Below are 115,576 nucleotides of genomic sequence, written 5' to 3' on the forward strand. Positions count from 1 at the left end.
ATCCTCCATGATTTGCGGCCATGCACGTCACCCACAGAAGCATCGTCAGTGAGCCTCAGTGTTGATCGACCTTCGCATCTTTCATTCCGCCTTTCGCGGCTGCCAGCTGCCAGCCATGCGATTTATTCTGGTCATGACACAGGCGACGTCATTGGCTGGGCAGTCGGCCGTTCTGCGATCGTCTCTAAAATTAGCATTGGTCGGGTAACGAGTTACCGGTCATGTTTTCGAGAGCCTCGCCGAATGATTACTCTACAGGAGCAACCCATCCGTCGACGGGCTTCGGATGAAAGCGGAACACATCCCGATACCTCGGGAAACGATTAATTAACAGATTTAATCAACAAATTTCAAGTGGTATATGACGCCGACGCGGACGACGCGGATGTTATGCAGCAAGGCGTTTTTTGTCCCTGTTCACAGAGTGATCGGGATACAGTTGATCGCAATGAGACTGCCCCACTGCTCCTTGGGCGCCTCGCAGACGACTTCCGTGCCGCCGCTAGGACGCATCAGTACCTCTACAACTCGCAGGACTGGTCTATACACACCAGTTGTTGCCCAGAACTGTGATGGGGGAGCAGCTGAGGCCGACTGGAATATCCAACAACCCGCTAAGGTCGAGCCCGACGAGCGCCGCGACAGAAGAAGCGACACCGCTGCTCGAAGAGACGATACTGGCGCAGCATTGCGGCGAGTCGGTGCGGGCGGCGGGGGTGCTGGCGGCAGCAAGGGCCTGATATTGTGAGTGCTGGGCCACCGTTCCTTTGGATTTGAATACTTACGGCGAAGGCGAAGGCAGCGACGAGTTTGGAGAACATCTTCTTGTTCGGGAGGGTGCTTTGGACGAATGAGTTCGAGTGCAGAATGAAGGACGAAGAGGCTGGCTTTTATCCCTTTCGACTCTGGCCTTGTTCGTTTCCCGTTGCTATGTTTCTCTGCCTTCCTTCTTCCATTCCGACCATGAAAACATTCACTGACGAATACAGCAGCCAGAGCGCTCATTGCCTCATAATGCGTCCTCTCTGCCAGATATATATCGGCACGGAACCGAAAAGTGTCTCTAGGCCCGCTGCTAACCTGCGCTGAGCGGAGAATGAGGGTGAGTTACTCTCGCAAATTGACCAGGAAATTTGCAGATGCTGAAACACTGCACAGCACAATCACCATATATTTTAGCAGAAAAGAGGCGATCAACTCTACCCTTCATCGAATCATCACTATGATTGTGGTAGGCTTTCTTTCTTTCTTTCTTTTTTTTCTTCTTCGCTTCCTTTTTTTTCACTCCTCCTACAGGTTCCATTCCAGACTTTTATCGCAGCACCGCTGACATGTCTTATTCTTTGCAAGTATTCGCGGGTAATCAGGTAGAGAATCGGCGCTGCATATAATTCGGACAGGAATCATCGAACACCGACATCGTGCGACATGTGGTCACGTCATCGATATTTTTTTTCAATCCCCTTCGCCCGGAGCCCCTCACCTGCTCTATCCTCTAGACGGCATCCAATGAAACATGCGGCGATATTGACACGTTGTCCCGGGGAACGCCAACCGAAACATCCGCACATGAGTCTCCTTTTCCGAGTCGCCCTTCCTTCCTCCAGTCATGGCTGCCGCCATCCCCACCAATATCTTTTCTTACCTTGTCGGGCCACACGTTAGCTTTGTTTTGCTTCTTTTCTGTTGACTCATTAAACCTCAATCACAGCTCGCGGGTGCATCCGTTGGCGCCGTCTTCCTTGGTGTTGTCTTCCACCAGTTCTCCAAATACCTTTCGAGCTGCTCAGACGAGCCGCTATATCGTCGGGTGTATGTCTGCATTGCCGTGTTTTTGACTACAGGGAGCGCCGCGCTCGAATTGTGCGTGTTTCGTTCAGCCGTGTCTGTACTGATTAATCTTAATTATAGCGCAATGTCATGGGAAAAGATTATCCTTGCGAAGGAATTTCTGGGGGACCCCGACCTGCAAATGACAGGAACAAGCTCAATGAGTGTCCTCAATGTCTGCTCTGTCATCTTGCTGTTGGCTAATGGATGACCTTCCAGGCCGCCTTCATTGCCATCTATGTGCAAAGCTTTTACCTGCATAGGCTATTCATGCTGTCGAAGCGGAACTGGTACCTCGTTGCCTTTCTCGGCACCGTTCTTCTCCTCGCTTTCGCTCTCAGTCTTGCCGCTGTGTGTACTCTGTTCTCTAGCTGCTCTCATAACTTGATTATTAGGTTGGTGTGCGGTTGCGCCCAGCCGCGTCAGACGCAAGTGATACCCCAACGACTTTGCTTCTTTGTGCGTGGTCCTCTGCGTAGTATCACTTACCCATGTTTGTGTCTGATTCACAATGCTAGACAACATCCATTTCGCAGTCATTCTTGGTGCGCTTCACTCATAAATGCACCTTTGCTTCGTCCTCTCAACGCTGTTTTCTCTAGTGGGAGACCTCCTGCTCACGCTTACCACTGTCGGGTACCTTGTTTATTACCGCAAGAAAGTCCTCCCGCAGAGTGCAGGCCTCTTTAAGAGCCTCATCATTGTCGTTTTCCAGTCTGCTGCGCCGGCGACGTTTTGGTCAGCTGCTGCGCCTTTTGCTCCAAATTCACTGACGCCCCATGGTGCAGGATCGTTATCGAGTTTGCCTTCTGCGTTGCTTTTCCCAATCGGCCTTTTGCCCCGTTCGCACGTGTAACAGCGACGCTTGGGATGAATTTGGTCCTCAATAAGCTCTGGGCGATATCGCTTCTAGCCACGCTCAACTCGCGACGGAAGACTTCGATTTCGGGAAAAAGGATTTCGGGGACAAGTAATGGGAGAGGGACTCAGAATGAAGCCCATATTCGGACTGGCTACTGAAATTTCAATACGTTTAAGCACTGTACAACAGTCTATGATTGCAATGAACAGGGTTCGACCAAGTTTTGTTTTCGCCGTCCACATGTCGTGTCTTCATGGCTGACTCATCACCTGCGCCACACCTCTGGACCATCCTCCACACTTTCTACCCAGTCTACGGGCGAGACGGCCCGGAAGCACCCATCGTCACTTGAAAGCTTCAATGCTCGGGGCAAGACTCGTTTTCCGATGTTTTAAAACCTTCGAGCGGCTAGGAGACCGCATAACTGGCGCCGCTGGCCCATTCTTCGTCGCGTTTGCAGTCATACTTACGGGGCTCGGCTCGGCCTGTTTCTGTATGTCTTTCCTGTGCTCCGTCTCGCAACTGACCTTCCCCAGTCACGATTCTACTCCCTACCCTCTCATACCCGCTCCTCACCACCCCGCTATGCATCCTCATTGCCCTCAATATGCACGGCCACTACTTCCTCGTCACACGCGTTCGCCCAGGCTTCGTTGGCCCACCACCACCACCCCCAGTGGGCATTTCACCAACACAGCAACCACAAAGTCGAGGGCGGATAGAAGACAGCGCCTTTTTATGGGCTCTACCACCACACGCAAACACCAGCGGAGGAGAGGCACGAGTGACGAGGGCGGCGACGACGAGATGCAAGAGATGTGCTGTAATAAGGCCAGAAGTACGTGGCTCACTTGCCTTGGTTTGTTTACTCAAATGGACAGCGAGCCCACCATTGCCGGATATGCAATCGTTGCGTGCTCAAATACGACCATCACTGCCCTGTTGGTGTGCTTCCTCCTCGTTTTCGTGGTCTCATGCCTCGTCTCAGTGTCCGTCTCCCGCATTGTCCCTTCTTCCCAGCTCACAGTCCACCAGGGATAAACCAATGTGTCGGGCTCCACAACGAACGCCATTTCGTTCTCTTTATGGCCTACCTTGTTGTTGGATGTGTGGCCTTCTGCTATACTAGCTGGGAGATAGGTCTGGGTGTCTTGGGATTTGGCGTGGAGTGGACGGTCTGCCCCTTTTTTTCGTTTTTTGTGTGTCTTAACTGACAAAAACAGTAGAATTGGGATTACACCATTCCTTCGACAATCTTCCTCCTCATCTACATTCTCGCCGCAGTCATGTCGCTCGCGGTGGGCATCATGCTGGCCTTCCATCTGCGCACTATTGCGAATGGGGAGACAACGGTTGAGGGTCAGGACAACGAAGTCTATCGCAAAGTCGCGGAACAGCGCGCTGAGGCGTTTGTCAACTCGTACGACCTCGGGAGTGGGCTGCGGAACATTGCTCTCTTCTTCAATGTCGCTATTGGTATGCTTTGGTTTCATTCCCGATAGAGTCTGACTTTGCTGTGATAGGCAAACACTCACCATCTCCAGCGCCATACCCGCTATACTCCCTGCTCCTTCCCATGCGAGTACATCCCTACACAGACGGCTGGTCATGGGCACGTAGAGAGGGTTACGAACAAGGGCATGCTGGTATAAAGAGAGGCGAAGAGTTGACTGATGAGGAGGAAGAGTTCCCTGACTCCGAGCCGTAGCATTGGTGAGTTTTTTTTTCAACTTGTTTCCGGAATGAAGAAACCCGCCGGGGCCATTTGACGCTCGCGAGCCGCTGCTTTGTGGCACTCGGGGAGTTCTTTTGGATGATATCATATCCGGCTTTTCTCTCATACCTGACTTGCCTTCTACTGGACGTTGTTGTTATTCAGTGCTACGACTGATTGTTTATTTAGGTATCTGCCGCCTTACTGAGCTGTATACTGATCTAGAAGTACGATGTTTCTGTGCCTTGTGGGGAGAGTAACGTACCACTTTAGGTTGTAACTGCGCCAATGTGGGTTTGACGATGGCATCGGACAAGAACATCTCGTTTGGGGTTGACCCTGTGCGTGTTGCGAAGCTTGTCCCAAAACGTTCGATTTTCCAATATCGTGCAACTTGGGATCTTGCATGGCTCGCTGCTCTGCATGGGACCTCTTAGTCGAAGGGTGCTGGCAACAGACAGCCTGAACTTTGGTGTTGTGCACAGTTGAGTACTGACTTGCCGACAACCAATTTAACACCACGGACCTAGTATCTTGAAGCCCAGCATAGCTTTCCCCACGTGGCAAGCTGCACGTTACAAACTTGACTTAATCGAGGGTAAGGCGACATCGGAGTTTCAATTGAATACTCGCTGCTCTAGGCGACCTCAGGCTCAAGTTTCATTGGGTAACAGTGGACCACCCAAGTACTAGTGGTTGTTTGCTATTCCTATATTCCGTCCTTAGGACCAGGAGCGCTTCGTAGGTTCGCGAAGAATCAACGATGCGGCGTTATCACTGAAGCTGAGGGTACCGCTCAACAGGTCGCTTGCCCCGAGTGAGTTTTCGTCATCATTGGATATACGGCGAGGATAATATATAAGTGCAGATCGGCGTTGACCCTCCGCTGGCGCCTAGTACCCCACTCCACTCCACAACCACTATTCAAGCATGTCTGGACCTTCAGGCATCCCATCCGATATCGCCTTCATGCGCGTTTCTGTCCTTTTTCTCGCGGTATTCTAGCTCACTCTGGTGCAACAGAACAGGACCGACGGTGAGCAAGGGTTGTATTCAGAGTTTTCAGCCGACGCGAAAAGTGCAGATGCTGGGCATTTGTCTGAATTGGTGCCTGATGGGGGTCTTAGCCACCCAGACCTGTGCGTGTGGTGGAAAATTAAATGCCCTTATCCGAGTTGTCGCATCTCTAATTCTCTCACCCAGACTTTTACCATGTCCATTTTCCGAGTGACCGCCCCGCTGTCAAGGCTTTGGGTGAGTGGCCCACTGGCTGCGCGTCGCAGTATGGATAAGTTGACGGAACAAGTGTACGGCCTGGCGCTGGTAGATCTGGCTCAGACGTTAATGGTGACGGCCGACGCTTTCCACTGGTTCTGGTGCGTGCTGCCGCTCGTTGTCCGCTCACTGCTGCTAATGCTACCCTCGATAGCTTTGGTTTCGGCAACATGAACCAACTAGACGACGTCTTTCTCAACTCCTGGGACGTCCCATTCATCGATTCGATCATCGCGCTCGTCGTCCAAGGGTTCTACTGCTGGCGCATCTATTTTATCCGCAAGAAGATCATCGTCCCCTTTGGTATATTCCTGGTAGGTGCTGCGTTGCTCGGCTCGGAATAGCATAACACAAAGTACTCAAGTTTGTCTTGTCAGATATCGATTACGGGCTGTGCTGGCGGAATCGCGACCGCTATCCGAGTGAGTTTTCCCACTTTCAGGTGCAAACTTGGACTAATGCAATTCAGGCCTACAACCTTGGCCGTCTCTCCCTCATTCGTACGGGCGTGATCCAACAGACGGTGAGCGCTTTTTACTATCTCATGAACACAACTGAACGTATCTCTCTATAGACGTGGCTTGTTGCTAACGCTGTTGCCGATGTTGCCATTGCTGGGACGCTCGCCTGGGCCGTAAGCTTTCCAAAGTGGTCGCAGTTATGTTAATCATATCCCCGCAGTTGCTGTACCAGCGAGCGGCCACATTGCCTCATACCAGAAGCCTCATCTCCCGTGTGATCAGGATGACAGTGGAGACCAATGCGCTCACTGGTATGTTCCCCTCCAGCAAAGAAAGGACGCTAACTTTTTCACTGTGTATGTAGCCGGGTTTGCGGTGCTATCGCTGATTATATTCTGGGGCGTTCCGGTGCGTTATCCCCCCTGCAGGATACCAGGTCTAAGCTCTACGGCAACAGCAACGCCCTACTCTGGTAGTGCCACCGTGAGACAGCATACTCTGCTCATTATGTTAACTAATTCACTATCGAGGACGGCCATCATCGGAAAGCTGTGAGCTTATCCACTGACTTGACCGGTACCGGTGCTGAACACCTCCTCAGATACACCAACTGCCTCGTTGCCGTCTTCAATAACAGGGCCATTGACCCAATCCGCTCAGGCACTCGGGAGCGCAAGGGGTCCGCCCCAGCCGCTGGAGCGGCTCCAGGCAGCCACGCCATGAACTCGCTTCAGTTCGTTGTTGATGACGACCAATCATCGCGCTCGCGCCTTGGCTGTGGCGCGGAGGGCGTCAAGGTTCATATCGTGCGCGAGGTGGAGCCATCCCACGACACTGGACGGGAGTTTAGCAGAGTTCGGGTGGGTGTTTTCATTTGTTCGTTTCGGAACTGAGTCCTGACGATCTATAGATTTTTCCGCAAAAAGTAGATTTTACTAGTAGGTAATGGAATTGTACAAAAAGCTCCGTAGATATGCACATGTCTTCATTTACCCTGAAAGTGCCAGTGGATTTTGAGAGAAAAAGATGCGAATTGCGAAATACACTGTTGCCAAATCAATAAGTATTAAGGCCACCATAAACGGGCTCTCGCAAGATCATCACTGAGCAAGTACTTACTTACTTGACCTACAGGTTCTCCTCAGCCAAAAAGAAGGTGCTCCCCATGAAGGTGCGGCTGCCGCCCGCCGCCCTCTTTGCGACATTATGAAGCGTGTCCTCCCAGCTCCACGCCCAGGCGCTGCGCTCGTTTGTGATTGTATCTAGTGGCGCGGCAACCCGACGAAGGAAAGCCCTGCGGCTGCCCATGAGCGGCCGAATTGAGACCCACATGTAGTCCACGGAGTCTACGAGTAGCTGGAAAGCAGTGATCGCGAGTGACCTGTTATCGAGGACGTACTCGGAGAGTTGGGCCCACGGGAAGGCGAACACGGTAGAGTCAAGATCGTACTCGTCTGGGTTGGTATATGGTACCGTATATGCAATCAGAAATTTAGAGAGAGAGCGGCGGGTGGTGGGTTGGAGGGTAGCGAGTATGTAGCGGACTACCTGGCCCACAAGTGTGTGGTCCACCTGGATGCAGAGCGAACGCAGGGACATCGGAGGAAGGGGATGTCTCACGAACTCCGCTGGTTGGGAAGAACATAGAATTAATGCAAGTCCAGATGAAGGAACGTCAACGCACCTGGGGAGTTCTTGTCCGAAATCACCAAGTGCAAATTCAAGTTTTGCAACGCAGATAGCTTGGCAAGCGTCTTGAAGCTTGCTGCAGCTCGTTCCGGGGTCAATACTTCCAATCGCACTGCACCCACTTTGGATTCCGCCCGCCGGCTACTAGTCGCGATCCAGTCGAGAACGGGGAGGGTGTCTGTATCGACAGCGCGCAGGTTTTGCGGGACAGAAAACTGCTCTGGCGGGTCCATCGTGCAATATTCCCATTCAGATACCAGCGGGCCTTGTTTCACGCAAAGGTATTCGACACTGGGGAACTGCGCCAGCAGCGCAAGGAGGCCAGAGACGGGGTTGATGCTATACGCTGATTCAATTTCAAGGTGTGTTATTCGATGGAGGAAGGCACTAGGTAGATATTCCGTCGGCTCTAAACTGGGCAGGATTCCAGACAGACACAGAGTTGTGACATTGGGGAGAAGACGCAATATGCTGAGCAGCATGTCGGGGAGCCATGGTTTGCCGATCGTTACTGCTGGCAGGCGCTCATCACAGTCCAGCTCAATAGCCCTGACGTGCGTAGTAAATGTAGGGCTTGACTGAGTCATACCCTTGGCAGGAACGAGTAAGAGGCTGAAGCGCTCGGCGTTGCGGGCCGAGAGAGAGATGCGGTGGAAGAGGTGGTGGTGGGCGGGAGCAACCCAGTCCGTGCACACGAGGCTGCAAATTGGGAGCAGCCGTACTTCGACGCGCGAGATGATCTCTAGTAAGATGTCGGAAGGGAGGTCATAAATCGGCCCTTTTTCCATTGTCAGCTCTTCGGAAACCCCCAACGTTAACACGATTCCGCCAGTCGGTGCTAGTAGGGACTTGGGGCGCCGCACCAGCGTCGACAGCCCTTGGGTGAACTTTGTCCACCCTCGCTGTTTCGCGGGGCCTGACATGGGTGGTGGTAGATTTGGAGAGAAGTCAGCGTGATTGCCATCGTGAAGCGGTGCATGTTAATCAAGTCATGTGTGCATGTGACACCATATGTCACTGATTACTCATGTGTTCTTTCTCATCCACTCACTACCACTGTGCAAGGCGTCGGCGGATTCGGGGTCCTGAAGACAGTCGTCGTCGCTCTTCGAATCCTGCCCGTTTCTAATCGAAAGATTTCCAGGACTTCAAGTTGTCCGGGGTAAGTTTCGGCCCAGTCGTCCTGAGATGAGGTCATCTCCTCCTCGGCAATCAAGTCGTCGCCAACCTCGCGAATAACGCTGATCCACCCCGACCACCTTGCAACCCTTTTCACGGCACTCTATAAGCCCAGTTCCCATGTGAGGCGACTATACTAGTATTCATCTCTTCCCTGTCCTTCCATGGCACTGCGCGTTCTTACCTTCTGCTCGCTCCTCCTCCCACTGGCCACAGCTTTCCACCAGGTCTTGCTCGAACAGCGTTCAGCCGTACCGCAAGGCTTTCGTTCTCTCGGCCCAGCGCCCTCCGCCGTAGACGTTACCCTCCGCTTCGGCCTGGCGCCAAACAACATTGAGGGCCTGCAGGCGAAACTCTTGAGTATATCGACACCAAACGACGAGAATTTCAGAAAGTGGTTGTCGGCTGATGAAGTGCGTGGCCTTTCCCCTTCGTCTTGACTGGTTTCTTATCTTGAGCATCAGGTCAAGTCCTACGCCCAGCCGTCATCACAGTCCCTTGCGGCATTCGAATCATTCCTCTCTACCCACGGTCTTACTACTTCAAACATATCGCCCAACGGCGACTGGGCATCGATTACACTCCCCATCGCACAAGCCAATTCCCTCTTTGCCGCCAACTTCCACTCCTTCACACATCCAGACCTGCCCGCGCCTATTATCCGTACCCTGAGCGTTTCGCTGCCCGCGGAACTAGTCGGCCACGTCGAAGTTATTCACCCAACGACCCAGTTCGCGGTTCCTAAGCCGAAACAACGTCTGCCATCGTTTGTTCCGGTGAACAAGCAGAGTCAATCACGGGTTATCAAGAGGGGGGCTCAGGCTGTTGATCCCAGCTGCGACGCTTCCATTCCGACTGGTGTCATTACGCCCAAATGCTTGCAAGATTTGTATGGCATTCCCATTGCGCCAGCAACACAGCAAGGAAACAGTATTTTGGTCCCAGGATATGAAGACCAATGGGCCCAGGATGCCGATGTTGCGGTGAGTTTTAAAATTTAGACTGGTGACGAGAGTTGTAGCAGTATTGACTCGATGTACAGCAATTCCTTGCGTTGGTGCGCCCCGACATTCCCTCAAACACCACGTTCACTCTTCAGACTACGGCGGGTGGTACCAATCCACAAGGCCCTGATTTTGCGAGGGGAGAGGCGGATATGGACGTCGAGTATACTATTGGTGGGCGGAAACACTATGTCCTGTACAGTCATCTCATTCAAGTTGTCAGGTATCGCGACCGGAATACCAACAATCTTCCTTTCTGTCGGCGGTATCTTCAACGACACAGCTTTAGTCGACACTATCACCTTCCTGGAGGGTGTGCCTGACAACAAGCTTCCTACCGTCATGTCGACTTCATATGCTCAAAGCGAAACCGATTTCGGGAGAAGTTTGGCTACGTATGTGCCAAACTTGTGGCTAGTTTTATGTCTTACATATCTCCACAGTCGTATTTGCAATGGTTATATGGCGCTGGGCGCTCGTGGCATGTCGGTCATTTTCGGTTCAGGTGATGCTGGGGTTCGCGGTAACCACGTCGGTCGCGCTGCCTGTGCCAACAACACATTCGAAGCCACTTTTCCTGCGTCCTGCCCCTTCGTCACAACCGTCGGCGGCACGATCGGTCTCCCGCCGAACGAGAAGGCGATTAATTTCACTGGTGGGGGGTTTTCCAATTACTTCTCTGCTCCGTCATATCAGACGGCGCAGGTAGCTGCATTCCTCGATACCGTGCCGGCCGACTTTGGCGGGACCTTCAACCGGAGCGGGCGAGGCTACCCGGACGTGGCGCTGCAAGCATGGAACTATCAAGTTGTTGTCGCGGGCGAGCCCGATACAAGCGGCGGAACGAGTGCTTCCACACCGGCTTTTGCGGGAATGATTGCGCTCCTGAACGACCAGCTCCTTGCGAAAGGCAAACCCGTACTGGGCTTTCTCAATCCGTGGTTATATGCCAATCAGAAGACATTTGGGGATGTCACAACAGGCCACAACTCGGGGTTTTTCTGTGACCCTGAAACGACACCAGCGTTTGACGCGATTGCCGGCTGGGATGCACTTAGTGGGTGGTGCACTAAATCTTTCATCCTTCCGTGCACTGACTTTCAATTCAGCTGGTCTGGGGACGCCCCAGTACAACAGCTTATTGTCTGCCGCATTAGCCCAGAGTACAAATCAACAGTGATATCAGCCCAAACAAATTAATAATTGTAGGCTAGGAACAGTTATAACTAAGGTAGGCTATACAGCATACTAGTAGCTGGTATTCTGTCTAAAAATGTTGGTGACTATATGGGTCCTTGTATATATATTATAGGCAGGATTGAGTATGAATCTACTAGTGAGGAAGATGTTTATGGGAGTATGGGAGACATATGGAAGATATATTGTAAAAAAAGATTAGAGACAACTTGGGTAAAATAGAAATAAAAATATGGTACAACTTTATATTGACTACACCTACATGTTTGTCAAATACTTACAACATTACCGATAACATATACAACTTGTCTGAGTACAAGTTTCCAACATGAGACAACTTTTTCTTGGAACTATGTACAACTTTTCCAGAAACAACTTTTCATTTGGCCAAAGACAACTACAACTTCTAATAAGACATCTTTAGCTCTAATTCAGGTGTAACTTTTTCATAGGTAAGGCAACTTGAGTCTGGCTATGACAAGTCCAACTTGGGCAAAGACAACCTGTCATTGCATATGACTTTCCAAAATGCAACTTTTCTTGAGTGCAACTTTTTTGGGGTACAACTAGCCAGTTGAACAACTTTTCCTAGTACAACTTTATTGCTGTATATTAGAAGTTGTAGTTGTCTTTGGCCCAATAAAAAGTTGTTTCTGGAAAAGTTGTACATGGTTCCAAGAAAGTGGTATCCCCCTAAAGTTGTACATACTCTTACAAAAGTTGTCTCATGTGGTAATTTGGCTTGTACACCCATCATGTCACGGCAGGTCCGGCATGTCATCGGCTATTTGACACTTCTCAGACGTTGACCGAGTGCCCGAGGGCTCATTGTTGTCCTCAGACGTATCAGATAATGACACAGTCAGATATTTGAGGCAAATAGATTGTATATACATATCTAATCTAAACTACAGAGTGTGAATCCTTTCGTTTTTGAGATTTCTCGGGTGACGGCGGCAGAAGCCGTCCCTTTTTTGGGAGAAAGGGTGTCTCTTGTCAAGTCATCATGGTGGACCCCAAGAGACAAGAGCAGCTCTTCAGACTCAATTAGGGCTCCAACTATTTAGTTTTCGTTTACATCTCCAGGTAAACTAAACGGAAATGGTAAGAAAACATTTAGTAAATGTTTATTACCATTTAAAAACAGTTAAAAATGCTAATATAATCACATAGAATAATTAACAATTTTATGGTACGTACTTGAGTTTATAAGGTTTATTTAAGTGAAGGATGTCATTTTCTCACTTGTAATACTGTTCTAAATGGGCATGTAGGTCAAGATTCATTGCCTTTGACTTATTTGATGCTGGATCATGTGATGGACTCCTGGAAGAGGAGGCCTATGAATGCCGCAACTATCCATATTCATGTAGGATGTATGTTCTACACTAGTATGCATGTGGTAACCAGACATATTCCTAGTAGTAACATGGTTATGAGCCTGTCAGCTATTGTTATTAGAGGATAACCATTTAAACCATTTGTTTTCATTTATTTACTATTTACATACTATGGTAAACTAAATGAAAATAAAAACGGTTATTACCGTGTACAAACATTTGTACACGGAAATGGTTGGAGCCCTAGACTCAATGCCGGCTGAGGGATCCGCAGTGTGGTCGTAAACAACATCATAAATCACGGTTGTATAGTATTCCGAAATGACAGCGGCGGTGGCAGCGGAAACAATAAGCTTGTTGTAATAAATCTGGGTTTTGAGATCGCTGGCATCGAGGCGTGGGATGCCATTTGGTGGTAGAGTCCGGTCCTTGGGTTTGCCAGGCATTTCCGGTGGGCATATGAGGCGGGATGGCGCGTGGTGTTGTGGATGGTGGCAACTTGAAGCAGGTACAAAGTTCAATGGGGGCGTGAGGCCCGTGCATTATTCTCACTAGCCGAGGGACAATGGGACCGCGACATGACAGGCGGAGACAGAATATGTCAATGACTACCTAAAACGGACATGCCGAACGTGCCGGACGTCCGATCAGCCGATGATGGGTGTACAGGCCCAGAGACCGTCTCATGTTGGAAAGTTGTACTCAGACAAGTTGTAAGTTGCATTTGACAAACATGTTGTAGTCAATATAAAGTTATACGGGATGGTGGTGATGGATGAACAATGGATTGTTGCGGCAGATACAGAGGTGGGTTGTTTTGCTGCAAAGGATACTTAGTTGACTTTTGCCACAGAATGATAGTACTAACAACCATGACATGGTCTTTCTCAAGATGGGCTGATGTGAGTCATGTGACCGGTCTCTTATGAATAGCACTGACTACTAATCACACAAGGGTTTCTGCCAAAAAATAGGCCCTGAAGTAGGATTAATTCACAATAAATAGTGGACAAAAAATGTATATTTTCACAACTTAGAACAATAATAAATAAAACTCCAGAAAAATAAACTTGATTTGTAAAGAATTAGCACATATATTAAGTCATCAGATTGGACTGAACTCAGAGCTAATATCAGCTGACAATCTTGTTGCAATGATTTGCAACAAATAAATGCACCAAATATGTTACAAGATATAAGACCATACATATCAAAAAATCTGGGCCAGCACCAAAGTGTGCCTAATATATCAGAAATAAGTGACAAATTGCCATTATATATGACAAATCACCCTTATATATGACAAATTGGGGTAATAATAATGTGACACTATTTCTTTGAGAAATATTTGAGCTTGAATAATGTGCACTTATTGTTTACAAAAATATGGTTTGGAATGGGGTAGTCATTATGTATGTGATATTTAATACCATGATATAGAACTTGATTTCTTGTAAATCAGATACAATTTTTGCAGCTTTTATTGCACATCAATCAAAGTGGCAAAAAAGGCCAACATTTTGGACCATTATTGTCAAACCCTGGGTTCAAGAAACCTTTTTCTTCACCTTTTAAACCTTTATTTTGGCCCTGGCTGATAAGAGAAGACAAGGAGGAGATAAGATGGACGATAAGATGGTGATTGGATTATCAGATGTTGATGCTGATGTTGATTGACAGCATGGAGTTGGACATGAGGCAAACAGCACATAAAGGCATGGCTAAAGTATTAGGGCCTGGTTTTTTAAAAGTCTCTAGGTTATCAAACCTGTTTTATAAAAAACCTCCTCAGACCCCTGTTTTTAAACCGTTTTTAAGTTTATAAACAGCTTGGCCAAGATCGCCGAAATGAACCAAATTTGCCATTTTAAGTTAGGTTTTTGCCCAAATATCTGCTTTATAGCCTACAACATACTATCCAAAGGTTATTTTCATCAAGTGTCAAAGTTTGATAGTTCTGATAGTTATTTGATTGTATCAACAGCAGCAGATAGCACCTGCTGCTTGTCTTACATGTTGAAGTTTTTAACATTTAAACCAAATCAGGACAATTGGTTCTGATTTGGCCATAAACATTGTCAAAAGTATTGTTCTTGGGTCCCATCTCCCTTTTGGTGCTGACTAATACAAACATTAAAAACAGGGCATCCTGGGAGAGAGTGTTTATAAACAAATAAAACAGGGGTGTTTTAAAACCGGTTTCGAAACACCCCAATAAAAACCAGGCCCTATAAAGTATGATGTTACTGTTGTATTTTATTCAATTCGAATGCCAAAAGTGGTGTGACATTCAATACGAAAATATCAATTCGAATTATTTCCTAATTAGGAAACTCTTGGCGCCGGAGGCGGCCCGGAAATGTCATAAATTGCCTTTTTGGGAGAGGATTTTGAGCAAAATTGTGTGACATACGAAAAAATTTCGAATTTTATAGCTACTGTGACACGTGACATACGAACTGAATAAAACGCTACAGTATTGCCTCTCGTATTAGGCATGGTAAACACATGGTAGTAGCGTATATAAGTAGAGTAGATTTCGTCTTGTACCCCAGTCTTCGAATTCCATCACGTTTACGATATCTTTTCACGGTGCTTCTTGCTTGCCTTCACTAGCCAACTGACATCCTCTGATTTGGTGTTGTTTGTGACAATTATTTCCTATATATAAATCCTATTTTTCAGCTGAAACCCCCGGTGTGACCATATGTTTAGTTGTATTTTACCCAAGTTATCTCTATTTTTTTTTTTTACAGTACTTATGTCCCCCATACTCCTATATTGTTTAGATAAATAACCACATTCTAAATTTCGAATGATATTTACTGTAAGATTTTAGTTTGTAGGATTCCCGGGCTTTTGGCGCGGTAAATTACCAAGTGGGGGAAGATCATACAAATCTTTTCGGACATCAACGGCCCCGGGGGCCATTCGAATTGGATACAATCTCACAGTATTGTCTCAACTGCAAGATTAATCTGCCTTGGATAAATTCTACGCGTCATTCTGAAGTGAGCTCGGGATTAATCTGTTATGCAGAATTATTCCTAAAACTCGGCAGTCATGCACTCAAGTTAAGTCTAGCAAGTCCTAGCCCTAATTAATTGTCTCTTCCTAGAAGTTGCGAACAAAATTAATTTTTTTTCAGCGGGAAAGAATAAAATCAATGCTACAGCGTGTCGACGACATCCTCATTCAGTCCCCACCCGCGTTTCCCCTCCTGACTGTTCTTCATCACGGGCGTCGCCCTGCCTGCGTATCCATTCTCCCGCATCCACCGCTCGAGCGAGTATGTTTCTGGATGCACGCTCTTCACCCACTCGACGTCTTTCTTCCACACATTGTCCCGCAGCACGCGCCAGAAACCCGAGAAGTTGGCCTTCGCAGTGGTGCCTGGACCCGAGCTGGCCATGGCTAACGGGCTGTTGATTCTGTCGTCGAAGTTGGCCCAGTACTCGTCGAGCGTTTGGCGGAGGTAGACAGCGGGCTTGCCCGTGACCTTCGTGAATGTCTGCAGCTCGTGTCAGTGGCGCGGACTCGATGTAGAATCGACACGCGCCTCGACAAGGTGGTCCCAGGTGACGAGCTCAGAAGTGACACCAAGCTCTTTCGCGGATGTGTCTGCGCGATGGTCGAAGATGTAGCGGGCCCACCATCCGAGGTCTTTGAGCGCGATCATCGGTACCGCACCGTCGCCAACAGGGGATGCGAAGACCACGGTTCCGTCCGGTCGCACTTTTATGGGGTCAAATAGTCCCTCGGTAACTTTTAGCGTTCGGATTTTCGAGTAGTAAGCGATAACCCACCGCGTAGAGCAGCTCCATGTAGGGGCCAGTGTTGATTATACTCCAAGACAGCGCCGTATCGGACACAACGGACGGCTGGGAGCGCAGATACTCCGAAACCCGCCCTTTGCCGTCAAGATGATCGACTTTGTAGTCCGGGTCAAAATCCATAGCCTAATTATAATGTGACCACAGGTAAGCAATGAAACGAGCCGATGTAGGCTACTGACTTTCAGCGCGTAGATAAGCCCACTATAGACGTAGTGCCGCAGGGTTGGGACACGTTTGGCTGTCTCGAAAATCCGAATGCCCGCATACTACCAAGGCATACTAGTAAGTGGCTCCAGTCTCCAATTATCATATATAAACTCACTATTTCCTCTATTTCTCCAACGGTGAAGCCATCGGTGTTGACATATACGCCGTAGATGCCATCCATTGCCCGCGCGACCGATGCAATGTCCTGGAAAGACCCAGTAACGCATTCGACGCCCCGCGCCGACAGTGCGAGGGCTTGTTTACTTGTCGGATCACGAGTTAAGGCGCGGACCGCGTAGGGAGAAGGGGTGCCCGACTCCGAAGGCGAGAGAAGAGCGTGGATGACGGCCTGGCCCTGTGCGCCTGTCGCGCCAATGACGAGGATGAGTTGTTTACTTGCGGTGGACATTGTGGTTAGATATGCTTTACTGTTGTTTGTAAATATGCTGCATTGAACGAGAATGGGGACTTACTTTATACGCTCTGCCCTAATATTGGCTCATGGGAGCACTCTGACTGAGCTCGGCGGGCATCCCCGGGCAGAACGCGCAGAGAGGGTCTGAAGAGCGCGTGATTCGCGCGCCCTTGGAATCGGCCAAGATGCCCACGAGGGGCATCTTTTGGAAGCACGACACCGCGTTAGCGGCGCGTGACCCGGAGATGCGGTGCGGACCGGCGCGAGAACGACCGGTGGAGCGCGGGGAAGCCTAGGCCGGGGCGAACGTGTTCGCCGCTGACTGATGGAGGCGCTGGAACTGCCAGCGATTGGGCAGTGCCGTTAACGCGCAAGACAGCGAGGATGGAAGGGTGGGTGTGTAGCACCCGTGTGGAGCGATAAGGACGCGTATGACGCGCGTCAGATGGCGGGAACGAGCGCGACAAGAGCGCGCGTCGGTGGACACGTGACCGAGCGACGGCGCTGCGGCGTAGGCCGATCACGGAGGCCGATCAAGGGGCCGGGCCGGCGGTGCTTCCGCCTCAACTCAGCGCTTCAAGGAGGTCCCCTTGGGACGAATTGGGTGCTTCAAGGGGAGCATTAAGCCCCTGAAATGGAGAGCAGTGTGTCAAGGAGGTAGGAATGGAGCGTTGGCGCGTCAAGGAGACGCGTCAAGGGGCTCCATTCTGGGGTAAAATGGAGAAGAGGCTGCGCTGGCCGAACGCGGGGGCCGATCACGGGGTCGCGTCTCGGGGAGCGTACCAAGGAGGATCAAGGAGACAAATTAAGGAGGTGCCCGATTGTCGGGGCCACCCCCGATGGTTTGGACGCTGACCAATGCTGGGCACCTTGTAATATAAATTGGGCATGCATTGTACTAGTACAGTAGTGAAGTTTGGCTTGCCCCGGGCCCTCGCGGGGTTGTGTTTTGGTTCCGTTACGTTGTCTCCGTTATCGCCGCTGTCTACGATCGTCTCCGTTATCGCCGTCTGGTCCGTTAAGTCCGTCTCCGCCGTTGTATTGTTCCGCCGTCGTCCCCTCCGTTCCGCTTCAAGTCTTGTGACCGTGTTCGATCCCGTGCCTCAAAGTTCAAGATTACCTAATCGCCTGCATTGCGCCCAATTACATAATCGACCCGAAATTGTTGTCTGAATTGCAACTGCTATATACTTTAGTAGGAGCCCCGAACTTGCGCGCTTGTGAAAAACCAAACTACCCCAAATCAAACTCCGACGTGATCCGATTGATCCGACTGATCCGAAGCTCGGCATAGGTGGTTTAGGTCCCGAATAGGTTGTGTGTTGTGTTGTGTGTGTTTGTTGTCTGTGTTTGTGTTGGAGTTGGGTTTTGTGTGGTTTTGTGTTTCTCTTTTAGTGTCTGTGTGTGTTCACCTTTCCAAGCGTTTCATCTGGAGCCCACCGCGAGGGGGTTCATTCAGATTAAACAACTTTTGTGTCTATTCCCACGCCTACCTGCCAAATTAGGAAGGCACCCAAACGTGACTTGATCTATCAAACTGTCGAGTCTATTACCGATCTTAGAGGATTTTGAACCTTCATATTCAAGATCACCATCCCTTTCCGTATCCGATCAACCTTTATTGTCTGAAGAAGAGCTTGAACAACAAGAGCTTGACTATCATTCGGACGATTCATATCTTTTCGACTGGTCTTTCCGTTTACGTCCAGTTACACCAGAGTTCTTTCAAACTTCTACTCCAAAGAAATCTCAGAACCAGAATAATATGGCCAATCCACCAGCTAATCCACAAGTTTCACCTTTCAAAATTCCAAGAGCTTGGGAGACCAGTGCTCCTAAGTTCACATCAGACAACAAGGAAGATCTGTTGGACTTTATAGATCATGTGGAACAAATCTTTGATTTGGCTAGCATTACAGATAATGCTGAGAAGAAGAAGTTATTGACAGGATACTTAGGAGCCAAGAAGAGAACAGTGTGGAGGGAACTGCCAGAGTATAATGATGTCAACAAAACCTATGAAGACTTCAGAAAGGCAGTTATGAAAGTATACCCAGAGGCAGATGAAGAAGATATAGGTTCTCTGGAGGAGTTAGAGGAGTTGTGTGCAGAGTATAGGGGTATTAGGTATACTGAAGAAGGAAGACTGGCTAGGTTTGGCATGAAGTTCAAGGCTATGGTGATCAAATTGTCTAAGCCACCAGCAATCATCTTGAACAAGGAAGCTTGCACCAAGTATCTGGCAACATTGGAGAGAGGTTTTGCACAGTCACTTAGATTGGCTATGAACACTAGGAACCTCTTGAAGGAAGATACTGCTGCACAACCTGCTGCACCACCTGCTGCTGGTGCTGCTCAGCCAAATGATAGGAGGGAGGACCCAATCAAATTAAAGGACCTAATTGAAATGGCAGAAAAGTTCTCACGCTCTGGTGGAAGTGATACTTCCTTCAATACAGAGGCTCCAGAGATCAAAAGGTCTGAAAGATTTCCAAGGGTCAAACTTGAAGAAAGAGATGTGAGGTTGGATGACCTTGAAGGACAAGTGTCTGGTCTTAGAGATGCTGTGGTTGTAGGACAGAAGCAGACACAGGCTTCTATTGATGAGTTGGTCAAGACTTTCCAGAACCAAAGAAATGCACCACCACCTAGGGATGATTATGAACATAGGCAATCAGCTCAGAACTCCTATGGGCAACAAGAACGTCAACCTAACCGCGGGAATTATGGTGGAAATGGTTGGGGAAATCAAAGAAACAACAACAACAATGGAGGGGGATGTTACTATTGTGAACAGCCAGATCATTTTGCCAGGGACTGCCCAGTCAAGCATAGTCACCTTGCCAAAGGATGGATTGTAGTGGAAGATGGAAGACAGAAGATGGCAGATGGAAGTGCAATACCAAGAGGACCAATGCCTGCATCAAATAGAGTGGAAGAGTACTGGCAGAAGAAGAACACCATGGAGCAACATATGTATATGGAGGGACCAGCAGTGACTGATGATGAATTTGACCTCCTCAGGGATGAAGTCAGAACTATCCATGTCAAACTCAGTCAACTCTCTGACAAGATGAAACCAGCACCAAATAGTGGTTATCATCCATCCAATGTTCACCCTTCTTATCTTGCTGCTAATTCTCAGGTTTCTTCAATTCACAATGCTAGGCCTGTTCAGAATGGGAATAATGATGTTGAGGCAATTGGGAGGGCAGTATTGAATTTTATCAACTATCAAGATGAATTACCTGAGCAATATGTTCAAACTCGGGGTCGCAATGGAGCTAATTCGTCTGGGTCGGATTTTTAAATATCTCGATGAAGGAGGCCAAGTCTAGGAATAAGCCGCCTGAGAGAGAACCATCCGATAAAAATTCAACAGAAAATGCCAAAAACAAGGAGAAAGAGAGGAGAGAAGTTTCTAAAGAGAAGGAAGTGGTAGAAGAAGTGCTGAAGGAATTGCCATACAAGTTTGTCAAAATTGGGAAGAGTGGGGCTCGAACTCAGCCACTACCCAATAAGGCAACTCCAAGGCAAGACAAAGAGGAAGATGGGAGAGCATTTAAATTAAGGGCACCCATTCAGAGGGAAGGTCTGACAGATGAAATACTGGAGCGCATCAACGATACAGAAGTCACTATCAGACTAGGAGATTTATTTGGGCTCAGCAGGGATCTTAGGGAACAGGAAAGACTTAGGTTGACCAGAGTCAGGCAGCCAGTGGACACTATTCAAGAAGTGCCAACAGTTTCATTGGCATCAAATGCTGCTCAACTGGTGTCTGAACCTGAACCCTTCAAGTTAGATGTGGATGCTGTGGAAGTCAGTCAATTGCCAAGTGTGGCTGGGGTATTTGTGGTGAATACTGATCTTGATGGTATTCCTGCTGGATCTATGGTGGCACAAGACCCTTATCTGCAGTATCTGGAAAATCTTGATGAAGATGAAAGACCCAAACAAATTTATGTGGCTCAAGATTCAGTACCTCTGAGGGTTACCTTCCCTCATATTAATTCAGTTGGACCTGTGGAGTGTGTTTTGGACTCTGGATCGCAGATTGTATCTATGTCGCTGGAAACAGCGCAGGCTTGTGGACTTATGTGGGACCCTTCTATTAACATATTTATGCAGAGTGCAAATGGACAGCTGGAGAAGTCTGTGGGAATGGCGAAGAATGTAAAGTTTAGATGGGGAGAGTTGACTCTATTCCTTCAAGTTCATGTGATCCGCGGACCTGCCTACAAAGTTCTATTGGGACGACCCTTCGATGTGCTGACTAAGAGTCGAACTGATCATGAAGGCGATAACCAAATTTTGACTGTTATTGATCCAAACACTGGTCGACATTGGGCTGTTCCAACTCAGGATCGGGTCAAACCAGGATCTTCCAAACAGGGTAATGGTTCAAATAGCAACAGGACTAGGGTTCCTCTCCAAAATCTAGAGGAAGAACAGGATTTTCACACGTCTTCGATGAATTGGGCCAAATGGGACAAGGAGAAGAAGCTGCGGTCCTTATAGGATTTGATGAAAAAGGAAATCCTCGCATAGAAGAACTGTACCAACCTGTTGGAGGGCAAATGACAACCAGGAAAATTGTGGAGTCGTATTTATTGGCATCGAAAAATAAGTTGGCTGGATTCGGAAATGACGAAAATGCCACAAAAATATTTGAAGAATTTATGCAAGGCAAAATCGACAATTCAACTGGAGTACCGCATACAGTTCTGGCAAATGTTTTGGTGGACCCCAAGGATAACAAGTTAGAGCATAGGGACAGGGGAGAGAGATGTGTATGCTGTCAGAGCATTGACTTCATTGATCCGCCAGAAGACCCGAAGACGTCAGAAGCGAATGAATTGATCGGGGATCAAGATCAGGAACCGAAGTCTGTCTTTGCGGGGAAGAAGTATAAGCCTGTGGGGTTGAAGGTTCGACCGGTGTATACTGAATTGCCGGACCGGTACCGAATTCGAAGGAAGATTACGGGTGATCCGTTAGCCGAAATGCCACCTTTAAATCCAAACCCGGAGTACCGGGATAGGAAGCGATATACTCGGGAGCGAATGGAAGATCTGCATAAACGGCATTCGGACTTCTTGCAACCTGAAGAAATGAAAGCATTGCACGAATTAGTCAGCAATCAAGAATATGCTTTCGCCTGGACAGAAAATGAGAGGGGAGACTTCAGACATGACTTCTTTCCACCAGTGGAATTTCCAGTGATTGAACATGAGACTTGGGTGGAAAAGACCATTCCAATTCCAAGGGGACAGTTGGAGGAATTTTGCAAGGTGATCAAGAAGAAAATTGATGCAGGAGTCTATGAGCCATCAAATGCATCATATAGGAGCAAGTTCTTTGGAGTTATCAAGAAAGATGGGAAAAGTATTAGACTGGTTCATGCTCTGGAACCTCTGAATGCTGTTACTATTGCTCATTCAGGAATTCCACCAGCAACTGAAGAACTAGCCAATCACTTTGCAGGGAGAGCTTGTGGTGGATGTTTAGACCTCTATTCTGGCTATGATGCCAGGGACATTGCAGAAAGTTCAAGGGATTTCACTACTTTCCAGACACCTTTTGGAGCTATGAGACTTGTCAAACTCCCAATGGGGTGGACCAATAGTGTTCCTATTTTTCATGATGATGTGACTTATATTCTAGAGGATGAGATTCCACATGTCACTCAACCATATATTGATGATGTACCACTAAGGGGACCTGGATCAAGATATTTGCTACCAGATGGAACACCTGAAACAATCCCAGAAAATCCTGGCATTCGCAGATTTATCTGGGAGCACTTTCAAAATTTGAATAGGATCTTACAGAGGATGAAATATTGTGGAGGGACTTTCAATGGGGCAAAATCAGTGTTATGTGCTGAAAAGTTCCATGTTGTGGGGCACCTCTGCTCTTTTGAAGGAAGAACTGCAGATGCTGATAGAGTTGGAGTTATTGCCAGATGGGGACCTTTGAAGGATGTCTCTGCTGTTAGGCAATTCGTAGGAACCGTGGGAGTTTTGAGGATGTTCATCAAGGACTATGCTTTGATTGCAAGACCAATCCAGAAACTCACCAGGCAAGATGTAGAATTTGAATGGGGTGAAGCACAGGAGAAAGCTATGGACAGGTTGAAGCAAGCTCTGATAAATGCTCCAAGTCTCAAACCTCTCAACTATGAATGGGACTCAGACATTGTCATGGCTGTTGACACCTCTTGGATGGCAGTTGGCATTCAGATTTACCAATGTGATCCAGATGACCCAAAGAAGCGCTACTATGCCAAGTTTGCATCAATACCACTGAACAAGAGGGAAGCAGAATTCTCACAGCCAAAAAGGGAGCTATATGGTCTCAAAAGAGCTCTGGATGCCATGAGATATTGGTTGTTAGGGTGCAGGAGATTGGTCATTGAGACAGATGCAAAGTATATTCAGGGCATGCTGAACAATCCAGGAATGGGTCCAAATGCAACAATCAACAGATGGATTGAACAGATCTTGATGTTCAAGTTCAAGCTCAAGCATGTGAAGGGAGCAACTTTCCCACCTGATGGACTATCTAGGAGAGAACCTCAACCAGGAGATGAAGTGTGGCCAGATGATGAAGATGGCTTGGAGCCAACAGTTCCACCAGAAATGCATGAAGAATGGGATTATTTTGCAGAACAGCCATTGGAATTTGAAGACTTCAAGACCGACATTGACACCAGAGGAGGCTATATGCAAGATTGGACAGGTCTGGCAAACATTATTCAGGACTTTCAGCAGGAGTTGGAGTCAGCTCAACAAGAAAATAAGGCTGTATACCAAATGGTCAAAACAGCTTATGACGCTGAAGGACTAGAAATGCCTGTCTATTTGCAGTATGACACCTCTGAAGATCTATTGCTACCAGATGAAGCACTGAAGATTGATGAGGCTGAGAGAGAGCCGTATGATGAAGAACACAGACATAAGGGAGTTCAGCAACAGGATGACAAATTATCAACCGTGGGAGAATGGCTGAAGAACCCTTTGGAGCGGCCAGATGATATGGAAGATGACCAGAAGTACAACCGGTTTATCAAGTTTGCAACAAAATTCTTCTTAGGCAAGAATGGCAAATTGTACAGAATTGGAAAAGACTCCATGCACAAATTGGTAGTGGAGAAAGAGCACAGGATGTATATGATGAGAGCTGCTCATGATGCCCTAGGACATAGGGGAGGCTTTGCAACTAAGGCCTTGCTAGAGTTGAGATTTTGGTGGCCTGACATGGATGGAGATGTGAGGTGGTATGTCAAGACTTGTCACTTTTGCCAGATTAGGAAGCAGAGCTTGATGAGAGCTCCGCCTGTGGTTGCAAAAGTACCAGGAATATTTCAGAAGGTCCATGCAGATGTGATGTATATGGCTGAGAAGTCATATGGGTTCAACTATGTGGTGGATGCTAGATGTGCTTTGTCAAGATATATTGAGGGAAGACCAATCAGGGAGCAAAATGCTAAGTCAATTGGGCTATTCTTACTTGAAGACATCATATGCAGATGGGGATGCCCTGCATGGCTAATCACAGATAATGGCTCTCCTTTTGTTGCTGCAGTCAAATGGTTGGAGGCCAAGTATGGCATCAAAGGCATCAAAATTGCGCCCTACAACTCTCAAGCTAATGGAATTGTGGAAAGAGGGCACTGGGACTTGAGACAGTCATTATTCAAAGCTACTGGAGGAGATCTGAAGAAATGGTATTGGTTCTTCCGTCAAGTTCTCTGGGCAGATAGAATCACAGCCAGAAGAGGCATGGGGTGTTCCCCTTATTTTGCAGTTACTGGAGCGCACCCAACATTACCTCTGGATTTAGCAGAAGCAACCTGGCTAGCAGAATATCCAGATGCCATTATTTCTACAGATGATTTAGTTGGACTCAGGGCAAAAGCATTGGCCAAGCATGTCACACATGTGGAAGAAATGAAGGATAGAATGCTGAAGGAAAGGATCAAGTCAGCAGCAGAATATTCCAAGAAATATCAACATGTCATCAAAGATTTCCATTTTGGGCCGGCTGATATTGTCTTAGTCAGAAACACTGTTGATGAAGATTCTCCAAGTGCCAGAAATAGGGAAAGATGGTGGGGACCTATGATCATTGTCAGAAGGACACAGGGAGGTGCCTACATTGTGGCAGACATGAATGGTGTAGTATGGCAGAAGAAGATTGGGAAATTCAGAGTGGTGCCATATGAACAGAGGAGGAAACTGACCTTGCCTAGACCTATAGAGGAGTTAGTGGATATCTCTAAGGCAACTCTGGACCAGTTAGAAGCTGAAGATGAAGAGGATCTGGAGTATCAGGGACCTGACTATCAGTTTGATGGGATCAATATCAGAACAGAAAACAACACTGGAGATACTCAAGTGGAAGAAGAGTTTTCTGATGAAGAAGAAATCCCTGAATTATTGGAGGATGACCCTGATGATCCTGAAGAGGAAGGAGGACTTAGACGTTCAAAACGTGACCGAAAACCGAGAGAGCGACAATGGATTCAGCTGGAGTCGAACTCAAGATTTTCCAAATTTGGACTTAACCAATCCTCAAAATAATTTAATATGCAAAAATACAGGTTATATAAATATTCGATCGACGGTTAAATTACAGGGAGAATCCTGGGTAATGCTCAATGGACTGAGTAGGGTTGGGACCTGGTCTAGGATGATCAAAATTAGAGCAAATACTGTCCCACAAATCCAAGGAACTGGTGACCCAGAGAGAGTTGGGTTGGGCACGACGAGCATTGGCCTTGGCTCTGAACTGGGCAGCCTCAGCAACACGAATATCGTAAATCAAATCTCCAGTGCGACGTTCGACAGGACCTTGAACAGGGGAAACATTGCCAATATTGGCTGATCTAGCCCAAGAAGCATTATAAATAGCATGGAAACCAGGAAGTAGAGGTGGAGGAGGAGCTCTTTGAACATTCAGAGGAGAAAAAGTTGGAATTTGCAAAGGAGCCATATATGGAACTGGAGGAGGAGGTTGAGGTCTAGCTGGTGGAGGAAAAGTCAAAACGGGTAGAGTGAGATGTGCTGGTGGTGGGACTAGGTGTGGTTGATTCAAAACTGACTCCATCAGAAAGTGTGACCAAGTTGAACTGTCACACCTCACCCTGCGAATATGCTGTATTCGAAGCACGAGATTGCGAACCCACACGAACTGCAGAAGAACTACCAGCTGGAGTCTCAAACTCAACAGCCACAAAAGAATTGGGACCAATAGATCCATCAGGAAGGGGTCTAGCTATGAGATGTGAGAATGGTGGAGGCTTAGGTCCACAAGACTACGAAATTGGTTTTCAGCAATTTTGGGGGAATTATTCGAAAATATTACCATACGATAACCGGAACGTCTTCCGCGAGCCTTACGAGCGGCTTGTTTCTTCAAGGCGATATGATCTTTGAAATTCTGGGCAATTCCGCGAACAACTTCGGCTTGGTGAAAATATTCACCACCCTGTAGAAAAGGAGGAGTCTGCAAAAAGTCAAGTGCCTTGACAAGTAATTCTCCAGGCATAAGACCAGTAGAATCTGGATTGGCAAGCCACAAGAGTTTGTTGGATGCTGACATCTGGGAAAATATGTCAAAATGTGAAATTGAAGATAATTCAATATTTCACCAAGGCTGGAAGAATGGAAAAGCAAACAAAACTCTCTGCTGAGAGAGCAGTGGCAACAAAGACAACAGGAAATTTCTCTGCCAGAGATAACAGGAATGGAACCCAGGTTGGAACAAATAGGGTTTTAATCTGTGTTTGAAGATGTAGGGGTAAAGTTGAAGGGGAGGACATGAGTGAAAATTGATGGGCGAAAGGGAAGGATGAATTGACTCCACAGGAGTGGAGATTTATAAATGGAGGGGAATACCACAAGTGGAAATTGATTATCTGACTTAGATCATCAAGAATGCAAGAAAAGATAAGCAGCAAAAGATAGATGGAAGAAGCACTCTGGCATCATTCCAAGCTTAAAAGGCTAAATCTGTCAACAAAAGAACAAATTATTCAGAAGATGATCAGCAATGATAAATATAATTCAGCACAGATAAATAATACAGGTGGTCAGATAGGAAAAACAGAATATTTACTGAGTATAGCGAACTGGGCAGTCGCGAACCAAGTGCTGGTTCGAGTGACAGAGGTCACAGGTTCTGGGAGGATTGCTGGAATAAATCAGCACAAGTCAAAGTTCAAAATTGAAGACTTACTTGAAACGAGTACGGGCCTTAATTTGCTTGGTCGACCTGCGAAGGCGAGGAGGGTCTCCAGAGGGGCTCGCTGCAGTCGAGGACGCTGAACTGCCATTCGATGCAGCGTTGGTTGGCCTCGATGTTATGAAGATCCGAAGAGAGCGGCAAGAAACTGGTCGGCGGCATCATTGGGGTCGCCGTTATGAGAGTCGACTCGTCCTCCATCGGTGGGGTTACCAGCACCGAAGGAATGCTCGGAAGAGGGTGAGTTCGGGGCTGCAAGATGGATTAGAGCAGCACAACAGGAATCACGAAAAACAACGCACCTGGAATGGAAGAGCCAGATGGTTGAGGGGAGTCACACTGCGAGTTGGCAGCGGCACGGCCGCGTTTGGCGACAGACTTGCGGTTGCGTCGGCCACGGCGGGTGCGTCGGGTGCCGTTACGAACAGAGCGGGGGCGCGGACGGGCTCCAGCTGGGAGAAGTTTCGCATTTGAGGGCTTGCTGGGGTTGCTATCGACGAGGAAGCATTCGAGGAGCCCTGGAAAGCAGTCAAAATCAAAAGCAAGACGGAAGATAGAAAAGAAAACTCACCTGGGACAGAGAGCTAGACGCAATCAGCGAATGAATTAAATGCTGCAGCTCGGGAGAAAGGCGAGAGAACGGGGTAGGACCTACTGGACTCAGCGTTTGCATGAGAACGACAGCAAGATGAGAGACAGGACGTACCCTGAGTGGATGGACCGGCTACATTGGCCGCGCTATGGTCCGCGTTGACGAGAGTGGGAGCGCTGAGCGATGCGTCGGCGAGCGCGAAAAGGCGGTCGGCATTGGCAGTCGACGCGGCAGCGTTGTTAGCAGCAATACGAGCGGCGGCTACGTCGAAAGCCACCGCGTTCTAGTTACAAGGAAGGTCAGCAACAGCAAAAGAAGAAGAAACGGGAGACGCACCTCCCATTCGACTAGATTCTGGCGAAAATCGAGCAAGTCTTGCTCTTCTTGACGCGTGGCGGCGAGACGAGCGTCGCGAGAGCGCATGAGTTGGCGCACATACGCGCGCTGCTCGCGGACGGTTTGATTCTGCTGCATGACGTCGGCGCAGAGGGCGCGAATGTCGTGGAAGGTTCGTTCGAACGTCTCGGAGGTGTTGGGTTCGACGCGGTAGAACGCGTTGCGTACTTCAAAGAGTATGTTGCCGATGGGAGGCAACTCGGAGAACGAGAGAGCGCGTCCGCGCAAGGCAAGCTAGAAGAACAGGTTAGCACAACGACACACAGAATCGGCTGTGACGCACCAGCCGATTCGCGAGGGAAAGCACAGCCGCGCGATGCTCAAGCGGGTCGCGGACCGCGAGCTCTTGAACGCGCCAGTAGGCCTCCAGAAGGCCCTCGATCTGCTTGTTGGTAAGGCGGGAAGGACGAGAGAAAACAGGCATGGTGGTGGTTGGAGGCAAAGAGTAAAGCGTGTGAAGATCTGCGGCAGTGACGAGAGATTGAATGGAGCGACCGGGTAGATCTCGGATGGCTTTTATATGGGAACCGACCGGCCGGCCGGACCGACCGGTGCCCGATGTGGAAGAGCCCGGTGCGCGATAATCAAGCACAGCTGGGTGGCGGCTGCCCTCCAGCAACAAAATGATAAGAAGAAATTGGATTCTAGGGCATCTGATAAGATGGAAGAGCGCCAATTCTTCCAAAAGATATCAAAATGAAAACTGATAAACAAAAACTCAAAAAGTCAAGTTCTTATCTGTGATATCAACTAGAAGAAAGGCACAGGTATTCACTGGAACAAGCAATCCAATAAACAAAATAATGGACGACATAAATCACCAGAAATAAGTCCGAAAAAGGAAATTTTGCCAAAATATTCAAGAAAAATTAAGTTAAATTCAAGAAAATTCAACAAATAATTTTAGATAGTACAGGGAGAATCTGGGTCAGACTTGACCATTTCTAAGCTTGGAGAGATGAGAAAGAGCTAGGGAATGCAAGTCACCAAAAACAGGATCTAGAATGGAAAAGTGATCTATAACAGCAAGAGGAAGAGAAGGAGTTTTGGAATTAATAAGGGCATGGTGAATAGCAGCAAAAGGGGAGCACTTGGGAGAAGCTAGAGAGGACTGAAGGAAAATCAGAGAAAAGAAGCAACCCAAGAAAACAAACAAACCTGGAACTGGTCAAACACCACTTGAATAGCATTTTCCAGTGCAGAAATCTTGGACTGCCATTGCTTGGCTAGAACAAGAGTCAGGAGAAAGAAGAAGAAAAATACAGAGCTGAAACTCACCAGCATCCAGGAGAGTCATGTTAGAAGACATAACTGAGCACGACAGAGTAGTCCGAAAAGCAACCAGCTCGTCATGACGGAACTCGGCCATGAGCTCGAGTAAGCGGTCGGGAGTGGTGTAGCAGCAGGGTTTGCCTGGATTAAGCAGACAGAAAGCGCAGGCATCACCAACGCCATAGCGATAGCAATGAAGGCCAAGAAGTGCGCAGTTGGCGCAAGAAGAAAATTTCTGGTCGGAAAATCAGGAATTTGACAAAATATAAGCAAAGGCGACGCACCGGGGGACAGAAATTAAGTGCTGACTCGACGTCGTCGATCGTATAGCGCGTTCGCGGAATTTAGAAACCTGAGGAAGAACGATGTTGCCTAGGCCATCAACTGTGCAAGGGGCAAAGCCGGGTGGTGGGAACGGGAAGCGAAAGGACGAGTCAACAGGGTCGAAATCGGGAGTATATGGCGGTAACAGGACCGAGGGAACGTCGGCGAGGACGCCAGCCAGCCCGAAGGGATATGCACCCCAGGCGAGATCAACGGCGAAGATGGCGCGCTGGAGAGACCAGAAACCAGTACGCTAAGCGGCAGCGCCGGCGGCGGTCGAGCACGCGCCTTAGAGGCCGGAGAGGACGATGGGGAAGTCGTTGGCCGGGTGGTGAGGTAGGACGAGGCAATGGTGGCATCCGCATGTTGAGTAGGCTGACGATACAGCCGTTCGCAAGTGGCTGGGAACGGCGTGATGACTGGGGGCGCCGGACGCGACCACAGAGGCAGACAGAATGGCATGGGGGAAGGGAAGCAAGGGAGGAGCGATCCACTCACCTGTTTAAGTGAAAAGACCCACTCAGTGGCGATCTCGAGAAGAAGCGGAAGTGTCATCTGTCAAAAAGTTAATCAACAAGGAAGACCTACGACTTTGGGTAACTGTCACACCGGACGCGGGCCGGCGCGTGGTCAGGAAGACCGGCGGCGGATTTCGGCCTAATCGGTCTTATTCGGACGCGCTGGGTTCAAAACAGAAGGCATAATATCATGCAACATAATTTAAATACAAAAATAACAACATGAGCAATGAGCAGCAAGTATCAACGATGGCGCGGTTAAGATTCGAAACGCGAATCCAGAGCAAGGCATATGACGCGGGCCAGGTGGTCGGATTCGCTCGACAACGACGCGAGGTCTGTGTAGCCCTCGTTGCCGAACGACGAGAGCAAAGAGGAAAGAAACTAGAGAAGGGTCAGCTGGAACAAAATGAGCAGCATAATCCACACCTCGAACAGTGCGATCGCGCCCTGGACAGTTTGCTCTACAAGATCGAGAGCGTAGTTGCGACAGATAGCTGTTAAGGATTAGTGGAAGTGGTAGTCGAAGAAACAGGGACCTACCAAGCTGGTCTGCATCGGAGACTTGGTTCTCCAGTTCAGTCCAAAGCCCCACTACCTCTTCGTGGCGCCACTCTTGAAGCGAGAGAAGGAACAAGTCGGCGTTGACGAACGAGCAGTCGTCCTTGCATCCGAAGACGCAGTTTGCGCAAGGGATACCGTTGGAGCGGAAGCGGCAAGGGAGACTGTTGGCAACGCAATACGCGCACTTGGCGAGGGCCTGAACACAAAGGTTAGCAAAGAAGATGGAGAAAATGCGAAATGTGCACGCACCGTGCCACGAGAGTGGATAGCGCGGTAGACGTCAGGTGTGTTGGCAGCGCGCGCATGTTCGTGAACGCGCGGGAAGACTCGCTCGCCGTTGGGGCCGGTCGACATCTCCAGAGGAACGGAGGTCGCCGGGACTTGAGAATCTACAGCCGAGGAGTAGACCGGGCTGTCGCAGAAGGATGAGGGGTCGGAGACGAAGAACGTGGAGTCGAAATAAGTGGGATACACCATTAGCATTCGGCGGGAACGAGCAAGAAAGCAAGCTGAAAGTGGGGGCTGAAAGTCAAGGCCAGCAAGAGGCCGCCTATAAATGCCAGCTGGCGGCGGCGCAGCAAAGTCAAATCACATCAATCAGAATTTCTAAAAGAAAGATGGTCAAGAAGCGTACCTTTTGAATTGAGTGAGGACACTCAAGATTTATTTTGGGGGGAGATGAAGAGCGCGTGATTCGCGCGCCCTTGGAATCAGCCAAGATGCCCACGAGGGGCATCTTTTGGAAGCACGACACCGCGTTAGCGGCGCGTGACCCGGAGATGCGGTGCGGACCGGCGCGAGAACGACCGGTGGAGCGCGGGGAAGCCTAGGCCGGGGCGAACGTGTTCGCCGCTGACTGATGGAGGCGCTGGAACTGCCAGCGATTGGGCAGTGCCGTTAACGCGCAAGACAGCGAGGATGGAAGGGTGGGTGTGTAGCACCCGTGTGGAGCGATAAGGACGCGTATGACGCGCGTCAGATGGCGGGAACGAGCGCGACAAGAGCGCGCGTCGGTGGACACGTGACCGAGCGACGGCGCTGCGGCGTAGGCCGATCACGGAGGCCGATCAAGGGGCCGGGCCGGCGGTGCTTCCGCCTCAACTCAGCGCTTCAAGGAGGTCCCCTTGGGACGAATTGGGTGCTTCAAGGGGAGCATTAAGCCCCTGAAATGGAGAGCAGTGTGTCAAGGAGGTAGGAATGGGGCGTTGGCGCGTCAAGGAGACGCGTCAAGGGGCTCCATTCTGGGGTAAAATGGAGAAGAGGCTGCGCTGGCCGAACGCGGGGGCCGATCACGGGGTCGCGTCTCGGGGAGCGTACCAAGGAGGATCAAGGAGACAAATTAAGGAGGTGCCCGATTGTCGGGGCCACCCCCGATGGTTTGGACGCTGACCAATGCTGGGCACCTTGTAATATAAATTGGGCATGCATTGTACTAGTACAGTAGTGAAGTTTGGCTTGCCCCGGGCCCTCGCGGGGTTGTGTTTTGGTTCCGTTACGTTGTCTCCGTTATCGCCGCTGTCTACGATCGTCTCCGTTATCGCCGTCTGGTCCGTTAAGTCCGTCTCCCCGTTGTATTGTTCCGCCGTCGTCCCCTCCGTTCCGCTTCAAGTCTTGTGACCGTGTTCGATCCCGTGCCTCAAAGTTCAAGATTACCTAATCGCCTGCATTGCGCCCAATTACATAATCGACCCGAAATTGTTGTCTGAATTGCAACTGCTATATACTTTAGTAGGAGCCCCCGAACTTGCGCGCTTGTGAAAAACCAAACTACCCCAAATCAAACTCCGACGTGATCCGATTGATCCGACTGATCCGAAGCTCGGCATAGGTGGTTTAGGTCCCGAATAGGTTGTGTGTTGTGTTGTGTGTGTTTGTTGTCTGTGTTTGTGTTGGAGTTGGGTTTTGTGTGGTTTTGTGTTTCTCTTTTAGTGTCTGTGTGTGTTCACCTTTCCAAGCGTTTCAGGTCCTGCTTAGAAGTTGGCCGCTCGGCGATGCCTCGGCACGCCACAAAAGCCTCGCAGTCAAGCTCGCAGTCCCAAGGCAGCAGGTTGTAAGCCCGAACAACCGCTAGCAATCGTGCTAGCGCTGGAAAAAAAGGTCATTGACGTTGGGTGGGAATGCGATCATGATCTGTGACCGCCGTGTGACATCACTGATGTGGTTCTTTTGCTTTTGACTTCCACCTCCACGCTGCCTTGGACTCGCCTCCACCAAGGTATGTCCTGCTGTCATACCCAGGAAAGCCCGTCTCCTTCAACTTCACTGAATCTCATCAAAAAAGTCAAAGCTCATTTGTTGCTCGTTTGCATGGAATTCGGGAATCGGCGGGCTTCTACATGAACGGTATACCGGGTCTTGTCCGCCACACGCACGCGCTGCGCCGCTGCCTTATCAACCCATATACAGATCAAGCCACCAAGGTACAATTTGGTAAAAATTGCAAGCCCACGCTGACTGCATCGGCAACAGACGAATTTGCGGTCTGAAACGCCTTAATTGTGGCATTACTTGCGAATTCCGGGAACCTGGCGATGTAGTACAGTAAGCATTCACTGGCAATCGAACAGAATAACTTGTGGGACCCACAGCAAGACCTGGTTCAGCTCGGATTGGGCGTCCTGGAGGCTCTGCAGCAGGAGCTTCGGCGCGTCTGTGCTGAAGTGCAGTGCTTTTTCTAGCGCGGCGGAGAAACCGCCGGGCAGAAGGTGAGTGGAGATGATGTCTGTCAAGTTGTTCGCGTCGAACAGGTGGGCCTGCGCGACGAGAAGATGCTTTCCGTTCGTCAGATCCCTTCTACGATCAGGTCAGTCTTTTCCTAATTCAATCGTGGAGAGTCCACTGACGATGCATCAATTGTAGCCAAGGGTCCCTGTGCGGCGCCAACTGCCTCGCCAATGGTTGGAGGGAATTTGCAAGAGTTGTTGCCCACCGCACGCTGGTGGAGGGGCACTAGATAGTTATCTCGTCAGCTCAAATTCCACATGGAGGCTGCTACAAGCGCCGACCTGCAAAACCGACAGCGGATAATGCCATTACAACACAAAGCAGGTGGAAGTTCATGATTGAGTTGGTCGAGGAAGGCCTTGGGTTGAAGAGGAAAGGTAAGGAGCGCAAAGAACGGCCGAATGATAGTGCTGACACCAGGTCAGAGGGAAAATGTCAACTTCAAGTGCTCTGGCACGGAGGCCTTATGTAGCTCGAAGGAAGTGCATCATATCGCGAAACCCACCAACTGCGATACGATCGGAGGCGGTCTGGGTTTTACTGTGTATATACAACGTGGCATCCCGAATGCTGATTTTATGACATCTAGGATCCGACCAGTGCATAGGATCATATCTTTTTCGGGAAGCACCGTCTAGGAACTCAACTAGTATTTATAGACTTATAGGACTTGTTGAAACTCTGACTGTTGCGGCTGCGAAAGTTCGGCTGTTTGAGGAAGTTTGGGATATATATGTTCATCCATCTGTCCCTATATTATTTTGGGATATATTAATGTTGTGCTCGATGAATACTAGTATTTGTGTGTGCAGTCCATTGCTGCACCGTGACTCAATTATGCAGCCTTGTAAACATCCGTGCAGACAGCACCACCTCTACATCAATCTTCACCCTTACTGTGACTTCAGTGTCCATGCGTCCCCGGATATTCGGCGGAACGAGTTTCTCCGAGTCGGCGACCGTGTTGTGACAGTGCACCAAGAAGTACAGCTTCTGCAGCCTTTCCAGCCGGCGGAGCTCCCCATTGAGGTGTGCCCAGTCGAGCGCGTCGAGCATGTACATGTAATCAATCGTGAGAACGAGCGTCAGCGTTTGAAGAGAGTTCGTTGCGCTTGCGAGCAGTACCCATGGCGCGTGCAGGCGGGTGCGGCCCGGGGTCGGTGCGTGGAAGCGGCGAAGGCCAATGTGCAGCGTCAAATCGGCAAGCTGTGGCGCGTGGGCCGCTAGCGGGAGATACGTGCGCACCTCCTCATCAGTAACGTGGTTCAGCAGCGCGAAGTCAAGTTGCCGGAGGTTGGGCCCAACTGCGGCGAGCAGTGCGCCAGCTGCTGGTAAAGCTGTAGGCCAGAGAGTACCGGCCTCGAGGGTGCGGAAGGCCGTTGGCGGAGCAGCAGCAAGCCAGCGCGCAATATGCCCAAAGGGATTGCCATCATTGGAGTATATCTTCATCCGGACGACGGTAAGGGTTGTGGGTGGCGGTAGATGTGGCGCAGCGCTGTCGTCACCGTCGGTCAGGAAAGCCCCTTGCACAGCGACTTCCTCCAAATGCGGCAGTCGGCCGGCCAGCGCAGTAAAATCGGCGGGAGAGCCAAAGGTAGTATACACTGCTGCCAGGTTTCTAAGATTCGAGAAGACGGCGGCAAACGTGTCAAAGGTCTCAGCCGACACGCCGACCCAAGACACGAAGAAGAGACGAAGATTGCGTACACGCGACAGCGCGGCCAGCTGTGGTACCAAGTTGCGGAAGGCGTGCACCGAGTCAAGGTCCGTGTCGGGCCGGGCTATCGATAGTGTATGCAGGTGCGGGAGAAAAGTGAGGGATTTCGAGCTGGCAAGCAGCTCAACAAAAGACCCAGAGTTCTGGTCGCGCAGCACCACTTCGCCAAACAGGAGTGGGCGGCTTAGCGCAAGCCAACCCCTGTTTACCAGGCCACATGCTGCGAGGGAGGGGACGTCGCCCTTGAGATGCTGGATGAAGAGGTCATCGAGCTCGGGAGGGAATGTGCCCAAGCTCATAGTGGACCGTGGTGGAGGAGAGAAGAAGAGTGTCGGCAACTGTCAATCATCAACGGCGCAATTACTGCCAAGCGCTGACTCCGATTCAAACACACCGATAGGGCAGTTTTCCTCAACGTCGGACGTTATATCTCGCAGTATTTCAACGTCGAATCTGGCTTTCCGTGTGCCTGTGATTAGCATCAACTGCTCACGTAATCGCTTGACATTTTTCCTCAACGACCACCTCCAAGAACGTATCTGCCATCCGCTCTGAGTCTATGGGCCCGGGGCCTATGTCTCAAACGACTTCCGCCCCTTGGTGGACGATAAAAGTCACGCCACCCCGCACACCTCAAACATCCGCCTCGCCGCGCGTTTTCTCGCCCCTTCCGCCATGTCCACCTTCGCCATTCCCAAAGGGATCATCGACTACAGTCTTGGGCCTCATGTGCGTATGCGCATCCACACTTTGCAGCGCAGCGCTGACGATAGCCGCCTTTTCAGCTCGCCGGGGCGTCTGTCGCAGCTCTGTTTACCGGCGTGCTCCTCCACCAATTCACCAAGTACCTGACCTATTCCACGGATGAGCCGCTGTACCGCCGCATATACGTTTACATCGCCGTTTTCGTCACAGTAGGGACCTCCGGCCTCGAGTTGTGCGTTTCCTTCCCTCCTCCCGACCCGCTCATTCACTGTACCCAAGTGCGACGTCTTGGGAGAGGATCATCCTTGGCGCGGAGTTCTTTGGCTATCCCGACCTGCCCATGACCGGGTCGGGCTCGATGATTGTACTCCTTCTCCCCTACACGCATCATTCAGTAGTTGACGCAGCTCCCAGACCGCCTTCCTCGCTATCTACGTGCAAAGCTTCTATCTCCACAGACTATTCCTCCTGTCTAAGCGCAACTGGTATCTTGTCACCTTCCTAGGCACTATCCTCGTCACGGCCTTCGCTCTTAGTCTGGCGGCTGTGAGTGGCTACACCGAGCCAACTTTTGTGGACTGCTTATTTTTCTGTGTAGGTCGGCCGACGCTTAGTTCCCAGGCCCACGGACAACGCAACAAGTCTGCTTCTATGTGCGTCCGAGCGCTAAACTTTCTTGCCTTCTCTCTGATTTGAAACAACTCAGACAATGTCCATCTCGCATTCATTCTCAGTGCGTATCCATTGACCATCGTGGAGCCTCGCTTGACCTGTTCCAGCCGGAGACATCTTGTTGTCGTCGACGACGGTTGGGTACCTTGTGTACTACCGCAAGAAGGTTCTTCCCAGTAGTGCCGGGCTCTTCATGAGCCTCATTCTTATCACGTTCCAATCTGCTGCCCCTGCAACTTTGTGGTGAGTAACAGTAGTAAGTACAGCCTCTCGATGCAGCTAAAACCCTGGCCAAGGATCATCGTCGAGTTCGCATTCTCCATCGCGTACCCCAACCCGCCTTCCGTTCCGTTTGCACGCGTGTCCGCAGCCATCGGGATGAACCTCGTGCTCGCGAAACTGTGGGCGATCTCGCTCCTCGGCACGCTCAACTCGCGGCCGAAAGAGAAGCCGCACAACCCAACGACCGTGTCCAACGGGGACAACATCAACAGCCAGGTGTACGTTAGCCGCGGTGGGATGCGCAATCTCCAAAGGGAATCGAAAATTCGGATACAGACAGAGACGACGTCGCTGGTGGTTCGTGATTCTGCATCGGATTCGACGCAGGCGCGGCCGCAATACAAATCGGGTATGTCTGGAGGGTCGGGGCAGGCGAAAGGCTGGACGGATGATGGAGAGACAGCTTGAAGAATTTTTAAATGAACTCATTCGGGCTTTTTAGTGTGGCCAACTCCAGCAGTTTTGTAGTCGCGCCAGTATGAATTGAAGAATTTGCAAAATGTCAGTACTAGTATAGCAAATTTCTGTTACTTTCAAGTTTGCTGCATTATCGTTCGGAATGGACGTTGCGACCTTCCGAGGTAGTCTAGCCCCGGCCCCGGTCTCTCCCGCACCACGGCCGGCCCCGAACCGAGGCTGGACGGCGACTCGATATGGCGATCATCGCGCTTGAATTTGACAGCTGGCAATTGGCTGGCATGGGGCTGTGTGTCGGGAGTTGTCAGCTTGTTCCTCCCGTCGTCAAGACTCATATATCGCTTGGCTGGCAGGCACAGCAGCCTTCTTTGAATCTTTCCTTCATCCCCCGTTGCTAAAAGACAGCTCTTGACGAGCTTGCTTCCACTCTTCTTCTTTCCCGCCCTCCATCGATCCCGCTGACGATCTCTCCCGATGTCCATAACGACGACAGCCACTGCACCTTCCTTGCCCCATGCCCAGCGCCAGCGCCTGATGCGCTCGATGCACAAGCTTGAGGCGGTCCTTGGCGAGACGCCCTACGTTGTGCTTGAATCAACTTCTCCTGGCCACCACTCGCGCTCCTTTTCCGCTGCCCCGCTGCCCAAGATGTACACGCCCAATGAGCGGACATCCTCGCTCCGGCGAGTCCACTCTTCCAGACGTGCCCAGCAAGAGTCTGTCGCTGTCGCTGGCCGGCCTATGCTCGTGATCGATGTCCCCTCGGCAACGCTAATGTCGCCGACCTCACTCGCGATGCTGAACCCCGACTTGGCCCCCGCCTCGCCGCTCACCCCGCCCGCCGACGATGTCTCCCCCACCAGCGATGCCGCCCGCCGACGCAAGCTCGCCAAGGTCATGCGGACACTGGGCGAGAACGTCCCGCCCGCACTCGTGTTCCCCGAATCCAGTCCAACTCCTCAGACAGTGAAGTCCCGCCGGCGGGCAAGCACATTGACGAGTCAGGTGCCCGACGTCGTCATGCCCTCTCCGAGGCACAACACCACCACCATGCTCCGCCCGCCGTCACCCACTCCAACTGCGCCGCGTCTGTCAAACGACTCGCAGCGCTCATACACTTCCATGTCGAGTCACAGCCACAGCAACGCTTCGTCGGGGTCCCAGCACTCGCGCGAGTACCTTGTGCCCACGCACCGCAGCGAGAAGGGCTGGAGCGGCGAGTGGGCGGGGAACATGAGCATGGACGACGTTGTCAAGGGGCTGCGTGGCCTCAAGATGAAATAATGGTTCATGATTATGTGTATGTGTGTATTGGCTTATCTGTTGTAATCTGGACTTTCTGTAGTTAGTTCACTTAGTTAGTGGTAGTTGTTTGGTTAGTAACTTTAGCATACTATAATCTCAATAAGGGTTTTTAATATTTTGGTTGCTGCTCAGTAAGATGAGTGACAATCAATCAATCCAGGGATCTGGGAAAAAGAGAACCCCAGTATAAATTTGACATAACTAGAATTGGACAGTATATGTATACATGAGCCTACTGTTCATCTGTCTACTTAAGTGATCCATTTCAATCCTTGATTAAACATACGCTGACCGAAGAGTAATTAATTAGACTTAGTAAAATAGTGACAAAGTGACATACTGTTATAAATGGCTTAGTAAAACTCGTTGATGGCGACCAGAAGCAACATGAGAACAATAGCACCAATGTATCTTGATATGGAAGGCATAGGTGGGGTGTAACATTTAGCCCAGTTGGCACCAAGAAAGTTCAAATCAATATCAATATCTGCCCTGCCATTACGGGATATGACAAGAGTACAGGGTTGGAACTTCAGTATGCCTTGTATAAGAGGGGAACACCAGATGATAGGAGAGGTGGCAGGGAAGGGGCCAATAAGCCAGCCATCTGTATCAATAGAATATTGTGGAATGTTGGCATCTGTATTCCAGATTCGAATTGTATGGTCACAGGAGCCAGAAACTACTTTTGTGCCATCAACAGAGAAGGCTACAGAGGTTATCCAATCAGTGTGGCCATTGAAGCTCTGCACTTCTGCTCCTGTAGCTGCATTCCAGATCTTAACTGTTGTATCACAAGAACCTGAAACAATCCTGGTGCCATCTGGACAGAATGCTACAGAGGTTATATAATGAGAGTGGCTATCAAAGCTCTGCTCTTCTGCTCCTGTAGCTGCATTCCAGATTTTAATTGTTTTATCACATGAGCTTGAAACAACCTTGGTGCCATCTGGAGAGAATGCTACTGAGTTTACCTAATCAGAGTGGCCATTCAAGCTCTGCTCTTCTGCTCCTGTCGCTGCATTCCAGATTTTAATTATTTTATCATGTGAACTTGAAACAACCTTGGTGCCATCTGGAGAGAATACTGCAGAGGTTACCCAATTATAGTGGCCATCCAAGCTCTGCTTCTCTACTCCTGTAGCTATATTCCAGATCTTGACTGTTGCATCCCAAGAAGCTAAAACAACCTTGGTGCTATCTGGAGAAAATTCTACAAAGTGAGAGCAGTTCTCAAAGCTCTGCTCTTCTGCTCCTGTAGCTGCATTCCATATCTTAATAGTTCCATGATCAGAAGCTGAAGCGACCTTTGTGCCATCTGGAGAGAATGCTACTGCAGTAATGCGTAGATTGTACTTATCCTTAATATTTACTAAGACTTCATCATGAACCATTGTGTCACAGTTCACTCTGATCAGATGAGGAAAGTATTTTCTCCAAACTTGGTACCCTCTCCTTGTGGCTAACTCTATTGCTAGACCTGTTATATATAAGTGAGGAGTTGACATCAGCCCTGGTCCATTTATATGGTAGATCCATAGAGATTGGGCCCTGTATAGACAATCTTTTATTATATCTGCTTTCTGAACCTAAAGCTTTTGTCAATACTCCTTGCCTTTGAGCTCTTCTAATATTGACCTTATGAATCCAACTCAATGCCTGGTCAAGTGCTACACGACAGTCTTTCTCTATCAAATGCATGGTCTCCATCCAAAATAATATCTTAACTTCCACAAATTTCTGTAGATACTGGATAATCTCCAGCACCCTTGGATTATCATGTCTAATTGACTTCAGATGTGCACCCCAGTTCCGGCAAGAGTATCTAAGCTCTACCCCTATTTGTTGCTTGATTTTTGACTGTAAGTTAACATCCTCCTCATCTGTTTGGTATGATGATGACAAGTCACAGATATTAAACTTCAGCTTTTCATCCAGAACCTTGAATACTGTATATGTGCGGTTGATAAAATAATCATTAGCTTCATCTCCATGTTTTGATCTTGCCCAATCAATAACAAAGTCATCAAATGACTTGTGATAAGAGTAAATGCATTGATCAGCTGCTGAGATATATAATACTGCACTAAAAGCCATAACACTATTTTCAATAGCTTTCATATCTGGCTTATCTGAAGTACTCTCCATGATAAGGGGAGCCAGAGTTTTAATGCTATGGGGTTGGCGGGCTGACACAACAGCATATAGTACATGCCGTCGCTGAACAATTTCTGATGTACCTGTTGGTAGCCCTTCCTGGAGAATGTATTTATATAAGGCGGCAGTTTGAAGCTCCACTCCTGTATCTGGACTAGTTAGTTTTCCGCTCTGATATAATCTCATCACTCTAATATGCTGTTCTTGCAGTGTCAGAGCATATTGTAAAGGCTTCAAGTATCTAACAACTGTGGCAGCATAAATGAAAAGTCCTTGAGCCTGCTGGACAATATAATGTTTATCCTGCCTAGATAATTCAGGCAATTCTGTATCAATATACTTCTGAATATCCCCTTCGGCCTGCCTTTTGAAATATTTTCTCGGAGTTCCTCTGCAAGTGTCACGGATAAGACCCGGCCCGTCCGCTCCGGCGCTGGTGTCGGGCCATTGCGGGCCCGCAACACGCAGCACGTGACGACAGGGAACATGCGCCCCAGTAGGAGGAACGCACACGTGGGAAGCACGTGACCGAGAACGACGCGTCGAGCCGTCGCCGAGCCCAACTCGACACAAGGGGACTGGGGAGGAGTGCTAGGAGGTCAGGAGTAGCGCCTGGCCCGCAAGGGATGTACGATCGTCCCCTCTGCGGCCAGGAACGGGAGCGAGGAGGAGGAGGAGAGGCCAGGGTGTCCGATCACCCCCTTTGCGGGCCCGCGTATATAAGGCGCGATAGTGTACCCTGTACTCTATCGCTTAGATCGTCTGAAGAACTACCTTACTCCGTGCGAGGAGACGCTATCGACTCATCGGGCCCGACACAACCCGATTCGAACCTTCGACCACCGACTACGGCAAGGGACCGAGTTCACGGGCCCTTTCGGTTTCGATCTACCCCGCCCGCCATACTTGCGGGCCTGACTACCCGTCTGTTCTGTTCCGGGTGCGCGTTCTTAGGAGAAGTCCTTGCACGGACCGACCCGCAGTCTGACAGCAAGTCTAGCAATTTCAGGATGTGGGTGGCTGGTGACTAATAGCTTTAAACCCCTGAAGTCCTGATTGATTTGTTCTATCAATTGCTCAAGAATATTATGTCCCTGGTCCCATTCAATCTCATCTAAAGCATCAATCACAATAAGATGTGTGATAGATTGGTGTTGCATAGATTTCTTCCAGGGGTCTACCAGTAATTTGACATGTGTACCTGAAGAGGGAACTATAGTATCCAGAGTTATATCAGACAGACTTTGAGCATATGGCCCATACTCCTGGAGAAGCTGTCGAGCAATGGTAGGGATAATATTGGCTAATGTTCTTGACATAGGTTCAGTTCTGGAGCAGAAGAATGATGCAGCCAGTCGCTTCTGTTCTTTTAGTTCTTTGCAGATTGTATAGGCAATAGTTGACTTTCCAGAGCCTGCCATACCACTAAGCCAGAATATTTGAGAGCTATTTGGGTCCTCAATCCAGGTTTCAAGTATTCTCAGTATATCTTCTCGGGTTCCTGAAGTACATAAATTTCTTGAGGTATCCAATTCTTGATCAGCATTAAATAATGCTTTTGATGCAAAAGGTAGCTTCTCAGCCTAATGATATATTGTGAAGTGTGAAATATTGTGAGGATTTGTTATACCATTGTAAATTTCATTGTTTTGGTTATATCTTGTGCAATTGATCGAGTCATCGCATCCTGTTAGAAAAAAATTGTCAGTTTAACTGTATCAAATTCCAATACTGTATCCCCAAATCACCCTATGCTCATCCAGGCCAATAGTCAGCTCATCAATACATGCTCGAATATCCTTAGCAAAGTCATTGGGTTGTATGAAGTTCTGGATTTTGAACTGGTTCAAGTTCCGCAATCTCACAGCTTGTCTGGTGAGTAATCTAAATTATTGTGAGATCTTGATATTAATAGCTAGCAGCCTGAATACATACTGTGCCAAGCTTTGGCTGCTTTTAATGACAATAGGATTGTATTTGTCCCCTTCAGTAATTTGGTGATTGATCTTTTCCAGCTTGCCTGTGAGCCTCATAACCAAGCTCTCCAAGCTCTCCTTATTATCCTGATATTCCTATAAATATATTAGATCCATGATAATACGACATCCAGATATACAATAATCAAACCAAACACAATATTTAAAACCTGCAAAGGAGCACTAAATGGAGGAGGGATCATTGGCTCCACAACTTCCATAATAGCTGATAGTCCCTTCAAAGTGCCTTGAACCTTTTCATAAATAATCTTCTTCCAGAAGGGTTGTGTCTATAACTCTTGCATTTAGAATAACCATTGATAAAAATCCCAGTTACTACCTGCAGTTGCACCTCATCATCCAGTTGCTGTAGTGTAAGAAATACCTGGAAGCTTCCATCTCCTTTGTTCAAAGCTTCCAATGGAAGAACTATAATGATAAGTAATTTACTTACTACTTACCAGAAGTAGAGCACTTACAATCTCCAGTGGCACTCTTGTCTAGCAATTCCTGGACTGTATAAGCATGCTGGACAAGAAAATCATCTTTGCCCCATTTGTGTGAGTGGAGAATTGCAAAATTCAGTTTCACATCTTTTGATTCAATCACACTATTATATAGTTTTTCAGTCAACTTTGAGTACACTAGTGGTATTCCACTCACATTTCTTCTCTGATACTCCACTGAGTAGTTGGGATGCTCTTGCTCTTCTTTGTTTCAATGAGGATTTTCCCAGTTGGGCTTCCCAGGCGGACAACAGCATAGAGCTTCATAATCTTCCCTGCTTTTCCGTTCAAGTTGTTTGAGTCTTGTGCTGGCCATGGATTGACTTTACAAAGATCAGCATTGTTGAGGGCTACATAGATGGAGGCTCACTGCGGAGAATGTAGGTCTGGGACATGGTGGTGGGGGTCAAGTGCAAGCAGGCAGCGATGCTACCATGAGGCAGCCGCATTGCTATCCTTGACATGAGAAATATATCACAAAAAGAAGTGGGGAAGTTGATCCAGCCAGCCACATGCTATATGATCGCACGCAACTTGAAGGTGTGTTTTTCGTCATGCTGTAGTTCACTTTTTGCAATCGCTGGGTCAAGCTTGCGAGAACTACAGTGTGAGAAAGGACGGCCTCAGCTTCGCGGGAAATTTCACGAAAATTTGGACTGAAACTTCAAGACAGCAAACCAGGCACCGTGAAGAGTCGGCGCCGGACCAGTCTGGACTCGGATGAACCCCGCAACAACTCGGGATTCAAAGTCACCAGCACAGTAACAGAAAATCCAAGTTATGTCAAATGTTTGGCGCGGTCTGTCGAGAATAAACCTTTGACGGTCACCGTCGTGACAGCTCTCACCGTCGTGACAGCTCTCTTCCACAACCTCCAGGAGGCTCGACCCCCACGCGGAGTTCACGGTGCGAACACCAATCATGACTGTCTTCCAAGCGCGCACAGCGACAGACCCATTGCCTTGGACGGAAGAACCCCCGACCGGCTGTCCTCTGTACGATTAGTATTTGATTGGAATTCATCAGATTTACAAGCTTGTGCCGCTACCAGTGAGGCATGAATGCGCTCCAGTTAACATCTACAAATGCGGCGCCGGGGAGCGACCGCAACATTATCAATGGAAGAACGAGAAGAATGCCGCGGGTGACAGAGTAGAAACTAGCGACAGTTACGGCCAGACCCCAGTTGGTGTGGACAGCCGAATTGTCAACCATTGCGAAGCCCACAAAGACTGCTGGGGCGATGACGATCGTCAGCGCCGAAGCGCGCCAGAGCCACATTTCGACAACGGAGGACAGTGGACTGCGCCAAAGAGGGACCCGCAGAGGAGCTCGGAGAAGACTACGGTGCGGAGCGTGAGCACGTGCTCGGAGAGGCGCTCGTAGTCCGTGTATGTTGTGCACCAGAAGGTCGGGACAGATGTGGCAGAGAGAGGATCGTACACGTGGGGCTCGTAGAGGTTCATGAAGACGGAAGTGAACCGGCTGGACCACGATATGCTGGGAGGGTGTATCTTGACGGGCACGACCTCATTCTGCATAGTAGTAGCAGAGAGCTGGATCGGATTGCGGACATCGAGCGGCTTCGGGAGCCAGAGCAGCCACGTGAGCCCGTTGAGCGTCGCGAAGGCCAGTGTGGCGACTTCGAGTGTGGTGAGAGGGAGGTTCTGCGCCCGCCCGGGCAACACATTGGGCAATGAACCAAATGCCTTGGCATAGCGCGATGCCCTTGGACAGCACATCGCCTTTGCTCTTGTCTGCGATGTCCGATTCGCGAGTAGCGTGAATTTCCTGCACCACATCTCCGGTCATGAGCTGTTTCACTGTGACGATGGGGTGGCCGTCGGCGTCGGCGAACCCGCCCATGACGAGGAAGAAGCCATGGGTGAGCGATATATGGAACTCTGCTAGTCATATCAGCCTGCAACTTGGAAGCCTGAAGGGACCTGGTGCTTACCTCGAGCAAAAGATTGGGCCATGATGGCCTGCTTCGCCGCCATACCAACAATAATCTCAGGCGCGATGAGCGCCGCGGCCATGAGCTTTACCCGCTGCAGCAACGGTCCGTTGGTAGTGACGAGTTGCCATTTCGCTCGCCTCCAAAACCCAGCTCCGCGTTCGGGTCTCGCGGCTGTCGGAGGAGGAATGTTCGGGTGCACGGACACCCAGATGCACAGGAATATGGTGGCCAGGCAGCCCCACACGATGTCGAAGAGCCGGCGGCAGTTGTTAATGTCGGTGCATTCATCTGCTAGTGCCGTCTGCCAGTGACCGGAGCGGGAGTGGGCACTAGCCGAGGCGTAGGCGAGGAGGAAGAGCATTTACAGCAAGGCTGCGAGCAGCGCTATATAGAGCCCCGGCGCTTGCGAGCATCACCTGAGATCGACGTAACCAATCAGAAGGAACACTGCATGTGACGCCCGTGACTACTTGTGATGCATGCCCGTTACTGACACTAGTGACGCGTAATTTGAAATTTCAAAGCGCCGCTGCAGAGCAAACCCTCATGTACATGTGTATAGACACTCTGGAGTTTAGCATGATTTTTACTTCCAAAAGTTGATTCCAAATTGAAAAAAGTACTACTTTTTTGCACAAAAATCTTTTTACAGGAAACCAATAGGAAACCAGTTTGTATAAAGTTTTCCTCTTGCGGAACTATTTGTGTTCTGTAAAAATATTTTTTGTACAAAAACTAGTACTTTTTGAATCAACTTTTGGGAGTCAAAATCATAGTAAACTCAGAAGTTTTTTAATTTAGGTGTTTTGCCAAAATTAAAATGACCTTTAGTATGTACTACCAAAAACATTACTTTCAGGATGCAAAATCATCAGACTTAAGCCATTTTGGCAGCTAAATTCAACAGCGGTTTTTAATTGCTCAAGAATTCCAAGCACTTAGAAGTTTGAACTACACATTGTCATGCAATTCCAGCTATGTTATCAACTTCAAGTTATCATGCCAGTGCTTCACACAGCTAACTGCTATGTCACAAAATCCAGAATTTGACTATAATCAGTTCTAGCTGGCTATAGTCACCTACTGGCCTATAAAATTTCGGGTTACCCATAGCCTTTGAAGAAACCTATAGTTACTTATATAAAGGCCTATCCTAGCTATAGCTAAGATAGGTGCTGATAATCAGGATAGACCATGATAGGCTACTATAAGTGATGCTCATAAGTTTTTCTAAAAATTTCTGACAACTTCTTCCTCTGGTCTACCCTCTATTACCAGTAGTTTCAACTCTCCTAGTAGTATATTACTTACACTATGGAATCTTACACTATTGAGTAGGATTTGAACAGTTAACTTTATAAACCAAATATAAACTGAGAAGAACAGCGGAGCTACACAACTAGACAGATTATGAGAGTCAGCCTAAATATAGGCATTATTACAATGATTCTTTCTCAATATCCAGGGCTGTAATTCTGTTTATTACAACTGAGGCAACAAGACTGCCAGCCTAGATATGATAGTTAACTTACACCAGGTATCTATTTTATAATATAATAACTACCTAACTATATTGCTTGTAATGGCCTATTATCAGTGTTTGCCCTAAGACCTGAGGGCTTAGGTTAAGGGTTGGGCCTTAGGCTGCTTAGGGCCTAGAGCAGGCCTTATGTCCCAAAAAGGAAATCATTTGTAAAATCATCAATTAGCCATAAATAAACATATATTATATATTCAGAGAAAACAATGTTCTTTAATCATTTAGTAATACCAGAGTATAATAGCTTGCCTAATCATCACTTATAGGAGCAATCAGAATAGAGTTGTTGATTTAGTCATTCTATTAACCACAATCATTAGATATATCTGTTATTATATATTATTATAATTAATAAAATAAGATATTATTATATTTTAATTAACTTGGATATCATGACACTTTATAGGAAATTTTAACGGTAGAGATACCTCAAGATCTCAGAAAATGCACTTTTTGGATGTTAATTCAAACATTATAGTCTAATCTGCAAAAAAAGTATTATAAAGCAACAAAGTATTATAAAGTCAGTGTGATGTGTGACATGTGAACTGATTAAAATATTACTATATTGGTTACTAGTAAGTGTATATTGAGGCTATCAGGGACTTGGGCTTTATGATAATTATTTGATATAAGAAAGTTGGCCAAGCCTATCATGAGCATATACTGCTTATAGGCTGCTGCTAGCCTATCTATAGTTGGGCGGCCTAGGCCATAGACAAGCTATTGACAGCCTATCAGTGCCTATCCAGACTACTAATAAGTTGCTATAGGTCTTTTGCCTATTTTGCGACATTAATATCGAATTCATAATCACAGGGCTAACTACTACTAGTAGTGACGACTGGTACTGTACTATTATTATGGCCAGTCGAGGGGTCTGCGCCTAGTTGCGCGTCGGACCGTCGTTCTCGGCAAAGTACTCGTAACTGTCCCCATTTCTGGCGCTGCGCGGAGGTCAGTCAGACGCGGTGGGAGATGCGGCATGACATACGCTTTGAAGGGGTCGCGGGCAGCGAGGGTTAGCGAGGCGTCTTTGCCAGACGCATAGACATCCGTTGCGGCGAGGCTGTTGAAGTTGGACGCAGCGTTGACGAGCAGGCCGCCCTGGGAGTAGGAGCCATTCACAGGCGCTACGCTGAAGAAGCGGGGGCAGACGTCGATGACAAAGTTGTCTGGGTTATTCACGCCCACGAAGTTGATTTCGCTGTTGCACCCGCAGTTGTACTGGGGGCGGGTCAGCAAGCCTGGCAATTGTGGGGAAGGGGAAGCGACGTGCGGTGAACGACCCGAAGTGGGCCTGGGCGACCTTGCGGAAGTTGGCGAGGACGTTGTCGTGGTGGCCCTGATCGTAGTTTCCGAACCAGGCCTTGAAGCGCGCGGTGTCGCCGGTGGTCTCGAGATAGTTCACTGCAGTGTCGGCGTAGCGCTGGGCCTGCGCAACCGCGATGACCAGCTTCCCCTTCTGCTGTTCAGAGCAGCCCCAGTATTCAACGCGCTTTTCGAGGCTATTCTCTGCTACCCGTGTCAACCGGCGCTGGGAAAAGGCAAACAACCAGCTCACCCGGGCCGACTGTCAATGCGGTGACTGAGAGCGCAGCGCAAGCGATAGCGAGAAGGGTGGTGGCCAACATAATTAGTGAGTCGATTGAAGGTTGGGGCCTCACCTCAACGTAGAGACTGTTTATATACCGGCGTGGATGATCATCGTCACGATCGATGCGATGCCGTAACAGCATTACAGATGCCCTTGGGCAGGGTGAGCTTCGCTGCCGAGTCGTCCGCTGCTGCCTGTGCTTAGACGACGTTGACCGTGCGAGGTACCCTGAGGTACGTCAGAAGAAGAGACGAGTCCGGGCTAGAATCGGAATTCAGTGTCAACAAGTCAGTTGATGTTCCGGTTCAGGTGCTTCCAATTTGAGGTTTTTAAGCTGAGAGCTTCAAGTTGTATGGAGCGATAGGCACTCACGAGTCACTACATGTCTTTCAAGTCGCTGGATAGCTTCTCAGGAGCATTAAGCACTCATTCCATGCCTGCGCTTTAGCGCGCCGCCGCCAGTGTGTCGTGGCCACATAAAGCTTGCATAAAGCAGCATTAAAGCTGTGTTCATCGAAGTTCGACACTGGTTCCAGAATCGGCGGACTCCAACTTGTTTCACTGCACCCGCAGCAAGCCCAGAGACAAAGCACTTGGAATGGTGGAGTACCAGTAAACTTGATTTGCAGTGGGAGACGCCGCCGCCTGAAGCGCAGAGGAAAAGACCACAGTGATATAATGCCACTGATATTCAAGTTCTACCAGTGCAGACGATGGGTCGGGCATTGGTACCCGTTGGGGTTATTAAACAGGTAGAGCTGGTGGTACTCCTCCGCATCCCACCACGGCCCGGCCTCCTGGATCTGCGTGACGATGGCGGTGCCCTGCGGGAAGTGGTATGGGAGGAGCATGGAGACAAGACGGCGGGAAAGACTGACGTTTGGCGCAAAGTGCTTCGCCTGGACCTCCTCCGTCACGCGCTTGGCGGTGGCGGCCTGTTCAGCGGTCGTGGTGAAGATGGCGCTGCGGTATTCTGGCAAAATTAGTAGGATACTCGGAGTGGGTCGACAACGCACGCGTGCCGACATCTGGCCCTTGCTTGTTCTCCGTTGTCGGGTCGTGGGTGCGGTAGAAGAACTCTACCAGCTCCGCGTAGCTGACGAGATTTGGGTTAAACTCGATGCGGACAGCCTCGGCGTGACCTGTCGCGCCGCTGCAGACAGTGCGGTAGTCTGGATTCGTGGAAGTCTCCTTCCCGCCCGTGTACCCAACTGTTGTCTTGAGTATGCCCTTCGCGGGCGGGAAGTGCTTCACGAAAATGTGCTCAGTGCCCCAGAAGCAGCCCGAGGCAAAGATAGCAACTTCAGTCGTTGCTGAAGGCGATATCAACAATCGGAGAACAGATAAGTCGGCCGCGTACAGGTCATGCTGGGGCTTGAAAGTATTGTTGATGATAGACGAAGCGGGGGAAGATATAGTACGGGGTCACGGGCGGAGATGAGAAAGCCGCAGCCGTTGCTGACGCCGTCGACAGCGAAGGCGATGGTAATCTGTAAGCCAGCAACGCCGTGATATCCGGGCCGGCCGCGAAGCCCGGTAACATTCATTACGAGGAACAAATTTAGAATGCAAGTGAAAGAGCGGTTGCTTGTCATGATCTTATAATAACCTGACACGGGCGATATAAAGTGTTCATGAGGAAGAGTGGAAGAAGGATAGCTCATAACGATGCGATAAAAGCCTTGTCATTCTCGATGAACGACGGACACCACTATGGTGTACCCTCCTCCGATTCCGGAAGTCCCGCATATCCCCCCATAGGCAACACGACACCGTAGTTCTTGCGCTACACGCGCTGAAGTCGATCGCCCGCTTCGCACAAGTCGATAGGTCCAATCGAGGGTCCGTCCCTACTCGTCAGGTTCAGAGCGCGATGGTATGGCTAGCGAGCTCCAGCCCTTGTATCCTTTTCAAGCCACACAACGACGCAATTAAGGTTACTCAGGCTGGTCATCGTATCAGCCATTATGTATGCCGAGCCCGATGATATCGACAATGAGGTGAAAGATTGCGAGCAGAGGAGAGTGGCGCTTGGCGTAGAGCGCAGGACCCAAGAGCCCCAAAACAGGCCGCACGTAAAACCGCTGGATAGGAATGCAGACAGTAAAGACGCGTTTCAGCGTCAATTCTGCTCCAATAGATCGTCCCATATAGTCGAGAGATAGTATGGATATCCGAAACGACGTCCATTTTGTCGCGCGGTTATCCAGGCAACGACGATTGCGCGGATTTCACCCTCGCCGACAAAACAAGGGATATAAGAGGCCTCCGGCGGTAGAAGGTCTTGATATATTGCAGGAATAATGGGAGGGCATTCCTCTTCCTCAAAAGAGGGCTTTCGTGGTGGATTCGTGGCAGAATAGCGAAAAATTCGGGGCGGAGGGATTGGGAGAAGGTGTGACAGTAACGGGATCACATGATTTGCCGAGAGAAAATTTATAGGGTATATCGCCCAAGGCTCTCGCTGTGGCTGGAAGCGGAGGGCGTAGAAAATTTCAGTATATTGGGGCGAGTTTCGAAATCCGGTTTCCCCGAATGTAGACGCTGAAAATGAGGGCATGTGGGAAAGACGTGCGAGGCATGTGGTGCTTTTTGTCAACGACGAAAGGTTATCGTTTCGCAGGCTTGGACAACGGTTAGAAGATGAAGATTAAGAGCATCATAAACAACTTACTTCAGCGCAGTCATACACAAGGAAGCAGTTTGACTACGAACGTCAATATTCAGGGTTAGCGAAAGAGGGAGAGACGCACCAAAAGTGACCGGGAACCATTGCATCCGTCCAGCAACGAGGGCTCGTCCTGCGGATGCCACTCCTCCACAATTGCTCCGAGTTGAAGCTTAATACATAGTACCGTTGTTGCGCCAGTGCAGCAACCTGGAGAAGGAACCTTGACGAGAACCGCAGAAAAGGCATTCGACTCGGAAACACCAGCGACATACTGATGGGCATTGGCAATCACCAGTCCTGCTTTCCATGGTCAGCTCGTGTGATATCGTAAGCGGCGAAGGTCCCATTAGAATGGTTCTCAATCCCATCGCAGCGAAAGCAGGGGTGGTTTTGCCAACGAAAAGTAAGGACGCGGCGAGCGGAAGAGAGGCGGAAGCCGCACCGTCCCAAACGACCTTTCAATTCCAGATGTCTTTGGGCTCAGGGAGGACCTTCTTCAATAGAGGATGCTGGAGCCTCCCGGGATCGCCAGCCTCTGGCCGTTTCCGAGTGAGCCTGAGATGCGTGAAGGTGTTTGGCTTCTATTTGAGCATGGCTGCGAAATGACGAGGAGGAGTGAAAGCAAAAAGTTCTTGTGTGACCGTGATGACTCATGTCTTCTTGACCACAACTAAGTAAGGTGTCTTTGGAACTCCTACTTACCGGCTTCTGAGAATTTCAGGTCCATTCCACACTTGTTGCCACTCAAACTGGTTCTAGGAAAGAGTGTCTTACATATGGCACTACATTTTCTGTGCATATTAACCACCAACTTGAATCAACCATCTTCCTTCTTCACGCTCCTGCTCCCACTGGCATGGTCTCCATCTGATTTACGCTGCAGGCAAAGTAGCTGATGCGGCCGCTGGCGTCGAACTAGATGCACTTGCTTCAGTACTCAACAACTCGTCGCTCCCGACACCAGCTGCCAAACATTTCTGGGTGAGCGCAAGGGCCTGGTCGAGCAGACCTTGCGCGTTCTTTACCCGAGCGGCGTTGTTCTTTGCAGTCTTCCCAGCCCCTCCGTTCCTTGACCTGCGGTAGACGAAACTCAGTGCATGAAACCGACATCAAGAACGGCCACATACCCATTCGCACTTGTATCGACAGTGACCTGGCCCACGAAATTCCGCGCGTCAGCAAGCGCCTGGGGTGTCCCGCCTTCGACTGTGGACGCGTCGATCAACGCCAGCTGGGCCTGGAATATGGGCTTCGCATCCGGGATTCCGACGCTGGGGTCGTTTCAATAGTGTTTCATTCAACTCCAAAATGCTCACAATGGGTCGATTTTCGCCAACTGAATCTGCGCGTTCGAGACCACGTTGTCCAGCCCGGTACACTCAACGACAAAGTGCCCGTCAGGGGCGAGGTCGTTGCTCAGACTGCTTTTGGGAGCGGAGTCGGCAGCGATGCGTAGCCTGACTGGACCTGGAGAATTGAGTTCGGATGAGCTTGATGTGAGGAGAGCATTGGTACCAGCCAATACAGAGGATGCAAGAGCGGCGGCGGTGAAGAAGGCGAGTCTCATTCCGAGTCTTGGTCTATGGTTCCGTCACAGATATGGAAAAGGGAATGCGAACTTGAAGGGACACCAGGTCCGAGATAGAAAAGGGCGACAAGGGAAGGAAAAGTTGCTCTCTTCTCAAGACCACGACTTCCAATTTATACGCTCGGTCGGCTCGGGTTTGCAAAACAAAGATGGCTTTGGCAGAACATGAGGCCACATTGAATGAACGCGGTCGTCTTCCCTGCGGTCAATAGGATGCTCCCATACCAGGTAGTAATTTCCACCTCTGTTAATATCGTTATTCATAACAATCAACGGTCGACAGCAAGGGGGTCCCAACTTTCGAAAATCGGATATACCGTCGAAAAGTTTTTTTCAGGCCATCTGGGACCCCCCCCCCCTCCCCCCTTACCATATCGGGTAATATATTCCCATGATTGCACATCATGTGACCTGTTGATGCGATCAAAAGCGCCGATAAAATACACATTTTGAGTCACATTCAGTAATCTCCTCTTACTTATGAGTAATATATAGGTCTTGAGGCCTTATAGAGTCACTAGTAGACCATCCATGGCTATTTGTAATCAATGAGCAATGACATATTCATGACACCAGTCACACTGTAGTCACAGTGCAGCCTAACCAAGGTGTTGTAGGCCTTCCCATAGGAAAGTTGCAAGCATATTATATGCCTACATAGTATTCCATGCTAAAATACTACAAATGTAGTACAAAGCCAACCTCAGGCCTGCCAGAACCCCCCCCAAACTTTTGTATAGCAAAAGTTTTTTTCACCACCCCCTGGGACCCCCCCCTACCCCATGTCCGTGATAAGGATCTTGGGACCCCCTTGGTCGACAGTTGCGACTTCCCAACTTGAAAGTACTCAATGTGGAATCGCGGAATATATAGAGCGATCGCTCGGCCCTTTATTTCTGTTATTGAAATGGCAATAGTCTTCGAGGCAGCTTGTGTGTGCGGCATTGCTGAGCAATTTGTGACCAGTGAGTTGTCATAACTCAGAGATATCAGCTTGTGTCGTGCTGAGCCTGAGCCTGCAGCGGGGCACCGTTATGGCCCGCGAATTTACTTGGACCTGGGAAGCGGAGCCGTACGGGAAGTGGAAGCATTTATCTCCGAGGAAGAGAAAAGCCAGTAGCACTGGCCGCGATTTAAAAACGTGCTGACTGTCGAGGTCGGCATAACTTGCTAGTAGTATAAGAATCACTAGCTGAAGTCTTGTCATTGTTAAAGGACCGTGATGGTGCAAATCAGCGAGGTTTCGAGTGCCAGTGGCTGACGAGGAACGGCTTGGTAAGTATGCATAGTCTTGAAACCAACTCGTTTACTATAGTCGACCAGATGGGTTTAATAAATGATAATAATAATAATAATAATCGTTACACATGTACTCAAAAGATTGATCCATCTTGGAAGAGTTCAAGTTCATTGTGAATCCCTACTGCCAGTGTGTCCTACACCTTGGTAGAACTTACTTATACTGTACTACTTGTACCAAGTCTTACTTGGCTGCCAATGGCCATGACTGGCCATTACTCTCATATTAAGCAGATGTCGTGTGAATGTATGCACATGTTTGGCATTGGCTTTAATAATTGATTTGCTCCACACTTCCATTTTTGGGGTCACTGCTGTTAAAGTCCTAAATTGGTAAGAAGAGCTGTAAAATGGGACTAATCCTAATTGGGACATAAAGCTGTAAGTGATGACTTGCACCCAGTCCTGTGAACAAGTTGTATCTAAGGTGATTTACAAGTAAATGTTCTCAAATTGCCCACAAAGTGAGAAATAAGTACACAAATGTTAGTGACTTGGGTTGCACTCAATATATACTAGCAACAGATAAGAAGGCCATTGGGCATGTGTGTGCCATTCTGTAGTTAGTGGCAATGTTCTTAATTTTAAAAAATTATGTTATTTTAGCAATATTCAAGTTTAAGGCTGGGGCTATGCCCCAGCCCTGTCTAGTATTACCATAAGTATATATATGAGAACTTATGAGCGTAGAAGCCGACTTGTATGTGCCAGTGGCAGTGGGACCCGATGATGGTGCTATTCAAGTTCCCGCCAAAAAAATATTGAGATGAATTTTCGCCGTTTCGTGAAATTCGTCGAAATCCATCCTCCCGGATCACCAACACTAATCACATGCTTGGTCAGCTGTTTCATGTCCGAACAGCCGATGAAGGTCTCGACTCTCTCCTCAATATGCCATGCTCTGGCCGCCAAGTGCCCCCCTTCAGCTCATGCATATCATGACCATGTCGCACGGAGCCTTCATCGTCACTCTTTCCTGCCTTTTTACCCTTGTGTTCCTGCCGGACCTCATTTCCCGAACAACACCCGACTCCACGATTCTCCGCTGGATTGTATGGAGCAGAGACGCATTAACGCAGGCTGGGGCGGCCTTTTCCTTCTGTGTCGCCATCGGAATGGCGGTAGCCATTGTCAAGGACGGGCTTGTTGTTGTCCTTCACATCCGGGACATGTGGCAACCTCCGATGTATTTCGCGGCGCATAGTGGTGTGCCACCTTTGGTGGAAGACGAAGCGCCGAACACTACAAGCGAGTCTCCCCCTCGGCACCGGTGGTCAGCTTTCGAGCGTGGCCTCAGCGCCACCGATGTTGTCAACAAACTGATGATTCTCTTCGTCGCCTCCGCGCTAGTCTGGTATGAGCTTCTTCGCCTGAAGCTCGTATCCCCTGAGGCGCCGCTTCGCATCCACGGGTTCACCGCATTTCTCGTCCGTGGGACCTTATACGGTGTGGTCTTGGGCGTGGCCTTGGTGCTATCAAGCTATTCCATCGCGTGGTTATGGTGGAAGAGCAGGGAAGTCGATAACGATGATGGAGAGGCACCGGTGGAAGTGGAGGTGCTCGAAATCGAACGCGATGGGAAGATCCGCGCTCCGTTGAAGTTGGAAACGGTTTAAATTTAACAAGTGCGTTACCACGTTCTTACTTCTTCCCAGAAACCTTACCCAGCCACAGTATACCTCTGTACCAACTGACGCACTTCAACTATTGTTCGCCGTGTTGTAACATCAATCAAACTATGAAAGAAACAAGCGTGTACGACCAATAAACCCAGCTGATTCCCTCGTCCATCCGTTTAGAGAGTAATGGGAATGCAGTTGATGGCAATGAGGCCGCCCCATTGCTGCTGAGGAGCTTGGCAAGTGACGGTGGTGCCGCCGCTAGAAAACAATCAGCGACTGTTGTCTTGGGCGATGGAGAACCCACCAGTTGTTGCCAACGACGGTGATAGGGGAGCAGCTGAGGCCGACAGGGACAACAAGTCCGCCGAGGTCGATGCCCAAGAGGCCGATAATGGCAGAGGCAATGCCGGTGGCCGAGGAGACGACGCTGTTGCAGCATTGGGGGGAGTCGGATGGGGGCGGGTTGGTGCGCGACTCGAGGCCGTTAGGCGCGGCGGCAGCAAGGGTCTAGAAAAGAGGTCAGTGCTCGACGTGCTGGTTGGTGAAGAGACTAACAGCGAGGGCCAGGACGGCGGTGTACTTGAGGTTGGCGAACATCTTTGTGAGGAGGCTTGGTTTACTAGAACGAGTGGGTTCGAGTGAAGAATACAGGCCGACCCTGGGCAGCTTTTATACACTTTCCAGTCCCTCGCAGCCCCGTGGTTTTGGCACATCCTGCGCTTGTTTCAATGGTATACTGCTCTCCGCAACTTCAAATTCTGGAAAAATATAGTTGACAAAGCCACAACGTCATCCTAATCTGCCAGATACTTGTCGCATGTCTGCAGGAGCCAATGAGCGGCCACCTTACAGCCTGCCTAGGACAAGGGGACGCCTCCGCCACGTACAAGTGGAGCGCGTTATGGAAGCAGATCTCCTGCAACTCTATCGTCAACCTTCTATCTATCATTCAGCAAACACGGCTGACAAGAGTTCGAAATAATTATGGAATCAGACCCGCGATGCGAAAGACTGGTTGGTGGTTGCAACACAGTGCCAGATTTACCCACTGAGGTACCAATTGCAAAGTCCTGAGCATTTACTACTTCTTTTTGTTCAGCTCACCGTTCCTAGCAGGGAATATCATTTCATTGCCATTGTCTCCGTCGATTGAGTCGCTAAACCGAATACCTCCACCAACCGCGGTATCCAGGAGGCCAACTTCCAAGTTCCATTCATATGACCAATGATTCGCGGACGTGTGCTGCAACGGCGAGTGTGAATTGTAAGTCAATTCTAAGTCAATTCGCTCGTGCTTTCTGACGCGTTGGCAGAGAATCGTTCATGCCGTCCTTCTACCGCCACCATTTGTTCCTTGATTCAAAAAAACTTCAACAGAAATACGCGCTGCATAAAGCAACTTCCGCGGCAGTGCAGCCAGCGATTATGGCAATCGTACAAGACTGACTGCCTCGTCAAACTCTACATATCTAGCCTCCCTACCTTGCAACTTGAAGAACGAGGAGGAACAATTCGGAGGGTTGATGATCCGGTGCTTGACCGCCACCTACGTCAGGGCTGCCAGTGTCATATCATTCCTTCCTCCCTTCACCCGCCAACTCACCTCCCCGCCCCCATATCGTCGAAGTTGACCAAGACTCTTGGATTACATCAGAAACTTGTCATGCGCGTCGGCGCTCATCGTAGGCCGCGGAACTAGGCGCCTTGCGTCCAATGTCGTTGCACCAACCGGCTGCAGCCAATCGTGTCGTCCCGGATTTGTGGCACAGAGGCTCCCTCAGACGCCGTTCGCGCCGAAAACGGGGAGCGTTTCTTCTACGCGCTGTTGGCGCTGCCCGTTCAAGTTTTCGACTTCCCACCCTTGACCATGCATCCTGTCCTCGTTATCACTCGCTCAGTTCTGTGTCGTCATAGGATGACCGCAACGTCTACATTGGACAAGGTTATAATCCCACCTGTTCTTTCTTGCCGCCACCACGAACCCCAACGCGTCGTCCGTCCCCAACCAATATGATGCTCTCCAAGCTCCGCATTGCCGCCCTCTCCGCTATTTTTGTAGGAGTATCTTCCTTGTTCTTGCTTATGTAGCTCATGCCTAACGCCAGACCCTTGCTGCCGCCACCACCGTCATTCCGGTGGATCCGCCCACCTCCCCCCAGTGCTGCAAGACGGTCATCCGCTCAGACGAGTTCATTGTCACGGAGCTGTTAGCGGACCTCGGCCTTAGTCTGGGCAACATCACGGTCCCTGTCGGCCTCGGGTGCTCGCCTCTCAGCATCCTTAACGGATGGTGAGTTGTTTTCCAGTTGATCAAATCGTCTGACGGCTTTGCAGCGGCGATCTCTCCGTTACTTGCGCACCACCAACCGTCAATCTCCGTATGTCCATACGCCAACCTTAACGTCATATGCTGATTCACGATTCGCCCAGTTAACCTCATTGTTATCAACTGCATCCTAGTTGCGAGTTAGAGTCTTATACTACCCCTCGCAAATATATTTTCATGTCGACTCTTGTCGTAACCTACGCTATTGGACTACAAGGACTATATTGAAAACAATTTGTCTGAATAGCTCGAGTGTTACGACGTCGTAGAATGAAAACTATCCGCCAGTCCTATGTGTATTGGCATCCCTGAGCCCGGTGAAGGGCGAATACCCACTCATAACCCCACGTTTCGAGTACCGGAGTTGCACCTGCATTGGAGGCACCAGGTCGCGGATAATGTTTTTCAGATCGGGGGTAACATCTCGTTGCCGGGGTCGCGCGAAAGAGCACTCAATTTTACGCATTTGCCTCGCCGCAGATGCGCGCACGAAGGCAACGAGCGCCTCATCCGACGTGGCCTCAAGGTCCCCCAAAGAAATATGTTGCAACGACGGGAGTAGTCGGCCCCTGGGTGGGTCGGTCGTTTCGTCGCCCAACAGCCCTTCTCCCAGCTTGTTGAGGAAAGTGCCGTCACCGCTCGGCGCCTCTGAACCGAGAATGAGATTGGTGCCAAAGAGGCCGGTGTCGGTGATCGTGCCCTTGGGCTCGTGCTTCAGGATGAGCTTGGTCAGAGCGGGGAATAACACGAGCGCGGTCAGCAGCTTTTGTGTCTCCATCAGATTGATGCCCAGGGTCAAAGTCTCGACACGGAGCAGGGAGGAGGGGGATGGAAGGAGGTCAACGAGCTCCGCAACGCCGATAGTGAGCCACGGGCCGTGTGTCTCACATGTGAGAGTGCGCAGGTTCGGGAGGTCCAAAAAAGCGAAGAAGTTCATGGTGGTAGTGGGTGCTCGACCATGTGTGATTGCCAATGTATGGAGGGACGGTAGTGAGAATGGCTCTGGTGGATCTACAGCAGCATCTTCCTGCGGATTGCTGACAATTTGGCAGCGCTCAAGGACGGTACAGTGCCGCAGAGTTTCCCAAAGGTGGACGTAGTCTAGACCACGGCTCAGTCGTGTTGCCTCGATTTTGAGGTCAACGACAGTGGACAGAACAGTGGAAGAGAGTGACCGGGTGGTATAGAGTAGTTGAAGGTCGGGTAGCCAGAGACGTTGGATGTTAGGTGCATTGTCAAGAAAGGCCAGCATGTCCCCAGTGGGCGGCTGCGGCATAAAGAGCTGGCGAAGGGGAGGGGACAGTTTTAAGGACTGAAGGTTTGGAAGAGAGGTACCGGAGAGTGCGGTGGAGACATATTCAATGTCGCTGATACTGTGGAGCGCGAGTTCGACGTGTCGCCACCGGTGGGCATCGTTTACGAGTAAATCATACACCAAGCGCAGCGAGACGCTATCCGGCGTGAGAAGTGAGGTAGAGTGGGCCACAGAGAACGACAGAGGCTGTATTCCAGAGCGAGGCAGCCATACCCGCTTGAGCCACGCGGAGAAAGCATCGATATGGGAAGATGGGGGCACAACAATATGGACAGATGTCCACAAACGCGGTGTCGCAAGAACCAATGCGCGCCATGATTTGCACACCGAGCTAAGGAGCAGCGGCCCTTCCTTGTCTGTGATAGCACAGTTGCGGCTCTGTGGGAGGGTCTGGAGAAAGATGTTTTGGAGCAGCTCTGGCGGCATCCTCCGCATTGGCGATACCAGCGCTGAGTGCACGTCAACAAACTTCTTCAGCCGGTCTTTCTTGGCCGCAAGTGTCTTGAAAAGCGCCTGTAACCGTCTCATTTCCGCGAGGATTTCGTTGAGGCGGGCCTTGGGCGCTTCCAGGAATTGGCGGATTGTCGCGCATTCTGAATCCGTTGGGATGTAGTTGGTTTGAAGAACATGGGAGAACGGGGAAGCCAGTTCTAGACGCCAAGTAAGGCTCGTGTGCCATTGCCTGAGGGGTGGAGGCAACTGGAGACTGACCTTCAATCTGTTGAGTAGTTTCGGACATGACGGTCCGGTCCAAGATGACTCTAAATTGTGCTAGCCTGATGCAATGCACTTGCAATGCACAAAATTTCGCGCAGAATAGAGTCGCTCAGAGGAAAAGCAAGGAAGCCATAGAATTGCCTTGACCAAAACTCGACGATTATCATTTGGATTCGAAGTGGGGGAGAATCTGAAGTCACGCCACACTTCTTCTGTCTGCTCCACGACAGCCCATCCAGCCGCGCCTCGTTTCGATGCCAAAGGTTGCAGGACTCCCCGAGCAGCAAGCCGACCCCTCTCCAACGTGTCTCTAAGAAGCCGCCGACAGCGACACCGCTGGAAATTTCGTCTGTTCCAAAGCTTCGTCCTTCTTGCTCGCTCACTCAACCCTTTTCAGCAGTGAGACCCGACATCCGCGGGCGTATTAGCTGTTTGGCTTCGACACAGTGCCATGCTGAGCGTTTGAGGAAGTAATCGTGGCTTCTGGTTGCTGCTTGATACGTACTCTTCACGCCACGCATACTTAAGACAGACAGTCAGCCTTTTTTTCTCCCCTTCCTCTATGGTTTCCCGAGCGTTGACTGTCTTTTTTGTGTCTTTCATAGGCCTAGCAACAGCCGTATCTGTCGACCTACTTCCATCGACCCATGATCTCTTGAAAACCACCCCTCCACATTCACTTCCACCAGCGCCATTCTCCGCCCCCATCGTCTCCAAAGCGCCTCGAAAGAAGTCAAAGACTGCACAACTGCATTCGTTCCGCTCCAATGGCAAACCTAATACAGCACAATTGGCGGTCCTGGATGGAGCTCTATACGACAACGAGTACTTGGTCGATATAACCGTCGGCGGACAGAAGTTCAAAGTTATTGTTGACACCGGGAGGCACGTCTTTTCCTAGCTCCTGGTCCGTGGTAGCTACTGACAAGACATAGCTGGGATACCTGGGTTGCGAAAAAGGGATTCAAGTGTCTCGACCTTTCTGGTCGTCCAGTCTCGCAAGACACATGTGCATTTGGGACGCATGGCTTCGACCAAAAGCTGTCGCACACATTCAAATCCTACCCAGACACGAAGTTCTCGATTGCCTATGGCGATGGTGAATTCTTGGTGTGTGATGGCACTGCTTCTTTTCCCGTTATTAACGAAGCGTAGGATGGTGTTGCGGGGAAGGAGACGCTTAATGTGTCTGGCTTGGCTGGTGAGTATCAATCATTTCTTTCTCCTATACACCCTTTGACCATTCTTCAGTCACTCAGCAAGCCTTCGGGCTCGCTACCAAAGCAGCATGGACAGGCGATGGAATTAACACCGGTCTACTGGGCTTGGCATATCCCAACCTGACGAGCGTCAAGAGCACTCATGGAAAACACATTATCTACGACCCATTCTTCTTCACGGCTGTGAAAGAGAACAAGGTCTCACATAGCTGTCCGTCGTTTACGCTATATCGCGTTACAGCAACTGACGCTTCACGTAGATTTCTCCCTGGCTTTAAATCGGGGCCCGGAAGACAGCAAGGGCATTGACCCAAATCTTGGATATCTCTCTTTTGGGGGTATAGCCCCGGTTGCGGTCATAGCAGGGACTTTAGTCACCGTTCCGATCCAAGCGTTCACATTCGATGGACAGAACGCAGCCAATTCATCATCCAATTCTTCCTATTTCTTCTACACTGTCGACCTCTCTTCTTTCGTTTTCCCCAACTCGTCGGGCATCTCCAGCGCCAACAACAGAACCATCATCGACAGCGGGACCACACTCAACTTCCTTCCGTCGTCCGTTGCCCAGGCGTATAACGCGCTGTGGAAGAGTTCCAATTGGGAGAGCGGAGCGTGGTTTGTCGACTGCGACGAGGTTGCCCCGCCGTTCGCTGTCGAGATTAGCGGCAAGGCGTTCGCGATTGATCCCAAGGATCAGGTTGTCCATGCGGGAGTAGACGACAACGGGAAGGACATTTGCCTTAGCGGCACGCAGGATGGGGGCGATGATGTCGAGGGGAATATGTTCGTTTTGTAAGGCCTTTTCTTTGGTTGTTGTGGGTCAATTGCTTACTCTCCCCAGGGGCGATGTCTTTTTGCACAATGTCGTCGTTACCTTCGATGTACACAAGAACGAGATGACGTTCGTGCAGCGAGAAGACTACTAGACCATGGTTTTTTTTTTGTATTCTGGTATATGTCCGGACAGTCCCCGCAGTTGGCCTGTAGTCCCTCTTGTCTTGAATTATCCTGTTTCTACATATAATCCTGTCACGTGGACACAAGATCGGCCTAGCTTTTGTCTCTTGCGACAATCTCTCTCTCTAATGGCGGCCATTGCACACGTTACACATAACCTACCACTGTTTTTGGAAGGGGTAATGCCTGTCCACACCCACTCAAGCTGCGACAAATGCTACGTCTTCCAGCGAGGCAGTTGCGCGAGCGGCGCGAAACTCTTGCGGTGTGGAGGCTGCTCCATCGCGTTTTACTGTGTGAGTCTCGTGTCATGCTCCAGGCTGTAGCCGCTCAGGCTTCCCAGAGTAAAGAATGTCAGACGGCCGACTGGGGTCGCCACAAGGTCGAATGCAAGGCCACCAAATATCGGATCGCAGAGGTCAAAACCGCGTCGGGAATTGAGTCAGGCTACGCGGACTTCATGGAGTGGATCAGGTTCTACTCAGACTCTCTCAAGAATGCTTTTGTAGGGGCTCTGGGTCTGCAGACCGCGCCGCACCGCGAACGGGAGTACGTCCTTGATGTCTGGCTTTGCCACAAGGGCGTCGCGGTCACGCAGGGACCTGGCCGGCTGCCCGTCAGCAAGCGCTTCGACGTTCTAGGCGTAAGCCTGAAGGAGCCACGTGAACTGACTATCCTGCGAGAGGACTCGAACGACTTCACGGAGAGTTACCCAGATGCCTGCGTGCAAGGGAGGATTGAGCTAGGCGATGAATATTACGGAACCGGCAGGATCTCATATATGGCCCGCTTTGTCCCGGGGCTATCGTTTTCCGCCGGACACGTTGCGACAAAACAAAAAGTCTTTGCATTCAGCAAGGAGGTGGCGGGAGCAGCGAGGACGAGGGACGACTGGTGGATACTATTCCGGGAGTATGTGGCTGTTGGGGCTAAGATGAAGTTCTGTTGTGGGCGGATACCGGGATTTGAGGATGTATGCTGCTGTGGGGGCTGGGTGCATGACGAGGAGAAGAAGGTATGTCTTCTGAGTATACATTTCATCGACTCCAAATGCTAACTGGTCCAAGAACGCCTTCATCTCGCATAGGGTCTAACCACATTCATGTTGTCGTGTTCGATAATACAAAGAAACACCCATGATCTGTTCTAGAGGCCAAACCCATACACCACCCTCCCATTCCGCTTCAGCGCGTATTGAACATCCAATGCCGTGACAGTTTTGCTTCACGAACCCCTCAGACCGTTGGCAATGCAAAAGAAGCTTGACCTACCGGTAGCCATGCCCCGCATACAATGCTGCATCTTTCACAATTCGCTGTAGGAATACCCGCAATACCTCGCGCATGTCTGTGTAGATCAGGGTGGCCAGCCGTCTGACTCCGCCGCGCCGGGCCAGTCGGCGGAGAGTCAGCTTAGTGGGATCTGTACCTGGTCAATGAACAGGTAGAGGGAAAATGTTAACGACGGACGGGAAAAGAAAGCTCTGCGGGGGCGCCGCCTGTTGTCACGGTAGCACGACTGCTGTTTTGTCCGGACCTGTTGACGAGACGAGGACGATGGTTACTTAGCCTATGACTCATTTATGAAGGCTAACCATGTTCTGATTGGCGTGAAGGTTGTGGTTTAGAGCAAGGGGGAGAGATGATGCTTGTCAACTTGAAGATGATTTGCTGCAAAGCAGGTCCACCTGTTAATCCCACATCTCCCTTGTAGTTAGAATGTATGCTACAGTGCAGTGTGCATTCTAACTAGAAATGTTTCTGTAAATGGCCCTGGGCCCATGCAGCAATAAATAGAGTTTAAAGTTGCAATAAATGTAATAATTCTGGGGCCTAAGACTTGAATGCTAAGTTGGCAACCTACACTGCAATATCTACTATAAATATCAAGCTAACAGATCATTGAGGCTTGCCAAAAAAGGCAATTTCAGTTGAAAGGCAGTATAAGGTGTAGAGAGGCTCATGGACAGTGCCTGTGGTGGCCTATGTCCAAATATGGGCATGGGTTTGCATCCGTGTCTGATGCGAGAAGACCCGATGTCAATCATGACATCCTGTGTATAGCGGCAACAACAATGGAGGTGGGGGTTGGACAGGATGTAGGACCTAGGCTGAGAGTACTGTACTATTTCATTCAATTCTGCGGGCCTGTGACCTGTGACACATGTGGCAGAAATGTGCAATTCAGCCAAGGGGTGAATTTGGTGTGACCTCCTGCCTTATATGGAAGTTCTGCGCGCCGTAGGCGCGGAAACTTTTAAAAATTACCATTTTGGGATGGTTTAGGGCCAAAGAAACTTGCTGTGACCTGTGACAGGCAGAAAATTTTCGGCCAAAAAAGTCAAGGTGACCGTGACAGGACTAATTGATTGAAATAGTACAGTAGCAGTTTTTTTAATAGAGATATGAATATATCAAGCCATATGTGGTCAAAAAGCTATTAGAATTGGTATAATACTATTGTGCAACTTGAAGCTGACATACACTAGTGTTAGTGAGCACTGAAGGCGTGAAAACTTTGATAAATTCTTCGATTTGGGGGCCAAAATTGCAATATACTATAGGTACACACACTGTTTGGAAATACAATTTTTTTTCCCTAAACATTCACTCCTTGTCAAGCAGGGAAGTGCCTGACCAAGTAGCAAGTAGTTGAACAGTGGTGATGTGTTTGTCACGGATAAGACCCGGCCCGTCCGCTCCGGCGCTGGTGTCAGGCCATTGCGGGCCCGTAACACGCAGCACGTGACGACGGGGAACATGCGCCCCAGTAGGAGGAACGCACACGTGGGAAGCACGTGACCGAGAACGACGCGTCGAGCCGTCGCCGAGCCCAACTCGACACCAGGGGACTGGGGAGGAGTGCTAGGAGGTCAGGAGTAGCGCCTGGCCCGCAAGGGATGTGCGATCGTCCCCTCTGCGGCCAGGAACCGGAGCGAGGAGGAGGAGGAGAGGCCAGGGTGTCCGATCACCCCCTTTGCGGGCCCGCGTATATAAGGAGCGATAGTGTACCCTGTACTCTATCGCTTAGATCGTCTGAAGAACTACCTTACTCCGTGTGAGGAGACGCTATCGACTCATCGGGCCCGACACGACCCGATTCGAACCATCGACCACCAACTACGACAAGGGACCGAGTTCACGGGCCCTTTCGGTTTCGATCTACACCGCCCGCCGTACTTGCGGGCCCGACTATCCGTCTGTTCTGTTCCGGGCGCGCGTTCTTAGGAGAAGTCCTTGCACGGCCCGACCCGCAGTCTGACAGAATCTAAGCGATCCCCCTACACCCGCAACAGAATGGACACTACCACCGTCATCGCACTCCCGGCGTGGGCTACGATAGTGGCTATCGTCATCGCCTCCCTTGCCTACCTATACGGGCGCACCCTCGAAGCCCAACCCGTGGTCTTCAACCGCGTCCTCTACGGGAGAAAGGAGCCCGCTCTGAAGTGGGGCACCCCTAGGCGGGTCTCCCTGGACGAGCACCATCGGCACATGGAACACGCCTGCCCGGCCCAGGGTGCCGGGCCCGCCACAAAGCGTCGACGCCTCAACAACTCACCGCCCCTCCCCGCGTACGGCCGGACCCCCGATCCAAATCGTCTCGGACCGCCCCGGGCCACCGGCACACTCTGCCTGATGAAATGAGGCACACCTCCCTCCGTATGAAGGCCCTGGGGGCCATCCTTATTCCTCTCATAATCTGCTCTATTTTAACCTTTGGCGGGGCCCTCGGGCCCCTAATAATAAAATCTCCTGTTTTTACCCACCACATGACGAACGAGCGCAAGACGACTGGTTGATTGCAAAAAAAAAAAATACAAAAAAACACGAACGAAACAAGAAACAAGACGTAGTCCGAACCACCACGGGGAAGTCCTACGGGAGGGGCCGACTTGACAAGGCGCGCGAACGACAACAGCCAACGAAAGGACGGGGATACCCGAACGCCGAGACCCGAGTAGACGGGGAACTCCGGCCGATGTCGCCGAAAGACGACCAACGACCCGCCGAAGCCTAATCCAGGTCCATCATGTCGAAGCTCAGGCCGTCCTGACGGCACACATTCGCATACACCTCTCGTTCAGCGGCCCGACGCTCTCCCGCGGATCCATTCTTGGCTGAAGGTCCGTCTTTGTTTGAATGTCTGTCCTGATTAGGAAAGCAAGGCTCACCTCATGATGCGACAGAGGCAACCTCACACCACGATACTCGCAGGCTCACGGCGCGCCCGCGTGAGATTCGCGTCATTGCCCAGTTTGGACAGTGATACTGAATCTGCTGACGTCTCCTTGGATCCCAGTGACAGCAATAGCCTGAGCGACGCAGAATCGGCAATCAGCAATAGCCTGAGCGACGCGGAATCAGCGATAACCATTTCTGACGACGATGAACAAGTGCCCCCGACCACCAACGAGCCCTCTATTCTTCCGGAGAGTGCCATTCAGGCGCGCCGCGAGCCTGTTCGCGAGTATGTATACTCCACACCTACTACTCAGCCGCGTTGGACCACTCACTGGTAAGCCATCTTATGATTCTCATCAGGTCTCCACGCAACGTGATTAATGCTCAGGTCCCAAGCTGCTGACGCCAGCCAAGGTGTTTCGGGAGGCCGGGTCCAACGCGTGGACGAGCGGAGGTCGTTGCCGCCCGTCGCCATTCCTGGCTGTTGGGTGGTATTTTGTGGTCGAGTAGTGGGTGTTTTCGACGTTTGGTACGATGGCAATTAAACTCACCACTGCAGCTAACCACAACGCAGGAGGCGTGTCGAACTCTCAACTACCGGTTTCCGTTTAGCCGTTTACAAGTCATATGTGGATCCGACGATTGCACAGCGGGTATTTGCCTGCGCAGTTCGTTTGGGCTACACAACGACGACGCCCCCGACCGCGTGGGGTACTCCCCATGCCCATCGAACGGACACCGCGAGGCATGGCCAGTGCGACGGACACAATCAGCCCGGATCGCCTTGAGGCACGTGTGCCCAATGAACCTTGGTATATTGTCTACCGAGGGGTTCACCCTGGAGTCTTTCCGACTTAGTGCGTGCCAGGAATCACGCTTTTGGTCCAATCCACTGACTTTCTGACCATAGTCTTGAGACTGTGCTGAATACTGCTGGTATCAAAAACTCGCACCACGACCGCCGTTCTACACTTGAAGATGCATTGGAGGAGTTCCTGGGAGCACGCCAGCGGGGTGAGGTCTACGAACAACGTATCCCAGCTGGTTCTCGTAGTAGACGTTGAATAATACATACAAAATACATTGCAAGAAAAAAGGGAACGACAGCAAAAGGGACAAACAGCGAGAGCAGAAACCTAAACCACTAAACCACAGAGCGCGACACCTGTAGCAGGGACTTGGCAGCCTCTCGATGTCGAACCTTGACCGATTTCATCCTCTCCCATTCCTCTCCCCAAGCCCGCAGCTCCTCGTCGGCCTCGATCAGTTGCTTTCGCTCGCGCGGCGCCGCCTGTCGCGCTCAAGCCATGCTTCAAGGCCATATGTTTCCACGTATTTTCTTGCCCGGTGCCTCGCGCTTGCGTTCGGCGATTTCTGCGGAATGCCTTCTCGCACGTCAGTGGTGTTTCGAGGAACGGCCACATAGCTACTTCTCTCGATAGATGTGACTGCGTTCTCGCGACTGTCGACGCTCTTCTGCCTTGCTATGCTCTTCGCCTGACATTTGCGCCCGTCGCCTAACGTACATTGGATGAGTATAGCAGGGCAGTACGAGTGAGTGTGTATACCGTGGTTTGCCGTGCGCTGCACCCTCAGCAGATTCTTCCGGATGATTACGCGCCCGATACCTGGCAGAAGCTTGGCGTCGAGCTAGAATGGTTGAGGGATGGCGCGCAATCTGTGACTTGCCAGGGAGGCAGCGAGAGCGAGTGTGGGTCGACATAGTAGGTAAAAAGAAAAGATCTGTGGGTGATGTCACGCTGATGAAGCTGCAAAAGGCCGCAAAGATTACTCGCATAAGCCTCTGCAAGCCAGTGTAGCTTCGGGCAGATGCTTCTGGGTGCTCATATTCCATTTTGTCAACAACTTTGACCACTGTCCTTCTCAAAATTTTGGGTTGTGTGGTACTTCACAAACGAAATTTGGCGCAAACATCAGTTGTCTACTCGAGCGTGAAGACCTGCGACTCTATCCTACAATAAAATCCGGAAAAATGTATTTAAAAAAAAGGGACATGCAGAGAGACCTAGAGGACATGACTGGCTGGTTTCCTTGGCTTAAACTACCTGGTGTCTGACCTAGAAGCCACTCGCTACTGTTAATGAGGCGGCGTCACGGAGAGGCCAACCCGGGATCACGGTCAATCGAAACGATCGCCAGGCAGATAAGCGCCTACAAAACCAAGTCTCTCACTTCAAACTCTCAGTGAACTCTCAATTAACATTAGGCCGAATGAAACATATCGAATGCTGTCCATTTTCTTTTTGGCGTCGCCCGAAAAACAAACATCATAAACTACATGATACTATTCGAAGTCGAAGCCGCAGGAGTATTGTCGCCCATTGGCGCTAACCCAAACGATGAATCTCGCACAGGGAAGGTCATTCCCCTCCAGCTCACCACTACTTTGCTCTCATTGTTCCACTCCGGGTACTCCGCTGCATAGGCGGCTTGCAGAAGTGCATCACAGACGGCAACGCTTGCGGGAGGAAAACGCAGAGTCATCTGCATGCACGTTGGCACGGGGCATCTAAAGCTCGTTTGAAAGTGCTTGCGGATGCACACGAAACAGTAGATATGGCCACAACGATTGCTGGAGAGGGAGATGAATGATCTTCAAGTTCTAACACCGCAAAGAAAACTTACATGACGGGGGCACAGAGCAAGTTTTGGCACATGTTGCAGCAATGAGTGGGATTGCGCCTAGATGGACTGGGCGGAGGTCTCGCTGCTGATGCATATGCCTGCGCTTCGGTCCATTGCAACGCAACGTCATCGCGATGACCCTCGGTCAGGATAGGCGAAACCAAGCGAATGCCTACTCGAAAACGTGAGCTGGTCATACTTTAGATTCCCATAACAAACAGACCTGATTTTTTCACTAGGAGTCCGTCAGTCGTTGGCGGATGGTGAAGACAAACAAATTGGACGGTACCTGGATTCTTTGGCTTGCTCTTCACTGGTTGTCGCTGAGAATCCAACTTAGCGCGTCGACGTGAGGATGCTTCAAGTTCTCGGCGGCGAATATCTTCAGCAAATACAATGGGCGAATCTGTGAAATAATTTTGGCTCAGCTTGCGACCGAACAAGTCCCCAGCCCACAATCAGAGCATTCAGCGTCAATGTAGAGACCTGGATGTCGATTAGCTGAGAAGAGCTACAACTTGTTCGAGCTGAACCTACCCGGCAGCAAAGGAGACGACGAAGACCCCATGCTCGGTCCGCAGTGATGTTGGGGGCAGGACAGGAAAGGAATGAATAGACGGCGCGGATTTAGGCAAGTGCTGTCGTCCAAGATCGAGATCGAGTGTACCCCCATTTGATATCCCAGCGAAATCTACCCCGCGCGTGCCTTAGTTGCCAAGTGAGGACTTGTTATTTTTTTTTTCCCCGACAACAAATGGACATCATCATTGACACGACTTCAAGTGGTAAATCACAAAATTTCTACACTAGATAGGCCGCCCCTGATTCGTCGTTGCGACACTGTGAGAGCCAGAGTAAGACGACCCGTTGCGCGTCTTCCTTCCCCTCCTTCGAGTAAGGCATCGATTGCAAAGTCCTTAGCAATGCGGGATAGTCGGTCTGTCCAATGTTGCGCAGCCGCATCATGTCCTCCTCGTCCTCGAGCTCCGACTCGGACGGGAACAGGTGGGCGACGGGGTGCGCAAGCTGGACTACACCCACGGTACCCAAGCAGGTTCGCAGGCCGCTGGTGACCAAGCTTAAAGACTCGCAAAGCGATTTCAAGTCCTCCCTTTCGAGGATGGCCTGGACGGCGCGGTTGCGATGGCGGAATTCGGCACGGTCACCATGAGGACAAATCGGGAGGACCACGTAGATGGCACGAGCATTTTCGAATATTTGCATTTGCAGGGCCGTCGTGTCCTCGATCGAGGCAGCACAGTGATGCTGGCAGTGAACACAACTCGTCAGGTCCAAGTCACCAGGGAAGGATGTATCGAGGACGTTGTGAGTGGCGAGGAGGGGCTCCTGTCGCAGGTCGACGGCCAAGTGAGGGCGAGGTGGTCGACGGGGTGCTCCACGATGCGCAGAGACAGGCAACGGAGGGCCAGTGGGATACACTCGGTACTTCGGCGTGTCTTGATTGTCGAAAAACATCCATACACCCACCAAAGGCTAAGTCTGTGGTCAGTCTCTGTCGTCGACAGCGGCAAGACCGTGACCCACCCGACCTGCGCGTCTGTAACTTACAGCGCGATCGTCGCAGAGCTCCGGATGTAACCCCACGGGCAGCAGTCTCAGGCTGAGTGCAGAAAAGTCGGAAGTCATTCCGTGAAGAGGGCTGGAAGGGGGGGGAGGGAAGAAAGAAACGAGAGTGGTTGGTCTCGAACTCCCCCAAATTTTCGCTAAAGTTTTGATATCGCCTTGCGTGTACATGCGTGATGATTGAGTGAGGCACGGCATATTACCCGTGACGCCGGGCGTATCTATCGGACTCGTGACGACCCATCTTTTCTCTTGCCAAGTCGTTCTAATATGTTCCATGGTTTCGTCTCGCGTTTAGCCGACGACACCAAAGGTCATAAAAGTCCCCGATGGTCCACTCCTCCCCCCTCTTTTATGGCTACTCCTCGTCAACGACAAATTACCGCATACTTCCCTGTTCGTCAAAAAAGCGCTCAGGTATCTCGCGCATTCATAACCATACGCACTCTGATTTTTTACAAGGAATCCCACGCGGCAGCGACAATCCCTGCAGAGGACTCCGACGGTGATGTCGAACTCATGGACGCACCTCACACTGGACCGCCGGAACGTGGACTTCGAGGTTTTTTTTTCTCTTAACTTGATATAAACGCAGAGCTAACCACTTGAGTGCTTAGTTTTGGCTGAACCTTCCTTGCAACACCCCAGGCAACACTCGTGGTCGCGACGCTGCCTCTGAGTCCCACTCCGATTCTGACGACGACAGCCGGGCCAGCGACGATACCAGCGACGACGGCCGGTTGGCCTGCGATGCCATTCGTTATCAGCAACGTAGTCTTTCACATGAGGAACACTGGACGTCTCGACTTGCACGCCAACAGTCATTGGGGGCCGAACCTCTTGAATGTACCTGGCGCATGTCCGCAATTTCTGGCGACATCAAGCTTTTCCGCTGTGCCGCGAAAGAGGCTTGCATGCGCGGCCTATATGCCTGCGACTCTTGTACATTACTGGCCCACGAACATCAGCCCACGCACGGTTTTGTCGAGGTGAGGCCCTCGAATGCAATTGACTAGTCGCACTAAGTACTCTGTCAGGAATGGGATTCGGAAACTTCGTGGCTGGCAGCGCATACCAATCGCTCATCTTGGATACATCTATCAAGAAGGGCATTCAAGCGTTATGGGTACCTGTCCCAACCCTTCAGCGGGCACGAAAAAGTCGCTCATGCCGTCTCCTTGGGGTGAATTCGTCCTCGAAGCTCGCGGCTGCGAATGCCCTTTGCCTCCCATCATCACATATGACCTGGCTTGTCAGTGGGAGGCAAAGCGAGCTCGTTGGATCGAGAGGATTTCAAATCACAATGCCACCCGTCGCCCCCACAATATTTGACTTCTGTTTCTCTGATTTATCGCTCATACATCTACATTCGCGCCGCCCTACCTCGTTTTTTACATTCCTTTGATTTGTCGCTCTTACATTTACATTACATTCGCCCCCCCCTCGTTTTTGCATGCAATCCTCAGTAATAGTTTAGTACGACTTGTGTTTTGTGGCCTAGCCAAAAAAATCCATCCGGTCGTGTGACATGTGTGACTGGACATTTTTCACTCAAGTGTCCTCCTTGAGGAGTCGGGTGTGGTGGAGGAAATGATGCCGGTAAGGCGTCCTGCTGTTCCTGACCATCACAACCCTTGCTGACATGGCTCGTCGAGGTCGCCGCAGCGTGTTGGAGAACTTGGGCGATGTTATATACGACATACCGCTGATGAGCGTCCCACCTGGCGACCACCAGGTGCACGTTTCTGAAGATGGAGCCAGAGCCTATACGCAAAAGGTCTCGCTGGTGAATAACGGCACAGGCTTTGGGGTTGACGAGCTAGCGGAAGAGGACATCCGTCTAGCTGGCTGGACCCCTCTTCTCGCGCCAACTGGGTCTGACTTGCGCGTCATAGCGCAGACCGTCTCATCATACGACACACATCCGGATGACGAGGAGGGAGCCGCGACGGAAAAAAGAAAAAGATATGCCAGCTCTGTGAGTGGTAGTCAGGGATATCGCTGTTTTACTTATTGCTTGCCCATAGGACGACCCTCTTTCTGTCTGGCTGCCCCATGCGCCTCTGTTTCTGGACGAGCTGATCCGTCGAGAGGGTCTCGGCGACTTCATTCACCACCCCAAATGCGCCTTTTGTCCCGCTAAATATGGTACACCAGATGTGCGCCTTTTCAAGTGCAAGCACTGCGGGGAATACTTGCAATGCCACAACTGTGTCGTCACTCAGCATATGAGACAACCTCTGCATGTTGTCAAGGTACGTTTTCGAGGGCCTACCCCCGATGAAGCGACTAACATACTGCGCCTAGGAATGGAACGGAGAATTCTGGTCGCGAACTTTGCTGCATTCGCCGTTGCGAGGTCCCGAAGGAGAGAAGGGACTGGGAATGGTATTCCAACTCGGGCATCATGGTTTCCCGTGCGCAAATCCCGGAACCATAAAACGCATGGTCATCGTAGATGTCCGTGGCGTCTTTACCTTGGCGACGCAAAGCTGCAATTGCAATATTGGCCAGCGGCGCAATATCCTGCAGCAACTTATTGCACATGGCTGGTATCCAGCAACGACTACGGACCCAGCCACCTGCGTAACCCTGGAGGCGCTCGAGCTATTTCGTCTTCTCAAGGTAGTCGGGAATGTCAACGCACACGATTTCGTAGGAAGTTTGGAGTGCTTAAACGATCCTGCGAGAGTGGAGACTACACCCGTAGGTTTCTCTTTTTGGCAAGTGGAGGACGAAACTGAAGATCGTGCACAGGACCGATATAAATCTTTTCTTCTTTGCGCTCGACAGCATGCGTATCTCATGCAAGCCAAGCGCGCCGGTCGCGGACATGAAGAGAATGGCCTTGAGCTAACTCCGAAAGGCGGCTTATACGTAGAGTGCTGGGCTTGTCCCCATGATGGGCGAAATCTTCCTGTGGGGTGGCAGAACGTGAAAAGTGGACAAAGGTATGTTGCAGAAGGCGCAAAGAACTAAAATTCTGAGACTCTTTTTTTGCAGTTATCTTTACAAGCTCATGTTGTCTGTTGACGCCAACTTCCGACTGAAAAATCGTTTGCGCAAGAACCAACGAAGTGACCCGGCTTTAGGAAGAGGTCAAAGTTATTTTGTGGAGAACGAGGCGTATCATCGACATCTTAAGGACTATGTGGCTGAAAAAGACGTAAGCATTCGACTCTTAACGGGAATGAGTTATTGACAAGGATGTTAGGTGACTACTTGTGCTGCTTTCGCCGCGCTGATGCAGAAGGACACGAAACTTACCACTGGGCTCCGGGTTTCAGGTGTGGGAGGGGTTATTTGTGCTCGTCATGGTCTGGTTCGACGTCGAGGCATCGGAGACTTGCAGAAAGGCGAACGGTATGTCTGGTTATGAGGCCCCATTCTTCTCATTGCTAACGGTTTTAACAGATATGCAAACATGGATTTCATTGTGCTCGCAACCTTGGAAGGCGAAACGATCACCAGCGTTACCATCTCATATGATGTGGTTTGCCAATGGCAAGTGCTCTGGCCGACTTGAGCTAAGCGCATTATCCAGCGCGGAGACATCCAGGTCGACCTCTCAGCCATCACCATCCAATATGCTCTGCCTGTTTGGCATGCATCGGCTCACGAAACATCTTGCCGCTCGAACAATACGTTGAAGTACGCATGGGGTGTGGGGAAAACAGACGGAGAAGGCATCGAGAGGACTTGGTCCCTTCTAAATCCAATCAGCTGGTCAACGAAGGAAATGGGGCCGGGTGGGCAACAAGACACAATTGAGGATAAGATCGACCACCTAAATTTCGGGAAGAATATTGGTTTAGGTGAGTAAATGCGATTATTGTTACGGGGTGACGAAGACAAAACTAATTTTTGGATAGGCAGTACCCTCATGCGAAAGCTCATCGTGGCCCTGGCGGAATCGGCTACTCAAGACGAGGAATTCGCGGAGATGTGTGAAAACGTGGCCTCGGACACCCTCAAAAACTGGGAGGCGACTGTAAACGAGTGGGAAGCAGACCATTCGAAGCCCAACCCTTACCTTGTCGTTGGGGGGACAGAAGGTGAGAACGAAATGAAGGCTTGGAAAGCTTGCTTATCCTGTGTGTTAGCTGGACCCTCTGAACGCGACATACTGGCTGATTTGAAGGCAGCCGAGCTGGAAGACGTCAGGGCTGGGCTCATTCCCATGATGGAGGGGGGGAAAATGACGGCTGCTGCGTTTGTGAAAAATGGGCTGGTAATTGAGGAGTCTCAGTAAGTCGCTGGCAGATAGCCTGTCGTTTCATGCTGATTTGCTTTGATTTCAGACGCCGGATTTTGGCCGAACTGGAATCAAAAACACTTCTGTCAGCAGATCGTTCTGGAGCAATTCAAGAACAACGATTTGCGCTTTTGAAGAAGCTAAAATCGTGGGAGCAGTTGCAACTCAGCTATATGCCCGGAGCAGAGGAGTTACGGATAGCAGAGGACAATCGTCGACCGGCCGAAGTCGCTCCACCGAAAGCCGAATTGACGAAGCTCTACTTCCCATCCGACATTGTGCTGCCACAGCGAAATGTCATTTGCGCACGGGGTGTTATCGAAGCAGAGGCAAAACTTCGTATGGGGCAGTGTGCAGATGCTCTCACAAGTCTGCGCGGGTATCTATACACGCAAGCGCATCTAGTCTATTGGCGAAATGCGAATTCGGTGGGCCAAAAACAGTCCACGCGGTCGGCAACACTGTTGGCAAGAGTGGGAGAGAGAATTAGGAGGGTCTCGGCCAAGTATCGAAGAGCTTACGAGGCTCTGGTTGCACTGAAAGGCGTGGACTTCGCGCCGCAATTCCGAAAGCTGGAACCGGGCGACATTAATAAGCGCGCGGAGGTGGAGAAGGATATTCAAGCAATGAAGAAACTGCGAGCTGCAGAATCGGGACGTGCCTCGCGAAACGAGCCGACTCAGGGAGCGCTGAATGCAACAACATCGTGGATTTGGACTGTACAGGGAGGAGTCGATCAAGCTCTGCACGATTGTAGGTTTCTTCTTGTGTTTTGGTCGGTCTTGATTCTGAAGGTCACACAGCCGTACGAGTGGATTGGAGCAAGGCCAGAGCTCGCCGAGACCGGTGGCGGGAAGAAGTTGCATTGTTACGGGAAGAAATGAAGCGTGTTTTACGCAGCTTGGCGACAATTCAGCGCGATTGGCGGAATAGGATGGAAGAACGAAGTGGGGTCGACGTAGGATTGGCTTCAGGCTTGAAGGCTTACGCGCAAAGCCAGATGGCTCTATACAAGGCCGTGGGGGAGTCGTTTTTTGCTAGTTGGAGTCAACCGGCACTGGGAGCGATTGCAGCGGCTCAGAGTCCAGATCTTTTGCGGGGACTGCTGGAGGGAACGGCAGAAGAGATATTGGAATTGGATATAGGCACGGAGGAGACCGTCCCGCCTGAGAGGGTGGGGGGAGAAACAGAAGTAAACGCGACACCGCGATACGCGACGAGGGCGCAGGTGCGGGCGAGGGAAGGCGTGGAATAAAAATAATAATTTTGTTTATTTTATATGTCTAAAACATGTTTTTTTTTTTTTTTTCGCGGCTAGGTGCGGCGCCCGAATAAAATCTGTGTCCCGAATGATTGAGCCCGCGATGGATCTTGGCACTGGCTGGCTGTCCCAAGCGAGGGTGAAGCCTTTTGCGCTGGCCCCTCCAGGCGGGGTGGAGCGGCCAGTGGGAAAGCAATCAAATTGGCTGGACAGCTCCACATGTGAAGCCTTCAGATTACTGCCAAGGGTGTTCGGAGGGCCTTCATGCGGCAGCATAAGTCGCAAGTCGCAACGTAGTGTCCAATATGGCGGGACATCTGTGGCCACCAGTAGTTGCCCGAAACCAGTTCTAAGGTCTTGAACCGCCCGGCATGTCTGGCGACTCACGTATCGTGGCAGAGCTCAATGATGAGGTCCTTGTCCTTGGGGACTACGATCTTGCCGCAGAAGTACAAAAAATCACCCGAGACAGCCCATTCGTCCGAACATGATGAGCGGGGGCCCCGAACTTGACCTCGGACCTTCAAGAGTTGCCAGGCTGCAAGCGCGACAGGCTCCTCTAGGTCAGGCTCACCGGATAGCACTTCCTTGATGTCGCGGAAGAGGGTGACCTCTGAGTTGTCCTTGGAGATGCCGCGATCAGGCCGACGGGAGAGGGCATCAGGGCGGCCCATCTGGTGACTGGGGACATGGTGTAGCGTGAAGTCGAAACGAGAGAGGTACAGTGACCTGGACCATCGGGCTTGCCAACGGTTGAGGTGCTGCGCCTTTCGGAAGTACTCCAAGTTCTTATGGTCAGTCCAAATCCACAGGAGCTTCCTGACTATATTATTATATATAGTACCTATGATTCCATTGTACAACTCAATATATATATGTGCTCTGATTCTGTAGTGCAGACACTTGAACCAGAATCAGTCACTGCTGTCTTAGGCTGCTGAACCCTGTGAGTCACCTGCACAGAGGCAGCAACCATACATATAGTGCAGAGCAAGAGGTGTCAAATTCGGGCGTCCAGCCTACCCGAGATCAAACATAAATTTGATTGGCAGCTCCGGCGCACTGCCATCCATCGCCGGCCCACCACACCAGTTACTGTAGCATTTTATTCAATTCGGCGCCCGAAATCGGTGTGACATCGGCGCCGAAATGAAATTTTCGGCGTCCGGCAGCTCCAAGTGTGACCGCCGAAAATTTTAGGCAGATTTCGGCGCGGCCCGCAGGGCCGCGCCAGCCAAAAATTTATTGAAGCAACCAGAAATATGTGAGTTAGTCTAAATTATGGACATGTTGACTGTTCAACCATTAGTGCCTTGTTTTTGTCTCCTCCAATGGGTAATCCAAACAATGTCATTTCTTGTTGAGCTCCGGTGGACCGGTGGCCCCAAATCGAGCCTGCCGGCCCCGGCCGCCATCAACTTTACGTTTGATTTCGGGTAGGCTGGACGCCCGAATTTGACACCTCTTGGATATTGAGATTGATGATGCAGCAATGAAGTGGCTGCCATGGATGGCGAACCGGGATGTGTTGTGGAACATTTGCGGGCCCTGGTCGTGCCCGGACGCGTCAAGATTTATTTAACAAGTCGAAAATACATTTTCTGAGGAGACTCGAACGGGCGACCTGTCGGGCCGGCTCCGGACGGTGCTGGTCGGATAGCTTTTTCTCTTGATATCACCTCCAGCAACGACTGAAGTCACCATCTTTGCCTCGGGCTGTTTCTGGGGCACCGAGCACATCTTCGTGAAGCATTTCCCGCCCGCCAAGGGCATACTCAAGACAACGGTCGGGTACACGGGCGGGAAGGAGACTTCCACAAATCCAGACTACCGCACCGTCTGCAGCGGCGCAACAGGCCACGCCGAGGCTGTCCGCATCGAGTTTGACCCAAATCTCGTCAGCTACGCCGAGTTGGTAGAGTTCTTCTACCGCACCCACGACCCGACGACAGAGAACAAGCAGGGGCCAGATGTCGGCACGCGTGCGTTGTTGACCCACTCCGAGTACTTCCTGCTAACTCGCTTTCTTTCTCAGAATACCGCAGCGCTATCTTCACCACCACCGCCGAGCAGGCCGCCACCGCCAAGCGCGTGACGGAGGAGGTCCAAGCGAAGCATTTCGCACCAAACGTCAGTCTTTCCCGCCGTCTCGCCTCCATGCTCCTCCCATACCACTTCCCGCAGGGCACCGCCATCGTCACGCAGATCCAGGAGGCCGGGCCGTGGTGGGATGCGGAGGAGTACCACCAGCTCTACCTGTTTAATAACCCCAACGGGTACCAATGCCCGACCCATCGCCTGCACTGGTAAACCTGAATGATATTACTTGTATTCCTTTCCTCTGCTCTTGGCAACGGCTAGGCGGCGTCTCCCAAATTTTACCGGTAACTTGAATCCACTGACATACCAAGTGCTTTGTAGATGATACCATAATACCGACATGCGGTCAGAGTGTTGCTCGCTCCGGGCAGTGAAACAAGTTCGAGTGCGCCGATTCCTGAACCAGTCTCTGGACCAGTTTTAACACAGCTTTATGCTGCCACGACAGAGCGGCGCGCTCATGCGCAGGCATGCAGTGGAATGAGTGCTTGCCTTATTGCTCCAGACCCAGCAACTTGAACTTCGAAGGCTCTAGAGCGCATACTTAGTGAGTGCCTATCGCTCCGTACAAGCTCTCAGTCTGAAGAACGTCGGAATAACATAGACTGGAAGATCAAGTACTACATAGTAACTGACTCGTTGACACTGAATTCCGATTCTCAGACCCTGGCGGGACCCGGAATGATCTCTTTGACACTGAATTCCGATTCTCGGACCCTGGCGGGACCCGGACTGGTCTCTTCCTTTTGAGGTACCTCGCGCGCTCAACGCCATCTAAGCGCAGCCTGGCAGGCCATACGAGGTCACGCCGCGTCACGGCATCGACGATGATCATCCATATAAAAACAGTCTCTACCTTGAGGTGGGTTCATCTTGAAGCTACTTCAATCAATCGACTCACCATGTTGGCCACCACCCTTCTCGCTATCGCTTGCGCTGCGCTCTCAGCGACGGCATTGACAGTCCCCGGTGAGCTGCCACGCAGTTTTTCGCCCTTTCCCGGCGGTTGACACGGGGAGCAGAGAATAGCCTCGAGAAGCGCGTTGAATACTGGGGCTGCTCTGAAGAGCAGAAGGCGACGCTCGTCACTGCCGTTGCCCAGGCCCAGCGCTACGCCGACACCGCAGTGAACTATCTCGAGACCACCGGCGACACTGGGCGCTACAAGGCTTGGTTTGGCACCTACGACAAGGGCAACCACGACAACGTGCTCGCCAACTTCCGCAAGATCGCCCAGGCACACTTCGGGTCGTTCACCGCACGTCGCTCCCCCCTTCAAGTTCTCCACGATTGGCTTGCTGACCCGCCCCCAGTACAACTGCGGGTGCAACAGCGAAATCAACTTCGTGGGCGTCAATAACCCCGACAACCACTGTGGTCGTAGCGGCCTGTGACTTTCACGAAACTCAGTCACGGGCTTGGTGCACGAAGATCACAGGGATATGCCATGAAATCCACCTAGCAATAGTGGATTTCATGGAGCCACTTTCATAGACTTCAGCCCTGTGAGTGGAACGTTCCACAGGGTTGGTTCACAGTGTTACTCTATGGAATGTATCTAGTCTATACATGAATATATATTTCACATTGTTGTTGCCCACTCAGGATTTTCTTAAATTCATGAAATAGATAGATGAAAAATACTTGATAAACTAGAGGGAAAATACATGATTTCTGAATAATTAAATTTACTCCCTTCGGTGTAGCCGCTTCAGCGGCGGCTCGCCGTTCCCATCGTCAAAGCTGATCAGATCATCCTCGTCGTCCTCGTCGTCCGAGCGAGTCGAAGCAGTTCGGTGTTGGGGGACTGTGGATGGACTTGGCGATGGCGAACGAGACGATGGCTGAGATGACCCGCGGGACTCGCCATTGACAGTTGGACTATCTTCTTCTTCATCGCTATTGGCCCGGTTTTCCCGCCGCTCCAGTCGCTTGCGCCCTCGGTATGTGTTATGGTCATCAACACACCGTCCGTATGACTTATGGTTGCTGAAGGACTCGGAGGCGATTCGCTTGATGCCCCATGCATTGTCAAAGCGGTTGGCTTCGGGAAAATCAGCTCGAACCTGAGCGGCAAGTCAGTGTAGGCCATATGAGAAAGTGTTCGAGCACGCACCACATTAACCATCTTAAGGATTCTCTTGTCGCTCTGTGCATGCCACGACTTGCTTCTGTCAAGTCGCGCAGCAAATATGCCTTCACGAATGGCACCCTAGAGAGAAGAAGTCAGCGAAGACAGCATGGGTGATGCAGACGACGCACCCTGAAGGCTAGCCAGCGTGCACGACTCATGCCGAGTTGCTGCTGCATGCCCGACATCTTAGCCTTGGACACATTCTGTGGCCGTGGAATGAGGTCGTTTGTGGCAGTAGGCGGCTGTGCTTGCTCTGCACGGAGTTGCTCGTTGTCTGCCTGGGATGCCGCGAGCTGGGCTGTAAAGAATGAAGGGAGGGAACTGAGCGAGAGCGCACCACACACCTTCCAACTCCTGGATGCGAGCAGCGGCAGCATCCCCGTTGCGCTCTTGAAGCGGAGCCAGGCCCTGGTTACCGCTCGTTGTCTTGCTTCCCTTCGACTTGTGGCGGTCTTTGCGACCAGCGGGGCGGTTCTCGTCCTGCTCAGAACGACGATCTTTTGATTTGTGGTTAGCCATTGGGTTTCGGGAAGTTGGGGAGCACATACCAAGGGCGGCCGCCTTATGAGTGTCTGTGGTGTCGCTTAGAAAGTGGAGTGGGTGGAGTCGGGCAGCCGTGGGCCATTGGAGGAGGGTTTGAGGGCGATATCGACGTAGTGGTGGTGGTCAAGTCCAAGGCGAGTGGAGTGACGTCACATATGACATCAGCCGATGACTCACCCTCTTCGCGCTCCCGTGAGCTCCTGGACTTGCCGATTTGCTACTGTCCCCACACCTAACCAACGCGACACTCGATACACCATTGTTACCAACACCAGTGCGCGACGGGCGCGTTACTCGGAGACTTGGCTATCGACGAGAATAAATCTGAAATTACCGTAGATTTTCCGTGGACTACAAATCATGTACAATATCATACTATGAATTTCACAGACTTCTGGTTACGGAGAAAGTTGGTGAATTTCACGGAGCTAAGGACAGCTTAAGAACAGTCTGTGAATTGACACTGTGAAATCCGAATAGTGTGAATTTGGATTCACCCATTTGACCCATGAATTGTGGCATTCATGGGCCACTTTCGTGAAACTCATGGGGTTCTCCAACCCCAGTGAACTTCGTCATCGACGTCTGCCCCCGCTTCTTCAGCGTAGCACCCGTGGCGGGCACGACCTCCCAGGGCGGCCTGCTCCTCAACGCTGCGTCCAACTTCAACAAGCTGGCCGCAACGGATGTTTATGCGTCCGGCAAAGACGCCTCCCTGACCCTCGCGGCCCGCGACCCCCGCAAAGCGTACGTCGTGCCCCATCTCCCACCGCGTCTGACTGACCTCCGTGCAGCGCCCGAAATGGGGACAATTACGAGTATTTTGCCGAGAACGACGGTCCATCCCGCGACTAGGCGCAGACGCATGCGGCTACTTGCCCGACTGGCAATAATAAGAGTACAGTACCAGTCGTTACTAGCAGTCTACTAGCCCTGTGATTATGAATCTAATATTAGCTGTGTGAAGCATGATGTCAGGGTGCAGCATGGAATTGCTGAGATGATTCAAATGAATTCCAAGTGTTTTGGATTCAGCTGCCAAATTTAAAAATGGTTTAAGTCTAGTGCCGTTCAATTATGAAATCTTCATAAAATACTCATATTCATAAGATAATCATAGTCTTTGTTCATAACCATATCATACTACTCATAATCATTGAGTATATGTATATTTAATTATACTCAAAATATAATCGGTTATTTTCAGGCCCACTTGCCAGTGGAATACTCATTAATATTCATTATGTCAATTCAAGGGGGGTTCAAAGTTCGAATCACGGATATAGGGTCGGAAAGTTTTTTTCCGACCCCCCCGGGACCCTCCCCTCCCCCCCTCCTGCCATATATAGTAATATATTCTCACGATCAGCGTCATGTGACCACTGATGCGATCAAAAAGTGGGATAAAAAATTCAATCTTTGTGAAACTTTTTTTTGTAAAAAATTTATACATGTGTATGTGTATATGTGTAGGTATGTATGTACCTAGAGCCTTCCAACACACACATGGCAGGCCATATCAACACTCCAACATGTTCACCTCTCATCAATTACCTGATGCATGGGCCTCCGACAGAGTGGGCTATCCAAGTGCATGGGCCTGAAAGTATATAGATATAAGTAATGAGAGTGCTGAACTATAGAAATTAGAAGGTATACACTATATTTTCAGTGTCTTTATACCCATATAAGGCCCAAATCTTTTATATACAAAAAGTTTTTTTTACCCCCCAGGGACCCCCCCCCTCCCCCCTACCCCATGTGCCTGATAAGGATCTTGAACCCCCCTTGTGTCAATTGACTGATATTAGACTTATTAGGTATAAGTATATGATATATTAGAATGGCTGGTATCTATAAAACCAATCATGATGTGTGAATTGAGCTCATGGAGTCATGATAACATAATCTCATGGAATCCTACCAGCCTGACTAAATTTGCCTGGAACTGCTTCTATTTCACTGGAGAATAGCAACAGGCTTTATCAGAAATTGGTGCTATAAGACCACGCCGCACGCTCCCGATCGAGTGCCACAGACGCGTAGCTTGACCACTACCCGAGGGTACAAAGGAAACGTAGAAGGAGATAAAAGTGTGCCCTACAGGCACGCAGATGCCGCTACTTATAGTGCTTCTCCGGCACTGCCCTAACCCGGGCTCCAGCCGGCCGCAATCACATGCGGGACCACACATCACTGCGCGTCCGTCCTTCCCGATACCACTAACAGGCTTCATTCTCATATCTTGAATTTCTATAATAGGTAGAAAAAATACCTCAAAAAGATTGATTTGTTAGGAGCTAATGGGCCTGATACCATCAAAAATATGGCATAAATATAACCTTGACATAATTTAATTAAAATCTAGTTTATTTATTTACTTATAATCATATTTTCCTGGATTATCATGAAGAAGCTATGGTATTTTAATCAATTGTGCAGTGTTACAAACAACACCAATTCAGAGGATGCCAGTTGGCCAGTGAAGGCAAGCAAGAAGCACCGTGAAAAGATATCGTAAAGATGATGGAATTCGAAGACTGGGGTACAAAACGAAATCTACTCTACTTATATACACTACTACCATGTGTTTACCATGCCTAAGACAAGAGGCAATGACGTCATACTTTGGCCATGCCTTTACGTGCTGTTTGCCTCATGTTCAACTCCACGCTGTCAATCAACATCAGCATCGACATATGATGATCCAATCACCATCTTATCGTCCATCTTATCTCCTCCTTGTCTTATCTTATCAACCGGGGCCAAAATAAAAGGTTTAAAGGGCGAAGAAAAAGGGTTTTTGAACCCAGGGTTTGACATGCAGCCCTGTAACTTGTAATACATATGACAGAAATGTGCAATTCAGCCAAGGGCCAAATTTGACTTCCTGCCTTATATGGCAGTGCTGCATGAGGCATGGAAATTACCCTTTTGGGACAAAAGAAACGTGCTCTGACCTGTGATAGGCAGATAAAATTTGGCCAAAAATCCCAATCATAATTAATTAATTGAAATCCTACAGTATAATTATATTTAGTTGATTATACTCAGAATATATTCTGGCATAATATAATTGTAGGTAGCTGTAAGGGCAACTCTGGAGGTATTGTAGTCTCGTCCCCAGACATTCCAGTGGACTTCGAAAATCTCCGCAGGGAAATTTCGGAACAAGCATCAATGATATCAAAAATTTCGGGTAAGATCGGGCGACGGGAAGTCCACTGGAACGTCTGGGGCATTTCGTACCGTAGGCCGAGGATCTGTCACAATGTCACGTACTGTCACAGGCCAATAAATCCGTCTTTCCCTCCTTCTAGCAGGTTTGCGCTAGTGAGGACTGCGTTATGCATGGCTGGATGATATCAGTACCCAATATGCATCATTATCACGAAGAAAAATGGCTGAAAAGGCCCATATAGACCCCACAAAGTTCACCTCAAATGTACCACAAATCCCACATTTTTTTCATGCAAATCGAGTTCCAGTGGCTGTGGAAGCCTCCCAATGCCACACTCCATGCCATTCTGGGGCTGAAGGAGCACAAGAAGGCTGAAAATAGAGGGCTGTGACAGACCCTCAGTCGCCTGTACGAAATGCCCCAGACGTTATAGAGGCTTTTCCCGCATCACACTTTCACAACAATTTTTGATATCACTTGAGATTGACAGATTTTGATGATATACCATTAGCCTGGTTCTATCTACTAGGATGGTGATGCGGAAAAGCCTCGCTGAACGTCTGAGAACGAGACTAGAGGTATTGACACTTGTGCTCAGCTTTACCCGGGAGGCCTGCTGCACAGAGCTAAGAATTGGTCTCCATTGTTATTAAATAATGATTTAATGATCAACATCATCAACAAATCCCACTGGAACATGCTCAGTCCCACAAATTGGGTGGGAGTGGGACTAGCACGAGTCCCACTCCCATCATTCTCGTGTCCTAGACAGTAGAGCTTCCATCTGAGAAAAAAAAAGTTTAAAAATTAAGTATTAAGAAAATTTCCTTTTTTGGATGTCACATGGCTTATGTAAATAGGGTAGGGAGGGTCCAAAATTCCTTATTGCACTTTTTCAATCCAATGTCGGGTATTTTTTTGCACACACCCCTTGACAAGATCTAGCACACAAGCCCAGTGGACCCCAACTTGAAAAGCCACTTTAAAAGCTCACGGTTCATACTAAGCGTGATGCACTATTTAGAAATTGGAATGTGCCAGTGTTGCTTAGTCTCGAGCTTGCCATGTCATTCAACACCACGATGCAGATTTCCATTTTTCTACTCCACATTCACATTGTTCATTTACAGTTTCAACTAATACACTACAAGCATTCACTTTTTTCAGTATGTCTCAACATAGACCTCCTCCGTGAAGACCTCGTTGTGCTTCTTCTTGGCTGTGGACATGTCAGTAAAGCGATCGGATAGGAAACAGTCGTATGAGCGCACCCTCATGCTTAGCCTTCTCCTTGTCAACGAAGTCAAGCTGTAATAAGGTTAGTGTCGATTGATTTGGACGGGTCAGATCGCGGCATGTGAAGACGAGATAGCTGATCGGGATGACGCCGTGACGACGCAGCGACAGGGAACAGGATCATGCAGCATGGGGAATGGGAAAATGGGGAAGGCAAAAGAACAAGATTGAAGGCAGTCGGACTTACGCCCTTGGTCTCGACGATGTGGTCCACGAAGGCGCCAGAGAAAGCGGCTAGGAGCTCCTTCGCTTTGGCGTGGTTGTCGGGCTTGCCGTTGGCAGCGACGTGCTTCTCGTACGCCTTCGCGGCCTAATCGATCGGTCAGCCATCATCGGTAGAGGAGAAAGGCCCAAGGGACTCGGAGAACATACCTCGTAGGAAGCGGCAGCGGCGATGAGTTCGTGGGAGAGGGCAGCCTTGTGCGGGGCCTGGGTAACCTACGAGGGCGTCAGCGATCCGTGCTCAAGTGAGCGATAGCCCATCGATGGCGTCATCGCCAACGCGAACAACAGACCTCCTCGTAGGCTTTGGCCTCGTCAGACTCGTGGTGGTGGAAAAGGCCCATTGTGTGAGTGGTGGTAGTGCGGTAGTGGTAGTGGTGGTTAAAAACAGGGATGCGGAGAAGAAGCGGCTGTATTTATAGCACGTCGAGGGGCACAGCATGATAATGGCATCAGCCGGCAACGAGCAACTGTCAATCGCGCGGGCCGGCCAAAAATAAAACAGTAAGGTGGTTGTGTGCTTGGCACCCGAATGAACTGAAAATTTGGGCCTTGGCAACATATGCGCGACGTTTGTGTCTGTGTCCTCTGCCTCCTTGCTCTGGCTCGCCTTGCCCGACAGTGGCCTGGATCCTGCTATGCAACAGCCGACCGCCCCTGTGGCGAAATCGACACGCATGCTTCGTTTCTATTCGGCACTTGAGCGCGTTGCAGTGGCTCATCGTGAGTAACTCTGGCGTGGAAGTGAGCCACCAGAAGCACGGAGCGATATCTGCCCGACGCCGCACTGCCCGTTGCGAATTCAAGTACCGCGGTAGCCGGTCAGCGTTATGGTTCACTGGCCCATGCGCAGAGATGATGGGTACTAAGGCATAGCAATGCAGAAGAGCCTCAGAGTCACTGTGACTTATGATGACTGCGAGGGTACCTAAAGTAACGAGTCACATTTGATGGGCCTGGCCCAGATGCGCTGATTGATGTGCAACTAATTGGTCAGTCATATCTAACCCACGTTTGAGCCTTGAAAATTTACAATGATTTGGAGAGTGAGATATACATATGATGATCTTTGCCGACAATCTTTCTAAGTCTTTCTAGGGACCTTCTCCTTCCATAATGCTTCCATCTCGGATACAAATACTTACACGTGACCTCGGGCATCCGCGACGTGACGCGTGACGCATCACCTCATCCCTCTTTGATCCCTCTTCCGCTCGGTCCTTTCCTCCGTCAGCCTCGATGATTCGGTTCATCCTCGTGCAGAACCGACAGGGGAAGACGCGGCTTTCGAAGTGGTATGTGCCGTATGACGACGACGAGAAGGTGCGCTGCCACCGTTGTGTAGATAATCCTCCTAAAGACCGAGTAGGTGCGACTGCGCGGGGAGGTCCACCGGCTGGTTGCGCCGCGCGACCAGAAGTACCAATCCAACTTTGTTGAGGTGCGTTTCTATGCCCCCCACCGCTTGCCACTGCTGATTCTGTCCCAGTTCCGCAACTACAAGATCGTTTACCGTCGCTACGCGGGGCTGTTTTTCTGCGTCTGTGTAGACGCGAATGACAACGAGCTCGCGCATCTGGAGGCGATCCACTTCTTTGTCGAGGTCCTCGGTGCGTAGTCCTTGCTGCCATGTCCGGGAAATGGAATGGAGGGCAGATACGTTCTTTGACAACGTCTGCGAGCTGGATTTGGTGTTTAATTTCTACAAGGTGCGTTCTGTCTCTTTCTCCCTTGCCATCTTTCCTCCCTTCACATGTACATATTCTGTTTTGACTGGTGGCTAAAGACAGTCAGGTATACGCTATTCTGGACGAAATCTTTCTTGCTGGAGAGATCGAGGAGACGAGCAAGGACGTTGTCCTTGCACGGCTCGAAGCGCTGGAGAAGCTGGAGTAGCGAAAGGGAAGCTGTCTAACGCGTCATATCATCCCTCTCCCCAGCCACGGCTACTGTAGGTTACCATCTCGGGTGTGTTGTTCGGGACCTCACAGCTGCTGTGGCTCGTTATGGGTACATGTAGGCTATACGTGTAAAGATAGAAAGGATAGATTACTTTCTCTCCCACAACGTGTGAGGAATGACAGTCGTCTTGGTGATGACGAGATCGACAAGCCAAATGAGTTTCTTTCCTTCTTTCTTCTCCCCACCACTACCCTGCCCATGGATGCACGCGAACGCTGGCTAAACCTTAGGCGCCGGGTGTCTGCCGCGACGACCACCACACGCTCAGCCCTCTCTGCGCGGTTTCCTTTACCCGTTAGCAAACCGACAAAGACAAAGACAAAGACACAAACACGCGAAGAAGGACCCATCTCCAAACTTCCGCCTGAACTCCTTCTCCTTCTCATCTCCTTTGTCGACTCCTCGAATCTATCCAGCTGCAGCGTCGTCTGCGCGGCCTGGCTTGCACCAGCTCGAAAACACCTCTTTCAGCGCGTGTCGCTGGAGCTACGCAATGCGGACCGTTTTGGCCGCTTTTTCAGCGGGGTCCAACCCAGCGATGGAGGCGGAAGCTGGGCCCAACGACGACGCAAGTCGTTCCCCATATCCCTCGCCCTGCCCCCTTCCAATAATACCCCCACACCCACCCCGACATTTGCCCCGCATGTACGAGCGGTCGAGCTTGACGAGAAGCTTGCCGCGGACCTCTGGACGTCGGATGTGCTGCCAAATATCCTACCAATGCTGCCCAGCCTCACCACCCTCGCGCTCTTTGGTGGAATTCCGCGGCGGCCACTCCCCGTCGCGTTTGCCTATTCGATAACGCGCCTCGAGCTCAACAACGTCTACAGCCCTCGCGCGGGATGTCGCATTGATGCGCTCATTGCGGGCTTCCGCAGGTTGGAAAGCTTGAAGGTTACACATGAGACAGGGATGGGAGACGACTTTGCTCTTGATGTAGAGCTATTTCAGCCCTCGAGGTTGTTGAGGGTTGTCGATGTAGACGATCCGTTACTTCTCCAGTGGATCGTCCACAGCGATTCGGTCATTTGCCAGCTAAGGGTGGAGGTCTCAAAGCCGGAGACTGTCGGGGCGCTGGTTGTGCTAGGAAAGCTGCTCAATTTGCAGGTTCTTGACCTGGTTCTGGTGGACGTAGAGGTCGCAGGCGCGTTATTATTATCAGATGTTTCCAGCCAACTCTGACTTTCAAAAAAACAGAAGCATTCCTTGCTCACGCGCTCCCGCTGTCGGCACCCGTCCATTCCTTACACATCCAAGCAGACCACACCCTCGCCGGCCTTGTCCTCCTGCACACGCTCGCCCACCTCGCGACCAGCCACATTACCACGCTATCTCTAGCCTTCGCCGTGCCTTACATCAACGACTCCGACACCATCGTGACTGCGTTACCGTGGGACGCCCTTGATGCCGCGCTGTCCCGCCTGCCATCGTTGTTACTCCCTAGCCGCCTCACCGTCGTCAAGCTTCTCGTCAGCCCACACGGATGGCGCAGCCGCATGACCCAGCGCGCCATCCCCGTCGACCCCAGCGAGCGGCTACCGCGCGCCTTCCGCCGGAGCAGCACGGTGGCGAAGCCAGACGTGTCAAAAGAAAAAACCGTAGTCCGGAGCTGGCCGGGCGAGTGGGGCGGGCCGATGGACACCGTCAGGAAACCCGCGGGGAGTCCGCGCATGTCTGGCTGCGACGACGCGCTGCTTTCGATTGCTATGCTTGCTAGCTGAAAATTTCCTATATTTTCCTGTTGTATCTGTTTTGCTCCACGTCTGTATCTAATACGCTGTCCAATTGTATCGTTGGCTTACCACAGAGTCCTGATATGCTTTCAGCTCGGTTACCATTGGCAATTTCTATGCTGTTGCAGTTATAATTCAAAGTGCTCCAAGATGTTGGCATGAGGGGGGGTTGTAGAAAAGTTGGCACCCTAGGGTTTCTTTTTCACTTGTGGGGAAGGCATTCAAGGCAAAAGTAAGTAAATCCAGCACAGCCCTACAAATTGTTTCTAGATCAAGTCTACTTATACTTATACTGTAGACAGTCTGTAGAATAATAATATACTAGAATTTCAATATGAAATACAAAATGAGGACTTCAGTTATGTGAATGGCAATACTTAAGGCCAATCATTTCAATTTCGATAAGTAAGTATAGAGATTTTCTACCATGGCATGGCAAAACAAACTTGAACTTTTCTCTAAAGTCTGTAATAAAAAAATGTCCAGTGATGAAATCCTATCAAGTACATACAGGATATTTGGTGATTATTCACTAGTAGGCAACTCTCCAGGATCCTCCCAGTCAGGATCACTCTTGAAAACAACCTTGATCGTCCGACTGGCAGCCTTTGCAACTTTCAAAACATGCTCGATAAGGTTAAGATACTGCTGCTTCCCGGCCTCCTCGCGGGCCGCTCTCTCGAAGTTGCTTTCGCCCGGTACCGGCGGAGGAATGTATCCCGCCGCGTGCGCCAAACCCAGTGCAAATTCGCGGATCAGCGCCATTGTCGGTGCGGTGTGCGCACCGTATGCCAGCAACAGCGCTAGGAGCTGGCCTCGAGTCCCCTTTAGCGGCAGGGGGAGCCACTTCTTCGAGATATGCTCAAGCTTATCGGTCGGCTGATGTAGTGAGCGATGAAATTTGGGATGTGGCGGCCTGATGAGATCGTATAAGAGTGGTGCCCGATGCGGATGCGGCCGGTTGCCTTGCAGCTGCACGAATAGCGCCGTTTCGGTGTCCGGACTGGCGCCACACGCGAGGAGGTAGCGCGCGACGTCTACCTGCTCGAACTTGGCTGCGAACCCAAGGGCGTTGCCCCAGTGGCCCTTCGCATCGAGATCGGCGCCCTTGGCAAGAAGGAGGTCGATCAGATCAAATTTGTTCGGGAAGGAGCACGCGAAGTGCAGCGCCGATTGGGTGCCTCCGTCGGCACCCCATTGGCTGTCAACGTCGGCACCGTGATCCGCCAGCAGCGCCACCATCTCAAGGTCTTTCCATTGCGCGGCTAGATGCAGCGGCTCGTAGCTGTCGTCGTCGAACCATGCCCAATGCATCTCCGCTCCCGCCTCGAGAAGCAGCCGCGCCCCAGTAAGGTTCCCTGCCTCTACGGCAGCGTGAAGCGGACGCAGCTCGAAGCCCTCGAAGCCTTGGTCAGGCCTGACCGAATGCGGCGCGGATAGTAGCCGCCGGAGAATCGGCGTGCGCGTTTCGTCTGCAGCAGCCCATAGAAGCGTGGCCGCGGCGTTCTCGGCGATCCGCGTGTCCAACGAAGGCTGCAGAACGTCGTGTAGTCGGTGACAGGAGCTCACAAGGGCGTTGAGCGAGGTAGTCGGGAGGTCAGAGGGCAAGAGCAGAATGAGCTCGATCGGAAGCTGTGAAAAGGCGCCCATCCTTCAAGATAGAAGTAAACTTATGAGCGCCATTTAATCTGCCTGGATGTTACCATGGTTACACAAAGCTGTTTCTTTATCAAGGTCTTGACCGCGAAAAGAGCTTGATGACTCTTGTGATTTCCCGCAATTGACCCGGGCAGGGTTCCTTCCTGATTATCGTTGAGAGGATGATACATAGTAAGTAGAGCATCTTCTTTGAGTCCAAATAATATTGTCAAACAATATTGATCAAAATAATATCTTATAAAATAAAATAGCTACATTACTAGTGACATTTGGCAATGCTTCGTATTATCTAAAAAAATTCAAAAATGTTTTGATAGTGGATTCTGTATCCACATAAGCCTGTGATGTATAAAATAAATGAATAAAATAAAATATAAAAAATTCAGCTGACCATTGACAACTACTTAAAGATTCAAGGTTATTATAATGTCACATAACTCAAATAACTTCAAGTTGTCACCAGCTATGACATTCTACAGAATTGAGAGCCAAGGCAATATTATATGATAGTAGATACTAAAATAAAGTTGCAAAAATATGACAGTCTACATGGCCATTCACAAAAAATGTTGGATATAACTTAAGAACATTGTTGGTAGGCCATTCGCTATTAGTCTTCGGGGGTAGGCAACTGCACGGGTAAACCCATGGGTATCCGAGGCGTTACTCATACCCTTACCCACACAGCCACCACACCCGTGCCCGCGGGTACAGGTAGGGGGTTTACCCATGGGTCACCACCGGTCACTGATAAAGATGTGTCAGAGGTACAAGGTGAGTCAAAGCCATAATATGTGATGAAAAGCACAAATACAGTGTGAGTTGAACCGAGGACCTCAGCAGCAATCTCCAGGAGTAGAACCAGCTAAGTCATTAGGCTACAGGTATCCACCTCGCTGACCCATACCCGTACCCCCGCGGGTAAAACCCGCCTACCCGCGCGGGTTTGGCCTACCCGTGCAGTTGCCTATTCAGGGGCAACAGGGCCAAATTCCGGTAGTAAGTGAATGCTTTGGTGGGCATCAGAGACAGAAATAACACCTGCATCCCAAACACGATTTTGAGTTGATCACTTAGCCTTATAAAAGTGGGGCCATGCCTCTGGTGCTGTCGCAAAAGAATGTCACAGATAAGACCCAGTCAATCTTAGTGATGGCCAAGTCCGGTTTGGTTCAAAATCGGATTTTGGCCGAACGGCAGTTCGAACCAGCCTTGAACCGGCACTTTTTGGCCCAAAATGGCCCAACCTGGCCAAACCGAGGGCCAGGTTCGTTTCGGAAACGGCATTTGCTGAACCTGAATGCCGAATGCGCGTTCAGTCCGGTTCAGTTTGGGTTTGAACCAAAATCCCGAACCGGACCTGGCCATCGCTAGTTCATCTGCTCAGGTACGTACTGGTGTTGGGCCACTGAGTGTCACGGATAAGAGTGAATCCCGGTACAATGGGTCTTGCCCCTGCACAGTAGGCCAAAAGGAAGGGAATTGAACAATGGACATCAACGTGAACTGCACAAACAGTTGACCAGGCTCCAAGGAAGGAGCGACCATCTGCGAACCAAGTGAGGGCAAAAGCCCGGGACAATATATGTTGGGGGAAGTCATAGAGAGAGGATGCAATCCGGACTGAAGAATGCTCGGGCCTTATATGAAAGAATGAACATGTTCTATATCAAACCTACCGGAGGCGCACAGCACAGCCATACAACAACAAATACAGACAAAGGACATGCAAATGAATAGCAAATGTCAGGACTTCAGTGCACGTGACCGCGGTGAAACATTTGATGGACAGGAAGAAGCAATCTGCAGATGAGGCGGCAGAAGCTGCGGGAGATTAAAACGCGCAGCCAAAGCTTAGCTTAAGCTTATGGGTGGGATGGAAATTGCGATTAGAAGGATGAGCTAAAGTCAGAATCCGAGAAACCGGGGCGACTGAGCCATGCTGTAGTGGGAGGTCCTCATGGGTGCTGCAGGCGACGGGGACATCACCATTTTTTCAGTGGGGCACCTATAGTGGGAGGTCCGGAGCACATTCCTGTTTAGGTAGCTAGCACGTGATTATCGAGTCTTGTTCCGAGCCATCACCTCCAGTCCCACTCGGAACTCCCCCACTCCAACGCCGACTCGAGATAAGTTGTTCCTAGGGAGGGGGTGATATCACTTGATGGGCAGCTGGAACCCCACATACAATGCACCAGTAAAGGGATATATCCCAAGGGTACAATGCACAAGTTATGGGTTATAACCCAGGGGAATTTTAAGAAATATTACTTTGTTTCATTTTATTCTTTGTTTGAGCTGTTTTGACGGGCCCTTTCAGTTTCAATCTACCCCGCTCGCCGTATTTGCGGGCCCAATGATCCGTCTGTTCTGTTCCGGGCGCGTGTTCTTTGGAGAAGTCCTTGCACGGCCTGACCCGCAGTCTGACAGTCTATTCACAGCCTATCTCTTTATAGTCAGATGTCCCAACAATTCGAGATGGCCCAAGCCCAACACTGGCAACACTGGCATCCAAAACAGCAACTCCAAGTCTCAGCCACTAGTTTTTGAGCAGCCAAGTCCTTGAGAGCATGTTTCACTACTCCACTTTGCAAAAGAAAAATATTGCCATTGGATCTATGCTGTAAACTTTGTTTAGTTTCAGACTGCTAATAAGCTCTAATCACTGCAATTTTAAAAGTGTAAGGGCAACCCTGGAGACTCTGACGAAAGCCTAGCAGGGGAGGATCCAAAGTGTGAATAAAGCTACAGAAATACATGGAGGAACCGACCTAGCAGGGGAGGATCCAAAGAGAAGAAACTCTAAGGGTCCGCCTGCTAGGGCGCCAACTATATACTGGTTGTCCATAACTGCCAATGTAGAGCGCAGAGGGCCTGAGCGCAGCGTCACAGGCTCTGTCCCAAGGTGATTGTTTAGAGGGTCTTGACGGATCGGTGATTGTGCGGGCGAAGGGGGCCAAGGACAAGGGTTGGGGTAGGTCAGAGCGTCCGAGGGGGCGCCGGTCGGATGCACCTCGGATGCACTCGGACGGTCCGAAGGAGGCCGAAGCGGGGGTTCCCCTGACAAAAGACACTAATATAGCAATTATAAGACATTTTTATTTCTTATTTATAAATGGAATTGACTAATAGAGAGATTTATTTAAAGGTTAAAGCAATGTTAGAAATTGTGTATATAGGACAGTTGAGAGTCATATTTTAACTAAGGCATCTACCTTGGTTTATATAAATTTTCAGTATTTTGTCAAGCTTGGAGCACCAAACTACTGTTTAGGTCCATAAAGTAAAACATGGTAGATAATACTGTAGCATTTTGATTAATTTGGCGGTCCTGTATCACACCGCTATTAAAACACTGAAACTCTTTCAGTGGTTACATGCAACAGTGACAAACACTAAATTTATCTAGAAAATTGACTTGTCATAACATGCTGGGAGGCCTCGGATGCTGAAAATTTCAATTCAGTGTCAATGTCACACACATTTTGGTGTAAGGGCAACCCCGGAGGCCTGAGTTCAAGGTCCTAGCAGGGGAGGATCCAAAAGCGTGAACATTGGTAAGCGAATACAAATGAAGCTGACCTAGCAGGGGAGGATCCAAAGAGAAGAAACTCTAAGGGTCCGCCTGCTAGGTAGCTGACTATATACTGCTTGTCCGTAGCTGCCGCTGTCGGGCACAGAAGGCTTGGGCGGCGTCGCAGGCGAGGTCCCAGGGCGACCGTCGGGAGGGCGTTGACGGATCGGTGATTGTGCGGGCGAGATGGAGGGCCGGACCGGAGACGGAACCGGAGTCGGACCGGAATCGGAGGCGTCTCCGAGGGGCCGAAAGGGAGGTTCCCCTGACATTTGGGCACCAAATTGATTAAAATGCTACAGCATCTAAGGTATTACAGTTGCAGACAATCAAAGTTGACAAGTGAATAAACTTTTAATTGTGAGCCAACCATTACTGCTATGGGAATTCTGAGCTCAGATTCAGATTCAGCGGGTCTGAAAACCCCTATATAGTATTTACGTAATTTTCCCATGTCATATAAGGGTTGCAAATTTTTTTTTGAGCCATGAAAAAAAAAAAAATAATAATAATTATTTGACCCTGTACCTTGCAGCTCATTGAAACAAGTGATGCGTAGGGTGCTAGGTGTTTTAGGGCTGGGGTCACTGTCAGTTGAGCATTTTATGCCAAATGCATAATAAGAGTATGATAAAATGGTCTTCTGCAGCATAATACTTATACTGACTCATTTCAATCATCCTAGTAGGCCGGTGACCTGTGACCATTTTGCCAAAATGCTCAATAACTCTAGCACTGGGACTGCATGTATATGCTCTTCATATTCAAGTATAGGCTGGTCACAGGAGCTACTCACACCAGGGTTTCAGCCAAAAAATAGCCCCCCCTAAGCAAGATTTATATATGAGAAATAATAGTCTAAAACAATGGCCCTTTTGCTGCTTTGATTGGTATGTAATAAGAGTTGCAAAAATTGGATCTGCCAGTGATTCACAAAAGATCAAGTTCTATATTGGTGCCTTGTGCCGCCATCAGTTGGGCCTATCGGCGCGGCTGATCAGGGTAGCCCTGTGTCAAGTGGGTCGCCGGCGTGCCCGGCCTGCCTTATGCGCGGGCGCGGCGCCAGCTGCTTGCTCAGTCTTACTGCGGCGCCTCCTTACTGGCGGTGATGTTCAGGTCCAGTAAGGCCGGTGGTACTTGGTACCATGGCAAGAAATGGACAAGACAGGATCGATTCAATAGAGGACAAGTAACGACAGTGGTGGTGATTCAAAGGGCCAGTAACGAGTGGGGATCCCGGTGGGGGGGCTCTGAGGATGGCTGGTCTCGGCGCTTAGCCGTCCCACGGGTAGTTCGGCTGGATCCTGCGGGTCGCCTTAACGCTCTGCCAGTTTTTCCTGCGGGACGTCGCGATCAGCTCCCACGCGGACGGTTAAGACAGCACAGCACACGCATGCTCGGCGCTGTGAGGCACCCGGTCATGTTCGGGCTGCGGAGCTGGAAGTCGCCGGCACAGCCATCGTGGCCGCTGCCGGCGTTAAAGGGCGCGGATGCCGTGGATGCCCTCGACGCCCGTAGAAGCCGTCCCACGAGACGCTGCGTGCGGTCCCGGCGGCCGGCCTGGAGAGCGCCAGGCAGTCGTCCGCCCAGAAGCCTGAGTGCGCGCCGACGAGCCCGCCGGTGCAGTCCGCGCCGGCGTGCCAGAAGACGTACACTCCGGCGCCCTTTGCGGAGGACGCGAGGAGCAGAAGGGCAGCGAGGATGCCGCGGCCAGTGGTGGGGGAGTGCATGTCTGGGGCTGGCGTGAGCGAGGTGGGCAGGAGCGGGGTGGGCACGAACCAGAGTGTGTGTGTTGAAACTTGTGGTATGCTATATCAGTCTGCCTCTTCCCCTGCGTATTTATACTGCTGGAAGCCGCCCAGGGTGCATGTGCCAAGGAGAATCCGCACATGCTCGCCCCCCTAGCCGACTCGCCTAGCATCTGGAGGGGCAATGTCCGCGACCTGCGGCGCCGGTGAGTCCACAATTCCCTGTGACCATATCAAGTGAACGACTCCCAATACTTCTCGGACTTTCGCCAGATTGTTCCAGACGGCTGCCACCGGCTGCTCTTCGAAAGGTTGTATTCCCAAAGAGAGAGCCACAGGAGCCGCCGCCTGCGCTACTCGCAGCCCTAAGCTAGGTCTGGCGCCTTGGGCCGCCATCAGTTGTACATATCGGCTGTGCCGATCGGGGTAGCCCTGTGTCAAGCGGCCGCTGGCGTGCTCGGCCTGCCTTATGTGCTGCACTGCGCCAGCAGTCTTACTGCGGCACCTCCTTCCTAGGTTGTCCGCCGATTTCCTGGCGGTGGCGTTCAAGTCCAGTAAGGCTGGGCTGCCCGAGCCCACCCCTGCTTTGGGCCGCGCAGTTGCGGAACCTGCGTGTGATGGCGCATCAAACATCCGGCATCTACACTTGGCCAATCATATCTGTAATTTTGGATGATAGGCAGTATTATGGGCGGTATATTGTATCATAAGCTTTAACTAATGAAGAAAAAAAATTAAGGGACATATCTGCTAAATAAAAATTGAGTGCTCACACACACTAGGGTTTCTGCCCAAAATGGGCCCTGAAGTAGGATTTATTTATCATCAATAGTGGACAAAAAATGTATACTTATTTTAATGACCTGGACAGGATAGCAAATAAAACTCCAGGAAAGTAGACTTGTTTGTAAGAAACCGGGCATATATTAAGCTCTCAGATTGGACTTGACTCAACGCCAATATTATCGGCTGACAATTTTATGGCTACGTTTTGTAGCAAATAAATGCACCAAATATGCCACAAGATATAAATAAGACCATATATATATATAGTCAGGGACAGCACCAAAGTGTACCTGATGTATTAGAAATAACTTCAAATAAGTGGCAAATTGCCATTATTTGGGACAAATCACCCTTATATATAACAAATTGGGGTGGTAATAATGTGACACTATTTTTTTGACAAATATTTGGGCTTGAGTGAGGTGTACTTACTGTCTTCAAAACGTGGGGATAGTTGTATAGGATGCATATACCAATGCTTGTTAAGTTTGCTCCCTACTATCCAAAGTTCTCAAGATATCTTTTATGTTGTCAGTTATATCCATGAGCCTATATGAAGCCTCTGACCTATGCCGCCGCCGCCCTGTACAGAAACTAACCCTCTATCTGCCTTGGTTCTGACAGAATCTCTACATCAATCTGGATCTGCATACAATGATGAATCCATTGCTATATGAATGACATCTAAAGTTTCCATCTGGGAAGAAATTTGAAGGGACACCTTATACCCTGTGGAAAATTTCAATGATTTGATGATATATGATTGGGGGCCTGTGATGGAGCCCTGCCAAATTCCAGGGTTATAAGAGCAATAGTAACCAGTAGAAGCATGCGTGATGACCAGCCCGATACCTTCTGATGCTTCCTGAAGTGCCTGGATTCACGCGTTGTCCAAGATGAGCGATACACCAAAGCAGTCAACAGATATAGATATTCAAAGGCCAAATAAATACAAGCAACTAGAAATTTACAATGCACATTCAGTCCAATGCATAGGAAATACGGTGGTATGTTGATAAGGTCCGAAGTAGCTCCGCAGTCGACCAGACCCGAGAGGGAGAGCTTGAGCGTGTTTGCGGTGGACTCAAGTTCTAGAGGGAAGTGGAGCGAATTAGCCCCAGGCGCGGCAGAGATGGTGTAGCTGCGAGGTAACTTATTCTCCCAGGCAAGTCGGCGAATCCGAACGGGGGCTTCGGAGGGGTAGGGGGTGCGTCTTTCATTTCGGGCTCGTTGTAGGACAAGGGAGTTGATTCATCATACAAGCAAGTGAAACAATTTACGGACGAGAACGAGGGCACACCAGTCACTCGTCTCGGTGATAAAATCCTCCGTCGGATCCTCCGAATGCACCTATGCTAGGGCCGCAGTGCATGGACTTCTCTTTGCTCCGCTCTCTGTTGACCACAAAGGCCTCCGGGACAAGCCGGGCATAAGTCTTGACTGTGTATAGGAAGGCGCGGCTGTGTTTGCGATCTCCGTTAAACGCAAAGGGGGGGGGGTTTGATCGTAAGACCAGTTTTGAGGTAACAGTAATGTCACCAAATAACGCATCCACATCAGGGGCATTCGGAGATGCCGAAGTTGGTTCAGGAGCTGCCGAAGGTGGTGCGGCAGCGGAAGCCTGGGAAGCAAGGTGGGTGAGGATATTGGTGAGGTTGTCTAGTTTTGCCTCAAGTGCGTCCATGTGCGTGTCAGTGTCTGAAGCAGCTCCGGTAGACCTAGGGGGCATAAGGACGACAAGAGCAGAGGAGGAGGGGTCAAGTGGCAGGGGCAGTGACAAGGGGGTACGGACTTCTATTCTGAGCCTGAGTCAGCGCCAAACCTGGCAATCTTGACCGGTTAATCCCGTAGAGAGTTTCTTCTGCTGTAAGGGCAACCCTGGAGACTCCGACGAAAGCCTAACAGGGGAGGATCCAAAGCGTGAATAAAAGCTAGAGGAAATACACAGAGGGACCGACCTAGCAGAGGAGAATCCAAAGAGAAGAAACTCTAAGGGTCCACCTGCTAGGGCGCCAACTATATACTGGTTGTCCGTAACTGCCGACGTAGAGCACAGAGGGCCTGAGTGGCGTCGCAGGCTCTGTCTCAAGGTGATCGTTGGGAGGGCCTTGACAGATTGGTGATTGTGCAGGCAAAGGAGGCCGTGGACGATGGTCGGGGTGGGTCGGAGCGTCCGAGGGGGCGCCGGTCGGATGCGCCTCGGATGCGCTCGGACGGTCTGAAGGAGGCCGAAGCGGGGGTTCCCCTGATACTTACCCGGTTTGAAGGAGCTATGCATGCCAGTACCGGTTTCGCAACTGGCCACATTGACCAGTATGTGGAAGAGCTCCTCTTGAGCAGTGCTGACCGGAAAAGGCCTCCTCAAAAGACGACAAGTCTAAGACAACGATGAGCTACATAAAAAGAGCAAAATCAGCAAGACTTACCGTCCAATCAGCAAGATCAGCCAAAAACTGAAGTCGAGCAAGTTGCTCGGCACAAGAGGAAGCCAAATGAGCTGCAACAGCGTGCTCGTGTTCGTGGATGGTGGTTTTGTGCGCGCCAACCATACGGTTTTGCGTGATGACTTCCGAGCAGAGGGTCTTGATGTCAGCAAAAGTTTGGGCAAATGACTCTGACAGATTGGGTTCCACACGATACAACCCCGTGCGGACGTCGAAGATAATGTTGCTGAGAGGCTGCAGTTCAGCAAAAGACAACAATTTGGCTCTTAGGGCCACCTTGGAGGCGTTCAGGGCCGACACGAGGTAAAGAAAAGAAGAAGCGTGCACCAGGCGATTAGCCAAAGACAACAGAGCGGCTCAATGCTCCACCAGGACCACTAGCGCAAGCTCCTGGACCTTGCGGGTAGCATCAAGGATGCCAGCACTGGGCTGTTTCCAGAATTTTTCCCTGTGAAAAGTTAGGTCAAAAATTTGAAATTTTTGAATAATTGTTTTCCAAGTCAAAATTTGAACTTTTTTTGCCAACCTTCGCCCGAAAAATGTTAGAAAAAAAATTAATTTTTTTTGACTTAATTATTACTAAGAAAGAGATCTAACTATATACAGAGAAGAAACTAGGACAAAAATTTCGAGTTTTTGCAGCTAGTTTTTGCTAAAAAAAAATTAGAACAAAAATTCAAGGTTTTTTTTTTCAAAAATTTTTGCTAGGGAAATAGTTCAAATTTTTGCTCAGAAAAGCTTGTTGCACAAATGATCAGTTTTTTGCTTAATTTTTTACAAGCAAAAACTCTAAGTTTTTTTCCGGAAAAAACAAAGAGAAAAATTACAAGTTTTTCTTCTCATTTTTTCTAGGCAAAAACTCAATCAAAAACTTGAAGTTTTTTCTTAGATTTTTTTCCAGATTTCTTCCAGGACAACATTAGTCTGCAAGCAGCAGGTGAGCGGCAGATGATTGGCAGATGAGTGGCGGCGAGGCGATCCCGCCTGATCATGTAGATGATAACTTGCCTTCTCCTTGTCCAACCTTTTATTCAGATATTCTATATATTACTATATATTATATGTAGATTAGGTACATGAATGATTTCTAAAGAATTCAGCCAAATGTATGCACGAAACATAAATGACGATGCCCTACCGCTTCATTCAAACTAGTGTGAGTACCTTGTGCCCATGCACTGCAGCGAGAAAGGCTGGAGCGGCGAGTGGGCAGGAAACATAAGCATGAACGTCGTCGTCAAGGGGCTGCGTGGCCTCAGGATGAAATCATGGCTCATGATTATATGTATGTACATCTATCTATTATACTCTGGACTTTCTGTAGTTAGTTTACTTAGTTAGGGGTAGTCATTTGGTTGGTTACTTTAGTATAAAATAAGAATCCCTATAAGAACTGTTAATGTGGTGGTTGTGCTTATGTAACAAAGAATTTCTTTGGTCAGATTACTTACTTGTTTCTCAATCAGCTAATGTAGGGAGTCAGGGACATGAAAATTTGTCAGATGAGAACTCAAAAATGGATTCAGCATATGGATGAACAGTATATGTATGCATGTGTCTCTGCATAGCTACAAATTGATAGGAAACAGTGTTACTGAAGAGGGATTAGACTTAGTAAAATAGTGACAAGGTAACATACTGTTATAAATGGCTTAGTAAAACTCATTGATGGTGACCAGAAGGAACATGAGGATGAGAGCAGCAATATACCTTGATATGGAAGGCACAGGTGGGGTGTAACATTTAGCCCAGTTGGGACCAAGAAAGTCCAAATCAATATCAATATCTGCCCTGCCATTAGAGGAAATAACAAGAGTACAGGGTGGGAACTTGAGTGTTTGGCGTATAGTAGGGGAACACCAAATGATAGGAGAGGCAGCAGGGTAGGGGCCAATAAGCCAACCATCCTTGCCTATAGAATATTGTTCAACAGTGGTGGGATTTGCATTCCAGATTCGAATTGTATGGTCATCAGAGCCAGAAACTACTTTTGTACCATCTGGAGAGAATGCTGCTGAGGTTACCCAACTAAAGTGGCCATTGAAGCTCTGCTCTTCTGCTCCTGTAGCTGCATTCCACTGCTTAACTGTTTTATTATAATAGCTTGAAATAAACTGTGTGCCATCTGGAGAGAATGTTACTGAGGTTACACGATCAGGGTGGCCATTGAAGCTCTGCTCTTCTTCTCCTGTAGTTGCATTCCAGATCTTGACTATATTGTCCTTAGAGCTAGAGACCACCTTTGTTCCATCTGGAGAGAATGCTACTAAGATTACCCAAGCAGAGTGGCCATTGAAGCTCTGCTCCTCTTTGCCTGTAGCTGCATTCCAGATCTTGACTGTTCTATCATTAGAACCTGAGACAACCTTTGTGCCATCTGAAGAGAATGCTGCTGAGGTTACCCAGCCAGAGTGGCCATTAAAGCTCATCTCTTCTGCTCCTGTAGCAGCATTCCAGATCTTGACTGTTGTATCATCAGAACCTGAGACAACCTTTGGGCCATCTGGAGACAATGCTACTGAGATTACCCGAGGAAAGTGAGCATTAAAGCTCTGCTCTTCTGTTCCTGTAGTGGCATTCCAGACTTTGACTGTTTTATCATAAGAACCTGAGATAACCTTTGTGCCATCTAGAGAGAATGCTACCGAGGTTACTCTAGCAGAGTGGCCATTGAAGCTCTGCTCTTCTGCTCCTGTAACAGCATTCCAGATGTTGATTGTTTGATCATCAGAGCGTGAAACAATCTTAGTGCTATCTGGAGAGAATGCTACAGAGATTACCTCAGTAAAGTGATCGTCGAAGCTCTGCTCTTCTTCTCCTGTAGCCATATTCCAGACCTTGACTGTTTTATCATAAGAACCTGAGATAACCTTTGTACCATCTAGAGAGAATGCTACTGAGGTTACTCTAGCAGAGTGGCCATTGAAGCTCCGCTCTTCTGCTCCCGTAGCTACATTCCAGATCTTGACTGTATTGTCATCAGAACCAGATGCCATCTTTGTTCCATCTAGACAGAGTGCTACTGAGATTCCTGAACTAAAGTGGCCATTGAAGCTCTGCTCTTCTGCTCCTGTAGCCGTATTCCAGATCTTAACCATTCTATCACTAGCAGAAACAACCTGTGTACCATCTGGAGAGAATGCTACAGAGATTACTTTATCAAAGTGGCCATTGAAGCTCTGCTCTTCTTCTCCTGTGGCTGCATTCCAGATCTTGACTATTGTATCCTCAGAGCCAGAGACCACCTTTGTTCCATCTGGAGAGAATGCTACAGAGGTTACCCAACCAGAGTGGCCATCGAAGCTCTGCTCCTCTTCGCCTGTACCTGCATTCCAAATCTTAACTATCCCATAAGAGCCAGAGACCACCTGTGTTCCATCTGGAGACAATGCTACTGAGGGTGTCCAACCAGAGCTGAAGCACTGCTCTTCTCCTCCTGTAGCTGCATTCCAGATCTTGACTATACCATCACCAGCAGAAACAACCTTTGTGCCATCCGGAGAGAATGCTACTGTACTCCTACCACTGTTGTTAGTCTTGATAGCCACCAAGACTTTCTCCTGAACCACCTTCTCACAGTTTACTCTAATCAGATGAGGAAAGTACTTTTCCCAAACTTGATGCCCTCTTCTCCTTCCTAACTCCATTCCTAGACCTGTTATATATAAGTGAGGAGTTGACAAGAACCCCGGTCCATTTATATAGTAGGTCTATAGAGATTGGGCCCTGTATAAATAATTCCTTATCATCTCTGCTTCCTGGACCTGTCCCTCTTGTTAATATCCCTATTCTTTTTCAAATTCTTGTTTACCTTATGGACCCAACTCAATGCCTGGTCAAGCGCTATACGGCAGTCTTTTCTCATTAAATTCATGGTCTCCATCCAAAATAATATCTTCAATTCCACAAACTTCTGTAAACACTGGATAATTTCCAGCACCCTTGGATTATCATGCCTAATTGACTTCAGATGTGCACCCCAGTTTTGGCAAGAGTATCTAAGCTGTACCCCTATTCGTTGCTTGATTTTTAATTGTAAGTTGACATCCTCCCCATCTCTTTGGTATGATGATGGCAAGTCACAGATATTGAACTTCAGCTCTTTATCCAGAACCTGCAATGCTGTACATGTGCGGTTAAGAAAATAATCATTAGCTTCATCTCCATGATGTAATCTGGCCCAATCAACAACAAAGTCATCAAATGACTTGTGATAAGAGTAAATGCACTGATCAGCTGCTGAGATATATAATACTGCATCAAAAGCCAAAACAGTATTTTCAATAGCTTTTATATCTGGCTTATCTGAAGTACTCTCCATTATAAGTAGAGCAAGAGTTTTGATGCTATAGGGTTGGCGGGCTGACACAATAGCATATAGTACATGTTGTCGTTGAACCATTTCTGGTATGCCTGTTGGCAGTCCTTCCTGAAGGATATATTTATATAAGGTGGCAGCTGGGAGCTCCACTCCTGCATCTGGACTGGCTAGTTTTCCACTATTGTATAATCTCATCATTCTGACCTGCTGTTCTTGTAGTGTCAAAGTATATTGTAAAGGCTTCAAGTATCTAACAACTGTGGCAGCATAAATAAAAAGTCCTTGAGCCTGCTGAACAATATAATGTCTATCCAGCTTAGATAATTCAGGTAATTCTGCATCAATATACTTCTGGATATCCTCTGCTGCTTGGCTTTTCGGAATCCACTCAAGATGGTAAATGTTTTCTCGGAGTTTCTCTGCATGCCTAGCAATCTCATTTTTTTGGACGGCTTGTGATTAATAGCTTCAAACCCTTGAACTCCTGGTTGATTTGTTCCATCAATTGCTCAAGAACCCTGTATCCCTGGTTCTCTTCAATTTCATCTAAAGCATCAATCACAATAAGATGTGTTGTCGAGTGGTGTTGCGTAGATTTCTTCCAGGGCTCTACCAGCAATTCCTTGACGTGTGTACTCGAAGAGGGGACTATAGTATCCAGACTTATATTTGAGAGACTTTGAGCATATGGCCCATACTCTTGGAGAAGCTGTCAAGCAATGGTAGGAATGATATTGGCCAATGTTCTTGACATAGGCTCAGTTCTGGAGCAGAAGAATGATGCAGCTAGTCGTTTCTGTTCTTTTAGTTCTTTGCAGATTGTATAGGCAATAGTAGACTTTCCAGAGCCTGCCATACCACTAAGCCAGAATATTTGAGAGCCATTTGAAACCCAAGCACCGTGAAGGGCGCCGACCAACCCAGACTCGCAAGGACACCACAACACCTCGGGATTCAAAGTTATGGGAGACATACTGTAAAAAAAGATTAGAGACAACTTAGGTAAAATACAGCTAAAAATATGATACAACTCTATATCAACTACAACTACATGTTTGTCAGATACAACTTCACCAATAACATGTACAACTTGTCTGAGTACAACTTTCCAACATGAGACAACTTTTTTGAGAGCATGTACAACTTTGGGGGATACAACTTTTTTGGAAGCATGTACAACTGCCAGAATCACAACTTGTCCAGAAACAACTTTTCATTTGGCCAAAGACAACTACAACTTTTAATAAGACATCTTTGGCCCTAATTCAGGTACAACTTTTTCCTGGGTGGGGCAACTTGAGTCTGGCTGTGACAAGTCCAACTTGGGCAAAGACAACCTGTCATTATGTACAACTTTCCAAAATGCAACTTTTCCTGAGTACAACTTTTTGGGCATACAACTAGCCAGTTGGACAACTTTTCCTAGGACAACTTTATTTCTGTATGCAGTTTATTTGAATGCAATCTGAACTTTTTTGGCCAGCCATCACTGATATCATCAGCGGATCAGATAAACACATTAAACATGCTTTGCTCTACCACTGCCTTTATGATCACCTTTGATGGCCGCTGATGGCAAGTGATGCAGTAACTGAAGTTGTACCTTGTCTGAAAAAGTTGTATGTAGGCCCAGAAAAGTTGTACCAGAGGCTTTGGCAACATGTATCTTGCGAAGTTGTGATTTACAAAGTTGTTCTAGTCTAGGTTGAAGTAGCACTTGAAAAAGTTGTACCTCAGAAAGAAAGTTGCACTTGAAAAAGTTGTACTCAAAATGAAAAACCAAGTTGTATTCAAGAAAGTTGAAGATGTTGCTGGAAAAGTTGTCTGCTTATTATGAGTTATCAGCAGTCAGAAAAGTTGCACTTGCAGAAGTTGAACATGTCTCCAGAAAAGTTGTCATCAAGTATAAACTTGTCACCAGTCAAAGTAAAACATGTCACCAGAAAAGCTGTCTTTGAGGTTGACTTGTACATGTACACAGGGTGAAAAGTTGTATCTAATTTGCAAAGTTGTATCTAAAAACTCTAAAAAAGGTGAGTTGTACCTTCAAAAAGTTGTATCCAGTTTAAAACATGTATCAAATACTTTTTTTACAGTATGTCCCCCATACAAAGTCACCAGTAACAGAGAAGAAAATGAGTCAAGTTGTCTCAAATGACCGCGGGACGGAAGACATTAGTCATCACGGTCACAGAAGAACTTTCTTGCCTTTACTCCTCCTTGTCATTCCGCAACCATGCTCTTAGCGTCCTCCGCTGACGGGCTAGGAGGCCAAGCATCTTGACGTATCTCAATTTCACTCGGAAATGGTTGGAGGCCGGCGACACAACACCTTGGTCGGGAGGCTCCAGCATTCTGCAAGAACGTCTTCCCCGAGCCCAAAGACATCTGGAATCGAAAGGTATTTTGGGATAGAAAGGTGCGTTTTGCGCCTCTCTTACGCTCGTCGCGTCCTTATTTCCCGTCAGCAAACCACTCTCAAGCTGCTTTTGCCGCGCTGGGTCTGAGAACTATTCTCATGGGACCTTGGCCGCTGACGCGCTGGGCTGACCACGAAGAGCAGTGGTTGCCCATTACCATCAGGATCTCACTGGTGTTTTGGACGCCTTTTCTGCGATCCTCGTCAAGATTCTTCTACACGGCAGGGTGGAGCAACATCGGTACTAGCAACTTGCACCCAGACAAATGTGGAGGAGGAGGATGTCCGAGTCTAGGACAACCACTCGTAGTTCGGTTTCCGGTCACTCTTGGTGCGCATCTCTGCCTTTCGCTAACCCTTGAATATTGATGTTCGTAGTCAGATTGCTTTCCTGTGTACTAGTAGGCTGTAACAAGGTACGTTCTATCGTGGTGCTGTACATCCCCTTCTCATTGTTATGCAAGGATCTCGTTGACAAAAAGCCTCACACTGGCATGCCTCGCACGTCCTGCCCTCTTGCCTCCCTCATCTTCAGCGTCGACATTCGGAGAATCTGGATGGCGATAATCACCCGAATATACCGAAATTCCTCTGCTTCCTCCTCCCTCCACTGCCCCAGCCACAATGAGACCCGAGACTGCCCTTTTCCTGGCCCGCAAATCCTTCCCCCAATTCCTCCGCACTGAATGTTTCGCCATTCTGCCCCGGATCCACCACGGAAACCCTATTCCAAGGAACAGAAACGTCCTCCCATTATGCCTGCAATATACCACGATGTTCTGCGGCCCGAGTCCTCTTACATCCCTCGTTTTGTCGCCGAGCGTGAATGCGCGCATTTGGTGTTGCCTGGACAACCGTGCGGACAAAACGGACGTTGTTTCGGATATCCATACACTCTCTTGACTATACGGGATGATTCGTTGGAGCAGAATTCGCGCTGAAAACGCGTCTTTATTGTCTTCATTCTTATCCAGCGGTTTTACGCGCGGCTTGTTTTCGGACTCTTGGCTCCTGACTGACTCGCTTTTTACCCCCCACTGCCACTATCCTCCGCTCGCAATCTTTCACCTCATTGCCATGTCGACGTCATCGGGCTCGGCATACATAATGGCTGCTACGAGGACCAGCCTGAGAAGCCTCAATTGCGTCGTTGTGTGTTTTGAACACTATTACCACTGGCAGTGCCCATCATGAATCATCATTTCTTAACTTACTGAAGTTGGGCTTGCACGACACTATGAATAAGGCTACGTGAGGCCAAGACGAGCTTTGTACTGGCACGTCCATCATTGACATATCTACATTTTACAATACAATACAACGAGGCAAGTACGAGGCACAGGCTACAAAACACAGCACAGTAAGCTGCAAAGCAGAAAGCGGCGGGTCAACAAGTATGATACATGCGGGTTCAGTCAAGGAAATCTTTGAGGGACCACGGCCAATGGGCGCTGGTCGGCGCTGGATTCAGTTCGTGCGCGCTGGAGCCACCCCTGGGGGGGCCTTTGTTGCAGTTGTTACTAGTATTCTTTCCTGTTATGCTGTTTCCTGTGTTGGGGCCCATGCTAGTGCTCCGCTCCTCAAGCCCGCTGTCCACAAACGTATGCTCTTTCCTTCGGCTCGCAGCGATACCTCCCCCGGTCTCTTGCGCGTGGCCTTCGAGCGGCTGCGAGGGCGCAGCGCTCCTCGGGTCTAGGCAGGATGATCCAAGTTGGGCCGTCAAACAGTGTTCTCTAGCTGTCGCCTGTTTTCTGGGTGTGGCGGTCGAAGCATCTGACTTTTGAGCTAAGCCTCGGTCCTCCGCCGCTCCGACCGTGGCCGATATCGCTGGACCAGTGGGGGCCGCCGCAGCATGGGACGGCGCGGTCGGAGAATTCGGTTTCCTCCCGCCCGCCCGCTTTGCCCTCGGCTCTATCGGCATTTCCACATTCCCCGTAACGACAGCCGCTCCCCGAGCACCGTAGCTCATCTCCTCCACCCGCCGCTTCGTTCCGTTCCCGACGGCACCGCAACGGAGGGCGAGGATCTTGATGCCCGGCCCGTGGCGGGGCGCCTTGGGTCGCTGCGGCTGGCGAGGAGGTGCCGTGTTAACAGTTGTTGGGGGAATTGAAGGTGGCGGCGCACAAAGCGGAGCAGCGCGGAGATCGGGAGGGGGCAATGGGACTATTGGTTGAGCCGGCGACGGACGCGGGGTGGATAATGCAAGCCCGGCAGGGAGCGGTTGTGCTGCAGACGGCGCAGGCGTGGCGTCGGGCGTCGGCAGATGTGCTGGCCGCGCGCCGTCCTTGTCATTCGTCGCTATTTCCCCGGTTCGGGGTTGCGACGTCGCTGTCGCTGTTTCGGTTTGCATCAGAGTTTCAGGCGGTTCTTCGGCCTCAACAACAATGGTGGCTGGCGCGCCCATAGCAACGTCCACCGCGCCTTGTTCTCCCCGCCCAGGGTCAGCATCCTCCGAGAAAGACCAGGCATGGCTCGAGGCACTGTTGCCGGGCGGAGCATCATCAGCCGGTGGCATTTCCACATCAGTCTCCAGCGTATTCAGCAAGGGCTGCGCGTCCGGGGGTCTTGCGGCAACGTTGACATTCGATCTGGGGGATAGCCGGTCGTAGGTAGATAGCAAGAGCGTCGGAATACCCCATGAAGAAGCATAAGTCGAAGGAAGGGCGGACACTGTCTGGGCGGGCGGGTCAACGCCCGCGGTACAATTCAGCGGGCCATAGTCCTCCGGAATTGAGATAATCGGCGTTGCTATTCCGTTCGTCTCCACTTGCATTTCCTCAGAAATTGCCGCTGGCCCCGGCTGTAGACCCGCATTATGTTGCTCCAAAATCTCGTCCGGCGTCGTGCGGTTGTCGTCGTAGATGGGAATGGCGCTGGGAGAAGGAGAGTTTGCAATCTGTCTACGCTCAGCCCGCGTTTGGTGGAGGGATTGACTACGCTTACTGCTGCCAAGGTTTTCGTGTCGAGGCTCGTTTCGATGGGTGTGGTACTAGTGTTGGCCACGAGCGATGGCCCGGGCTCGTCTCCGTCGTCGTCTCCATGCTGCCCACTGTGTCAGAGCGTGGTTCGGACATCATTAGGAACTCGCCGGATTGTCGGTGTCAAGCTGCACAGTGCCGTTTTGCCAGTACCTCTATATCCAATGTCAGCAAGCGGCGGATGTATATCTTCTGCTTACCCTCGGGTCCGCATTTTGCAGCTTCACCTCGTCATCCGATATATGCTTGGCAAATCTGAGCTTTTCGTCCGCTGCCCGAGTAAATGCCCGAGAATATAATGGGTACAAGACCTACCGATCCATTCGGCGCCGGCGACGATGACGAAGCCCGCCTGGGTTCTGAAGTAGGGGGACTCCGATAGGCTGTCACGGCTGCTGACGCTGTCCCAGAACCGCCGCACGAGGTCTTTGCAGGCTTTGAGACTCTGCACGGGCTCCCACCTGGAACGGTCGCGTCAGGAGAGCAGAGATGCTGGACGCTCCCCTCACGTATTCTCGCTGTCGTCAAAGCCGGCCCACTGTCGTTTGCTGAGCAATGGTACCGGGAAAGCGGGGCAGCGCACCTTCACAAAATATTCCTGTGTCGTCATCAGCCCAGTACTAGTAGTGAGTGGTCTCGGCTTGGCCACGCACCCATCTGGTATCGATGTGAGGCCTGAACTCGCCGGGCGCACCGGCCGGCTTCGCTTTCCGCCGCGCGCGCAAGATGCATTCTGCAAACGGAGTAAGAGTTGAGCGTTGGAAGCAGGATGATCGACGAGTGTGACAACTGCGACACTGCTTACCCGCATACCACTGCTGCTCGCCGCTTCCGTCGTTGGCAGTCGCACCACCCAGCCGCGGAAGCCCGTACAACGCCAGCCCCGCGACGCCCGCGCCCGCGCCCGCCGCCGGATCCCGTGCCCCGGTCTCCTTCTGACGCCGCTTTCTACTCGGTGTCGACATCATGTGGATGGGTCGATGGGGTCATGCTACCGTGGTCGTCGAAAGCTAAGAAGAAGAGGGAGAACGGCGAGAGAGCCCTGGGGCGAAATGAATGCTGCCTCGTTGCATGCCGAGTGGCCGCAAGGCGCGCTTCCCTGTCACCATATGCTTTGGCTTTCTATTCTTACATTCTCTCCGCAGCTGTTCTGGAAAACGGGTCGCGTTTCACGTAGAGTTATCGAACGCGGCCCGAAGAGCAGCGTCCAAAAGGGCAAGAGCACTGTTACATACCGCGGAACTTGTTCCCAGCCGGCCAGCGTCGCTTTTATTAGCCCAGACTATGGTCATCGATAATGGCGCAAGCAAAAAAGTTATTGGATAACAAAAGCAGAAGCTGGCTCGCCCCCCGCATGGGTCCTCACTCAACTCTATCAGGCCAGACTGGCGACTCCAAACCTGGACCTATCAGACTGAGTTGTAGCCGGCATGCAGTGCGTACACTCTGAAATTTCTCGATTGTATCTTGCTGACCGGTCTTTCTGCAGACACACGCCGCCCCGGCAAGCCTGCTGCTCTGCGGAAAAGCCTCTTTTCTCGTTGGCATCCTGCCACCAGCGATGATCTACAGTGGAGACGAATGGTGTGAATGTGGGAGACGAATGGGACGAAAGTGCTTTTCTAAGAGCGGCCTCGTCTAATCTGCGGGCGCAGCCCTCGGTATCCTCAGGCTGTGAATGACTGTTATCTAATAACCCTCTGTGACAGCTCGGGCCACTTGATTCAGGTCGCCCTATTCTACTTGACAGGGCAGAATGGGTTATAATTTGGGGTTGTGCGAATCAGGGGTGGGAATGGGAAGGGTACAAATGCTTTTGGTTGTTGATGACGGTGTGGATCCCTCCTGCCGCCGAAACATACTCAAGACTGAACCCGCTTCAGGTGTACTCGCTTGCTTCAACCTTGTCGCTGCGACGATGGGCGTGGAATTCAAGCTCTCGTGAGTTTAAGATGCGGTTTTGCATGATTCAGAACATAGCCATGTTTGTCGGTTTGAAAGGATTATTTGACCATGAACGGTATGGCGAGGTTGTCATTACCATCGACTTCGCATCCTCCCTCTCACGTAAACCACCCCGCCACCAGTAACATGGCCACCAAGCCTCCGACCAGCTTCGCATTCGCGGTGGTTCCTCCCGCTGCGTTCTTGTGCGGGTCGGGCCCGACGCAGAGCACGGGCCCGCTGTCGATTCCGCAGCGCTCGAACGCGCGCATCGCCGGCGAGTCGTACTGGAACGCGCCGGCGAACGCGCACCCGCACGTGCCGTTCGCGGCGACGAGCGCGCTCCCGGCGCCGGCGCAGCAGAGGGCCGTCGCGGTGATGTTGCCGGTGCGGCAGCCTGGGAACATACTTATGTCAGCGGGAGAGAGCCACGTGCACAAGCGACTGGACGGCGCACCGTTGAAGCTGCTCGTCAGCGTGCCGGACTGGGGCTGCGAGACGCAGCCGGAGGGGATCGGGATGCTGGCGCCGGACGCGGCCGACGGGGACGGGCGGGGGCTGAGGGACGACGACATGGCGTTGGGAAGGGAAGCGGCGGGGGCTGGGAGCTGTCGTCCTGGCTTTTATGGGCTTCGCTTGGACTGCCAAGGGGCTACAGCCATGCACGGCGCGAGGCACGCAATTCAGTCCATGGGCATATCTCGGTGCGGATTCGCGTGTCGCTGATAGGCGCGCTGATCCCGGGCTCTCGCAAAGCCCGTTTCTTCATAGCGAACGAGCCGCTTCACGCGATTGGATCCTATTCGCTAGAGGAACTTGGACCTGCGATTACTCCGAGTGGCTCGTCCTGGGTTGCTGCTAGTGCCACAGCGTAGCTGTATGCCTGAACGCTGAGGTATCCAACGCAAATTGAAACTGAGGCAGGATCGCCATCTTTCGATGATCTACGCTTGACGTTGTTCCGAGGAAGGACTTTGATGGGAAGCAACAGCACCTCGCTAAATATATCGCAACTTTTGCGGCAAGTGCGACCAAGTTCCTCCAAGTTCTGAGATAAGTACAGCACTTCAGCCAAGCCAACAGCAGCTGAAACTCAAGTTTGCGCCAAGCTGTAGTGCGCGCAATACTCCAGGAATACTTATTGCTCGTCGAAGGTTTGCTGATGGAACTTGAGTCCAGAACACGTCGCGTCGCGTCACGCGAAATGAAATGATCGCCGTGTCACATCTAGATCACGTGTCTCATATCAACTTACTCACCTTCCTCCGTCTCGTCATTACCTTCCATTCCGAACCGGACTTACACGGCTTGGGCTCGGCTACCTAACCTCGGAAGCGCAAAGCTCCTCAACGACCCGCAACGTCACTCAGCGGTTCTTTTCGTATCTCGGCGACCACGTCATGATCTTCCACCTGTGTGTCATTTTTGGTGCGCGCTTTGCCGGCGAGCTGAAGTATCGCATGCTCTAAGTCGCCGTCTGCTTGGATTGTCGATGCTCTTTGTCCCACGTGGCTCCCTTTGTCCTCATTCACTTGTCGCCATCACGGACATGAGGCGCGTCTTCATACTCCGCTCCAGTGTCTTTCTCAACATACGAAAGCTTGTCGAGAAACTTGTCAAAGTGCTCTGCTGAAGGACCCAGATACTTGCTTCAAGCTTCAACTTCAAGCTTGTCCCTTCAAAGTTTACTCGCAACAAGCTATTACGAGTCACTTGAAAGAAGCGGCGGTAGTCATTCCTTTGTGCGGTAACCAAACTATGACCGCATCTGCAAACAAAGAGCGCCCCGACGCGATGATCCCTATGTTGCGCCTCGTCGTCGTCGTCAACCAACTCTGCTGCCCATTGTACGCGAAGAAAGGCGGCTTCGAGTCCGCTTTCCCCAAAGACTCCAGCAAGCGACGTATATAACCTGCTCCCGACAATGCCATTCTCCAACACCCAAGCCCGGGCAACTCCAACCAACACTCCTCCGCCTCTTCATTCCGCGCTCTGCTCTCGAAAACGATGTCGTTCGCCTCTCCCACCAAACGCCGTGTTCCCCCGCAGCCATATATCCCCGCACAGGGCTGGCGGGTCGCCAACGCGGCGTCCCACCGTGTTCTCCCGCCAATTTCGTTCGACTACGCGGGCCACCGGCCCGGCCAGGGCGTCTCCATGCGCGACCTGCGGCTAAAGAGCACCGCGACGCCGCTGCTCGGCGCGGCAGACCCGGTCCTCGCGCCGAGCGGGCTCCAGCGGGTCGTTTTTCGCATCATCGTCAGTTGCCGCTCTGATTTTACCTGTGGATATACTGAGCTTGCTTATTCTCATTGACAGTGGCCGGGGTACGGACACGTTGAGTGGTGCCGCACGATGCCCGTTGTCAGCCCAAGCGGTGCGCCAATAACGCGCGTGGCGCTGGCTGTTCAAATCGCCACGAGCTTCGCGAGCTGGTTTGAGGTTCGCTTTGCCCTTCCCTCTCCGAAATTTACTGACAAACGGTGCAGAAGACGCAGTACGAGCAGCCCACATCGCCCGAGTGGATGATCTCCCCCGCCTGCGTGCAGTTCAAGCACATGTACCTCGTCTCGCTCGTCAACACCTTCGAGGATGTGTGGCAGGCCGACGTCGCGCTGGATGTTTGCTGACTTTATTTTTGTCTTCTGGTCCATCATGATGTTTCGTATCATTCGGCTGTAGCTCGAGCAAGTTCAAGTTGTATCCTTACATACTACTTATATCGCATTAATGTTGCATCGCTTTAGTCTGTTTCGTACTGGGGTTGCGATTATCTAACTCCTCGGAAAGCTCTGCCACGGTACAATTTTTTTTTTTTTTAAAAAATTCAACTTCAAGTTGAAGCTGAGCGCTGAGGAGTAATCGGCCCCTGAGCAGACTTGTTGCTCCAGAGCTTCACCGCCAAGTCCCGACGCGAGCGCTGGTGACTTGCCGACGGGCGTCGCGGCCAAGTATCGGGCCCGATGATCTACGGCAATAGGATCACCAGCGACCGCCGATCTCCTCATTTCATCCCTCTTCCTTCCCTTCCACCATGACGAACTGGGCCATCTTCCTGACCGCAGCGCAGGCACCACCCAAGGTGCGCCCCTGCCTCCCCTGCCTTGGCCCCGCAATCCTGACCCTCCCTGGCAGACACTCAACCGCGCACTCCTATACATGCACGACTTCGAGAACTCCCCGTTTCCGCCAGACTACGGCTGGATACTGCTCAGCTCCAAGACGCTGCCGTCCAAGGCGAAGGCGCGCCGGCCCACGCGGGTGCCCATCACCCCGGCCATATCGGCGAGCGAGTTCGCGGGCATGTCCCTTGCGCAAGTCAACGCGTTTGTGCGCGCAAACAGCACGGCGCTCGAGAAGATCGACGTTTCGGTGGCGGACTGGGCCGTGCTCGACCAGAAGGGCCTGGAAACGTCCACATGTCTTGTTTGTGAGCAGGTTTACGACGGGGGCGAAGAGGGAGCGGATGAGGGGCGGATGACGGACGAGTTCCGCGCATGTCGCATTCCGTATGAAAAGGCGTGGGGCATGATTGCGAACCTGGACATTTCCAACATGGACTTCGAGGACTTTATTGACCAAGACGCGGGGGAGCAAGAGGACGGGAGTTGGCTCTATTCTTCTACTCCAGAAGATGATGAAAATGATGGTGGGGATGGAGACGGGGGAGATGCCCCAGGGGATGAGGACAACCCGGGTGATGAAGAGGATGAGGGGACGGGAATCAAAAGGGAGGCGATATACGAGATGCTGAAGGCCGGGAACCATGTCGATTGAACTATTAGATGATGAAAGCATGGCGAAAAAGCGACGTTTCCAATGGCAAGGATGGCATTTCCACTCTTTGGAACGACATGAAAACCTCCGTGCTCCAACACTATGTGGAGTGGGTATACGAGGGAGAGGGAAGTTTCGTCGGAAGGAGAATGAAATGAAGTTATGCAAGGGCCCGCTGAAGCGGCGCAAAAGGCCTTAAGAGGAGAGCTCGATTGGGTGTTGAAGTCGGCGTCGTTTGGGAGTTGTGGAATGTTCTGTCGAGCAGCCGTCAAGACAGAGGCAAAGAAGGCAGAAAGTCTGACACGCGCCAAAGGACTCCCAAAGCACACCCCCGACCGCAAATGTACTCTTCCGCCAGGTCGAAACACCACCATTATGGACGTTAGGACCATTCCTTACGATTGACGTAGTCAGCACGCACCAGAACCCCGCATTGTTGCCTGCTGTAGCGGTCGGAGAAGATTTGCTAACTGGCATGCTCCTCATACGGCATTCTCCTGCCAGTGCGCCAGTTGTACTAGTAGGATATTCCGCTCCTTTGGGGGGTGGACTGGTGCCATGGCCCTGGCCACTGGGCGGAGACGACGCCAGTTACTAGTATCCGATTCTGGCTGGAGGAGGGA

At 50.3% G+C, this 115,576-nt stretch overlaps 22 protein-coding genes across 22 annotated transcripts; 12 read left to right on the forward strand and 10 right to left on the reverse strand.

Moving 5' to 3' along the window:
• Window positions 1-1,609: 1,609 nt before the first annotated feature.
• MIND_01407000 (uncharacterized protein) lies at window positions 1,610-2,850 on the forward strand (the record flags this gene model as incomplete). Its single annotated transcript, XM_037370470.1, has 8 exons — window positions 1,610-1,660; window positions 1,712-1,863; window positions 1,912-2,005; window positions 2,050-2,181; window positions 2,226-2,289; window positions 2,349-2,375; window positions 2,433-2,568; window positions 2,619-2,850. The coding sequence occupies 8 exons, from the start codon at window positions 1,610-1,612 to the stop codon at window positions 2,848-2,850; spliced, it is 888 nt and encodes a 295-aa protein (XP_037213062.1).
• Window positions 2,851-3,052: 202 nt separating this feature from the next.
• On the forward strand, window positions 3,053-4,400 carry MIND_01407100 (Palmitoyltransferase; the record flags this gene model as incomplete). The annotated part of the gene is made up of 5 exons (XM_037370471.1): window positions 3,053-3,185; window positions 3,229-3,530; window positions 3,574-3,867; window positions 3,919-4,168; window positions 4,216-4,400. The coding sequence occupies 5 exons, from the start codon at window positions 3,053-3,055 to the stop codon at window positions 4,398-4,400; spliced, it is 1,164 nt and encodes a 387-aa protein (XP_037213063.1).
• A 4,774-nt stretch (window positions 4,401-9,174) lies between these two features.
• On the forward strand, window positions 9,175-11,228 carry MIND_01407300 (Family S53 protease-like protein; the record flags this gene model as incomplete). The annotated part of the gene is made up of 7 exons (XM_037370472.1): window positions 9,175-9,423; window positions 9,475-9,993; window positions 10,053-10,188; window positions 10,238-10,409; window positions 10,458-11,071; window positions 11,124-11,177; window positions 11,224-11,228. The coding sequence occupies 7 exons, from the start codon at window positions 9,175-9,177 to the stop codon at window positions 11,226-11,228; spliced, it is 1,749 nt and encodes a 582-aa protein (XP_037213064.1).
• A 4,492-nt stretch (window positions 11,229-15,720) lies between these two features.
• Window positions 15,721-17,003, reverse strand: MIND_01407400 (NmrA domain-containing protein; the record flags this gene model as incomplete). Its single annotated transcript, XM_037370473.1, has 5 exons — window positions 15,721-16,062; window positions 16,117-16,308; window positions 16,358-16,510; window positions 16,567-16,653; window positions 16,710-17,003. 5 exons carry the CDS (start codon window positions 17,001-17,003, stop codon window positions 15,721-15,723), a joined length of 1,068 nt encoding a protein of 355 aa, XP_037213065.1.
• A 17,478-nt stretch (window positions 17,004-34,481) lies between these two features.
• Window positions 34,482-35,672, reverse strand: MIND_01407600 (uncharacterized protein; the record flags this gene model as incomplete). Its single annotated transcript, XM_037370474.1, has 1 exon — window positions 34,482-35,672. The coding sequence occupies exon 1, from the start codon at window positions 35,664-35,666 to the stop codon at window positions 34,482-34,484; it is 1,185 nt and encodes a 394-aa protein (XP_037213066.1). The 5' UTR covers window positions 35,667-35,672.
• Window positions 35,673-36,042: 370 nt separating this feature from the next.
• Window positions 36,043-37,434, forward strand: MIND_01407700 (uncharacterized protein; the record flags this gene model as incomplete). Its single annotated transcript, XM_037370475.1, has 8 exons — window positions 36,043-36,096; window positions 36,153-36,304; window positions 36,352-36,436; window positions 36,487-36,618; window positions 36,671-36,725; window positions 36,779-36,805; window positions 36,852-36,987; window positions 37,041-37,434. 8 exons carry the CDS (start codon window positions 36,043-36,045, stop codon window positions 37,432-37,434), a joined length of 1,035 nt encoding a protein of 344 aa, XP_037213067.1.
• Window positions 37,435-37,917: 483 nt separating this feature from the next.
• Window positions 37,918-38,727, forward strand: MIND_01407800 (uncharacterized protein; the record flags this gene model as incomplete). Its single annotated transcript, XM_037370476.1, has 1 exon — window positions 37,918-38,727. One exon carries the CDS (start codon window positions 37,918-37,920, stop codon window positions 38,725-38,727), a length of 810 nt encoding a protein of 269 aa, XP_037213068.1.
• A 5,913-nt stretch (window positions 38,728-44,640) lies between these two features.
• On the reverse strand, window positions 44,641-45,708 carry MIND_01407900 (uncharacterized protein; the record flags this gene model as incomplete). The annotated part of the gene is made up of 3 exons (XM_037370477.1): window positions 44,641-45,029; window positions 45,076-45,291; window positions 45,345-45,708. The coding sequence occupies 3 exons, from the start codon at window positions 45,706-45,708 to the stop codon at window positions 44,641-44,643; spliced, it is 969 nt and encodes a 322-aa protein (XP_037213069.1).
• Window positions 45,709-49,182: 3,474 nt separating this feature from the next.
• On the reverse strand, window positions 49,183-50,148 carry MIND_01408000 (Peptide methionine sulfoxide reductase; the record flags this gene model as incomplete). Its single annotated transcript, XM_037370478.1, has 3 exons — window positions 49,183-49,457; window positions 49,501-49,797; window positions 49,845-50,148. 3 exons carry the CDS (start codon window positions 50,146-50,148, stop codon window positions 49,183-49,185), a joined length of 876 nt encoding a protein of 291 aa, XP_037213070.1.
• A 4,790-nt stretch (window positions 50,149-54,938) lies between these two features.
• MIND_01408100 (uncharacterized protein) lies at window positions 54,939-55,658 on the forward strand (the record flags this gene model as incomplete). Its single annotated transcript, XM_037370479.1, has 1 exon — window positions 54,939-55,658. The coding sequence occupies one exon, from the start codon at window positions 54,939-54,941 to the stop codon at window positions 55,656-55,658; it is 720 nt and encodes a 239-aa protein (XP_037213071.1).
• A 179-nt stretch (window positions 55,659-55,837) lies between these two features.
• MIND_01408200 (Hydrophobin 2) lies at window positions 55,838-56,261 on the reverse strand (the record flags this gene model as incomplete). Its single annotated transcript, XM_037370480.1, has 3 exons — window positions 55,838-55,922; window positions 55,969-56,171; window positions 56,220-56,261. 3 exons carry the CDS (start codon window positions 56,259-56,261, stop codon window positions 55,838-55,840), a joined length of 330 nt encoding a protein of 109 aa, XP_037213072.1.
• A 1,413-nt stretch (window positions 56,262-57,674) lies between these two features.
• On the forward strand, window positions 57,675-58,135 carry MIND_01408300 (Hydrophobin 2; the record flags this gene model as incomplete). Its single annotated transcript, XM_037370481.1, has 4 exons — window positions 57,675-57,719; window positions 57,770-57,954; window positions 57,999-58,042; window positions 58,095-58,135. The coding sequence occupies 4 exons, from the start codon at window positions 57,675-57,677 to the stop codon at window positions 58,133-58,135; spliced, it is 315 nt and encodes a 104-aa protein (XP_037213073.1).
• A 132-nt stretch (window positions 58,136-58,267) lies between these two features.
• MIND_01408400 (F-box domain-containing protein) lies at window positions 58,268-60,053 on the reverse strand (the record flags this gene model as incomplete). Its single annotated transcript, XM_037370482.1, has 2 exons — window positions 60,017-60,053; window positions 58,268-59,955 (listed from the first exon to the last, which is right to left on the reverse strand). The coding sequence occupies exons 1-2, from the start codon at window positions 60,042-60,044 to the stop codon at window positions 58,268-58,270; spliced, it is 1,716 nt and encodes a 571-aa protein (XP_037213074.1). The 5' UTR covers window positions 60,045-60,053.
• A 2,121-nt stretch (window positions 60,054-62,174) lies between these two features.
• Window positions 62,175-63,296, forward strand: MIND_01408500 (uncharacterized protein; the record flags this gene model as incomplete). The annotated part of the gene is made up of 3 exons (XM_037370483.1): window positions 62,175-62,498; window positions 62,546-63,217; window positions 63,270-63,296. 3 exons carry the CDS (start codon window positions 62,175-62,177, stop codon window positions 63,294-63,296), a joined length of 1,023 nt encoding a protein of 340 aa, XP_037213075.1.
• Window positions 63,297-72,258: 8,962 nt separating this feature from the next.
• MIND_01408600 (CxC2 domain-containing protein) lies at window positions 72,259-76,126 on the forward strand (the record flags this gene model as incomplete). Its single annotated transcript, XM_037370484.1, has 12 exons — window positions 72,259-72,594; window positions 72,644-72,871; window positions 72,924-73,322; window positions 73,374-73,567; window positions 73,620-73,782; window positions 73,831-73,979; window positions 74,031-74,109; window positions 74,161-74,431; window positions 74,489-74,671; window positions 74,720-74,864; window positions 74,918-75,624; window positions 75,675-76,126. 12 exons carry the CDS (start codon window positions 72,259-72,261, stop codon window positions 76,124-76,126), a joined length of 3,306 nt encoding a protein of 1,101 aa, XP_037213076.1.
• A 3,794-nt stretch (window positions 76,127-79,920) lies between these two features.
• MIND_01408800 (uncharacterized protein) lies at window positions 79,921-80,885 on the reverse strand (the record flags this gene model as incomplete). The annotated part of the gene is made up of 4 exons (XM_037370485.1): window positions 79,921-80,298; window positions 80,349-80,444; window positions 80,495-80,664; window positions 80,711-80,885. 4 exons carry the CDS (start codon window positions 80,883-80,885, stop codon window positions 79,921-79,923), a joined length of 819 nt encoding a protein of 272 aa, XP_037213077.1.
• A 4,368-nt stretch (window positions 80,886-85,253) lies between these two features.
• MIND_01408900 (uncharacterized protein) lies at window positions 85,254-86,000 on the reverse strand (the record flags this gene model as incomplete). The annotated part of the gene is made up of 5 exons (XM_037370486.1): window positions 85,902-86,000; window positions 85,759-85,824; window positions 85,574-85,696; window positions 85,362-85,398; window positions 85,254-85,309 (listed from the first exon to the last, which is right to left on the reverse strand). The coding sequence occupies exons 1-5, from the start codon at window positions 85,950-85,952 to the stop codon at window positions 85,254-85,256; spliced, it is 333 nt and encodes a 110-aa protein (XP_037213078.1). The 5' UTR covers window positions 85,953-86,000.
• Window positions 86,001-86,847: 847 nt separating this feature from the next.
• MIND_01409000 (AP complex subunit sigma) lies at window positions 86,848-87,504 on the forward strand (the record flags this gene model as incomplete). The annotated part of the gene is made up of 5 exons (XM_037370487.1): window positions 86,848-86,931; window positions 86,978-87,049; window positions 87,098-87,218; window positions 87,265-87,317; window positions 87,403-87,504. The coding sequence occupies 5 exons, from the start codon at window positions 86,848-86,850 to the stop codon at window positions 87,502-87,504; spliced, it is 432 nt and encodes a 143-aa protein (XP_037213079.1).
• Window positions 87,505-101,166: 13,662 nt separating this feature from the next.
• Window positions 101,167-103,161, reverse strand: MIND_01409100 (uncharacterized protein; the record flags this gene model as incomplete). The annotated part of the gene is made up of 1 exon (XM_037370488.1): window positions 101,167-103,161. One exon carries the CDS (start codon window positions 103,159-103,161, stop codon window positions 101,167-101,169), a length of 1,995 nt encoding a protein of 664 aa, XP_037213080.1.
• Window positions 103,162-107,665: 4,504 nt separating this feature from the next.
• Window positions 107,666-110,200, reverse strand: MIND_01409200 (Chromo domain-containing protein; the record flags this gene model as incomplete). The annotated part of the gene is made up of 9 exons (XM_037370489.1): window positions 107,666-109,150; window positions 109,198-109,296; window positions 109,343-109,387; window positions 109,433-109,503; window positions 109,548-109,693; window positions 109,742-109,770; window positions 109,816-109,830; window positions 109,886-109,965; window positions 110,038-110,200. The coding sequence occupies 9 exons, from the start codon at window positions 110,198-110,200 to the stop codon at window positions 107,666-107,668; spliced, it is 2,133 nt and encodes a 710-aa protein (XP_037213081.1).
• Window positions 110,201-113,183: 2,983 nt separating this feature from the next.
• Window positions 113,184-113,806, forward strand: MIND_01409300 (uncharacterized protein; the record flags this gene model as incomplete). The annotated part of the gene is made up of 3 exons (XM_037370490.1): window positions 113,184-113,435; window positions 113,496-113,618; window positions 113,666-113,806. The coding sequence occupies 3 exons, from the start codon at window positions 113,184-113,186 to the stop codon at window positions 113,804-113,806; spliced, it is 516 nt and encodes a 171-aa protein (XP_037213082.1).
• Window positions 113,807-114,192: 386 nt separating this feature from the next.
• On the forward strand, window positions 114,193-114,953 carry MIND_01409400 (uncharacterized protein; the record flags this gene model as incomplete). The annotated part of the gene is made up of 2 exons (XM_037370491.1): window positions 114,193-114,258; window positions 114,312-114,953. Exons 1-2 carry the CDS (start codon window positions 114,211-114,213, stop codon window positions 114,951-114,953), a joined length of 690 nt encoding a protein of 229 aa, XP_037213083.1. The 5' UTR covers window positions 114,193-114,210.
• Between the last annotated feature and the right edge of the window lie 623 nt (window positions 114,954-115,576).

This window comes from Mycena indigotica, assembly GCF_014461135.1.
Source record: "Mycena indigotica strain 171206Taipei chromosome Unknown Mind.scaff0018, whole genome shotgun sequence".
Lineage (NCBI taxonomy): Eukaryota > Fungi > Basidiomycota > Agaricomycetes > Agaricales > Mycenaceae > Mycena > Mycena indigotica.